The 139,541-nt window shown below is 39.0% G+C and overlaps 1 non-coding gene and 3 pseudogenes across 1 annotated transcript; 2 read left to right on the forward strand and 2 right to left on the reverse strand.

Annotated features, from left to right (window-relative positions):
- Window positions 1–16,805: 16,805 nt before the first annotated feature.
- On the reverse strand, window positions 16,806–99,008 carry LOC120858002 (annotated as a pseudogene).
- On the forward strand, window positions 82,177–82,249 carry TRNAL-CAG. The gene has a single exon. It is a non-coding gene; the product is annotated as a tRNA-Leu (tRNA).
- Window positions 99,009–105,609: 6,601 nt separating the features above from the next.
- On the forward strand, window positions 105,610–106,428 carry LOC120858521 (annotated as a pseudogene).
- Window positions 106,429–115,748: 9,320 nt separating this feature from the next.
- Window positions 115,749–117,269, reverse strand: LOC120858003 (annotated as a pseudogene).
- Between the last annotated feature and the right edge of the window lie 22,272 nt (window positions 117,270–139,541).

The raw sequence follows: 139,541 nt of genomic DNA on the forward strand, positions 1-139,541 counted from the left end.
TTCTCATCCTGACTTCAATTTTTCTTGGCATCAGGGTCTTTTCCAGTGAGTCAGTTCTTCATATCAGGTGGCCAAAGTACTGGGGCTTCAGCTTCAGCATCAGTCCTTCCAATGACTATTTAGGACTGAATTCCATTAAGATTGACTGGTTGGATCTCTTTGCAGTCCAAGGGACTCTCAAGAGTCTTCTCCAACACCACAGTTCAAAAACATCAATTCTTCAGTGCTCAGCTTTCTTTATAGTCAAACTCTCACATCCATATATGACTACTGGAAAAACCAAAGCTTTGACTAGGAGGACTTTTGTTGGCAAAGTAATGTCTCTGCTTTTTAATATGCTGTTTAGGTTGTCATAGCTTTTCTTCTGAGGAGGAAGTGTCTTTTAATTTCATGGCTGAAGTCACTGTCTGCAGTGATTTTGGAGTTCCCCAAAATAAAGTCTGTCACTGTTTCCATTGTTTCCCCATCCTGCCATGGGACAGGATGTCATGATCTTAGTTTTCTGAATGTTGAGTTTTAAGCCAGCTTTTTGACTCTCCTCTTTCATTTTCATCAAGAGGCTCTTTAGTTCTTCTTCGCTTTCTGCCATAGGGTGGTGTCATCTGCGTATCTGTGGTTATTGATATTTCTCCCAGAAAAAGCAGTTTTCTGGGTAGTATTCAGTTACTTCTGACTTTGTTCAAAAATATTCTGACTTCAAAGTATTAGAGTATTATGGGATGACATATTCTTATCTTCTCATCTACTTTTATTTATGTGTATCGGAAAAAGAAAATGGAAAATATATTTTGAGACATCTGAATGAAATGAAAGGCCTCAGGGCCCATGGCCAAATTGCATCTAAGAACCAAGTACTTCCTTTCTTGAGCAGAGATTGCCTATGTGATCATTTTGTTGCAGATACCATGTCAAAACAACAATAGTTATAATACATGGTGATTACTGTATCATACTTTCCTTCTCTGCACTCTGCCCTTTTCCTGCTCCTCCCCTTCTCTCCTCTCACTACCTTTTCCAATTTTCCCTTCCTTTCTTAAGATTCCATTTTGTGCCAGGAACCCGACAAACACCAGGAGGTAGAGATTAAAGACATCTGCACTGTTCAGAAACATATCATGATTTTCAAAAATTGTTTCAACTTAATGCACATACAAAAGTTAAAATGTTCACTGATCTTGTTTTCTAACTGTTATTTTTCAGTTAAAAAGAAAAAAGAAAAGGAAATGATAACAGAATTAGAGGAAATAGTATAATTAAATTTTTGCTCATTTTGCTTGATGATTAAGAAATCAAATCCTGATCCCAACTGCCTGAGCTTGAATTCTAACTCTGGGTTATGAGTTATTTCACCTCCTGAAGTTTATTCACCTGCAAAATGGTAATGTAATAATACCAACATCATTCAGCTGCTGGGAAAACTGCAGTTTATAGAAAAATATCTGGTGTTCAGTAGACATCGCATCATGTCAGCTATTTTTGTGGTCACTATTATTATGAATAACAGTCTAAGTCACTTCAGTGCATTGGGAGGAATTCACTATTCTGGTAAGATGAAGTCCATATTTGAGAATCATGTATTAATTTTTTTAAAATTTATTTATTTTTTATTTTACTTTACAATTCTGTATTGGTTTTGCCATACATTGACAAGAATCATGTATTAATTTTTAAAAATTAGTGTTAGAGATACTATACTAGAAGCATGTTCAGGGCAAGAATCAATGGGTGCACAATGAAAAAAAATAAAGAACTAGCTTTATATATGTATTAGTTGTTCTAATGAACTACTTTGACAACAAAGGTCCGTCTAGTCAAGGCTGTGGTTTTTCCAGTGGTCATGTATGGATGTGAGAGTTGGACTGTGAAGAAAGCTGAGCGCAGAAGAATTGATGCTTTTGAACTGTGGTGTTGGAGAAGACTCTTGAGAGTCCCTTGGACTGCAAGGAGATCCAACCAGTCCACTCTAAAGGAGATCAGCCCTGGGTGTTCTTTGGAAGGAATGATGCTAAAGCTGAAACTCCAGTACTTTGGCCACCTCATGGGAAGAGTTGACTCATTGGAAAAGACTCTGATGCTGGGAGGGATTGGGGGCAGGAGGAGAAGGGGACGACAGAGGATAAGATGGCTGGATGGAATCACTGACTCAATGGACGTGAGTTTGAGTGAACTGCAGGAGATGGTGATGGACAGGAAGGCCTGGCGTGCTGCGATTCATGGGGTCGCAAAGAGCTGGACACGACAAGTGACTGAATTGAACTGAACTGAACTGAACTGAATGAACAACTGGAACTGCTCTAAGAAAACACAGAAAGTGTTCACTAGCAGAAATCCAGCTGAGGTTTCCATATCAGAGGACCCTTAAATTCAGGGAATGGGCAGAGACTAGGGACAGGTTGTATGGTCTGAGTTCAGCCTAAGTCTTCTCACTCTCCCTATGCTCTTCCCTTGGTTCTAAATACCTGAAATGACATCTCTACCAGAGATACTATTGGAGATGCTCTAGAGACTTGAAGTATGGTTGAACTGTCATCATAATGTGTAAACAAAACCTCTGGTATTCTTTGGTGGTAAGTTTTTCCCACCCTCTCCTTCCTCCCTCCTTCCCCCTTCCTTTCTTTTAAATACCCATCTTCTTATAATATTGAGTTACAAGTAGAGCATTGCTGGTTGTCCTTTCATTTCCTTACCTGCTCTCCAACTAGAAAGTATTGGGAGAGGCAATCTCACATCAGCCCTGACTTCACTAAACATTCTCACCAGTTATGCCAAGAATACAAAGATTTGGCCATTCTTTCCTGGGGCCACTTTTCAAATTTCTCATAGTCTAGTGTTGTAGATGTGTTTGCATTGAGAACAGTCTCAAGATTGTGTTTGCAGTGGTAACCTTGAAGGAGGAGATAACACCTCCCTTCAGGCAAAGAGTAGGCTTACTTACCTACAAAAGCAATAAATAGCCCATGCTCATTTTTTCCTCTCCTAAAGCTCAACAATCACCTCTCCCATAATTTCATGACAAATAGAAGGAAAAAAAGTGGAAGCAGTAACAGATTTATTTTCTTGGGCTCCAAAATCACTGCACACGGTAACAGAAGCCATGAAATTAAAAGACACTTGTTCCTTGGAAGGAAAGCTATTACAAACCTAGACAGCATATTAAAAAGCAAAGACATCACTTTGCCGACAAAGGTCTGTATAGTCAAAGCTGTGGTTTTTCCAGTAGTCATGTATGGATGTGAGAGTTGGACCATAGAGAAGACTGAGTGCCAAAGAGTTAATGCTTTTGAATTGTGGTGCTGAAGACTCTTGAGGGTCCCTTGGATGTCAAGGAGATCAAACTAGTCAATTCTAAAGGAAATCAACCCTAAATATTCATTGGAAGAACTGAGGTTGAAGCTGAAGCTCCAGTACTTCAGTTGCCCGATGTGAACAGCTGACTCATTGGAAAAGACCCTGATGCTGGGAAAGACTGAAGGAAAAGGGAGAAGGAGGTAGGCAGAGGATGAGATGGTTAGATAGCATTACCGTCCTAATGGACATGAATCTGAGCAAGCTCCAGAAGATAGTGGAGGACAGGGAAGCCTGGTGTGCTGTAGTCCACGGGGTAGCAAATAGTTGGACATGACTTAGCAACTGAACAACAAAACTCAACAAAAAGCATTTATAGAAATCCATCTAATCCCACTTGTACCACACATCAGGGAATCAATGTAAACCAATATAAAGCTTAAGATTCTTGCTGGGCAATAAGTAATAAAGTCCTTTATCTGTGATCTCTGAATTTCATGTCTTATGCCAGCATCTGTAAAACAGTAATAAGCTAACTCAGCTTGCCAATAGAACACAATGTCAGACCCTTCAAAGACCATAACAGAAAGTATCTGGAGCTTTACAGTTGAGACATTTTCAGTGTAAGGATTAAGGAGAAATTGTGTAAACTACCAGCAGGCATATGACCTCTTTCTTCTTTTAAGAAATATGCATTGTGGCTTGAGAGATACAACTAAGGTTAATTTAAAACAAGAGGGAATATGACAGCTCAAACAGCTATCATTTTGGATGCTTCATCTCTCAATTCTGCACTCATCCCTTTCCAAGGTGAATATACATACTTTGCTTCTTAATACTTTTACTCTCTTTTCTTGGTTACAGTATCTCCGTAAACATTGTGTTATCAGACGAAAGTAGTCTAATACAATTAGGTCTTGTTAATGGACCCAAGTGGCGCTAGTGGTAAAGGCCCGCCTGCCAATGCAGGAGATGTAAAAGAGAAGTGAGAAGGCGATGGCACCCCACTCCACTACTCTTGCCTGGAAAATCCCATGGACAGAGGAGCCTGGTAGGCTGTGGTCCATGGGATCGCAGAGTCAGACACGACTGAGTGACTTCCCTTTCACTTTTCACTTTCATGCATTGGAGAAGGAAATGGCAACCCACTCCAGCGGAGAATCCCAGGGATGGGGGAGCCTGGTGGGCTGCCGTCTGTGGGGTTGCAGAGTCGGACGCAACTGAAGTGACTTAGCAGCAGCAGCAGCAGCAGCAGCAGCAACAGCAGAGAAGTGAGCTCGATTCCTAGGTCTGGAAGATCCCCTGGGGGAGGGCATGGCAGTATTCATGCCTGGAAAATCCCATGGCTAAAAGAGCATGGTGGGCTACAATCCATAGAGTAGCAAAGAACTGGACATGGTTGAAGCGACTTAGTACCCACACGATGGACCCAACTACTTGAAATCTATGAGCCATGGCACCAACTACATCGCTTGTACGCAGATGACTTTGCCAGTGGGGTGGGGATATTTGAAATCCACTGGTGAAGCTTCCTTTCCTTTCGATTATTTTTGGATCTTTATTGTAATTGTTTGTCTCCTTGATACTTTTGTGAACTTCTTTGGCTGACTCTTCTCCTTCCTTTCCTGAGTGACAGATAGTCCTTTAGAAATGTTAACCCACTTAATCAGAGGAATACACTAGGAGGAATATGCACTGTTTTGCTTACATCTCTTAAGTGTTGATTTTTATACTTTAATATTAGGGAATAATGTTTTAGTTACATAAATTTAAACTATAAAAGTAATATGTGTTCATGGCAAAAGATTATTTAAACACTATATTATTAAATGAAAAAGAAAAGTTCATCTCTTCCCCACTTTTGCCATACCTCATTCTGTCTTCCCAAATATAACAACTGTTAACTGTTTTTGTGTAGACTTCTAGACATTTTCTAAGCAAATGCAAGTAAATATATTTCTGCATAACTTCAAATCTTAACAGAAACAGGAGTAGTCTAAAAATGCAAATTTCTTCATTCCCTTAATACATTGGCTATTATACCAAATAAGCTCAATCATATCAACATTATTTTATCAGATATGTTTTACTCTAACATTTGAATATACACTGAAATCTGTACTTAAACAAACATGCACACCTATTTTGTAAGTAGATAAGAGTATGGAGTCCCCAGAGAAAGAGAACTAGACATGGCTTTCTTGACATAAGAAAAACCATTTTTGGGCTAAGCCATTTTGTGATCTAAGCCTGACCACAGTGCTTGCTCTTGAACAGTTCTCAGTAACCAATGATCTTAAGGGAGCAAAAGAATACAGAGATAAATGACTGCCGTCAGGCAGAAGAAGCAATAGCAAAGATTCTGTGTCAAAGGTGAAGATTAGCCTGACACACTTAACTGCCAGTTCAACTGGAACCAAAGGGATGATGATATTGACCTTTTCTGACCCTCTTGACTTCAATCAACTAAATCTTGGTTTCTGTGGACTGCTCAAACCCCTTCATAAATATGCTACCCGTAACTTAAAACTTCCCCAGTTTGTTTGTTTGTTTGTTTGGGGAGACCCTGCTTTGGGAAACAGCCCCAGTGTTCTCCTTACTTACTGCAAATAATAAATCCTTCCTTCTCCCAATCTTTGGCTTGCAATCATTTTTTGGTTCTACATCCACCAAAAAGTGAATCTAGTTTTTCAGTAATAGTGTGTACCTATGTGTATGAATTATGTGTATTTTTAGTGTACCTATGTGAATATAACTGCTAAGTCAAAGGATTTATGCATTTTAGATTTTGATTAATACTGTCTGATTGTGTTAAAGATTAATTTTATTTCTCCCTTTTCTGGGTTCAGGGAGGGATAGACATTTCACAACAACCCTTAAGAAATCACGATGCAAGGCAAAGGTGAACATAGACAATTGGAATTTGAATACGGTCAGAGAAAACCCCTAGCATGGTAGAGATTTTCATAACAGAAATCTTATAAGATTAGGGAGGAAATGAGAGTTTAGCTTAAGGACCAGAAGGGTTGGAGAGAGAGAGAGAGGGCAGAGAAGGGGGAGAGAAACAGCGGTATAGCTTTTAGAAAATTGCCACATACAAAGGAAGTGGACTCTGGGGATAAAAAGCATGTGGGGAAAAGAACCTCAATTGTAATGGTTTAAGTTTTTAAGAAAGGGAATGTGTTTGCATGTTACTTTTGCAGAAAATAAAATCAGTAAGAAGAAAATGAATCTGACTTTTCTACATAGAGAATGAGAGGATGGTTGTGCAAAAGGCAGATTCCACCTCAGTTGGAGGAAGGACTTTTTTTTAATAAGGACGACTGTCCACACTGGGAATGGGTTGCTTTGAGCCTATTGGGTGGTCTGACAGAGGCTGGGTGCCCAACCCTCAGCCAAAGCCCTTCCTGCAGTGGGCAGGAGGACAAGGCTCTGTGAAATGACCTCTAAGACTCTATTATACTACCCTTCCTTGAACTAACATTGATTGTTTACTTTGTTCCAGGTGTTCCACTGAAGCGATAAATGTGGGTTATCTCACTGAACCTCACTGAGAGTCTGTGAGGGAAAATGCTTATGTATAGTATTTTCATTTAACAGACAATAAAATCACAGTTGCGAGTCTTTTGTTTTGGTTGAGTTTTTTGTTTTAATCTGAACTTCCCCTTACCTCTGTGGCTTCTAGTCCAAGTTTTGGTTTGAATATGGTGACTCATAGACACCAGGAAGTCACAACATTCTTAAACTGGGAAGATATAATATAATACACTGAGAAAATTGGCCTCATGATGTTGTTTGTATGAATGTTCCGAGGGGAAGAGGGAGAGAGTCTTCATTTGAAACATAATAATTGGTACCTTCTGTTGCTAGATACTGGGCAGGGTACTAGGGATACCAAGGTGACCTGGACTCAGCACTTGTCTTTAAGGAGGTGTCAGGTTAGTGGGAGATGCAGGCAAGTGAACAGAAATACAAAGCAGTAAGTGCTTGACTTGAAGTTAAAACAGATCCTCCCTCTGAGTTCTGGGAGGTCGAGGAGGACATTTTAGAATGAAAGGGCTGTACAGCTGGAATTCGGGCTTCCAAAGAAGAGTAAGGATTACTTAGAGTGGGAGGGAGGCAGTGTGGGTCTTGAGATGAATGTTAGAGGGAAAAGGAAGGGCTGAAGCCACACTTAACTGTGAGTGGTCAGCGTGGCAGAAGAGCAGAGTAGGGGGGCGGGGAGAGAAGCCAGGTCTGAGCTGGAAAGACAGGCGAGGGCTTTCCATGGCTGAGTCTGGAGCTCTTCCTGAGGGCAAACCTTATGTATAGAATAGTTTTGTTGTATATTTACAAAATCAGATTGTAGTGATAATCCTCTATTTCCAACATTAACCCTCTCATACCTGAGGTGACTTTAGCAGGGCTTCCTTTTTTTCCAGAGGTTAAGAATCCAGCCATTTCCACACGTAGAATTAGGTGTGGTGAGACACTGGAGTTCATGGTGGCATTGATGTGTAATTTCCTCAGACTCAACCCAACACTCTTGAACAATCAAACTGTAAGCACTGTCCCCACCGACCTTCCTGGATGAAGTGGGAGTTCAACAGAAAGGATCTCTCAGGAAGGAATGTTTTCACATGTGAGCTGTGGAATTAAGCACTTGGACGGCTCCTTGGGGTCTTGTCATCAGAAGGCTTAGGGAAGCTGAGAAGTTGGGGAAGGTGAGAGACAGAGCAGAGAAGCACAGTCATTTGGAGGCAGGGCCTCAGAGGACCCTTTGGCCAGCTTCACTTTTATTTTGGAAGCCTAGGGCAAGAGGTATACACAGTTTGTCTCCTTCATGCTACCTTGTTAGTTACATCCTAAACTCCATGCCTGGGAGCCCACTCATGGGTCAGTTGCTCTACTTGATAAAATAATACAATTCTTACTGGATTATGTAAGTTCTGGAAATCCATTTCAGGATGGTTGTTTCTCTTTGATGATTTTCCTGCTTTCTAGAGTCTATGAAATAATGAAAACCAACAGATTGGTAGTCTGAGTTCTTAGAGATAGAAAGCACTTTTGTAAAACAACATCTAAATAACTCTAAAATGCTCACACTGTCTCCCCTTCTGTGAAAGGTTCCACTGACAAGAAAGCCTATTGCTTATCTGTGAAGGGATTTTAGTGAAGGACATTAGATGATGCAAGTATTTTTCCCTTTTGCCAATCTTCCTATTTACAATTTTCAGTTTTGCATGGAAAATATATAGCATCTGGTGAAATTATCTCACCCTATCTGAATTTAATTCCTCCCATCAGGAGATCCATGTAGATTTCCACTGACTTCACTAAAAATGCCACATATGTGTCTTAGATCAAACGGTACCCCATGGGGTTATATAGATCATAAAATAATGTTTCCACAAAGAAGCCTGCACATGAAATATTTATATGTTCCAGTTGTGAAGATCCTCTTCAATCCTATGTGTGCTGGAGGGAATAACTGTATGCTCTTTCACCCAACTCAAATCTCATGCATGTTGAATAAAGCAGGGGATTTGGAGGTATCAATTTTATGGTGATCCAGGAATGGTGCACTTTTTGAACATAGGGCTGTAAGGTCAGTTAAAAGACTCCAAGAAGGAACATGGGATGTTGGGCTGAGTTTAAACAAGTTAAAAATTACATATTTGCAAATACATACTTGGGCTTCCCAGGTGGTGCCAGTGGTAGAGAACCTGCCTGCTAGTGCAGAAGATGTAAGGGATGCGGATTTGATCCCTGGGTTGGGAAGATCCCCTGGAAGAGGGCATGGCAATGCACTCCAGTATTCTTGCCTGGAGAATTCCATGGACAGAGGAGCCTGGAAGGCTCTGGTCCATGGGGATGCAAAGACTCGGACATGACTAGAGTGACTGAGCATGTACTTGGGAAAGAGAGATTGTAACAACAAGGCAAATAGCAGACAGTTAGAAGGCTAGCAGTATGGAGGATGACAGTGAGCATGGGTGGATGCAGCAAAGATGAGTTTTCCAGGAAGTGATCCAAGGTGTGAGATCTGACCAATGGGTTTCTGTCCATGATGTGGTACCTAAGGAAAGAGATTTCACAGGGCTCAGAATCTAGGTGACCTAGTGGGTGGGTCACACAGGTAGGGACTAGATGGTTCAGACTGGAGTTGAAGATGCAACTTCAAGCAAATAAAGAGGACTAGGTTCTTTCTAGGAGGAAACCATTGGCTTGGGAGATAAACCTTAAAAGGTAATATTGAATATCAAGTTACATTTATGACTAACCGAGAAATTGTAGCTCATCTATCGGTTAATATTTTTTAATCCCTAAACAATATCTTTATCCTTAGCCTGCAGGATCAAGCCAGTCAATCCTAAAGGAAATCAACCCTGAATATTTATTGGAAGGATTGATGCTGAAGCTGAAACTTCAATACTTTGGCTACCTGATACAAAGAGCTGACTCACTGAAAAATACCCTGATGCTGGGGAAGATTGAAGGCAAAAGCAGGAGACAGCAGAGGATGAGATGGTTAGATAGCATCCTGGATTCAATAGACATGAATTTGAGCAAACTCCAGGAAATAATGAAGGACAGGAAAGCCTGGCGTGCTGCAGTCCATGGGGTCGCAGAGAGTCAGATGTAACTTAGCAACTGAACAAATACCAGCACCCAACTGCAGTAAAGTACAACACATATCCAAAATGTCTGGTTCTAGAGTACACTGATATGCATCTGTGAAGAGAAAGCATGCGGAGGAAATAGGAAGAACTGAACTTGGGCTCAAAATCTGCACACTAGAGGAAAGATCAAAATTGACACTCTTCAACAGGGTATAGTTGTTGCTTAATGTGCTATAATGTGCTAAAATAACCTCAGATATGCAGATGACACCACCCTTATGGCAGAAAGTGAAGAGGAACTAAAGAGCCTCTTGATGAAAGTGAAAGAGGAGAGTGAAAAAGTTGGCTTAAAGCTCAACATTCAGAAAACGAAGATCATGGCATCTGGTCCCATCACTTCATGGGAAATAGATGGGGAAACAGTGGAAACAGTGTCAGACTTTATTTTTGGGGCTCCAAAATCACTGCAGATGGTGACTGCAGCCATGAAATTAAAAGACGCTTACTCCTTGGAAGAAAAGTTATGACCAACCTAGATAGCATATTGAAAAGCAGAGACATTACTTTGCTGACTAAGGTCCATCTAGTCAAGACTATGGTTTTTCCAGTGGTTACGTATGGATGTGAGAGTTGGACTGTGAAGAAGGCTGAGCGCCGAAGAATTGATGCTTTTGAACTGTGGTTTTGGAGAAGACTCTTGAGAGTCCCTTGGACTGCAAGGAGATCCAACCAGTCCATTCTAAAGGAGATCAGCCCTCGGTGTTCTTTGGAAGGAATGATGCTAAAGCTGAAACTCCATTACTTTGGCCACCTCATGCGAAGAGTTGACTCATTGGGAAAGACTCTGATGCTGGGAGGGATTGGGGGCAGGAGGAGAAGGGGACGACAGAGGGTGAGATGGCTGGATGGCATCACGGACTCAATGGATGCGAGACTGAGTGAACTCCGGGAATTGGTGATGGACAGGGAGGCCTGGTGTACTGCGATTCTTGGGGTCGCAAAGAGTCGGACACGACTGAGCGACTGAACTGAAGTGAACTGAATGTGCTATAATAAAGTACCACACTCTGGTAGCTTAAAGCAATAGGAATGTATTCTTTCACATTTCTGGGCACTAGAAGTTTAAAATCAAGATGTTGACAGTGTTTTTTGCTTTTGAGGACACTGAAGGAGACTATTCCATTCTTTCCTCTTAGTTTCTGATGACAGCTGACAAACCTTGGCATACCTTGACTTGTAGAAGCGTCATTCCAGTTTCTGTCTCCATCTTCACAGGGCATCTTCATATAGAGGTCTTCTTATAAGGATATCAGTCACACAGGATTAGGTCCACTCAACTCTAATATGACCTCATCTTAACTAGTTACATCTGTAATTACCCTATTTCCAGATAATGTCACATTTTGAGGTATGTGACTTCATACTTCAACATGTCTTTTGGGGGGGATTCAATTCAACTCATGAAAAAAGGTCAGTGGTAAATACAGAAACCTCTGAGAACTTGTGTCATAGCCAACAGTTAAGAAAACTCATATTTCTATCCATGCAACCATAATTTAAATCTGAAGCTGTTCTAGTCTCCAATGAGCTGAATCAATATACTGAATCAATATGTCTCCTACTATTTATACTTGAAAAATGAAGAAATGAGAAGAAACAAACAAAATAGAGAGAAAAGGAAAAAATGGATGGAAAGTAAAGAAAGATGAAAACCTCTAAAACACTTTCTTGCTATAGCTATTGTATCAAGTCAATCAAATCTTAATATTCTACTTGGATTTACAGAGCTCCAATAATACAGAAACAAATACACATTTGAAACAAAGAAGAGGGAAAAGTCCTCAATAAAAATCATTGTAACCATTTCAAAAGTCCACTGTGCTATAATAGAAAATACAAAGCATGTTTTAGAGTTTTCACTTTCTCTGAAAGCCCAACAGTATGACAACGATGAATGGGAATTTGTTTCAGTCATGGCTGTTTCACCATTACTAGTTTACCTGTTGGATCTTAACAAATCATGTAAGAAACGAATCACCAGTCTAGGTTCGATACAGGATACAGGATGCTTGGGGCTGGTGCACGGGGATGATCCAGAGAGATGATATGGAGTGGGAGGTGGGAGGGGGGTTCAGGATTAGGAACTCATGTACACCCGTGGTGGATTCATGTCAATGTATGGCAAAACCAATACAGTATTGTAAAGCAAAAAAAAGTAAAAATAAAAATTAAAACAAACAAACAAATTATGCTGATGCCTCTTCTAAAATAAGTCTAGCTGTCCACTTCCTATACATGTATGTGAGTGTTTAGTTGCTCAGTCTTGTTCAATTATTTGCCACCCGTTGGACTGGAGCCTGCCAAGCTCCTCTGTCCATGAGATTTTTCAGGCAAGAATATTGCAGTGGGCTGCCATTTTCTCCTCCAGGAAGTCTTCCCAGCCAAAGGACAGAACCCATGTTTCCTCTGTCTCCTGCATTGCAGGTGGATTCTTACCTGCTGAGCCATTGAGGAAATCACTCCTACACATGATTAGGCCCTAAATTTTGCCTGAAGGTCCATATGTGCAATGTGTTCTATATTGCTGCTCCCAGAGGTTTAATATAAATGTAACATTGTGTTGTGCAAAAAGAATTTCACTGTGATTTAATAACATGCTCAGAGGGAATCATTATTTAAAACAGCATAAGAAGGCAAAAACCATTTGGATAAGAAGAGTGGAGCCAATTGGGATCAACTATCCTGTCATCATTTGTGCAGCAGAACATAAATCTGGATCAGATGAAAGGAAATGTGCAGGTCAAATGCTATGGGTTGTTCCAAACTGTCACAACAGAAAGATAATGCTTTGCTTGAGTAGAGAGGAAGAAATAAGTAGACATTTCTCCAAATGTTAAATGCCAGAATAAAATCAAAGTTTTTTAACTGAAGCAATTGCTTCAGTCTAATGACTTCATTTTGTCTTGTAACCTAGGGAAATAAGATGTCAAAAATAATCCATTAAAAAAGCCAGTCAAAATGTGCAAGACCTATATGAAGGGAACCAAGGAGACTTGAGTTAGTGGAGGGACACGTTGTGTTCTTAGATGCAAATACTGTAAAGATGTTAAATGACCCCAAAGTCATCTGTAAATTGTACACAGTCTCAAAATTCTAACAGATAGTTTATGGAGCTTTTTTCAGATTTATCTGAAAGAGAATATGTGCAAGAATAATTAACAGAAAAAACTTAAAAATAGAACAGTTATGGAGGTCTTCCTTAATTAAAATAGGGAGTACTGGGATAGCAATAGGAAAATTGATCATTGAAACAAAACAGTGTTCATAATCAATATTTTTATACATACTAATTTTGATTATGACAAAGGTAGTATTTTGGATCTGTAGGATTAATAATTCTATGGGAAAAACTGACAGGCTATTTGAAAAGCACTACATTAAGATGTCTTATCTAGCTCCCATCATTCATTAAAAAACCCAAATGAATTATAAATGTGTACTGTGAAAAATGAAATTATAGAAGAATTAAAAGTAGATGGAAAAAAATCTTAAATCATGGTGGGGGGAAAGGCATTCTTACCACACACAGAACTAAGAAGTTGTAAAATAAAACAACAGATTTAATTACAAAATATTTTAAGAGCACTGTACTTATACTTAAAATACCAGATTAAGTTGAAAAAAAACTGCATCACATAATATAAAGATTAATATTCATACCACAGTAAAAGCTCCTTAAAATCAGGAAGAAAAAGATAAATAATCTAAGAGGTGAAACATAAGGTCAAAGTAAGCACTTCCCAGTAAAACAAGTAATTCACAAAGAAGACATTCAATTGCCCAGCATATGAATATGCCCTATTTCATTATCAACCAGAGAAGCTTATTAAGCACAATAAAATATTTAATCTATCAGATTAGCAAAAGTAAAGATAATAATCGTATCTATTATTGCTTTTATGGCTGGAATACAGGCACTCTTTTCTTGTCGGAGAGAATATTCACAACCTTTCCTTGGAAGTAAGTTGTTGTTGTTCAGTTGCTGTGTCTGACTATTTGTGACCCCATGAACTACAGCACGTCAGGCTTCCTTGTCCTTCACTATCTCCCAAAGTTTGCTCAAACTCATGTCCTTTGAGTCAGTGATGCCATCCAACCATTTCATCCTCTGTCAACCCATTCTCTTGCCCACAATTTTTCCCAGCATCAGAGTCTTTTCCAGTGAGTCAGCTCTTTACATCAAATGGCCAAATATTAGAGCTTCAGCTTCAGCACCAGTCCTTCCAATGAATATTCAGGGTTGATTTCCTTTAGGATTGACAAGTTCGATCTTGACATCCAAGGGACTCTCAAGAGTCTTCTCCAGCACTACAGTTCGAAAGCATGAATTCTTCAGCAGTTGGCCTTCTTTATAGTCCAAATCTCACATCCATACATGACTACTGGAGAAACCTTTGACTTTATGGACCTTTGTCAGCAAAATGATGTCTCTGCTTTTTAATACACTGTCTAGATTTGTCATAACTTTCTTCTGAGGAACAAGTGTCTTCTTTTTCCCCAAGAAGCAAGTAGATGATATCTATTAGAATATAAGATGATATCTATTAGAATATAAAATTAATTTCAAAATTCTATCTCTAAGACTATTCTAAAAAATATTGAAATATGCATAAAGATAAATATATAAGAATATTCATTTTAGTATCATTTATCCATTTTAAAGGAGATCAGTTCTGGGTGTTCTTTCAAAGGAATGATGCTAAAGCTGAAACTCCAGTACTTTGGCCACCTCATGTGAAGAACTGACTCATTGGAAAAGACTCTGATGCTGGGAGGGATTGGGGGCAGGAGGAGAAGGGGACGATAGAGGATGAGATGGCTGAATGGCATCACTGACTCGATGGACGTGAGTTTGAGTGAACTCCAGGAGTTGGTGATGGACAGGGAGGCCTGGCGTGCTGCAATTCATGGGGTCACAAAGAGTCGGACACCACTGAGTGACTGAACTGAACTGAACTGATGATATCAAAAACTAAAGCTAGACAAAATGATAATCAATATGAATTTGATTGAATAAATGAAGATATAGCTGTAGTTTGTAATATCATTTCAGGCAGGATGGGCTAGGTTATGTTGCTGTGAGAAAACAATCTTAAATTCTCAGTAAGCAAAAAATAAGCAAAGATTTATTTTTTACTCATGGTACATACTCATCTTAGATCAGCTAGAATCTGTGCTCTGTCATCAGCCTGTGTCTCTGGGACCCAGACTGATTTATCTACCACAGCTCTAGTCACCACAACAGAAGATAGAAAGTGCTAAACTACAGACATTGACTCTTTAAAGCATCATATGTGAAACAGATCGCCAGTCCAGGTTTGATGCATGAGACAGCGTGCTCAGAGCTGGTGCACTGGGAAGACTCAGAGGGATGGGATGGGGAAGGAGGTGGGAAGGGGGTTCAGGATGGGGAACACATGTACACCCAGGGCTGATTCATGTCAATGTATGGCAGAATGACTGCAATATTGTAAAGTTATATTAAAAAATTTGATAAAAATATAAAGTATCACTTTATAACTTATAATGACATTTTATTTCATTAGGTGGTTACACCTAACTTCGTGGGGCAGAGGAATTGTGTCCTGATGTTAAATTGAAATAATCAATAGATAACACTGACTATCACACTGTGCACTTATTTAACAAGAACATGTCAGATCCATATGTACTATTTAAAAAAGGAAATGCAAGCTAAGTAAGAATCAAAAAAAAAAAAAAAACAAGTAACAAAATCTGCAAATTTTATGACATGCAAATCATCCTGATAAAGTTTGTTTGTTTTTTTAAGTTGCAGAACATGCGGGTATTACTGCATTTGGCTTATGTGACAGAAACCCAACCATAATGGCTTAACCAAAAATGCTTTTGCTTTTCATATACACAAAAGAAGGTTGGATATAGGCAGCCGAGGGCTGGTCTAGCTGCCCGAGGCAGTGATCTAGGCTCATTCCAGCTTCCCAGTCAACCACCCATGCGCTGTGTGCTTAGTCACCCAGTCACGTCTGATTCTCTGATTCTTTGCGATCCCATGGATGGTAGCCTGCCAGGCTCCTCTGTCCATGGAATTTTCCAGGCAGGAATACTGGAATAGGTTAACATTTCCTACTCCAGAGTATCATCCTAACCCAGGGATTGAACCTGTGTCTCCTGTATTGACAGGCAAATTATTTACCACTGCGCCACCCATAACATGTGGCTTTAATTCTCACTGTTTGAAGATGCAGAGTTTATCTCCAGACATTGAATCATCATCCCTACACGCAGATTCAAGGGATAACAGCAAAGGTTATCTTTTATTTGGGCAAACTGCCTTTCCCCTGATAAAGTCAAGGCTTTTTTAATATGAAAGAAGGGGGAATGAGAAGATAGATATTGGGTGGTTAGCTCTTTTATATCACACTCTTTTCATTGATAATGTAACATGAACATTGTCCCATATCATTATTCATTCCTTGCAAATATGCACCGTGATTTATCATACTATTCCCCAGTTGTTAGACAATTAGATTATCCCTTGTTTTCAGCATTTTACACAATGTTGCAATTAACATTCTTTTATAAAATTTTGTCTAAACCTCTGTTTCCGTACTATCTTATGGTGCTGATGATATGAAATGTACAGTCTAGTTTTAAGGTTTCTTTTTTTTTTTTTCTTCAGTTTCAAGTTATTAGGTAGCAGAGCATAAAAACCTTTTAGATACTTTCCAGTTACTTAGGATATGAACAAGTCTTCCCTAATTTAAGTTACCATAAGAACTTTTAGTCCAGGACTAAAGACTCTGTTTATTAAAGTACAAACACGGAGAGGCAACATTAAGAAAATAGAGTTTTGGGACACTATCAATGTCTGTGTGGCTACATACGGTGGTGGGGGATGAAGATGAGAGCGTAGTCCAGCAGTAGTGGTGGTAGCGCTGCTGGTGGAGGCAAAGGCGCTGACTGTGGTACTCGCTGGGGGTGTGGAGGTGGTGCTGGAAGGTGGTGGTAGCGGTGGAGGTGGTGGTAGTGGTAAGGGAGATGATGGAGGTGGTTGTGAGAAAGATAGATGGTGGTGAAGGCCTGGTAGGGCTGGCTGGTAGTGGTGGAGGTGGTGGCTAGAGATGATGAAGAAATTTTCGTTATAGGCTATTTCATATGCTCCTTTTCAAATCCTCTCTCAGAGTTAACTTCTTTACTGCAACCAGCCACTGTTGTAGCAATAAGTTCCATGGAGGCTTTAACATCCTACAAGTATAACTTGATGTAATTCAAGAGTACTTTGCATAGGATCTTCCTGCCTACTTTGACTTCCCGTCCTGGGGCTTCTCTGATGCCGCATGGGATGCTTATTGATCCAGGCTTGGTACTTCTGTGTGTAGACTTCAGAAATGCAAGGAAGTTAACATCTGTGGAGTGATCCTTAATCAAAATGGGGTATAAACTGACGGGATAAATGCTTTCTAACTTTGCTTCTTGGGCAAGCCACCCAGGTATGTATTTCATGAAACTCCTTCAGAGAATTCCACAGAATCAAGTTCCATTTTCCCACACTGGAGGCCAACTCAATAATACATCCTCCAGTTGATTTTTTTTCTCCTTCCTTGCTCTCCTTTATTTCTGCTTTTTATTGCTACAGCCTGGGATCACATCCCATAATTTAATACCTGATCATAAGCCTTTGCTTTAGGTTCAGTTTTTAAGGGAACGTGGTTAAGGCCAGGAAAGCTGTTTAAAGAAGGGCTTTAAGGACACTACCTAGGTTGATCATCCATGGTTCAGAAATGTATTTTTATTTATTTAAGTATTGCAAATTTGATCCATGGGAATTTATTGCACTCGAGATAGTATATTTCCAGGACCTAACATATTATTTAATACAAAGCAGATGCTCAGTATAGCACCAGGAATGAATAAAAGGGTGAATTAAAAGCAGCCAGTTTTAAAGCCCAAGGGCCAAGCTCACACCAATACATATATCTCAGTCAGAATTGGTATCTACTAGCAATGGCACCCCACTCCAGTACTCTTGCCTGGAAAATCCCATGGACGGAGGAGCCTGGTAGGCTGCAGTCCATGGGGTCACTAGGAGTCAGACATGACTGAGCGACTAAGCACAGCACATTGCATCATAAGGTGACTTCAAGCCACAGTACGAGATGGCCTGTCTGTAGTCCATTCCTGCAGAAAGTTCATCCTATAGACCCTACTTGGGCTTTTGTATCTTGCCCCAGATTTTGACATAAAGCTCACTGTTGAGTTCTCTGTAACTGATAGTTTTAGTCTTATAGCCCTGGATCACCCTAAGCTGAAGAGGATAAACTCTGTGCTTTTGATTTTTTCCAAGCATAGAGCATGAAGATTGGGCAAAGGCCCATTGGACCACCTACTCTACCACCACACACACACACAAATCTTAAGAAATCTTTTCTCAAATTAATAATCATTGCTGAGGTTACAATTTAAAAATATTGATTCTTACATTTTGATTTAAAAGCAACAAGTAAACTAAAATAAATTTGAAACACAATTTAGGCTGATTTTTAGAATGTATTTGTAACTGGCCACAGGACCACCTAGGACATAGAGGACCACCAGTGGCCCTGAGATCACAATTTGAGAACCATTTATGTATACCACAGCAAATGTACATCCTGGCAGAAACTGAAATGAAATAAACATGTTTAATTTTTTCTAATTTCACTTTCATCTTTAGAAAAACAAACTCTTTTTTATCCTTCTTGATTGGGTTGCAAGGAGTCAGACTTAACATTGTCTGTCACCTCTTTCAGTTCTGGGAAAAGAATCTAGAAAACAAGAAAAAGGTTAACAGCAGGCCTAAAGATCCAGTTTATAGCTGACTGGTGAATCTGAGAGCAGTGACTAAGCCATCTCAGGGAGCTGGCTGAGGCAATTTGCTGTATATGTTTCTGAAGGTGATCAAGATTTTTTCTAGTAGGTGTGTTACTACACTTCATGTATGTTTGCTCATTAAAATACTCTGAAAAGTGTTAAATGAGCTGTGGCCAGGAGTGGTATGTGTTAGTCTTTCATTTTCCCATTCCTTTTGATATTTTGCCCAGTTGAATGCCTAGATTTCCCAGCATCGCTCTCCCCATTTGTGGACCCAATAAGAAATACCAGGTCATGTTGTGTGGGGCTTCCAGGAAGTCTTCTTGAAAGGAAAAGAGAGCATGAGAACTCCTTGATCACCTCCTTTCTCCTCCCTGAAATATGAATATAAAAATTAGAAGATGAGGATCACAAGGATACACTCCTGCACCTTAAAAGCATGTTGAAGGATGCTAAGAATGATGGAGAAGCAAGTAAAAAGGAACAGGGATCTGGTTTCCCTATTTCGGTTTTGTTGACCTATGCAGTCAAACATAATCCTACAAAAGACAGTGAGTTTAAAAGCATACGACAGCATAGCTACTGCTCCATCCTGGTTTCCTGACTATATCATCACCAAGTATCTAGGAGGGAGGGGTATCTTCTCAGATCGTGGTTTGGGCAATAAAATGCAATCTCTTCCTTCCTTTAGCTCATGTGTCACCTTTTATAGGAGCTATTTAAAAAATAACACATCCAGACTTTTCTTCTTCTTTCCTTCCTTTCCTTCCTCCTTCTCTATCTCCCTCCCCAAGACATTTTATGAACTTACTTACCATATTTTGGAAATTTCTTCCCTATGAAATTTGGTGGGGTGCAAAGAAATCCCCAAACTTCAGTTTCTCATTTCCCCCTCGCTTATAAGCATCAGCTAATTAGATGTGTCCACCTAGGGTTTTGAACCTGGAACTAATGACACAGAGAAGTAGGGATGGGAGATTCTCTATGGAGACAGTCGGGATGGTAACATCCATCGAGGGTGGTAAGCGGCACGGAGCTAGCTATGACAACTGTCAATGCCCTTTAGCCACCAACATCAAGTGTTTGTCACTCAGGTGTGTCTGACACTTTGCAACCCCGTGAACTGTAGCCTTCCAGGCTCCTCTATCCATGGAATTCTCCAGACAAGAATACTGGAGTGGGTTGACATTCCCTTCTCCAGGGGATCTTCCTGACCCAAGGATCGAACCCAAACCTCCTGCACTGCAGGCAGATTCTTTATCATCTGAGCCACCAAGGAAGTTCAACACCAAGGGCCACATCTATAGTTGAACAGGTTGAGTTCATCACTCATTGCAGTGAGGGAGTGTGTAAATCACAGAGAACCACAGGGTGTCTCAGTAAGAGGATTTTAGAAAAAAAAAAAACAAAAACCCTGTTGTAGGATTTGGGCTTTGGTTGGTAATTTCAACCAAATTTGATTGGTAAGATAGAAGGGAGGGCTCACTCTAGATAGGATACTGTCAGAACCAGGGGGCAGTTCTCTGATTGTCTCAGTAAATCTTACTCACAGAGAGGGCAGACCAGAGCAAGGATAAAGCTGTAAACAGTAACAAAATAGTAGGTACTCATTCAGCCAAAGGGGAAATATTGAGTATTTTGTGCTGCACAGGGACCTTGTCTGAGAAGGCTTTACTGTGAGCAAACAATATGGTTTAACTGTGCACATCAGAGCAGATCAGTTCTCAGACATCAGGGACAGCTTTGTTTCTTGTGAGTAGTATCAGTTGTCAGCAGTAGCAGTGGTAGAAACTGTAGCATCTGGTGTTTGGTGCAATGTACTAAAGAGATAGATTCTATTTTCACCACGGTTTCTTCTTCCTGCCCATTTCATGAGGCCAGTATCCTAATCTTGTGCATAATTATGTGAACTACCCAATACCCTATCAATAACTTTTTTTTCCTACTTAGATCAACCAGAGCCACCTATGACCCTTATCTTTTGCAAAACTCTTTCCTTGTGTGTAGTAACAGTTATTTTTGCAACAGAAAATGAAAGTAACATAGCTATAAATTGCTTTATAGCTATTCCCTAGTTAGGAATATATCTACATATTATTTTTATGCTAAAAGTATTTTGCCATTTTAAAACTACAGTTATATGATTCTGGAAAATGTCTATCTTTATATGAATGATGAGTCTTTCAAGACAATCTGGGAGTATATTTGGGACTATTAAAACTGAACTGATCCATCTGAGTTTCAAGGAATGTCCCACTAACCCCTGCATTAAGCAGACACTATGCCTTAACAGGAAATACCAGTGTAGAGTATCACCCTTAAAAGGGTGCAAGGACTTGAGTAAGAAAGATTTCAGATTTTATTCCAGCTTTCCAAAGCAAGTTCAATGTTATAAAACTTATATTTCCCTGTGTTGTACTGTGGGCTTCCCTAGTGGCTCAGAAAAAGCGTCTGTCTGCAATGCAGGAGACCCGGGTTTGATCCCTGGGTTGGGAAGATCCCCTGGAGAAGGAAATGGCAGCCCACTCCAGTATTCTTGCCTGGAGAATCCCATGGACTGCAGAGTCTGGTAGGCTACCGTCCATGGGGTTGCAATGCGGTCATGTTACTCCCAGGTAAAGTGTGTTAGTTGCTCAGTAGTGTCTGACTCTGTGATCCTAGTGACTGTACCCCAGCCCAGGCTCCTTTGTCCATGGGCTTCTTCAGGCAAGAATATTGGAGTGGGTAGCCATTTCTTTCTCCAGGGGATCTTCCCCACCCAGGGACTGAACCTGGGTCTCCTGCATTGCAGGCAGATTCTTTATCATCTGAGCCACCAGGGAGGCCCACTCCCATATAACCTTGGCCACTAGTCATGACTACTGGTACCAGGATTCAGCAATGGTAGTGGTCTCAGTCAGTCCACAGACTGGATGGAAATAACCAGAGATATATAGCAGTCCTGTTCTTGGAATCTCATGGGATTTCTTTTTCTTGTGTCGCCTCATCTGAAGCTGTATAATTTCCCATGCTTTATTTGATTTAGCTTAAGTGATTTATTCAGCCAAAGCAAAACGGTTAACTAGAACCCCCTACTATTGGCCAGGAAGTGTTCTAGGAGTGAGGGGAGGGGAGGGAAATCTCCTCGCTTACCCCTCCCCTCACGCCCACCCCCACCTGCTCACAGGCCAGTGACTGAGGAGGCAGAGGACAGGTGGCAAAGCCATAAACAGAATGAAGTGACAGAAGTGTCAGGAGCTGTCATCAGTGCCCCCACCTTCCTAAGTGGGAAGCTTCCCTGCCATGGGGGGTTGCCCTCCCCTTAGGCGCATGGCTCTGAGACTGAGGTGAGAGGGGGAAGGCCGATAAACCATACATCATCCGATGAGTTCTGTGTGGATTTTGGAGGTCCTTGCGGCAGTTGTGGCCACCAACCTGGCAAGAAAAGGGGATGTGGAGCCAGGCCCTCCTCTCTGCTGCTGGGGCAGGCTTACCTGGAGCAGAGCCAGAGCTCAGGATGGATTCTATCTCCCGCCAGTCCTTGCTGGGTGATATGGGGCACTGTAGCCTCCTGGGTCCTCCAAGGATGCCGACCACTTCCCTTCTTCTGGGCACAGCTCTCTTCCTTCTTGGGCAACCTCCTGGGCCCTGCTGGTATTCTCTGTCATCTCCTCAATTCTTTTCCTTTTCTCTGATACTAGGGAAGAAAATTCCCCCAACCTGCCCTGCTTCCTCCTTAGAAACCTTCCTTTATTTTCTGGATCTTTCACAAAAGATTTGAAGCCTGCCCCAACCCTGAACCCCATTGGGGACCAATGGAAACCTGCTTCCCTTTACTCTAGGGCAAGGAGGGCTGATTTTTGAAGTTTTCTCAGGAGGTCAGAAAATAGTAGAAAAGAAATTCAAGAAAAGCAAAAGAGCTTCATATATATATACATGAATTGGAACATATAAATGGTAATGACAGGAACTACCATAATGGTAACTGCACTAAGAGGACCTAAAGCGAGGACACCAGGCGAACTGACCCGTATAGAAAGTGATGACTGAATGGAAGAATGGCTAGGTGTTTACAGACAGAAAAACAATCTAAGAAATTTCATTACAAGAAGAGAAAAGAGGAAACTGCATGTTTTTAAGCAGAGGCTTAATGGAATGGACATTATCTCATGAGAGCACAGTATAACTACTTTGGTTGAGAACAGAGAAGTTAGAAAATATGAGTTCTGTTGTTACCAACTGTGTAATCTGATTTGAGAATGCACAAGCACACAGACATAACAGCTAACATTTGTTAGGCATTTACTATTTAAAAATATTGTCCTTTCTCTTTTGCACAGTTGAATATGTGTAGTTGTGTTTTATGTCAGGCACTCTTTTGCAAAATAGTAAAATCAGGACACAGACAAAAATATATATAGTCTTAAGTATAAAAGATGTTCTATCTTCCTTAATCCCCACAGCTACTGAGATGGATGCTGTTTATTTATTATAGCTATTTTACAAATGAGAGAACTGAGGGTGGAGACAGTGGGTCCTCGCCCATTCTTATAAGGATGGCAAATGTAGAAATTACCTCTAAGTGATCCACATGTGGACAGGTGAATCAGGGCACGTTTGAAGAACATTCGGCTTTACTGAACTTTCAGATCACATTTCAAAGGATGCAGGCAGATGGAGAACTTTGGGGGTCCCTGAGGAGCTGGCTGGACACATCAGGGTAACTTGGCTGAGAAAATGTGTCCACATGGTATTTGCTAGTTCATTACACCCTCGCTGGCAAGGTTATGAGGAGATGTCACTGAGTGTGAAGGACACAGAACCTGGCACGGGAGCAAAGTTCCAACCATTAAAAACAGAAATGTGGTTCAGCCTTCTGGCTCAGTTCACAAGCTGTTTCTGTTTTTCAGTCACTAAGTTGTGTCCAACTCTTTGCGACCCCATGGACTGCAGCATGCCAGGCTTCCCTGTCCTTCACTGTCTCCTGGAATTTACTCAGATTCATGCTCATTGAGTTGGTGACGCCATCCAGCAAAGTCATCCTCTGTTGCCCCTTCTCCTCCTCCCCTCAGTCTTTTCGAGCAGTAGAGTCTTTTCTATTGGGTTGGCTCTTCACATCATGTGGCCTAAGTATTAGAGCTTCAGGTTTAGCATCAGTCCTTCCAATGAATATTCAGGGTTGATCTCCTTTTGGATTGACTGGTTTGATCTCTTTGCAGTCCACAAGACTCTCAAGAGTCTTCTCCAACACCACAATTTGAAGGCATCAATTCTTCGGTTCTCAGCCTTCTTTATGGTACAACTCTCCCATCCATACATGACTACTGGAAAAACCATAGCTTTGACTAGATGGACCTTTGTTGGCAAAGTAATGTCTTTGCTTTTTAAGATGCTGTCTAGGTTTGTCATAGCTTTTCTTCCAAGGAGCAAACGTCTTTTAATATCATGGCTGCAGTCACCATCCAGAGTGATTTTGGAGCTCAAGAAAATAAAATCTATTACGAGGCAATCAACCAATTGCAACATTAGGTTTTTCTCCTCAGTCCTGACCAAGGAGGAGACAGTTGTGGCCAAGAGTCATGGAAATTCCACCTCTTTAGACTGCCCTTGTAGAAGGACAGCTAGACTCGCTCTTTTTTATAAAAATATAAATTTATTTAATTGGAAGCTAATTACTTTACAATATTGTATTGGTTTTGCCGTACATCAACGTGAAGCAGAGAGTGGTTGATACCAAAACTTTCCTTGAGCACACCTGAAAAGGGATACCCAGGAGCTGAGGATCTCGGGATAAAATTGAAGATGAATTCCACCTGAAGCACTCTCTGGCCTTTGAAGACCAGTCAGATACAGACAAGCAGCGGAGCTGAGTAGACTAAGTATCTGCCTCATGGGAACTTTCTCTGTTCAACATTGTTTTTTCCATTTAGTGTTTATACATTATAATGTTAGTATGATAATAATAACAAATAAGGACAACAGCTGCTACTATACTACATGTACTGCATAAGGAAGGTGGTGTTCTAAGCAGTTTTCACAACTTTTCACATTCTTCAAAATGAATTCTCGACATTATCATTATAATCCCCATTTTGCAAATGAGAACACTGAAGCATAAAGCAGTTAAATACTCTCTTGTGTTCACTCATCTAATGTGAAGGCAGAATCTAACCCAGGCATCCAGGTTCCAAAGCTGTCGACATTGCCTCTTCTTAAATACTTTTTAAGATTTACTTAAGTATACTTAAAATACTTAAATACTTTTAAAGAATTACTCCTGGGACTCCAGGAGTAAACACATAATGAAGACAGTTTCCTTTCTTATAATTCAGGTTTGACTCAGTTTCCCCTTCCTAAAATGGGTATATATTATATATAATATAATCACCATCATAGGTGATTATATTATATATAATATATAATCTTACATATAATCCATCATGGGAGTTTTGGAAACGTATTTAATGTTGGTATAGTACTTGGAGGCCCATTAAATGTGCTATAAAGTGTAGACAAAGAAACATTTTCAAATTGCTTATTGATGATGGCAGTGGAAGTTGAAGTTTCCTTTAAAGTTTCTTACTTTAAAGGTTCTGCAGTGGTTCCTTCTTTGTGGTATTTCCTATGGCCCCTTTTTCTAGCTCTCCCATGGAGAAGAAAATAGAATGGCAGAGGGGAACTGCCCACCCACATCAAGTCAGCCACTCATAATTAGCTTCCTTAATCAAAGGTAACCCTTCTTTTTTGATTAATCATCATTTTACTGTACAATTAAGAGGAAAAAGAACCAAATGAAAATATTAAGTTGGAGGCAATGAAAACTCATTTGATAATATTGCCATTACACTGAGCAAAGAAATACACAGAGCTCCCCTGGAAATATTTTCCCTGTCAAAATTTATGTCTTTTCTAAAGGGTGTGTGCAAGGGGGTGTTTTTCTTCACTCACTCTATGTGGATGTAATGAGTAAATGTTAGCTTTGTGTCTTAGTTTGGCCCATTAAGAGTTATGCACCATGGCAATTTACAAACAAGAGGGTGACCAGGTAAGCAGAGCCAACAGAAGTTTGATGAATCAGGAGAAAATGACAAATTATTGACAAAACATAATCTGGGAGCTGAGATTGTCATATTGCACTTTAGGGAAAGGCAATCAACCCCTAAGTAGCCACCACTTCGATCAAGTTAGGTTGGCTCTTATCTTTAATGACTGGGGGACATGGATTCACCCACCATTTGCAACAAAGCACTCCAATATTTTTCAGGAGCAAAAGCACTTTTCACTGGATGTTCCAGAGTAGCTCATTGAAGTAAGAGCCAGGCGTGTAAACGACCTCCTGAAAGAACTGGCAGGCTAGGAGAACACTGAGCCCCAAAGCAAGAGTTGTTTGTGAGGCGCTTCTCCAGCTTTAACTGGGGAGGGGAGGCCAGCAAGCAGGGAGGCAGGCAGAGGTGGGCGGCTGTCTGAGGGCGGAGGGGAAATGTTTATACAGAGCAAGTTAAAAGGTGGAGAGCAGACAAATCGCTGTGTGGGGCTGCTGGAAGGGTGAATTAGGGAGATACCTACTGGGCTCCCAGGAGAAAAGGAGAGATGCTAATGCTAGAGATGGGTTTGCAACCTAAACCCATCTTTCCCATCTGGGGTTAAAATCTTTGCTTCTTCGCAAAGAAGGCACAGGCTCTCCTGCCCCCAATCCCCCTGGGCACAGGGAGCGCAGAAAGTTTTCCTTGGTAGGTAAGTTGTTTTTATGTGAAACCATTTTGGCCAAGATGGGGATTTTTCACTTGGGTGTCAGTGGTGCCCTTCTGATGTTTATAAAATGTAACAAATGTACAGTTTGAACAGTTATTTTAGGTAAAAACGTCAATTTCTTCATAGAGTCAGGCACTCTAAGTTCTGTGTTTGAGACAAATTCTTAGATTTTCCAGTGTTGAGAAAACTTTCACCTTGCTTCACACGGTTCTCAAGTTGAGTTATGACCCCGACAGCCCTCAGCTCTCAAAAGTGCGCTGATGGGGGTCAATTAAAAACAGCCGAAAAGAAGAAAGTGTAATTTTCTGTCTCATGAAGGAGGGGGAATGATACAGACCCGTGCAGGGTGGAATTTCTGCTGTCAACTGACCTTAGCATTCATCTCTCTTTGAGACTTGGTTCCCTTGCTAGGAGCATTGGCAGGGGTGGGGTGAGATGGTGGTCACTGCCTCAATGCTGTGTCTTAAACCTAATTTTCAAATCTCTCTCCACCTCAACTTCTACCTACTGAAATGCATTTATGGTCACTAAAATGTCCAGATAAATTTGATATAAGGGGATATTTGTCTGAATCATGACCATTATCCCCCTGGGTTTGTGGTTTGTGACCTCTTTCCTTCCACTTTGAAAGCCTTCCTTGGTCTCCTGATTCTGACTTCCTTTCCTTTCTCTTCTCACTTCCTCCCATAGCTGTTCAAAATCACCCTAATTCAACGGCATGATTATCTTGGGACTTGAGGTGTTTCAGCATAGAACTCTGCAAACCCCATGCCAAGACTAGAGATGTCAATCTATTCAGTATTTCAAAAGTTCCTGAGGGAATGATTGCAAGGCATCACTCATTCATATGACTGAGAACTTCTCATATTCAGAAACTCAGGCATTCTTCCTAAGCATAAATCTTTTTTCATAAGGATTCATGGAATGGTTTTTCATTCCTTTTCCATTTATAAATTTTGAGAATGATTAGAGTTCTTAATTAGCCTTTTTCACATAGGATAATCCATATTCTTTTTTCTTTTTGCCACATAATTTATTTCCTGCTTCAAACTGTATAGTGTATTTCTAGAGAATCTAGAGAGGTGTTGAATAAAGGGTTGTATCTCACTTGATCTTTTAAGTGTAATTTTTATTTTATATTACAGCATAGTTGATTTCCAGTGTTGTGTTGGTTTCAGGTGTACAGCAAAGTGATTCAGTTATCTGACACATATATCCACTCTTTCAGGTTCTTTTCCCATATAGGTTATTACAGAATATAAGGTACAGTACCCTGTACTTACACAGTAGATCCTTGTTGATTATTTTGTATAAAGCAGTGTATATCTGCTAATCCCAAAGTCCTAATTTATCCCTCCCCCTACTTTTTCCCCTTTGTAACCATAAATTTGTTTTTGAAGTCTGTTCTGTTTTGTAAATAAATTCATTTTTATCTTTTTTAAAAAAGATTCAACATATAAGTGATATCATATTTGTCTTTATTGGTCTGACTTACTTCCCTTAGTATGATAATCTCTAGGCCATCCATGCTGCTGTAAATGGCATTATTTCATTCTTTTTTATGGCTAATATTCCATTGTGTAGAAGATATATATCTATCTTTATCTTTATCCATTCCTTTCTCAGTGGACACTTATGTTGCTTCCATGTCTTGGCTATTGTAAATAGTGCTGTCCTGGGGTGCATGAATGTTTTCAAATTGTGTTTTTTTTTCTGTATATATGCCCACTTGATTTTTTAAATCTTCCTCCTTCTTTCTCAAAGAGGTTCTCTATAGGAACTGTTGCCATTTACTAATTATCTTCTCTGTTTTTATATTTAAGGGCTTTTTGGGTAGCTCAAATGGTAAAGAATCTGCCTACAATATGGGACCCCTGGATTCGATCTCTGGGTCAGGAAGATTCCCTGGAGAAGTGCATGGCAACCCACTCCAGTATTCTTGCCTGGAGAAGTCCATGGACAGAGGAGCCTGGGGCTTGAGTTCATGGGATTGCAAGGAGTTGGACACGACTGAGTGAGTAACACGCACACCATTTAGTGACGATCTTCTCTGTGTTTTATATTTACCACCATATTTGCTCCTCACAATGTTCCTCAAGATATATGTTAAATCTAGCTATTCTGTAGGAGTAGAAATGTGTTCAGAACGCTCACAATACTTACCAAGATTCCTGGCTAGAATGCAGTGCAGTAGGGGTCACAGCCAGACCTGCCCTCTCCATCTCTGCTTCTGTGCACTTGTAATGGATAAGACTCATGTGCGACCAGAAATGTTTATAAGCAAGAACTCTTCCCCTGAAGTTCAGTGGTGACACTTGAGTGAATCCAGCTGTCTTGTCTCTCCTATTGTGTAGGTTTTTACTTGGCTGCATTCTTCTCTTCTCTTTCTTTGGTCCCTAATTGTTCACTTTACCAATCAGTCCAATTTGATGTCTCATCTTATTCTCAGAAGTGAGGAGAAAAATCAAATACAGGGAGAAAAATCTACTTTGTAGCCTTTTAAAGTTTTTTTAAATTAAAATTCCAAAGTAGTACATGAGTACATGCCCTTTGCAAAAATTTCAAATAACCTTGAGGCAAAAGGAAGGAAAACATGAAGTCCTTCTTTACCAACTTGGGTACCCATGTAGTTTCATAGGGATCATTTTTCTATGCCCTCAAATTATTTGTGGAAATGAGTAGGGAATAAACAAACAGCAAATACTCCATTTGAACTTTCCAATCAAAACTAACCACAAGAGATTTGAGGGGCCTCCAGAGCTGTTTTATTCACCTATTAAATGAGAAACCAGTAATGTCATCTTTGACCACTTGCTGAGCTTCTTTACTTTTGGTTTTAAAAAAGTCTGCTTTTGCTGCTCCTTCTGGAAATTCTAGGACACACTTTTTCCAGACTCATCCTTGGTTATCTCTCTGATCCTGTCCTACTACAACTGATAACCAATGTCTGTGGGTTGGATACTACAGTGGGAGACCTATGCCTTCCAGAAAATGGTGGGCATGCTTCTGAAGGGATGTTCTTCAGTTTTCAAATTGAATGAATAGTCTCTGTATTAGAAATCATGATCAGCCTTCATCGCCACCTTCGCTGCTGTACTTTCTTGTTTATTCTTTTCTTTACTCTGAGCCCCTCTCTGTTGATGTCCCCAGTCATGTACACCCTCGCTTGAATTGTATTTGGACTCATGTCTTGTTAGAGCTTCCCTGCTGGCTCATATGGTAAAGAATCTGCCTACTTTAAATGTGGGGCAGTCCCTGGGTGGGGAAGATCCCTGGGAAAAGGAAATGGCTACCCACTCTGATATTCATGTCTTGTACTTTGTGACCTTTCCTGTGCCTTTCTTTACAATCGCAGAGTCTAAGTCTTAATATGAGGCCAATAAACATTGCCGTCTACACAGTGGTAATTCCCCCCATTGCTTTGTCTCTTCAAAACCGTACAATCTCCGAGAAAATGAAACCAATTGTTCACTTTGTAGTGTAAATAGCCTTCGGTAGTTGTGGCCATATATTTTCTTTTCGCTATATAGTTACTTCCTATGAGAACACTTCATAGGAAAGAGATTTATTCTTCACCCTTGTTGTATCAGTGAGGATAGGCCCAGTTTTGCTGCAGTGATGTGCAACCCCTGTGTCTCAGGGGCTCAGAGAAACAAAGGTTTCTCTCTTGCTCGTGCTGCATGTCTTTGTGGGACCATCTAGGAGCTCTGCTCAACATTATCTGGGGAAATCTTCCTATTACCCACTAGCTCTCCGAACACCTGCTTTGGTTGTGATAATTTTATCTAAAAGGAGTAGAGTGTGCACTACTGTGGTGATTCTTGTTGGAGATCTTGCTTTTAAATTAGCAAATGGCTTATATAATCTTACCTTTGCAAAAGTTGATTCCTACACCCTATCCCTTAGAATTCCCTCATTCAGCAGTCATTTTATCAACCTTTTCTCATAACGTAAACACAGCTATAAAAGAAAACAAAAATTCCAGTCTTGCTTTGTTAGAATTAAATGTTTCGTGTCTCTTTTTTAAGGCCTTTCCATATTCTTCTCTATCTGGTTTATTAAAGTCATGAAATATTTTGACATTATCACAGTTTTTACTTTTCAATCTTTTTATGCATAAATACCTTCTCATTATTTATACCCTTATGAGGATACATGCTTTGTTTTATTTTTCCACATTCTTGTTCTAATTGGAACAAGTTTTTCTTATGTCCTGAATATTGTGCCATTGAAGAATATTCAGCTGGTCTAAAATCTTTTTTGAAACTTAGACTTTTTCCTCATGAAATGGCTTCTATTTCTTGGTATTATTGTTTGTTCCTAGTTCTTTCTTTATGATCATTAATTTTTCTTGTTTTAGAAATGATTCTTTCTTTGTAGCCAATGTTGTTTCTTTCCAACTATAGACTGTCATAGTGTCATAAACAGAATGATGTATAATAAGTGCTATGTGTGCATAAATATGGGCTCCCCTGGTGGCTCATAGGGTAAGAAATCACCTGCAATGTGAGAGACCTGGGTTTGATCCCTGCTTTGGGAAAATCTCCTGGAAGAGGTCATGGCAACCCACTCCAGTAGTCTTGCCTGGAGAATCCCATGGACAGAGAAGCCTGGTGGGCTACAGTCCATGGGGTTGCAAAGAGTTGGACATGATTGAACAACTAAGCACAGCAGTGTGGATAAATGCATAAATACTTATCTTGATATTCTCAAAGATATGCACAGGTATCTGGCATGTTCTGAGAATGGTTCACTCAGATAAATATTTGGGGTGATATTTAAAATGTTTATAAATATTCCTTCTCCTGGTCATTGTCTCTGCTTACACTTCCAGTTCTCAATGAAGTAGAACTTACACTTTGATTACATGCATTTTTTTAAAAAAATGGCATCAATGTATTAATTATATAGTCGTGAACCAAAGACAGAACATCCCTGCCTTCAAACTGAAAATTAGGCCAATGACAGGAAGATATGTTGCTGCTATAATTTGCTGATTAAAAAGTTATATTAGAATAATATAGATCACTTGGCTATTTTCAGATATATATATAGCTAATATTTATTTTTCATTTAATACAGGCTTTATAATATGAATAAGATATTAAGACTGAACAACTGAAAGGTGTTTTGAATTAATTTCAAGTCCACTAGAAGGAGTTTAGGCCTTCTGCTGAAGAACATGTGGGGTAATTTAATCAAACACAATTTATGCCCTTTATGTGCTTTATTGTATAATTCTATACATGTATAATATGGACTTCCCTGTGGCTCAGGTAAAGGGTCTGTCTACAATGCGGGAGACCTGGGTTCAGTCCCTGGGTTGGGAAGATCCCTTGGAGAAGGAAATGGCAATCCACTCCAGTACTCTTGCCTGGAAAATCCCACAGACAGAGGAGCCTGGTAGGCTACAGTCCTTGGGGTCGCAAAGAGTCGGACATGACTGAGCGACTTCACTTCACTTCATAGATGTATAATATATACCAAGGCAGAGAGATAAGTAGGTGTGATTGCAAGAATGTTGAGCATGGGTTAATAGCTACATCATAGCATAATGTCCTCCTGCATAACAATATACATAGTATGCTTTGTGTGTGTGTGTGAATTTGGAAATGCCTTAGGATGACAGATGGAGACCAGCTACAGAGCAGTAGTTATTGCCCTCATGGCCAGAATGATTACTGAAGATGGTGCCTAGTGGGAAGTTGGTGGTCAGAGGTCATAAGAGGTAGGATCTTCAACATGCATCTCATCTTTTATCATCATCATCCATCAAGACCACTGTGTCACATATGACATTTTCCATTCTTTTTGCCTCTGTGTTCTGGTTCTGCTCAACAGCAGCAACCTGTTGATTCTGGACTGCTAAGTACTCCTGGCTGGCATAAGAGGCTGCAGGGTGACTTAACTGTGGGAGACAGACAGAATTGTTTCCAATGTACACCTAAGGAGGCCCTCAGCAAAGCAAACATTGATTTTGGAGGAGCAGATTTTTTTTCTGTATTTGCTTGCTGCCAGGAGCCTCTAAATAGGATCCCTATTTTTTTTCCTGTTAATATTAACCCATTTAAAGGCTGGACGATAAAGTTCAAGCCAATAAGTCTCACAGGATGTTGTAAGACACCATCAGCTCCCTAGACAGAGCACCTCCTGGTGAGGATTCAGTAGGTGATTGAACGTGAATTAAAACCTTGGAGGCCGCCCCGAGTGCCTGGGTGGCCTCTGGTTTACTGCTGGTTCACTGGGTTCCTTCTGCCTCAGTGGGCCAACTCCCAGTATTATAAATCATATAGATGTGAACTTCTTCCTGAAGTAACTTGTTTGCTTTATTTATTTGGAAAATTTCGGTAACTGCTCTCTGAACGGCCAGGCTGTTGAACTTGCCATAACTGAGGCTTACTCAAGAATGTTTAGTCTTAACACTGTGTGGTTTCCTTTAGTGACTCCCGGGCCACATTTTGAAGAGAGACGTGCTGGTACTAAAGTATGGTGAATTCACTTCCAGGTAACCCAGGGGTACCTCAAAATACCTTGGGTTTTGAGACAGAGTGGGTGGCAATGGTGAAGTGGAACCTCTCCCTAAACAAACCAGGCCCACGCAACCACAAACACACCCACACCCACATACACCTTGATGTTCGAGGGGTTGAAAATGCAACAAATGAATGCAGTTCTCAATGGGAGTTTTCGACAGAGTAATTTTTAATATTTTTCATGTCAAAGTCGTCATGTAAGTCTGCCTCCTGAAATTAAACCTCTTCCACTTCCTCTTGGGGCACTGCATGTCTTAAAAAGTGTATTTGAATAAAAAAAAAAGAAAAGAAGTACCTAAAAATGAATAAAATCATTCATTGGTAGCAGTGATGTGAGTTTACATTTGGGGCTCCCAAGCCAAACTGTCAGAAAAGACCACATTATTCTTTGTAATTTGCCAAACAACTTTCTGGTGGAGAGCAGAGTAAGATGCAGGGATGGAGGTCAGGGGAGTGAGGGCTTTACTTGAGGATGTGTCTGAAATGCAGTAGCTACTTACATGGCTTCTCAGCCTGGGGTTAGGAGATAAATGTGGACACCTTGGAAAACACTTTGAGTCTATGAAAAATGAGGTAGTTTTTAACTTCATGTGGAAGCATAGTGACATTTTGTTGGTGCCTGGATTTGGGACTTTTTCATGGATTCAGTTGCATTAGGAAAGCAAAATGAGTGTGGAGAAGGGAGGGATTTGGTGCTTCCCAGAGAAGGAGATCTATTCCAAAGGATGTCACAAGGACATGCCTTTTGTTAGCTTTTATGGTTAAGGATAGGGAGTGCTTCTGCCCCTCTCTTCACACCCCCCAGTACCCCCAGCAGCCTGCAGTTTTTTAGATGATCTGTTTGTATTGTATGCTCAAAAGACTGAGCATCTTTATAACTGCTTAAATCCCTTCCCTAAATCTTTTAAAATGCATATTACTGTCCAAAACACTATGTTCTAATAGCCAAGAGCACAATATGGAGAGAGTTAGAAATGCCAAATTTATGGTTTATCAAGCTCTGTTGGGCTTCTGGGGGGGTATATTGTATTACCCAAAATATTCTTTGTTTTAAATATATATAGGATGAAAATAAGAAGGCAGGGCATACATGGCAGAAGAAATGAGGATTTTTTAAAAAATGACTTGGGAGGATTCCAGCAAAGAGTGGAAGGTGGCAGTCCAATCAAGAGTAATGGCTTCCATTACTTATGCTGAAATGATACAATAAAGTGAAAGTCAAAGTCACTCAGTCGTGTCCGACTCTTTGCAACTCCATGGACTACACAGTCCATGGAATTCTCCAGGCCAGAATACCGGAGTGGGTAGCCTTTCCCTTCTCCAGGAAATGATGCAATGAAAACTGATAAATTACTCAAGGGAAAACTGAATTTTCTCTTGTGTGGTCTCTTGGATTTTCACGTGTATACATGTTTGTCCAAGGGTGAAATTTTCTTTCAGAAAATGGCTACACTTTTCAAATCTTCCTACTACTAAGAGCATAATTAAGGAATTACAGAGTACAAATGGGCTCTTAAAGAAATAGAATAGCTCCTTGGTCAAGTTGAACTGTAACCTGTTTGAAAATACTAACTTCTGTTCTTGTTATAGGCAAAGATATTAAAACAACTTAAAACAGCAAGTCTAAATTTACTGTGCCTAAGAATCATCTGGAAAGCATGTTCAACACAGATTCTTAGTTCTATTCTTGAGCTTTTCAGTTGGAAGGTTAGCAGTTGCAAAGGTTAGCAGCACTTCCTTGTGGTCTGATAGCTGAGATTCAGAACTCATAATGCAAGGGGCCTGAGTTCAATCCCTGGTTGGGGAGTAGATCCCATATGCTGCAACTAAGATCCAGTGCAGCCAAATAAATAAATAAAAATAAATATTTATTTTTTTAAAATGGCTACCAGTTAAGCAAAAGAATTTTCTACAGGCTCCTAGGTAAAACTAACGTGCTGTGGGTACTTGGACAACACTTTTAATAGTCTGTCTTTAGAATGTTTTTGTTCAAGAAAAGGAAAGGAGGAGGTGAAGTGGAGTGGTGATGGATCAATAGTTGGGATTAAGTAGTATTTGTTTTGGGCTTCCCTAGTGGCTCAGATGATAAAGAATCTGTATGCAATGCAGCAGACCTGGGTTCCATCCCTGGGTTGGAAAGATCCCCTGGAGAAGGGAATATCTACCCAATCCAGTATTCTTGCCTGGATAATCCCATGGACAGAGGAGTCTGGTGGACTACAGTATTTGTTTAGGTGTGTAACTCAAGGTCACACCATGATACAAAGATTTAACAGAGGGGCCCAATTTTAGCACAGTGTGTGTCTGAGGCTGGAATACTCTACAAATTGTCCTCCACAATGACTGTGCTTGGGGAATACTTCATTGAGCTCTGAATGGTGAATTTAAATAGCGTTCACCCTTCATGGGTTCTTATGCAGCCTGGGTGTGAACCTTCCCTTGAGTATGCAGCAATAATGGGCATATTGACTGCAGGACCACTTTTGGACTAGGGCATCTCAAGGCAGCCAGAAACAGCAGCAGTGATGACCTCTAGTTCTTTTGATGGCTTGCATTGTTTTCGGAAGCAAATTAGTTGCATGGAGTGAGCCCCAAATGGAGAGGGAAATGGCAACCCACTCCAGTGTTCTTGCCTGGAGAATCCCAGGGATGGGGGAGCCTGGTGGGCTGTGGTCTCTGGGGTCGCACAGAGTCAGACACGACTGAAGCGACTTAGCAGCAGGAAGAAGAAAAGTCTTGGAAGAATGACTTCCTGCTAATAATATTGGGGTCGGGGGCAATAAGTTGGATTATTAGTTGGAATTCAATGTGGCTTTGTTTGCACCCTGAGTTTGCAGAGCATAGCATTCAAATTTGGAAGGGATCAACATGTCAGTCAGATGGGAGATTAGCTGCCATGCAAGAAAAGAAAAGAATAGAGAAGCAAACATGAGCATAGCATCTTCAGTGGTATCTGTAGAAGAAAGCGTGATCTGCAAGTAACAGATCCCTTCTGGAAATGCTTTCCCAATGTAAAATAAAGTCATCAGGTAATTTCAGATTAATAATACCTGCCATTTTGATAACCCAGTTCTACCCTCTGACTCAGACTGCAGACTCATCAGCAGTTTTGCCAGTCTCCTCAAAGAGCTTGCTGAGATTTTTTTTTAAATTGGAATTACATTAAACCTATATATCAGTTTGGGCTTCTCAGGTGCCTCAGTGGATAAAGAATTTGCCTTTAATGTATTAGATGCAGGAGGCATAGGTTCGATCCCTGGGTTAGGAAGATCCCCTAGAGAAGGGCATGGCAACCCCTCCAGTTTTCTTGCCTGGAGAATCCCATGGACAGAGGAGCCTGAGAGGCTACAGTCCAGAGGGTTGCAAAGAGTCAGACACCAATGAAGAGCCTGAGCACTCATGAACACATAGAGCAATTTGATGATAATCTATGTCTTTTTTTCTTTCTTATTGAAGTATAGTTGAGGTACAGTTCAGTTCAGTTCAGTCACTCAGTCGTGTTCAACTCTTTGTGACCCCATGAATCGCAGCACGCCAGGCCTCCCTGTCCATCACCATCTCCCAGAGTTCACCCAGACTCGCGTCCATAGAGTCAGTGATGCCATCCAGCCATCTCATCCTCTGTTGTCCCCTTCTTCTCTTGCCCTAATCCCTCCCAGCATCAGAGTCTTTTCCAATGAGTCAACTCTTCACATGAGGTGGCCAAAGTACTGGAGTTTCAGCTTTAGCATCATTCCTTCCAAAGAAATCTCAGGGCTGATCTCCTTCCGAATGGACTGGTTGGATCTCCTTGGAGTCCAAGGGACTCTCAAGAGTCTTCTCCAACACCATAGTTCAAAAGCATCAATTCTTCGGCGCTCAGCCTTCTTCACAGTCCAACTCTCACATCCATACACGACTACTGAAAACTACAAGTGTACAACAGAGCAATTCACAATCTCCAAATTTATACTCCATGTAACTATATTTTGTGGTAACTATAAATTTTAAACTATAAAAAATATACCTTGTGTTGTACAATATATCCTTGTAGCTTATTTTGTAAGCTACATAATGGTTTGTACCTTTTCTTAATTCCCTGTCCCTATATTGCCCTTCTCTTCTTCTCTTTCCCCAGTGGTAACCACTAGTTTGTTTTCTACATTTGAAATGTTTCTGTTTTGTTTTATTCACAAGTTAATTATATTTTTTAGAGTGTACATATCAGAGATATCACACAGTATTTGCCTTTCTCTGTCTAACTTATTTCATTTAAAGAAATACCCTCTAAGTCCATCGATTTTTATCACTGAGTAGAATTCCATTGTGTGTGTGTGTGTGTGTATCACATTTTCTTTATTCATCTGTTGTTGGACAGCTAGTTTGATTCTATATCTTGTCAATTGTAAATAATGCTACTATGAATATTGGAGTGTATTATCTTTTTGAATTAGTGTTTTTACTTTTTTTAAATATACACCCAGGAGTGGAATTTCTGGGTTAAAGGGTAGTTTTATTTTTAGCTTTTTGAGAAATCTGAATACTGTTTTCCACAGTGGTTGCACCAATTTACATTTCCACTAAGCGTGTATGAGGGTTCCCTTTTCTCCACATCCTTGCCAACATTTGTTATTTCTGTTCTCTTCAATGATAGTCACTCTGACAGGCATGAGGTGATATCTCATTGTGGTTTTGATCTGTGTTGCCCTGATGATTACAAATGTTGACCATTTTTTCATGTGCCTGTTGGCCATCTGCAGTCCTCTCTGGGAAAATGTCTATTCAGGTCTTATGCTCCCTTTTCAACTGGGTTGTTTGTTTTTTTTGATGTTGAGTTGTATCCTGATGTTAGCCCCCTATCTGTCATATCATTTGCAAATATTTTCTCCCATTAAGTAAATTGTCTTTTTGCATTCTTGATGGTTTCCTTTGTTATACAAAAGCTTTTAGGTTTAATTAGAGTAAAAGTTGATTTAAAACTCAACATTCAGAAAACTAAGATCATAGCATCTGGTCCCATCACTTCATGGGAAATAGATGGGGAAACAGTGGAAACAGTGACAGACTTTATTTTTCTGGGCTCCAAAGTTACTGCAAATGGTGACTGCAGCCATGAAATTAAAAGACGTTTGCTCCTTGGAAGAAAAGTTATGACCAACTTAGACAGCATATTAAAGAGCAGAGACGTTACTTTTGGTCTGTCTAGTCAAAGCTATGGTTTTTTTCAGTAGTCATGTATGAATGTGAGAGTTGGACTATAAAGAAAGCTGAGTGTCAAAGAATTGATGCTTTTGAACTGTGGTGCTGGAGAAGACTCGAGAGTCTTGTGGACTGCAAGGAGATCCAAATAGTCATTCCTAAAGGAAATCAGTTCTGAATATTCATTGGAAGGACTGATGCTGAAGCTGAAACTCCAATACTCTGGCCACCTGATGTGAAGAACTTACTCATTGGAAAAGACCCTGATGCTGGGAAAGATTGAAGGTAGGAGAAGGGGACAATAGAGGATGAAATAGTCAGATGGCATCACTGACATGAGTTTGGGTAAACTTCGGGAGCTGGTGAAGGGGAGACCTGGCGTGCTGCAGTCCATGGGGCTGCAAAGAGTCAGACACAACTGAGCGAATGAACTGAACTGAACTGAATTGAACTATATAGTTTTGCTGTTATTTCCTTTGCTTTAGGAGAAAGATTAAAAAAAATATTGCTATGATTTATATCAAAGTGTGTTTGCCTATCTTTTTCTCTAGGAATGTTATGGGTTCTGGTCTTACATTTAGGTCTTTTGTATTTTGAGTTTGTTTTGTATATAGTGTTAGAGAATGTTCTAATTACATTCTTTTTATATGGAGCTTTCCAGTTTTCCCCACACCACTTACTGGAGACAGTCTTTTCTCCCCTGTTGTATATACTTGCTTCTTTTGTTGTGGATTAATTAAACATTAGTACATCTTAACAACGTTGAATAACCATTAACATGTAGCATAGCAGTTTCGTTCATTTTCCCCAGTAATGTTTAGCAGCTTACACAGTGGTGCTAGTGGTAAAGAACCTGCCTGCTAATGCAGGAGACGTGGGTTCAGTCCCAGAGTGCCAGGCATGAGATGATAGATATTTCACTGTGGTTTTGATTTGCATTTCCCTCATGATTAGAAATGTTGAGCATTTCTAATTTCCAAGGAAGATGCCTTGGACGAGGGCATGGCAACCCACTCCAGTATTCTTGCCTGGAGAATCCCATGGACAGAGGAGTCTGGCAGACTATAGTCCTTGGGGTAACAGAGTCAGACATGACTGAAGCAATCTAGCATACACAACACGTACACACACACACACACACAACTTGTGCAATATAAAGATCTTTCCATTTTCTTCATTGGATTTATTCTATGTTTTGATGCATTTTGATTCTCTTATTATTAGCAGTCCTTTTACATTTCATTTGTATGTTTTTTGTTTGTTTGTTTGTTTTACTGGTGTACAGAAATATGGGGCTTTCCAGGGGGCTCAGTGGTAAAGAATTAGCCTGCCAATGCAGGAGACTCAGGAGATGCGGATTCAATCCCTGAGTCAGAAAGATGCCCTGGAGGAGGAAATGTCAACCCACTCCAGTAATCAATCTTGCTTGGAAAATCCCAAGGACAGAGAAGACTGGTGGTCTGCAGTCCATGACATCGCAAAGAGTCAGACACGATTGAGCACAACACAGCAGCAGTATACAGAAATATGATTGATTTGGGTTACTTAACAGAGCCTGACTCCATGTTTTGATGTTTGCCTCCTGACTTCTTATAAGCCCCAATTCCTTCTTCCCCTTGTTCTACATCAGCACAGAACTGATAGAAAGCCCAGGTAAGCACCTTCTTTTGGCACATGTGGCCAATCCCCAGGCCTTTCCTTTGTTCCCTTGCCCCTAGAAAGGCCCACCCACTCTCTCTGCTACGCTCAAGCATGCTTCGACCCATTTGTGTCCTACCTGCTCTTCACTGCAGTTGCTTGTGGGAGTAATGCACTCTCAAATTCCCTTGGAATGTCATCTCCCTCAACATCCTATCTGTTCATTGGGAAGTGTTACATCCTGCCTCTCTGGGGTAAACACAAAGCAGGATATAGTCACCTTGTATCCAGCATTCTTCCTAAATATTCATTATTTCTAATTGCTTGTACATTATTTTGAACTTTTCATACACACAGTTATATCATCTGTGAATAAGAGTTTTACTAATTATTTTCCAACCTGTTGTTCTTAAAAGCATCTTCTTATATTGCTTCTTTGAACTAGTTAAGACCTCTAATTTTTAATGAAATTGGTGGTTGTGGATTTCTGGTCTTGCCATTCTCAGTGTGTGGGGAAATGGTCAATATTTTACCATGTTATATTAATATTTCATTTTGTAGATACCTTTTACTAGATTAAGAAAATTCCTGGCTATTTCAGTTATGTTAAGAATTTTTCTTTTTAATAAATATGTATGTTTACATATTTTTACACATATTTTCTATATTTTTTGAAATAATCAGATTGTTTATCTCCCTTGTTCACCTTCTAGGTTTATTGTATTGATTGATTTTCAAATTGTTGAAAACAGTTTCACCTAGTTTTGATGTACTCTGCTTTTACATAAAACTAGTTTCTGTTAGCTAAGGTTTTAATATATTCATATTTATATTAATAAGAAATATTGACTCATATTTACTTTTTGTATAAGTCCTTTTCAGGTTTTGGTGTAGGGTTTTGCTGGCTCATAAATTGAGTTGATTGTTGGTAAGTTGCCTATTTTTCTATTCTTTGGAAGAATTTATGTATGGTTTATTTGTTTATTTTACTAACAGGAATAATTCACCAGTGAAATAAATGATCAACATCTGGAATTTTTAAGAGAAAAAATTTTTATAATGGGTTTGATTGATTTAATATAGGACTATAAAGATGCCTCATTTCTTCTGGGTCATATTTCTGGTAGATTATATTTTTCAAGAACTTGCACATGGTATTGTCATTTGTTGACATGAAGTCATTATAATATCCTCTTATTATTCTTTTGATGTATATGGAATCTGTAGGAATGCCCTTTTTTTATTCCTTTATTAATTATTTGTATTCTCTTTCTCTTGCTAAGTGTTAATCAGTATTACTAATGTGCTCAAAGAACCAAAACCAAAGCTCTGTTGATTTTTCTATTTTATTGATTTCACCACTTATTTTCATTACTTTTGTCCTTATTTCTTTGAGTTTAATTTGAGTTAGAAGTATAGACCATTGGCTTTGAAATCTTCCTTCTTTTCTAATATTTACACTTAGAGCAATAATGTATGTTTATCCATTGAAGCATTTTTTGTATCCCACAAATCTTGATATGTTGTGTTTTTATTATCACTTAGTTCTTTACATTTTCTAAATTTTTGATTTCTTTTAAACCTGTGGGTTTTTAAAAGCATGTTGCCTAATTTCCAAACATTTGGAACTTTTTTTAGTTATCATTATTTCCACTTCATTAATTAATCCCATGTCATTCAGCGGACATACATTTTATAATTTGAATCCTTTGGTATTTGTTGAAACTTACTTTATGGACCAAAATAAATCTAAAATAATTTATTTTTTGTATTTATTTCTTCAAGTGGAATGTCATCATCTCTGTTTTAAGTTAAGTTGGTCGTTTCTTCAAATCTCTTATAGACTTACTGATTTGTGTGTGTGGGTGTGTGGTTGTTTCACTAGTTATTGAGATGGTCAGAGTCTGAGAATTTATTCTGTTTGCAAACAAGGTAGCTTCCCACAGTTTCATGCATAGGATTATTGGCTATTTGCATTTCCTCTTCCATAAACTGCCTGTGCATATTCTTTTCACATTCTTTTTTAGGTAGTCTGTTTTTTTAAAAAATGAGTTTATAAGGTATTGTTTTGTTTTATATTGAATATTGTTCTTTAACACATATATGTACTATAAATTAGCTTTTTTCCAAACTATGATTCATTTTAACTTTTCTTAAGGTGTCTTTTATTTTTTTTAATTATATTTCAATCTATTTAACTTATTTAAATTTTCCTTCATGGTTTGTGTTTTCTGTATCTTATTTAGGACCTTTTTCCTTTATTGTCATATAGGTATGGCTATTTGTTCTTTTAACATTTTAAAGTTTGCTTTTAATTCTGTCTAAAATCTGCCTAGAATTTATTTTTGCATATTGTGTGATTTAAGATGTTTTTGAACATAATTAACCACTTTTAATAACTTTAAATAGTCTATCTTTTTCCATTTATAATGGTTTTAGCTCTGTAAAAATTAATTTATGCATAAATCTGGAACTCCATATTCTGTTGCCTTGACCTTTATGTCTATCCTTCTGCCCTTTATATACTGTCTTAACTATTAAGCATCTATAATAGTTTTTCATATCTTCAAAGTCTTTTCATCTTTGTTCTTAAAAATCTGCTTTTAGGTATTCTAGTCTAGGTCTTTCCACATGAATTTTTGGATCATCTTGTCAGATTTTACACAAAACAATGATAGTTTACTGGAGCTACATTGGTTTTATAGACTAGTTTGGGAGAACATTTTACATCCTTAAATTATCAAGTAGGACCATAGCTTAGATCTCCATTTATTTGGTCTAATATTTGTCCCAAATATACGTCACCCAGTGCAACTACCCATTTTCCTCATTATTTTGCAATCCAGGTCAAAATTTTTATTCAATCATTTTGTCTTCTGATTGACGTGTCTACAAGAAAGACTGAACTTGGATGATTTACGTTAACTGAGGTTTTATGGTAATCATACTTTTACATATAAAACAGAATTTCTTCAACTGAGTAATATATTCTTGTCAAATTTAAACAGTATTGCTATCATACTATATAATATTTTCATAAAACATTTTGCAGCCAATCAGTTAGTTATAGTTAATTGGACTGTAAACATGGAAATGAGACAAGATCTGGAAAATGAAAGATGAAGTGGTAAGGCAAAGCTAAGTGCCAGCTGGGTATGTAAACAAAATGAACAATCTTAAGAAAAAATGACATCTTCTTGATTAATATTCCATTAGCAGAAATAAACATGTAAAAATTAACCCTGGAATCTGTTTTGATGAAAAACCACTATAAACCAATATGACTAAGTTAGCAGACATTTAAACAATTTGCTCCTTGGCCAAAAGGGATGCTGTTTCCTTTCTTTGATCCCCAAATATTTATGATTCAAATGTTCTCATAACAATGATATGTTTATTTTTTCTTAGACATTTTATACCATTCTCCACATTGTCTAAGAAGATAATTTCTAAGCTACTATTTTCTTCCAACATTGAGATAGGGCAATCTCTTCCTCTTAATCAAGATTCTTAATCATAAAATAATTTCAATTATTTCACCCCTTTGGGAGTACATGGTACCAACTTTCCTAATAGTCTACAAGAATTCCCTGAACCACCCTGAAAGCAGATTATTAAAAATGAGTTAGAAAGCTGGTTATTTAACACTTTTATACATAAACCATCAAAGGGTTAGATGAAGTCCTTTCCTAGTCATAGATTTTAGAGTTCTAACAGGTAGTAACACCAAATTATTCTCAAAGGGAAATGTTGGAGGTCATCATAGTATCATTTATCTGCTGGGTGACTGAGCTTTTAATTTATACAGTCACATTACTATTTTAAAAGAAAGTATTTGGTTAACCAAAAAGTTCATTTGGGTTTTTCTGTAAGATTACGGAAAAAGTCAAGCAAAATTTTTGGCCAAAAACCCAATACATTGAATACTCTTTTCTATTCATCTGTTTTATATTTATTATCTTCTTATACTTTTCTATTCTTTTGGCTTCTCTTTTTCATATCTGTTCCTCTTTTTATTACTTTTTGCCCCCATTTTAGTGCTTTCTTATTATTGTTCTCCTTATATTGTCTATTTGGATGAATTTTCCTTTGGGAAAAAAAGGTGAAAAGCATTCTTTGATTTTCATTAATGTTTGCAATATGTGTCTTCCTAGGCAGTTTCTATAGAATGGTATTCTGTGGATAACGTGGGAAAACAACCCTGGGTAGAATTGGTGTGCTCTTTCTAGGTAATGGTTAAGTCCTATCTCTGCTGGTTGCTGGCTGTATTGTTACAGCTTAGATTAATTAACCTCTTTATTCTGCAGATGATGTTAGTGATTATCATTTGGATCATTGAGAAGGATAAATAAGTAAACATATGTAAAGCGTATTTTCGCTATGCAGCCAGGTTTTGATTAATTGTATGTACAGAGATATTCCTAGTTTCTTAAGTTAGCTGATAGAATTGAAAATCTTTCACCCTCATAATGTTGATACCTTCAGCTTTAAGCAAAAATTCCATCTCTGTTCTAAAAATCTTTGGAATTCATTTCTGTACACATTCTCCAGTTTCTCTTCTGATATGACTGAGTAAATCCTTAAAATTCCTTTTGAGTCTGAACCTTTCCTCCCAAGTCTGACTTCTAGATTGATCCCCTGAGGAATGCTGAGGTCTGAATCTCAGCCTAGATGTGGAGGTGACAGGTGGAAGGATGAGGTACTGGAGAAGTGGCATTTCTTTGAAAGTAATAATCTCCAGTGAGATTGGTCTATGTCTTCTAGCTGGGAAGGACTTGTTTCGATAGACAGTACCAGGGAGACTCAGTGGATTTAGGAATTGAAGATACTCTGTCTTCCATATCTGGCAATATTTGTAATTCTATTTCTTGGCATTTCATTTTTTCCCCAGTGTCATAATTTTCACAATTTTCAGCTGATTAAATCTTCACTGTAAGTTAGGTATTTGAAAATTTGTTTCTGACTGATTTTTTTAAAACTTTTTATTTTGTACTGGGGTATAGCCAATTAACAATGTTGTGATAGTTTCCAGCCAACAGTGATTGGGCTTTAATCATACATATGTGTGTGCTCAGTCACTCAGTGTCTGACTCGTTGTGACCACATGGGCTGTAGCCTTCAAAGTTCCTCTGTCTATGGAATTTTCTAGGTAAGAATATTGGAGTGGTTGCCATTTCCTACTCGCGGGGATCTTCCTAACCTAGGGATTGAATTCGCATCTCTTAGGTCTCCTGCATTGGCAGGCAGATTCTTTATCACCAGGAAACCCCAACCATACATATACATATATCCATTCTCCCTCAAACACCCCTCCAATCAAGGCTGCCACAAAACATTGGAAAGAGTTCCGTGTGCTACACAGTAGGTCCTTGTTGTTTATCCATTTTAAATATAGCAGTGTGTACATGTCCATTCCAAACTCCCAAGTATCCCTTCCCCACTTTCTTCCACTTGGAAGCCATAAGTTCCTTGTCTTGATTCTGTTTCTGTTTTGCAAGTTAGTTCATTTGTATCATTTCTTTATAGATTCCACTCATAAGGGATATCAAATGATATTTCTCCATCTCTGTCTGACTTACCTCACTCAGCATGACAATCTCTAGGGCCATTTTTGTTGCTGCGAATATTATACCTCTGATTCTTTATTACTCCAACACTGAGCCATTAGAGATAGATTTTTCTGGACAGTCATAAAAGCTTCCTCATTTTCTGATCATTCTTGTTACTAGGAATTTAAAACCCCAATTCTGCAATTTAAAAAGTTTCACTGGCAGTTTTGGAAGTGACCACTCCATCTCACAGTCTTTATACTCCACATGCCATATGTATTATGTAAAGGCCATCACCACTTGACCTGCCAACAATACCACACTTTTAATTAGCATTTTATTCCAAGTGAACACAGGTAATACTTTAAATTTCCTTAGATTATCTGTATCTTATCCTTTAATGCTACCCAGATTGTTACTGCTCAAAATCAAAAGGTGAGATATAAATAATCTAAACAGATTCTCAACCTTAAAAATCTGTTTCTTACAGCCATTTCTTAGTATCAAATACTGTATGTGTTAAGGTCAGCTGTAGATAACAGATGTCTCTACCTAGTTTAAGGGAAAAAAGATATAGAATATTAAATGCTTTCAAAATAATTGAATAATCTAGAAAAAGCCAATTGTCTGGGCTTCTATGAAAGATTCCCATTAGAATATTACCCTATTGGCCTGCCAAGGAGGCTATTGCTTCCATTGTGGTTAGTTAGTTGGGAAATCAGAAATCTGCTGCTACAAGTGTTGCTCCAGGATTTCAACGCTGCAACTATGGCCCATGCAAGAAAATCAGATACCCTGATTCACCTCTTAATAGGCATAAAGCCCTGTGACCAGACACTGGGCAGAAAATGGAAATATCATTGTGCTTGCAGGCAGGAGGTGGCAGAAGTGGGATCTCAATTCCACCTTCTACCTTTCAATAAGGTACTTTAGCCCTTTTTCCATGTAATATATTTAGGCCAATGGCATTTTTTACAACCAATGTGGAACAATAGACCAGAGAGTTTATTTAACTACTCCCATTGGATAGACAAAGGTCTCCTAGGATAGACAAAGGTCCCAAAGGATAGACAAAGGTCCCAAAGGGTAGACAAAGGCCAACAAAGGTCCCTCTAGTCAAAGCTATGGTTTTTCCAGTAGTCATGTATGGATATGAGAGTTGGACTATAAAGAAAGCTGAGCACCAAAGAACTGATGCTTTTGAAGTGTGGTGTTGAAGAAGACTCTTGAGAGTCCCTTGGACTGCAAGGAGATCCAACCAGTCCATCCTAAAGGAGATCAGTCCTGAATATTCATTGGAAGGACTGATGCTGAAGCTGAAACTCCAATACTTTGGCCACTTGATGTGAAGAACTGACTCATTTGAAAAGACCCTGATGTTGGGAAAGATTGAAGGTGGGAAGAGAAGGGGACAACAGAGGATGAGATGGGAGGATGGCATCACTGACTTGATGAACATGAGTTTGAGCAAGCTCTGGGGGTTGGTAACGGACAGAGAAGCCTGATGTGCTGCAGTCTATGGGGTCACAAAGAAGTGGACACGAGTCAGCATCTGAACTGAACTGAATGGATAGACATTTTGATTGTTTTGTTTCTAACTAATATAAAAAATATTGAAATGAACATCTTTGTACAGACCCCCTCAATCACATATTGAAAGCTTTTATCCAACATAAAAACAACCAAGTGCAATCATAGAGAGTGCCCATCTTTAGTTTTAATAGATACTACTTGATTATTAAAAGTCTTTCTTAAGTTGCCATATCAACTTACTCTCTCATCCTTAATATCTAGCAAGCCTAGACAAATTTTGTAATTCCGTTTCTTGGGATTTTATTTTCTTACCAACATTTTATGCTTTCTTGCCAACACTTGATATATTAATTTGTTAAAACTTGTTAGTTTCAGGAGTAAAAAGTTCCACCTTATAGATTGAATTTGTCTGAAGCTGTGTCCACCTTTTTGTGACCCCTTAGACTGTAGCCCACCAGGTTCCTCCTCTGTCTGTGAAATTCTCCAGGCAAGAATACTGGAGTGAGTAACCATTCCCTTCATTAGGGGATCTTCCCAACCCAAGGACTGAACCCACGTTTCCTGCATTGCAGGCAGATTATGTACCATATGAGTCACCAAGGAAGCCCCTGAATTTGTATATTACTGATCATATGTGAGATTGAGCATCTTTTTGCTTATTTAATATTTTACTTTTACTATGACTTTCCCAATTTACATCTGTTGCTTCTTATTTTTTGTTGAAATATTTTGTTTTTTTTTTCCCCTTGATTTAATTTGCCTTTAATCTGGACACTAGTTATTTATACTTTTTAAGTTTTATAACTTATTCAAGCAGGCCTTATCCACCCTGAAGTCATAAACATTGTCTGTATTTTCTTATTTTATTTTTGTAGCTTTTGATTTTTCATTTTGACTTTTAATTCAAATAAATTTTTAATGTTGTGAGGTGACCTAACCTTATTTATTTATTAAAAGAATTAGCCTTTTGCCCCAATAGCTTTTGGTCCATGCTGACTTAAATGCTACATTATCATACATTAAACTTTTACATACACAGCCATATTTTCTTTGGTTTATATTTTATTTCACTGAATAATCCTACAAAATCATAGCCCTGTATTAATTCGTATAGCTTTAAAGTATGGTTTTATATCTGGAGGGCAAATGTTTCCCCTTCTCAGTCTTTTCATAATTATCTATTTAATTCTTGTATATGAATTTCTTATTTAACATTAAAACTTTCATAATATATTACTTTGAGATTTTGATTGGGATTGTATGGGTTTATATATTAATCTTTTATTAATTTTATACTTTTTAAAATATAGAATCATTATATCTCTAATAGGGTATAGCTTTTTGAGTAATTTTCAAAAATTTTATCTCTATAAATATCTTCTATGTGTCAAGTTAGTTTATGTGTTGGTGAAGGTCAGTTACTTTAACTGCTGCAACAAACAACCCCTTGATCTTACATATGTCATAGTACAACACAGGCCAAGTAAGGTAGTGTTTTTCATTCAGTCATTTTGGAACCTAGACTGACATAAGTGCTGTGTCAGCAATGAGAGACTCCAAGGTTGCTCTGAGTCTTATCATCCAGTAGCCAAATAGAGAAGAAAGAATGTGAGAGATAATTTAAGAGATTTATGACCAAACTTGGAAGTGGTGTGCATCCATTCAAAACCTGGTCAATTGCCCCACATTGCTGGAAGTGAGGCAGGGAAAGTATTCTCCATGTGAGCCCAGGGGGTAAACAAGATGATTTTGGCAATATCATAAAATTGCCTCCCCCCTTGCTTGAAAGTACAAGAGAATCAACTGAAAATCTATTCAAATTCATAAGAGATCAGAAGAGATCAAGATGGCAGGTTAGAAGGACACAGAACTTACCAGCTTACATGAACACTCAAGAAAATATCTACACGTGAAATAATTCTTGCTGAAAACCAACCGGAAACTGGCAGACAGACTCCCATACTACAAGGGCGTAATAAAGATTCACACAGAATCAAGTAGGAAGGGAAGAGAAGCAATCAGGTCAGGACCAGGGCCTCTGGGAGGGGACTCAGAGGATGAGGGAGATTACATAGAGATACTCCATGGGTAGTGAATTTTTAGAGCCATATATCGGCTGTCCCAGGTCTGGGGTCTGACCCAAGGAAGATGAGCTCCCTTGGCTGGTTGCAGGACAGGAGAGATTAACAGGAGGGCTATGGGAAGCCTAGACTCTGCTTATAAAGAGCACATCACTTGCTTTCTTGTTCCCAAAGCAGGACAGAGAAGGTGGGTTGAAAATTGTATGGGTAGCTGGATGGTTTCTCATGACTACACTGCCATACACTCCACTCCAAGCCATGCAAATTATTCAGCCCTGCTTGGGAGCTCAGCTATGAGACATGGAGATGGCTCAGACCTGAACTGGCATCTGAGCAGGATGGGGCAGCCATTACTGGTGCTTTAGGGACAGCACAGGAGAAGCAGCCCAGATCTCTGTGGCCAGAACAGCACAACCTGTGCCCCACATAGGCCCCACCTGCCCTGCAGGGCAGTTCCATACCAGGGTAAGGACAGCAGGGGTTTAGGGGAGAGGTATGCTATAAGGTACAAAGTAGAATCTGAGCAGGTGGAGGCAGCCATTTCTGGCACTTACCCAGGTAGTGCATCAGGGACAGTCCAGATCTCTGGCCTTATCTGAACAGCCATAGGCTATACCTGGGCCTGTGCTGGGTACCCCTTGCCAGATCCTGTTGCTATAACACTTCTCCTCCCTGGGACGAAAGTGTCAGTGCTGGGAGCCGGGGATAGGAGGGAATCACACACTTAATGGAAACTGAGCCAGCTCAGATCCAACCTTCAAGGTTTTTGCTTTACTAACTGACCCTGCCACCAATAGGACCATAACGGCCACTGAGCAGAGAGGAAGCCACAGCTCATACCTGGGTTTGGCCATAGCCCCTCCATCTCCAGCCCATCTACTACTCAGAGGATAGCTGCCAGTAAACCCTGAGGAAAGACATGACCTATTTTCATGTCAGATCCATACCTCCCACCAAAGCCAATGGGCAGATGGAGACTGTATAGGAATGCTCCCACATAAAGATACCCTTTCAAGACAGTAAAAGGTAATGGTTTCACTTAATCTCATAGAGAGAAAGAGAAAGTTAATCAAAATGAGAAGATCTGAATTTGTGTCAATTCAAAGAACAAGAGAAAATTCCTGAAAAATACTAAGAAAACATAAATAATTTACAATATAAAAATTAAAAACTTTAGTAATAAGCATGCTAACTGAATGAGAGAAAAGAATAGATGAAAACATTGAGAATTTTTAACTAATAGATATAAAAAAGAACCAGTCGAGACTGAAGAATACAGTATCTGAGAGAAAAGACACACTGGAGGCATTATTAACCGACTATGTGACACAAAAGAAGGCACACAAGATCAAGAAGATAGAATAACGGAAATCACCCAATCAGAACAGAAAAAAATAGTAAGAAACAAGAAAAGAGAGTAACTTAAAGAAACTCTGGGACAGGGTTGAGCTTACCAATTTTTAAATTATAGAAGTCCCAGAAAGAGAAAAGAGGGAGAGGTAAGCATTTGTTGACATTTTGTCTGAAAAAAGTTTCAAATCTGTATAAGTAAACAGATATTCAAGCACAGAAAGAACAGTTTCAAACAAGATGAACCCAAACAGACCCAAACCAAGACATGATCATAACTTAAATGGCAAAAGTTAAAGAGAGAATTCTAAAGGCAGCAAGAAGAAAAAGTCATGCAAAGGAACACCCATGAGGCTATCAGCTAATTTTTCTGCAGAAATCTTGCAGACCAGATGCAAGTGGCATGATATATTCAAACTGCTGAAAGGAAAGAGCCTCCAATCTAAGACACTCCATCCAGCAAAATTATTATTTAAAATTTAAGATAAAGAACTTTTCAGACAAGCAAAAACAGAGTTTATCAATACAATAAAACTAAGAGTCTATCATAAAACTAAAAGAGAAGAAATAAATAAAGAACAGAGAAGAAATACAAAAACAAGTGGTAAACCAGCAATCAAATGACAATAAGTACATAATTATCAATAATTATAATACTTTAAATGTCAGTCAACTAAATGCTCCAATCAAAGTCAGAAGATGGCTGATTTGAATTAAAAAATAAGACATTTCAATATGCTGCTTACAAGAGACTCAGTTCAGAGCTAAAGAGACACTCAGACTGAAAGTGAGGGTATTGAGAAAGATATTTCATACAAAGAAAAATGACAAAAAAGTGGGGTAGCCATGCAAATATAAGACAAAATAGAATTTAAAACAAAGTTCATAACAAAAGACAAAGAAAGGTATTATATAATATAAAGGAATCAGTGTAAGAAGAAGATGTTACACTTGTTAACACATATATGCAACCAATGAAGGAGCACCAAAATATATACAGCAAATACAGACATAAAAGGAGAAATTGACAATAGCATAATAAAAGTAGGGAACTTTAACACTCCACTTATACCAATGGAGAGATCATCCATACAGAATATCAATAAGAAAACAGTAGTTTTAAATGATACAATAGATGAGTTGGACTAATTAGATATCTACAGAACATTCCATCCTAAAACAAGTTCACGTGGAACATTCTTCAGGATATATAACATGCAATGTGACAAAACATGTCTTAACAAATTTAAGAGGATAGAAATGATATCTAGCATTTTTTCCCAACAACAACAGTATGAAACTGGAAATCAATTACAGGAAGAAAAATGGGGAAAAAATCCCAAATACCTGTGAACTAAACAACATGCTATGAAAAAATCAATGGGTCAATGAAGAAACTGAAGAGGAAATCAGAAAATACCAAAATGGATGAAAATAGAAAAATGACTTCCCAAAATTTATCAAGTGCAGTCCTAAGAGGGTTTATAGTAACATAGGCCTACCTCAAGAGACAAGAAAAATTCCAACAAACAACCTAACTTATCATCTAAAGGAGTTATAAAAAGAAGGACAAACAAATCCTTAAGAGAAAGAAGGAAGTAATATAGATCAAAGAAGAAATAAATAGAATAGAGACTCTTCCAAATTGAAAAGATTAATGAAATCAAGAGCTGGTTTCATGAAAAGATAAATAAAACTGATAAGCCTTTAGCCAGAATCACTGATAAGAAGAGTGAGGACACTTATAAAATAAGAAATGAAAGAAGAGAAATAACAACTGATACCACAGAGATACAAAAGTTATAAGATAATACTATGAATATTTACCCACCAAGAAATTAAACAAACTGAAAGACATGGACAAATTTCAAGAAAAATACAACCTTCTAAGACTCAATCAGGAAGAAATAGACAATCTAAACAGACTGATCACTAGTAATGAAATTGAATTTATAATAAAATATAAAAACTCCCAGCAAAATAATTCATAATAAAAAATGAAATTCCCAGAAAACAGAGACCAACATTATCCTGATAGCAAAACCAGACAAAGAAACTACAAATTAATAAAATTACAGGCCAATAACGGTGATGAATACTTACACAAAAATCCTCAACAAAGCATTAGCAAACTGAATCCAACAATATATCACAAGACTCATACAAGGTGATCAACTGGGATTTATTCCAGGGATGCAAGGATTGTTTAGTAATTGCAAATCAATCAATGTCATATACTACATTAATAAAAAGAAGGATAAAAATCAATGATCATCTCAATAGACTCAGAAAAAGCATTTGAAGATTCAGCATCATTCATGAAGAAAGCTATCATCAAAGTGGATATAGAGGGAACATATCTCAACATAATTAAGAGAAATTTATGATAAATGCATAGCTAACATCATATACAATGGTGAAAAACTGAAAACCTTTCCTCTAAAATCAGGACCAAGACAAAGATGCCCACTTTTGCCACTTCCATTTAATACAGTATAATGTTGGAAGTCTTAGCCACAACAATTAGATAAGATAAAGAAATAGTCATCCACAATGGAAAGGAAGAAGTAAAACTGTCACTATTTACAGATGACATGATATCATATATAAACCCTAGAGTTTCCACCAAAATACTATTAGAACTAGTAAATGAATTCAGTAAAGCTGCAGAATACATGATTAATACACAGAAATCTATTGCATTTCTATACACTAATAATGGATTATCAAGAAAAAAGGCAAGAAAATGTTCTCATTTAAAATCACATAAAAAAATACCTAGGTATAAACTTAGTCAAAGAAGTCAAATACCTATACCCTGAAAACTGCAAAACATTGGTGAAGGAATTTGAGAATTCTACAAAGTCATGTAAAGATATTCCATATTCTTACATTGGAATATTTTAAACTGGTAAAATATTTATTTATACTATCCTCAGCAGTCTACAGATTTTAAGCAATCTCTGTCAAAATACCCATGGCATTTTTCACCGAACTAGAGCAACTAATCCTATTGTGGCATATTGCAAACTACAAAATAACCTGAAGAGCAAAAGTGATCTTGCAAAAAAGAACAAAGCAAGAGGTTTTGTGCTCCTTGACTTCAGACTAAAACACAAAGCTACAGTAATCAAAACAGCATGGTACTGGCACAGAAACAGATATACAGATCAATGGAACAGAATAGAGAGCCCAGAAGTAAACACATGCACTTATGGTCAATTAATTTATGCCAAAGGTAGCAAGAATGGTGGAGAAAAGACAATCTCTTCACAAAGTAGTGCTGGGAAAACCTGACTGCTTCATGTAAAGAGATGAAATTGGAACATTTCCTCACACTATATATAAAAATAAACTCAGAATGAATTAAGACCTAAATATAAGACCTGAAAACATAAAATTCCTAACAGAGAACATAGGCAAAACAGTCTGACATAAATCAGCAATTTTTTTTTTATAGATTTGTCTTCTAAGGCAAAAGAAATAAAAACAAAAACAAACAAATGGAAACTTCTCTGGCAGTCCAGTGTTTAAGACTTCATGCTTCAAATTCAAGGGGCATGGGTTTGATTTCTGGTCAGAGACTAAGATCCCACATGCTTCACAGTGTAGCCAAAAACAGTATAAAAAATTAGACCTAATTAAAAGCTTTTCCATAGCAAAGAAAACCATTGACAAAATGAAAAGACAATCTGCTGAATGGGAGAAAATACTTACAAATGATATGACCAATAAAAGGCTAATATTCAAAGTATAAAAGTAGTTCATACAACTGAATAGAGACAACAACAAGAAAAAATAACAGCCCAATGAAAACCTGTATAGACATTTTCCCAAAGAAGACATGCAGATGGCCAACAAGCACATGAAAAGTGCTCAACATTGCTAATTATCAGAGAAATGCAAATCAAAACCACAATGAGATATCACCTCATACCTGTCAGAATGGCTGTCTTCAAAAAGACCACAAATAACACATATTGGTAAAGATGAGGAAAAAAGGGAACCTTTGTACACTGATAGTGGGAATGTAAATTGACATAGCCACTGTGGAAAAATATTATTCAGGTTTCTCAAAAATCTAAAAATAGAATTACCATATGGCCCAGCAATTTTGCTTCTGGGTATATATTTGAAGACAAAAACACTATTTCAAAAAGATACATGCACCGAATGTTCATTACAGCACTATTCACAATAGCCAATATATAGAAGCAATCTGTGTCTATTGACAGATGAATGGATAAAGATGTAATATATACACACAATGGAATACTGCTCAGCCATAAAAAGAATGAAATTCTGCCATTTGCAATAGCGTAAGTGGACCTAGACAGTATTATGCATTGTGAAATATGTCAGACAGAGAAAGACAAATAGTCTGTATTATCACTTGTGTGCACGTATGCAGACCCGATGCAGTCCACCAGGCTCCTCTGTCCATGGGGATTTTCCAGGCAAGGATACTGGAGTGAGTTGCCATGCCCTCCTCCAGGGGATCTGCCCAAACCAGGGACTGAACCCAGGTCTCCCATATGGCAGGCATATTCTTTACCGTCTGAGCCACTAGGGAAGCCCATATGATTATCACTTACATGTGCAATTTAAAAAATAAAATAGATGCATATTACAGAATAGAAACAGATTTGCAGATAGAAAACAAACTAGTGGTTACGAGTGGGGAAAGAGAAGGAGAGGGGCAAGACATAGTTCTATGTATAAAATAAAGAGGCAACAAGGATGTAATGTATAGCACTGGAAAACATAGCCTTATTTTTTTAATAACTTTAAATAGAATATAACCTATAAAAATAGTTGGATCTCTAGTTTGTACACCTGGAACTAATATAATATTGCAAATTAGCTATACTTTGATAGAAAGCAAAACAAAAAACTGGTAACAGATTTTTAGCAATGTAATTGGAACAAAGATTAACTTATAAAAATAAACTTGCTAAGCAATAGCCGGTAAGAGTTATAATAGTTAATATGACAGAATTTTCTTAGTTTTTAAACATTGTCTCCAAATAGTGAATATTTTGGTTCTTTCTTCCTGGTATTTTAAATCTCTGAGTTTTGTTTTAAATTTCAAGGCTGGAACATTTCATGATATTGAATTAAATGGGACTAACTCTTGTTTGTTGTAATAAAATTTAAATTGTTAAAGAAAAAAAATCCTGGAATGCTGCTGGCTGGATTTCTGAAGTGTCTGTCTTGTTGGAATTTTCTCTCTTCATAACAAGTCATGATTTTTAGATCATTCACTTGATAATGAACCCCTACTTGTGTGGTTCTGAGCTTTTTCTCTCCAAAAAGACAATATTCTTATTGTTGAAGTAAATTTAATGGTGCTTTTGCCTAAAGGTTTCTGGAAATCATTTTTCTTTTTTTGGGTGGTGGGGGGAGTATGGTTTTAGAAACTAACATTTGAACAAAAATAACAGTTGAGTGATAGTTTAAATATTGACTATCTATCAGAGTTGCTTCTGCATTTTAGTTGCCCACATAACCTATAGTTTACTCAACTATATTGTTATTTATTATTTGAGCAAACTCCAGGAGATGGTGAAAGATGGGGAAGACTGGCCTGCAACAGTTCATGGGGTCACAAAGAGTCAGACACTACTTAGCAACTGAACAACAAATTCATGGTGGAAATAGCAAAATTTATAGGATTCAAGCTCTTCTTTAATAATTTATTGTTTTTGGGGGGCCAGCTACATTTTTTGCCTTGACTCCATTTTTAAAAGGTACTGAAAATATATTTCCTTCTGAAAAATGTGAACTGGACAATGTCGTTCTTGTTTTCTATTATTATTTCATCTTTTTCAAGCTTTTTTCCTGTCCCTTTTTAGTATTGATGACTTCTCAAATTATGTCTTCAGCATTGATCTCCCTGCAGAGATCCAACTCAGATTTAAAAATCCCTATTGGCATCTACATTTGAATGAAGGACTAACACCTTAAATATACTTTCTCCAACATACAACACATTATCTTATCCCTCAAACTTGATCTTTTCACTGTATTCTCAAACTTTATATATAATATTACTGTTCAAGTGGAAATATTGTATATAAATATTTTCTTAAATAATCCTATACATATGAAATACTTTCTTTATCTTTCAATTAAGTAATGTTTACCCCATGCTTATGGCAAAGCTATTTTTAAACTTTCTCATACACATTATGAGGGGTTTTTTTTTTCCCTCAATAAGGCTGGAGAATACTCTCAATATTGATGATGTACAGTTATGAAAATCAACCCTTTCTGTAATTAAATTCATGAGCCAGAAATGAAGGATATATTCATTGTTAGCTGAATAGTTAGTTAGGTTAATCATCCTAGGTCAAGCTTTCTCTCTAAGCATATTCTCTCCTGTGAAATGACTTTTATCACAGATATGACAACAATCTACTTTATGAAATTATTCTTTTCTTTTCTCACTCCATTTATTCCCCATGCATGATACTATCCTCTCCTAAATCTTTAATTACTGTGTGCTTACCAAAACATCCCAAATTATTCCTCCAGCACAGGTCACTCTGACCGCTAGATCAGCATGACCACATGCTGACTGGACACTTAGATGTCCCATAGTTATTCAAGTTATTCATTGATTCTTCTACTCCATTTACTAGATGCTAAAACCAGAAGCTTTCTTCTCAGTCTTGACTCTTTAAACAATCCACTCCCTACATCGAATCAATCACCAAATTCCAGTCATCTTTTTCTCACCAGCTTGGAATCAGGCTACTTCTCTCCATCTCACTGGTATTAAATTAATGTTATCATCTTGTCTCATTCAGACTTTTGTAGTAGCCATCTAACTGCTTACCTTGACTCTGATTTGATTCACCTTCAATCCTGTCTCCAGAGTTCTCTTCAAGCAAAACGATCTTTTGAAAACTAAAATCTGGTAAAGTTGTTTCCCTGCTCAAAGTCCCCAATCCTTCACATAGCTTATAAGAAGTTTGATATTTTGTCTTCAGATTTTCTTCAAAGCCACATCTTTCACTGGCCACTTAATGCATTTTACTAGGTCTCCAAATGTTTTGTGGTCCCTGTCACCATGGGGGCTTTGCTCCCTGAGCATGGCCTTTCTAATCCCCTTCCTCTCATCCTTTATATTTTCTCACTTTATTTCAATTCAGTTTCCCTGAGCAGTCTTTTTGACCCCCTATAAAAGACTCAATATTTTCTCACTATGTCATCTGAGTATCCTTGACTCAGTCTCTATCGTAGTATGTATCACACTGGTAGTATACAACAAATTCTGATAACTGTAAACTTGAGTTTCTCTTTTATCAAATTGTGGGAGCCTTGAGGAGAGGAGAGGATTATATTTTGTTCATTTTATAGACTTAATGCTGAGGACTTCGCCTGGCACATAGTATTCATTAATTATTTACTAAATAAAAAATTAATAAGGACTACCTAAAATATTTGCAAACTATTCTATGTAAATATTTCAAGTAGTGGTAATAAGGAGTACTTTTTAAAAGAAATGAAATTATTAATTTTTAGTTATTGTTACCCTTGCCTAATTTTAAATGAAGCCTATGAAAGGACATATTCTTTTGGGGTTTTCTCCACTGAAGTTCATGAACTTTTTCTCTTAAAGAAGATTTGTAGACTTGAATTCCAACCAAAAATGAAGCATTAGCTCTTTCATGTTTAAAATAACAATTAAATTTGCAAAGAAGTTCTCTCATAACTCTTAGGCCAAAACACACAGATTCTGCTTATAAAATTATATTTTTGTAATATAATTATTAAATGAGAGGAGAGATATCATTTTCTCTTTAAAAACACTGTTTTTATTATGTTTATTTATTATTTATGTTCTCGGTTAAGGTTCAGAATTTTCATTGGCAATTTTTTCTTTACATATACTTTTATTTTCTATGCTGCTTACATTTCATTTAATTTCTCATCAACAACATGTTGAATTATCTATTTTATCTTGAGTAGAACACACAAATAAAATAAGGCCTTTTTATTGCCATAAAGACATCTAGAGGCTGTATAAAAGGATATATTCCAAATAACCACCTAAGACAATTTTTTTCTAATTTGTCATCAATAAAGAAATGAATGAATATTCCCTTAAATAAGTGAAGTCATTGCTTTTGAATATAAAGCAAAGCGAAAGAAAACAAATCAAGCAAAAGCAAAATCACAAAATGCTCTCCCTGTCCAATCACCACACTGGGAACCCTATTTGTAGACATGCTCTGTCCCAGAGAGTGCCCACTCAACCTCTTCTGCCTTACTTTAACATAATAGAAGCAAAACGAAGCTTGCAGAAGAAAGGACAAAGTTCATGAAGCAGAATATTTTTGTTTTAAATTACTTTCAGCATGGAGGGAACAGTAGTTATTACATCCAAAACATAGGAGCAGAACACCATGCAAGAGGAATATATGGGGAAAAAGAACTCTCGGAAATTGAAAGTGTAAAAGCAGAAAACTTTTTAGAGGAGTTTGCAAGATAATTTGAAGAGATTTCATAGAAAATAGAAGGAAGAGACAAAGATATGAAAAATGTGAAGTCTGATTTTTAAAATGGAGAATTAGAGAGGTGTGGACCAGATGGCAAAAGAAAACTGGAGCTCACCGCCTCCTACAAGCACACCAGAATTACAACTATTTACAAAGTAACTATATATATGCAAATGAGCTGAAGACTAGCAGAGAATATTTTCTACCACTAAAGATATAGAGAAAGAATCATAGCAAGACAAATAGTTGGGACAGAGGTTCAGTATAGTCAATCTAACTAGTATAGTCACCTAACTAGTCACCTCTAGTTAGGTGACCCACATATGGGAGGATAATCACAATAGCAGAGGTTCACGGGAATGAGAGTTTCAAGCTCTATACTGGGCTCCCCGGCTCAGGAGAACTGCACCAAGATGAGCCCCCTGAAAACCTGGCTTTTTAGGCCAGCTGGGCTTGCATATGGGAGAGCCAGAAATCTACAGGAAAAATGACTTCAGCCTTAAATGGCACACACAAAATCTCCAAGTCCCAGAGCACAGAGAGTAATTTGAAAGGAGGTTGGGTCAGGCACATTTGGTGATTTTTGGAGAGTCTCTGGGAGAGGCAGAAGGTAACTGGAACTCTCCCTGGGGACGTAGACATGAGCAGAAGCCATTTGGGGGTGCTCATTTTACCACAAGGTAAAATGGCAGGAGCCGTTTTGGAATCTTCCCTCTAGTCTGTTAGCACTGGAAGCCTTCCAACCCATCAGGTGGCCAGTATCAACTCTGGATACCCCCTTGGCCATGCAGTCAACTGCCCTGGCACCAGGTTCTACCCAGCAGTAGACAAGGATAAGCCTCAGACCCTGTAACCAGCTGCCTTGGGACACAACATCACCCAGAGGTGGACAGACACAAGACCTGGGACTGCTGAGCCACACAGCTAACCACTCTAGGACAGGGTCCTACTCACCAGCTGGCCAGCAGCTACTACTTAAGGCACAGCCTGGCAGCCAGCAAGGCCAGGGGCCAGCCTCACTTACCAGGACATTGGCAGTTGTCTACCCTACCATAATAGGAAGGCCCATGAAGCTAACATAGGGAGCAGCCCTAGAGCACAGGGCTCTGGTGACCAGAGGGGAGTGTACTATTGAGCCTCATGAGACATCTCCTACATAAGGCTTCTTCTCTGAGGCTGGAAAATGTAACTGACCTACCTAACACTTAGAAGTAAACACAGAATATTAGGCAAAATGAGGAGACAAGAATACATTCCAAATGAAAGAATAAGACAAGACCTTGGAAAAAGAACTAAAGGAAGTGGAGATAAGCAATCTATTTGATCAAGAGTTTAAGGTAACGATCATAAAACTGCTCAATAAACTAGGGAGATAAACGGATAAACAACAATGAGAATTTTCACAGAGTTGGAAGATATAAATAAGAATGAAACAGAGCTGAAGAATACAAAAACTGCAATTAAAAAATACACTGGAGAGAGTCAATAGCAGACTAGATGATGCAGAGGAACAGATTAGTGAACCGGAAGACAGAACAGCGAAAATCATCCAATCTGAACAGAAAAAATATTTTAAAAAAATGAAGATTGTGTTTAAGAGACCTCAGGAACAGCACCAAGCATATTAACATTTGTGTTATAGAGGGGCCCAGAAGAAGAAAGAGATAAAAGGGCAGAAAACTTATTTGAAGAAATAATAGCTGTAAACTTCCCTAACATAGAAAGAAAACAGACATGTAGGGAATTCCGAGCATAAAGGTGAAGAGTGATCCTAGATAACACAAATGGGTCAGACTTTCATAGCAGCCAATCCACATAGAGTCAGGAAAAGGGACTCTTGTAGGGAAGAGAAAAGAACCTAAAATAATACATTTTCTAATGTGTAGAGATAAATTAGAAATCTATAATATTTTCAAGAGTTTGGGGTAATAATTGTGATAGAACTTCAGTTAAGGTTTCAGTCCAGTTCAGTCACTCAGTCGTGTCCAAGTCTTTGCGACCCCATGGACTGCAGCATACCAGGCTTCCCTGTCCAACAGCAACTCCTGGAGCTTGCTCAAACTCATGTCCATTGAATCAGTGATGCCATCCAACCATCTCATCCTCTGTTGTCCCCTTCTCCTCTGCCTTCAATCCTTCCCAGCATCAGGATCTTTTCCAATGAGTCAGTTTTTTGCATCAGGTGGCTAAACTATTAAGAGTTTCAGCTTCAGCATCAGTCCTTCCAATGAATATTCAGGACTGGTGTCCTTTTGGATAGACTGGCTTGATCTCCTTGCACTCCAAGGGACTCTCAAGAGTCTTCCAAAACCACAGTTCAAAAGTATCAATTCTTTGGGGCTCAGCTTTCTTTATAGTCCAACCCTCAAATACATACATGACCACTGGAAAAACCATAGCTCTGACTAGAGAGATGTTTGTTGGCAAGTTAAGATTTAGAGAGAGAAGAACACCACTATGATATATATTCAGGGATAATTACTGGAATTAAGCCACACATATTGTGAGACAAGCTGGAAATGTAAAATCTGGAAAGGGCATTAAAGACTTAGAGAGAGGATCTTCTCAACCCAGGAATCAAACCCAGTTCTCTTGCATTGCAGGCTGATTTTTTACCATCTGAGCCACCAGAGAGGCCCAAAGAACTAAATAATTAAGCTACTAACCAGCTCTCCTAAAACCCTGGTACATGTGAACAAGTTGGAGCTTGTAGGAAAATCTAACTGGCCAAGTATGTCTAGCCACTGAAGTGGGTCCCTGAGAGGGGAGCTCATGGAGAGATCTGTAGGTAATTCTGTGTAGACACTGTATCTGGTGGTGGACGTGCAGACAGTAAAGTCTAGAAGGAGAACTGGATAGGGGGCAGAGGAAAGTAAGCCCAACCTGTAGCTGCTTGGTGCCTCTGTGTGTATCTGTCATTGTTCTATCCATGAAAAGACCTTTGAAAACCAGTGCTCAGAGCTGCATCTGCACCTTCAAGATCTTGCACAAAGTGTTATTTTGGAAGATGTTAATCTGGAACCATGCAGAAAAATGAATTCCAGAAAACAATTTTCAGACACATCAGGTTAACAGAGGAATCCAACATAGGTAGGAAAGAGAGGTTTAAAAAGCAATTAAGGAAAAACTATCTTAGGCAATTATTAACTCCAGAGGAAGAAACGTTAATACAGGAAACAAATTAGAGCATTTCGTTTGGCTCATCTGTGAATAATAATTACATAATCATCATGAAATTATCTGACATATTAATTTAACCAAAATTCATAGCTATATTGAATGCATGGGAGGGAGGAGAATATTTGCGTAGAGAATGAGGTAGAAAATAAGATTGAAGGCTGTTAAATTCTTATATTCCAGAATAGGAATTCCAAGCATAATGAGTAAAGTTTTTAAAATCAAGATATAGTGGTATTATCATTTATATAGGCTTAAGCATATAAATGTAAGGACCCAACTGAAAATGTTGAAGTTGTTTTGGGGGAGGTGATGAGGGGTGGGAGACGAGACTACTTGTTTGTTTTCATAAGGCTTAGAGAACCAATTTACATCTTAAACTTGTACAGATAATACTGTAACAAAATGAAACATTTAACAGAAATAATTGGGGAGCTAATGCTATAATAATCTATATATGCAAACAGGGTTAAAATTATAATGAGATATTTCTAGGAATATTTTAAGATATAATCAGTGGAGAAGGGATCTCTTTTCAAATCTGTGAAGAGGATATCACAAAAAAAGTAGGGATTAATAAAGGTGTCACAGCTAAAGAAATATTTCAGATTCTTTAGGAAAAAATTGCCATGTTCAGGTGCCATTAAATTTTAAGGAGAAACAACAATTTCATCCAACCAATGAGTAAAATCTATTTAGAACTCAATGGTCAGAACCTAACTTACTCTGTAAAACAATAGCAGGTACCATCATAATTTAATTTAAAAAGTATTTTTATGATTTTGCTACAGCTCATTATTGATAATTAAACTTGAATTACTTAATTGCCTTAGAACAGCAGCTAGCATGTAAATAAGTAATACATTTTTTTTCTGTCTGCAGTTTTGAGGGTGACCTTTAACTAACACTGAATACATTATGTTTTAATTAAACTCAACTAACCACTTGAAGAATTCTTCTCACAGTGAGAATTTCAGATATGCAAACAAATTCTTGGAACATCTGCCATTGAAATAACCACAATTTTAGTCCAAATGTTAAGACATTTGAAGCTAATGTTTTTGAAAAAAATTCTTTACCTCATCAAATGATTGTTCTAGGTTGAGTAGTGTTTAATGTTTAAAGTAGTCAAGATAGCTTAATAAAGAATTAGAACATGTCTGAGAAGTATTTCCATTTAAGGGCACTTAAAAATTCACTGAGCAGGAAATTATTAGCACAGTATTCAGTAGCCTTTCCTCAAACCATCTGATCAATAAACACAATAATTGAAGAACAGTTTCATATTGTGACCTATGAATTTTGAGACAGTATGAGCATTTTTAGGATTCTAGTGATTGGGTTAAGCAACATTCCTAGAAAGACATTAGAACATTTTTTTTTCTTGAGATTCTTGAAGATTATATGTTATAAGGTTATGCACCTTTAAATTCCTTTAAGCTACATCCTTGTACCTTTTTACTAAGGATGAAAGAATAAGCTACTCTGTAGACAGAGTGAGGGAGAGATGGAAAAGTAGAGGAAGAAGGGTAATGGAACACAGAGTTGTCCTTCAGTGTCCCTCAGTGGGGGATTGGTTCTAAAATATACCCCACCATGGATACCAAAATCCCTAGGTGCTCAAGTCCCTGTTATAAAATGGTGTGGTATTTGCATCTAGGTTACTTCCATGTCCTGGCTACTGTAAGTAGTGCTGCAATAAACATTGGGATACATATGTTTTTTTGAACTATGGTTTTCTCAGCCTCCCATATGAAAATGAAGTGAAATGAAATGAAAGTTGCTCAGTTGTGTCCGACTCTTTGAGACCCCATGGACTGTAGCCAGCCAGGATCCTCTGTCCATGGAATTCTCCAGGCAAGAATACTGGAGTGGAATGTCATTCCCTCCTCCAAGGCATCTTCCTGACCCTGTAATCCAAACCATGTCTCTTATGTCTCCTGTGTTGGCAGACCAGTTCTTTAACACTGGCACCATAAACAGAGATAGGTTAATTATAAGTAAATAAAGTAATTCAGATCCATGTCAAAAGGAATTTTCCTCGATGGGCTAATCATTAGAGTATATTGCAATTTTCAACTTCTTCTAAATTATAATATTAGGTCACAGAGTGGTTTTAGAATACAAATGTTATCAAGCAATGAACTGTACTGAAATAATGCTCTTTTTCCTTTCACACACTGATAATAAAGTCAGTCTTTGGCTCTTAACCTGTATATATGCTTCATCAGGGAAGTTGTGCTTTCTAAATTGGTTTTCTGCCCTCAAAATCATTTGACTATCAATATTTGCAGCCACTACACAGTTTAATAACTGCAGTATGATCTGCAGGAGAGGCCATTCAATGCGAGAGGTCAAGGTCATAAAGAAGCTGATGAGATGATTCCTTAAGAAATGATGGCAGCATCAGACTAAGCAGTAACAGAAAGACCACCCAGAGAGGCTGCCTTTCAGCCAAGGCTCCCCCAGCCACACCCACGTGAGAAAGAAATGCTGACAGCCTAGTTAAGAGGCACAGCCCTAACAAATAAAAAGACTGTCATCAGCTTTGCAGATGGGCTCAGAAAAACGTCTTAGCTTATAAAACGTTGATCTTTCCTCAGATAGCCCTAGCTTTCTACACCTTTATTATGAATCATAAATAAATGAAGAGCAGTGGAGCCTGAAAAACTATTTTCTAATGTGAATATCTTGTGTCCAGACAGTTCTTTCACAAACATTTTATTTGACCCTCTTAACAAACTATGAGAGAGGCAATGGAGTTACAATTATTACGTTTTGTTGACTAGCAATCTAGAGACCTCTGTTGTCTTGCTCACCTGATTAATGCCACTGTGTTACTACTTAATAGAACATTTTTACAGCAATTATGCTAGGCATTGTGGGTTAAGCACTTTAAATGAATTGCCTCATTCACCTTCACAGAACCACTTTAGAGTGGATAATGTTTCAACATTCAGAAAACAAAGATCATGGCATCCAGTCCCATCACTTTATGGCAAATAGATGGGGAAACAATGGAAAAAGTGATAGACTATTTTTTTGGGCTCCAAAATCACTGCAGATGGTGACTTCAGTCATGATTTTATTTTATTTTTTAATTAAAATTTTTTTTTTTTTTTACTTTACAATATTGTATTGGTTCTGCCACACATCAACATGAATCCGCCATGGGTGTATGCGTGTTCCCCACCCTGAACCCCCCTCCCACCTCCCTCCCCGTATCATCCCTCTGAGTCATCCCAGTGCACCAGCCCCAAGCATCCTGTATTGAACTTGGACTGGCGATTTGTTTCTTATATGATACTATACATGTTTCAGTGCCATTCCCCCAAATTGTCCCACCCTCTCCCTCTCCCATAGAGTTCAAAAGACTGTTCTATATATCTGTGTCTCTTTTGCTCTCTCGCATACAGTGTTATCATTACCATCTTTCCAAATTCCATATATATGCATTAGTATACTGTATTGATGTTTTTCTTTCTGGCTTACTTCACTCTGTATAATAGGCTCTGGTTTCATCCACCTCATTAGAACTGATTCAAATGTATTCTTTTTAATGGCTGAGTAATATTCCATTGTGTATATGTACCACAGCTTTCTTATCCACTCATCTGCTGATGGACATCTAGGTTGCTTCCATGTCCTGGCTATTATAAACAGTGCTGCTAAACAGACATTTCTCCAAAGAAGACATACAGATGGCTAACAACCACATGAAAAGATGCTGAACATCACTCGCTATCAGAGAAATGCAAATCAAAACCACAATGAGGTACCATTTCACACCAGTCAGAATGGCTGCTTTCCAAAAGTCTACAAGCCATAAATGCTGGAGAGGGTGTGGAGAAAAGGGAACCCTCTTACACTGTTGGTGGGAATGCAAACTAGTACAGCCACTATGGAGAACAGTGTGGAGATTCCTTAAAAAACTGGAAATAGAACTGCCTTATGACCCAGCAATCCCACTGCTGGGCATACACACTGAGGAAACCAGAATTGAAAGAGACACGTGTACCCCAATGTTCATTGCAGCCATGATTTTAAAAGATGCTTGCTCTTTGGAAGAAAAGCTATGACCAACCTAGATAGCATCTTAAAAAGCAGAGACATTAATTTACCAACAAAGTCCATCTAGACAAAGCTATGGTTTTTCCAGTAGTCATGAATGGATGTGAGAGTTGGACTATAAAGAAAGCTGAGAACTGAAGAATTGATACTTTTGAACTGTGGTGTTGGAGAAGACTCTTGAGAGTCCCTTGGACTGCAAGGAGATCCAACCAGACCATCCTGAAGGAAATCAGTCCTGAATATTCATTGGAAGGACTGATGCTGAAGCCGAAACTCCAACACTTTGACCACCTGATATGAAGAACTGACTCACTGGAAAAGACCCTGATGCTGGGAAAGATTGAAGGCAGGAGAAGAAGGGGACAACAGAGAAAGAGATGGTTGGATGGCATCATCGAATTGATGGACATGAGTTTGAGCATGCTCTGGTTGTTGGTGATGGACAGGGAAGCCTGGTGTGCTGCAGTCCATGGGGTCACAAAGAGTCAGACACTACTGAGTGACTGAACTGAACTGAACTGAACTGAATGTTTCTTACTTTAGATGTGAGAGAACCTGGGTCCAGGGGCGTTACTTGTGCAAAAAATTCAGAAACTAAACCTGGAGTCTAAAATACATGCTCTTCATGTAGTCCTGACTTGAATGTCCATTGCTTGAATTATTTTACTTAAAAAAATCGGGGGGGGGGGGTACTGCCAATCTAACTAGTTTTTTACTGTTGTCCTATGAGTTTAATTATTTCAACACTTATTTTATGGGTATATGCTAGGCACTATTATAAGTTTTGAGAAAATATTAGCTTAAAAATGTCATGTTTTTTCTATTAACACGGTTATACTTGCTTTTTTTCAATTTTTTTGTGATTAATTATGCAAGAATGATGTCTTCATTTTCACATGTGGTGTCCCATATGGAACAGTAGAACAGTAGGAATCTTGGAACTTAAACAACACTGAAAGGATATTTGCAGTTAAGAGACCTTCATTAAATATGCAAAAGGTAACAGGAGAAGGGACTTGTCTGTTAGTAAAATGATTGCTATTTGGGAGAGCACTTGTCTCCTGTTCATCACAGTTCACTGTAGAAGAAACCTCTGCTGGAGTAACTCTTGACCTCTCTCTGCCTCTTCACTTACCTTTTTCTGAGTTTAGTAGGAGGAACTGAAATGCCTGGCTCATTATCTTCTGTGTTTGGTTTGGGGTCAGGTGAAGATGATGGTAAAAAAACCCCGCCTTCCAATGCAGGAGACATAAGAGATGTGGGTTTGATCTGTGGATCAGGAAGGTCCCCTGGAGGAGGGCATGGCAACCCACTCCTGTATTCTACCTGGAGAATCACCTGGACAGAGGAGCCTGGCAGGCTATAGTCCATGGGGTCGTAGGAGTCAGATATAACTGAAACGACTTAGAACGCACACATGCAAATAAAGAAACACATACAACTCTGTGTATGTAAAACTAGTAAAATTTGAATAAGCTCAGTGGATTGCTTTGATGTCAGTTTCCTAGTTGTGATAATGTTCTATAGTTATACAAAATGTTACCACTGGAGAGACTAGCTGAAGGGTACATAAGATCTCTTTCAATTGTTTCTTACAACAGTAAGTGAATCTACAAATACTTCAAGAAGGAGTTTAATTAAAATAAAAAGACCCAAATGCAACTTTCAACAAATAAGTATTGAGAGACTGCACTGCTAAAGAATGTTAAAGAACATTCTTCTGGAAATAAAATGATACTATGTAGACACTTGGACCTAAGCATGAGAATTAATTGTGACAGAAATTATAAATTTATGGGTAAATATAACATTTTTCTCATCTTTAATTTTTTATTTATTAAAATGATATTGGAATGTTTAAAGCAAAATGGATAATAATATATTGTGGAATTAAGAGTATATGCAGGAGTAAAAGGTATGCCAACAATAGGATAAAGACCAGGAGAAGGAATTGAAAGTACAGTATTGGGAGATTTTTCTCTGCATGAAGTTAAAATTAGACTCTGATAAATTAAGTATATATATTTTCAATTTGCAACCACAAAAGCAACCAAATAAATAAAAAGATAAGGCTAAGAAACCAATGGGGCTTCCTTGGGTGACTGAACAACAACAATCTTTACTTTGAGTGTTTAAAAAATTTATATTTTATTTATTATTGATAATGTTAAGTTTAAATCTTCAGTCTAGTTTGTTTTCTCTTTGCCTCATCTACTCTTTGCTTACCTCCTTTTACCTAATTCCATGCTTTCTTCTGGATTATCCAGAAAACAAAGAGAAAACAGACTAGACTGCAGATGTAAACTCAACATTATTAATAATAAATAAGATATAAATTATTTAAGCACTCCACTTAAAAGTAAAGATTGTTGTTCTTGCTGTTGTTCAGTCATCCAGTCATATCTGACAATTTGTGACCCCATGGCCTGCAGCACACCAGGCTTCCCTGTCCCTCACCATCTCCTGAAGTTTGCCCAAGGTCATGGGACCCACAGAGAGAGACCAGAGGTGCACCCAGAAGGAAGACCATGTAAGGACACAGAGAAAAGGTAGCCATTGGCAAACCAAGGATCTGTGCTCAGTCATATCTGACTCTTTGCAACCCCAAGGACTATAGCCCACCAGGCTCCTCTGTCCATGGGATTTTCCAGGCAAGACTACTGGAATGGATTGCCATTTCCTTCTCCAGGGGATCTTCCTGACCCAGGCATTGAACCCAAGTCTTCTGCATTCCAGTCAGATTCTTAACTGCTTGGGAAAGGGGAAAGCAAGGAGCAATGGGCAAACAAGAAGAAGAAGTCAAACATTCTGACAACTTGAGCTTGGAGTTTCAGCCTCCAAAACTGTGATAGCATAAATTTCTGTTTTTTATACCACCCAGTGTGTGAGATTTTGCTACAGCAACCCAAGCTGACTAACAAAGCTTGGCCAATGGTTTCTCAACAGGAGAATAGTACCTCTAGGAAAGCATTTGAATATGTTTCACATTTTTTTAAATTGGGGCTTCCCTGGTGGCTCAGATGGTAAAGAATCTATCTGCAATACAGGAGACCTGGGTTCAATCCCTGGGTCAGGAAGATCCCTGGAGAAGGAAATGGCTACCACTCCAGTGTTCTTGCCTGGAGAATTCCATGGACAGAGGAGCCTGGCGGGCTACAGTCCATGGAGTCAAAAAGAGTCAGACACAACTGAGTGACTAATGTTTTCACTTTCACATTTTTTTTATTATTCCAATGACCAGGGAGCACTATTGGCATTTGGTCTGAATTAAAAGGGGAGGCAAAATTATTAACCATTGGCAGTATAATCCTGTACAACCATTTAATAATAAGCTCTCATCTTTCTACTGACAAAAGCTTTCTTTCTGAGAATTGATGCTTACAACAATCATGATCAACTGACTAAGACTGCACATTTCTGTCCTGAAACAAAATTAGTAGTTCCATTAGTAAGCAAGAAAAAGATGGTCTTGGTTGGAAATCAACAATGTTGCCGTACATGCCTTGATGCTGTGTGGTCATTCCTGATACTAAAGAAGAAGGGGTAATTAAAGATTTCAAAGAAATGGAGATAAATTATTAATGTTTCTCTCACTCAAGAGATAGTGGATTATATACCATTTAAAACATTATTTTAAAAGGCAATTCATTTTCTGAAGATCAATTTCTTTATGAAATGAGTGATACACAACATTTGACTTTCTTTTTAATCACAGAATTTGCCAAGGTCAAATTAATGATATAGTTTTCAAGCTCACAATTTTCTAACAAATATAGTGTGAAAAAGAACATAGCAAAAGACATAATTTAGTATTGTTTAGTCTCTAAGTTATGATCAGCTCTTTTGGGGCACCATGGACTGTAGTCCACCAGGCTCCTCTTCCATGGGGCTTTCCAGGCAAGAAAATTTGAGTGGAGGGCCATTTCTTACTCCAGGGGAACTTCCCAACCCAGGGATAGAATCTGCTTCTCTTGTGTCTCCTGCATAGCAGGCAGATTCTATCAGTTCAGTTCAGTTGTTCAGTAGTGTCCGACTCTTTGCGACCCCATGAATCACAGCACGCCAGGCCTCCCTGTCCATCACCAACTCCCAGAGTTCACTCAGATTCACGTCCATCGAGTCAGTGATGCCATCCAGCCATCTCATCCTCTGTCGTCCTCTTCTCCTCCTGCCCCCAATCCCTCCCAGCATCAGAGTCTTTTCCAATGAGTCAACTCTTCGCATGAGGTGGCCAAAGTACTGGAGCTTCAGCTTTAGCATCATTCCTTCCAAAGTAATCCCAGGACTGATCTCCTTCAGAATGGACTGGTTGGATCTCCTTGCAGTCCAAGGGACTCTCAAGAGTCTTCTCCAACACCACAGTTTAAAAGCATCAATTCTTTGGTGCTCAGCCTTCTTCACAGTCCAAATCTCACATCCATACATGACTACTGGAAAAACCATAGCTTGACTAGACGGACCTTAGTCAGCAAAATAATGTCTCTGCTTTTGAATATGCTATCTAGGTTGGTCATAGCTTTCCTTCCAAGAAGTATGCATCGTTTAATTTCATGGCTGCAGTCACCATCTGCAGTGATCTTGGAGCCCCCCAAAACAAGATCTGACACTGTTTCCCCTGTTTCCCCATCTATTTCCCATGAAGTGATGGGAATGGATGCCACGGTCTTCGTTTTCTGAATGTTGAGCCTTAAGCCAACTTTTTCACTCTCCTCTTTCACTTTCATCAACAGGCTTTTTAGTTCCTCTTCACTTTCTGCCATAAGGGTGGTGTCATCTGCATATCTGAGGTGATTGATATTTCTCCCAGCAATCTTAATTCCAGCTTGTGTTTCTTCCAGTCCAGAGTTTCTCATGAAGTACTCTGCATATAAGTTCAATAAGCAGGGTGACGATATACAGCCTTGACGTACTCTTTTTCCTATTTGGAACCAGTCTGTTGTTCCACGTTCAGTTCTAACTGTTGCTTCCTGACCTGCATACAGATTTCTCAAGAGGCAGGTCAGGTGGTCTGGTATTCCCATCTCTCTCAGAATTTTCCACAGTTTATTGTGACCCACACAGTGAAAGGCTTTGGCATAGTCAATAAAGCAGAAATAGATGTTTTTCTGGAACTCTCTTGCTTTTTCCATGATGCAGGGGATATTGGCAATTTGATCTGGTTCCTCTGCCTTTTCTAAAACCAGCTTGAACATCAGGAAGTTCACAGTTCACGTATTGCTGAAGCCTGGCTTGGAGAATTTTGAGCATTACTTTACTAGCATGTGAGATGAGTGCAATTGTCTGGGAGTTTGAGCATTCTTTGGCATTGCCGTTCTTTGGGATTGGAATGAAAAGTGATTTGAAATAGCTCAACTGGACTGCCATCACCTCCACTAGCTTTGTTCGTAGTGATGCTTTCTAAGGCCCACTTGACTTCACATTCCAGGATGTCTGGCTCTAGATGAGTGATCACACCAACGTGATTATCCGGGTCATGAGGATCTTTTTTGTACAGTTCTTCTGTGTATTCTTGCCACCTCTTCTTAATATCTTCTGCTTCTGTTAGGTCCATACCATTTCTGTCCTTTATTGAGCCCATCTTTGCATGAAATGTTCCCTTGGTATCTCTAATTTTCTTGTAGGGATCTCTAGTCTTTCCCATTCTGTTGTTTTCCTCTATTTCTTTGTATTGATCGCTGAAGAAGGCTTTCTTATCTCTTCTTGCTATTCTTTGGAATTCTTCATTCAGATGCTTATATCTTTCCTTTTCTCCTTTGCTTTTCGCTTCTCTTCTTTTCACAGCTATTTGTAAGGCCTCCCCAGAAAGCCATTTTGCTTTTTTGCATTTCTTTTCCATGGGGATGTTCTTGATCTCTGTCTTCTGTACAATGTCATGAACCTCATTCCATAGTTCATCAGGCACTCTATCTATCAGATTGGATTTAAATCCACCATCTTGCTTACTGTTTTTTGTTTCATCAGTTCCTTGCTTGAATTTACTTCCTTCTCTTGAATTAGTTGATTATTTTATATTATGTTATTTATTTTCATAGTGGACTGTGAATATGTGTATATATATGTACATATATGGTCTTCCGAGGTGGCTCAGCAGAAAAGAATCTGCCTGGAATGAAGGAGATGTGGGTTTGATCTCTGGGTCAGAAAGATCCCCTGGAGGAGGGCATGGCAACCCCCTCCAGTACTCTTGCCTGGAGAATCCCATGGAGAGAAACTTGGTGGGCTGAAGTCCCATAGGGCTGCAGAGAGTTGAACTTGACTGAAGTGACAGAGCATGCACAGACACACACACACATGTTCTTATATATATTCTTTTTCAGATTCTCTTCCCTTATCAGTTCATTTCAGTTCATTTCAGTGACTCAGTCATGTCCAACTCTTTGAGACCCCATGAACCGCAGTACGACAGGCCTCCCTGTCCATCACCAACTCCAAGAGTTCACCCAAACCCATGTCTACTGAGTCAGTGATGCCATCCAATGATCTTGTTCTCTGTCATCCCCTTCTCCTCCTACCCTCAATCTTTCCCAGCATCAGGGTCTTTTCAACTGAGTCCACTCTGTGCATCAGGTGGCCAAAGTATTGGAGTTTCAGCTTCAACATCAGTCCTTCCAAAGAACACTCGGGACTTATCTCCTTTAGGATGGATTGTTTGGATCTCCTTGAAGTCCAAGGGACTCTCAAGAATCTTCTTTAACACCACAGTTCAAAAGCATCAATTCTTCAGTGCTCAGCTTTCTTCACAGTCCAACTTTCACATCCATACATGACCACTGGAAAAACCATAGCCTTGACTAGATGGACCTTTGTTGGCAAAGTAATGTCTCTGCTTTTGAATATGCTGTCTAGATTGGTCATAACTTTTCTTCCAAGGAGTAAGCGACTTTAAATTTTATGGCTACAATCACCATCTGCAGTGATTTTGAAGCCCAGAAAAATAAAGTCAGCCACTGTTTCCACTGTTACTCCATCTATTTGCCATGAAGTGTTGGGACCTGATGCCATGATATTAGTTTTCTGAATGTTGAACTTAAAGTCAACTTTTTCCACTCTTTTCTTTCACCTTCATCAAGAGGCTTTTTAGTTCTTCTTAACTTTATGCCATGAGGGTGGTGTCATCTGCATATCTGAGGTTATTGATATTTCTCCCAGCAATCTTGATACCAGCCTGTGCTTCCTCCACCCCCACGTTTCTCATAATGTACTCTTCATATAAGTTAAATAAGCAGGGTGACAATATACAGACTTGACATACTCCTTTTCCTATTTGGAACCAGTCTGTTGTTCCATGTCCAGTTCTAACTGTTGCTTCCTGACCTGCATACAGGTTTCTCAAGAGGCAGGTCAGGTGGTCTGGTATTGCCATCTCTTTTAGAATTTTCCACAGTTTATTGTGATTCACACAGTCAAAGGCTTTTAGAAAAATATGTTTTATTAAAAAAATATTGAGTATAGCTGTCTGTCATTATTGGTTCTATTTTATATATAGGAATGTGCATTAATCCCAAACTCTTAATTTATCCTTCCCCTCATTTCCCCTTAAAAGGCAGAGGAACCAGAGATCAAATTGTCAACATCCGCTGGATCATGGAAAAAGCAAGAGTGTTCCAGAAAAACATCTATTTCTGCTTTATTGACTATGCCAAAGCCTTTGACTGTGGATCACAATAAAGTGTGGAAAATTCTGAAAGAGATGGGAATACCAGATGCTCCAGTACTTTGGCCACCTCGTGCGAAGAGTTGACTCATTGGAAAAGACTCTGATGCTGGGAGGGATTGGGGGCAGGAGGAGAAGGGGACGACAGAGGATGAGATGGCTGGATGGCATCACGGACTCGATGGACGTGAGTCTGAGTGAGCTCTGGGAGATGGTGATGGACAGGGAGGCCTGGCGTGCTGCGATTCATGGGGTCGCAAAGAGTCAGACACGTCTGAGCGACTGAACTGAACTGAACTGAATCATAAGCTTGTTTTCTGAGTCTGTGCATCTATTTCTGTTTTATAAGTAAGTTTATTTGTATCTTTTCTTTGGCTCCACATTTCAGTGATATCATTTGACATATGTTTATATCTGTCGGACTTCACTTAGTCTGATAATCTGTAGGTCCATCTATGCTGTGGCAAATGGTATTATTTCATTATTTTTATGACTGATTAGCATTCTATTATATATATGTATCACATCTTCTTTATCCATTCATCTGTTGATGGATGTTTAGGTTGCTTCCATGTTTTAGCTGTTGTAAATTGTGGTATAATGAACATTTTTGAGCATGTATCCTTTGGATAAAATTCTCTCTGGATATATCCCCAGGAGTGGAATTGTGGAATTATATGGTAACTCTATTTTTAGTTTTTTAAGGAAGGAATCTTTCTTCTGTTCTCCATAGTGGCTGTACCAATTTACATTCCCATCAACAATGTAGGAGGGTTCCTTTTTCTCCATATCCTCTCCAGCATTCATTATTTGTAGATCTTTTGTTAATGGCCATTTTGACATGAGTCTGGTGATACCTCATTGTAGTTTCATCTGTATTTCTCTAATAATTACGGATGCATTTTCTTAGTGACTATTTATATTGGATATCTTCTCGTGTGCTTTTGACCATGTTGTATTTTCTTTGTTAAAGTTAAAATTTTTTGCCCATTTTCTTATTGAATTTCTCACTTTCTTATAGTTAATTTTGAAAGTTTTTAAAAAGCATATTCTTAATACAAACCCTTGATCAGATATGTATATTGCACACATATTCTTCTGGTTTGTGGCTATATTTGCAGTCTTTTCATTGTCTTTCAAAGAGCAGTATTTCTTAATGTTGATGAAGTCCAATTTATTATTTATTTCCTTTAAGAATTATGCTTTTGGTGTTGCATCTAAGAACTTTTCTCCTAACCAAAATATACCAATTCATTTTCCTATGTTTTCTTCTCCAAATTCTAGTTTTATAGTTAGGTTTATAATTCTGCCCACGCTAATTTTTCTGTAAGATATGTGCTTTAGATTGAAATGGATTGTCTTGCTATGGACATTTAGCTGTTCAGTACTATTTGTTGAAAAAATTGTGATAGCTAACTTTGTATATCAATTTGACCAGGCCAAGGGATGTCCACACATCTAATTAAAGATTTTTTTTCTGGGTGTGTCTGTGAAGATGTTTCTGTAAAAGATTAGTATTTGAATTGGTGGACACAGTAAAGCAGATGGCCCTCCTTAAGGTAAGAGGGCATCATTCAATTCTATGAGGGCCTGGGAGAGGAAAGTTGAATTTTTCTTCCTGCCTAACTGGTTGTTCTGGCATACCAATCTTCTGCCCTCTTTTGGGACTATGCACCCTTTGATTCTCAGGCCTTCAGACTCATACTGAACCATACTACCAGCTTTCTGGATCTCCAGTTTTCAGCTGACATATCTGAGCTCTCTTCTGTTTCATTAGCTTAAAGGTTTACCCTTTCTCCAATATGACTCCTAGTTAATTACCATTACAATGACAAAAATAAGAAAAATATAAATATTTAAAATACATTCATCTTAAATATATTTGTGAATCCTCATGTCTGTGAGCAGCATCCAAGTCTAGTATCATATCCCTTTTGGCTGAAGAATTACCTTTAATATCTCTTGTAGCACTGGTTTCCTTGTAATGAATTTAGTTTTTGTTGTCTAAAAAAGTATTGTGTCTTTCTTTCTGAAAGATATTCACTGAGTATAGAATTCTCCACTGATAAGTATTTGTTTTCATTTGTTCCTATCAGTATTTTAAAGATATTTCTCACTGTCTTCTTGGGTACTTTGTTTCTAATGAGCAATTTTCTATAATCTTAATTTTTTTATGTTTATTTTTTCTTTCAGTACTGAATGTATCTTTCCCCTCTATCTATTGTTCAGATATTTTAAAATCATTGGTTTTCAGCATTTGATTAAAATATGCCTTGGTATATTTTTTTATGTTTTATTTTCTTTGTGCTTGATATTTGTTGAGTTTCCTGGATCTCTTGGATTATATTTTCCATCATATTTAGAAAAGTTTCAGCCATTATTTCTTCAAATATTTTTTCTATCTGCCTCCTTCCATAGGGACTCCAATGACATGTATATTGGGTTAGTTGAAGTTATCACACAGCTCACTGATACTTTGTTTTTTAAATTCTATTTTCTGTATATGTTTCTTTTAGTGTAGTTTCTAAAGCTATGTCTTCAAGTTAAGTAACCTTTTCCTTCACAGTGTTTAATTTGCCATTAATCCTGTCTGGTGTATTTTTCACCTCAGACATTGTAGTTGTGGAGGTTTGCGGCCTTGTCAGTACTCTGTCCTGCCAACTCTAGCTCTCTTGGTTTCCTCAGACTCTCAGCTCTGCATCCTCAACTCAGGGGTGGCCTGGACTCTGCTTCTGTTTTCTTTCCTTACTCTGAAGCATGTAAACTCATTCAAGGTACTGTGTTAGCCACTCAGTCAGTCATGTCTGTCTCTTTGTGACCCCATGGACTGTAGCCTGCCAGACTCCTCTGTCCATGGAATTCTCCAGGCAAGAATACTGGAGTGGGTAGCCATTCTCTCCTCTAGGAGATCTTCCCAACTCAAGGATTGAAACTGGGTCTCCTGAATTGCAGGCGGATTCTTTACCATCTGAGCCACCAGAGAACTAAGCCCAGGCAAAAATAGTATCTATCTCATTTGTTTCCCATTTTTCGTGGGTCATTGTCCTCATTAACCCCAATCTTCAGACAATGTTTTGAAAATGTTATTTCATAAATTTAGCTCAGTCTGTGGGGTTACTTTCTGTGGAAGGATGATAAATCTAATTTCTTTCAGTTCATATGCATTAGAAGTGGAAGTCCCCTCTGTTACTTTGATAACTTCAAGTTATATTGCTGTTTCCATTGTACATCATGTTCTCACCAGCCTCTGGCCTCTGTAGATTTTGGCTATTCTATGTCTTTCAAACTCTTCCTTCTTTTCTCATCTGACACATTCCTTATCATCTGTCACATCCTATTCCTGAAATCTCTTCATTTACTTATTCAGTTGATTGCTTTTGAGAGTTTACTAGATGTTGTCATTTTATCTGATCCTCACAGCATTCACAATTTGACTTTCTAAAATTTATCCAGCCAACAAGTGATGAAAGAAGGGTTTGAATTCTGATCACTCTGCCCATATTCTTTTCATTATGCAATATTTTTCTTCATAATTTTTGATCTTTTGTAACTTTTCAAGCCTTGAATTTTAGAAGTTGTTCTAGTTCCAGAAAACATGGCACCTTTATCCTCAAGTATCTTAAAATATGTTTGGCATTAACACACTCAAAACAAAAAGATAATCATGTTAGATTTAGGATGAACAGTTAAAATGAGTGGCACAGAGGATCCTTGAAGTGCTTCTTAAGAGATCATAATAGGCTACAATAGTTGATAAGTGCTTCATGGATGACTTGGAAGAGGAATAAGATTTTGATGGTTAATGGAGATTTGACCAGATCAAATATTCCTAATTGATTTGCTGAGGTTCAGTAGTATTCCACGAAAAGGTTAGAGATATGTCTAAGATACTGGATCACTCAAGCTCAGGGTGCCTGACCATGACCAGAAATCATTCGTTTATCCCTTCAGTTCAGTTCAGTTCCGTTGCTCAGTCATGTCTACCTCTTTAAGGCCCCATGGACTGCAGTATGCCAGGCTTTCCTGTCCATCACCAGCTGCCAGACTCAAACTCATGTCCATTGAGTCGGTGATGCCATCCTTAGTGTCTAATAAATATTATGATCTTTATAAAGGGAAAATGAAATACCAGAAGAGCAAATGAGAACAATACTCAGAATAGAGGGGACAGAGGGACAGTTTGTGATGAGCAATCATGAAAAAACTCAGATAAGTCAAGAGTTGTGAGATGATGGAAAGGCAATCAGGCCAGTCACTGTACAAATACAGTGCCTATTTGTAATACCATTTGCTCAAAAAGAAAAGAAGGAATGGAGAATAGAGGAGAAAAAAAGAGAAAAACTGGGACAGTATAGAGGAGGTTTTTCAAATAAAAATAATAGTCAATGAATTCTTAAATTCATCATTTCCAGTCGGTGTCCTTATCTTGTCTCCTTACTTTTCCGTAGTGTTTTATGACATTAGTTCTTTGAGGAAAGGGAGCATAGTAAAGTATTTGATTTTTATTAATGACTTTACACCTATGGTATGGCAGTGATATGAAGTATTAATTAAAATATCTAAGAATATGTGTTTGACAAGAACAAACTAGTTATCATCCCTTTTCCCAACTCCTCAATGAGATTCTTCAGCTTTATTAAGGGGAAGAAGAACTGGATAGGAATAAAGATAATAAACTTCTTAAGCAGCTCTCAGCCAGAACTTCACCCTGTTATATCCTACCCTGTTTCCAATGTCATCTCTGGGAGTGGAGAGTGGGCAAGCTCCCAAGTTCTCTGCTCTATTGTGGTATGGGAGGGACAGGAATGTGTCTAAGAAAGATACACATTAGGCATTCTCTGAGTCCCTGAGATGCCTCATTTACCATGGTAATAGCCAAATATTTTACTATGGTAAATGGTCAAATGTGGTACTGAAAATGGAAAGACCTAGAGGGTCTCATGGTGAGGATAAGGGAATATCTCAGCAGCTGGGAATTCAGACATCTCAATGGATGCAAAAATGGAGGAAGAACAGTAGGGATGTACTAGAATCAATAATGTGCATCTCAGCAGATGACACAACTCTGCTGTCCCACCCACATTCTTTTGACACAACCTGGAGTACACCATGGAACTCAGGTGCCATCATCTGAGTGATGAAATGAGTTGGGAGATGAAATCATAAGGGTAATTCTGAATTTACAGCAATAAAGCTTATATTACTCTACTTGCCTGCAATTGATCAAGACTGTATTTCCTAACACCAGGTACAATGGGGATTCAAAGTAGATATTGTACTGATTTGTTAAAAAAATAAAGTTTTGCACCCCTAAATTTAGTTCAGTTCAGTTCAGTCACTCAGTCATATCCGACTCTTTGTGATCCCATGGACTGCAGTATGCCAGGCCTCCCTGTCCATAACCAACTCCCAGAGCCTACTTAAACTCATGTCCATTGAATCAGCGATGCCATCCAACCATTTTATCCTCTGTCATCCCCTTCTCCTCCTGTCTTCAGTCTTTCTCAGCATGGTCTTTTCAAATGAGTCAGTTCTTTGCATCAGGTGGCCAAACAGTATTGGAGTTTCAGATTCAACATCAGTCATTTCAATGTATATTCAGGACTGATCTCCTTTAGGATGGACTGGTTGGATCTCCTTGCAGTCCAAGGGACTCTCAAGAGTCTTCTCCAACACCACATTCAAAAGCATCAATTCTTCAGTGCTCAGCTTTCTTTATAGTCCAACTCTCACATCCATACATGACTACTGGAAAAGCCATAGCTTTGACTAGATGGACCTTTGTTGGCAAAGTAATGTCTCTGCTTTTTTAATATGCTGTCTAGGTCAGTCATAACTTTCCTTCCAAGCAGTAAGCGTATTTTAGTTTTATGGCTGCAATCACTATCTGCAGTGATTTTAGAGCCAAAAATATAAAAAATAAAGTCTGTCACTGTTTCCCCATCTATTTGTCATCAAGTGATGGGACTGGATACCATGATCTTAGTTTTCTGAATGCTGATTTTTAAGCCAACTTTTTCACTGTCCTCTTTCACTTTCATCAAGAGGCTCTTTAGTCCTTTGCTTTCTGGCACAAGGGTGGTGTTATCTGTATATCTGAGGTTACTGATATTTCTTCTGGCAATCTTGATTCCAGCTGTGCTTCATTGAGACCAACGTTTCTCATGATGTACTCTGCATATAAGTTAAATAAGCATGGTGACAATATTCAGCTTTGACATGCTTCTTTCCCTATTCAGAACCAGTCTGTTGTTCCATGTCCAGTTCTAACTATTGCTTCCTGACCTGCATATAGTTTTAAAATTTCGTGTCCTCTATTTGAACTGTGGTGTTGGAGAAGACTCTTGAGAGTCCCTTGGACTGCAAGGAGATCCAACCAGTCCATTCTGAAGGAGATCAGCCCTGGGATTTCTTTGGAGGGAATGATGCTGAAGCTGAAACTCCAGTACTTTGGCCACCTCATGCGGAGAGTTGACTCATTGGAAAAGACTCTGATGCTGGGAGGGATTGGGGGCAGGAGGAGAAGGGGACGACAGAGGATGAGATGGCTGGATGGCATCACTGACTCGATGGACGTGAGTCTGAGTGAACTCCGGGAGTTGGTGATGGACAGGGAGGCCTGGTGTGCTGTGATTCATGGGGTCGCAAAGAGTCGGACACGACTGAGTGACTGAACTGAACTGAACTGATAACTCTATTCTGACTAGGTGATTAAGCTACCAATGTAAGGAGATGAAGAACAGAGAACCCTACATTGTTATTCCAATTTTTTTTATCAGCTCTTTATGATATTTTGCCTCAACCTCTCTACTTAAAAAAGCAAATTTGGCATGTTTCCTTCTCATAACTAATGGTACCTGGGTTAAGGATACCATGTGGTTTCAATTTTTCAGAGTGTGAATTCAGCTATATAAGTTTCACTGTCAGCTTTAAAGATAGGAGGGAATTTTAAGTATGACTTTTCCTGAACTTGGCATTCATTTTCCTAATTTTTGCTTACTTGGTCCCTTATAATATGGTAATGTATTCCTATGACCTTGCGAGAGATGTATATTCAAGGTAGAGGCTTGTGTGGAAAAGATCTTTGATTTTATTTTTTAGAAACTGCATAGTGCACTGATTCACTTTTATAATATGAATACTCTCAATGTGCTGAGTCCTCAGGGCTGAAAGACACTAAACTGGTCCACTAGGGCACCTGCAACTAAAAGCTATTAATGTCTAACATATATCAGATGCGTCAATTGACTTGGTTAGGATTGGCCCCTAGTTTAAAGAGAAAAGATTTCCTTGTACAGAACCTTCCCTGCCTCCACTCAAGTGGGGAGGCCAGCCAGGAGAACGGGCTGTTTATTTTTGAGCCCATGTAAAAGGAGCTCATGAGTAGACATCTCCTGCTGTACACCTCTTAGACCTCTGTCTAAGAGGTCATCTTTGTTGCAAGTGTCGGAGGAATTGCCTCCCCTGCTGATGATTGGAGATATTTTTAGCTACAAGCTGAAACTTTTCATTCTTGAAATTGTTTTCATTTCTACCCAAAGAGGCAAACTTCATGAGTCCAGGGGGGGAAAAAAAAACAAAAACAAAATAGGAGGCTTAAGCACTAAGAGGAGCCCTGTGTCTATGTAAAAAGAAACCTGATGAAATTGCTTCCCCTGGTGCTGACAATTTGGTCCTGGCACCAGGGTGGTTCTAATAGCTGTAGGCTAAAAGAATCATTTCCATAGCACAGCTCATAAGGATAATGTAAATTTCACTTAAGTATATATGATTACAGAAAATTGCACAGAATTGCAACAGACTTTGTGCTGTACTGTTTATGGAGCAATATAGATTTACCATTTTTTTTCTAAATTCAATGTGAGACAAACTATTTTGATTTCAGGAGAGGATAAAGGTCTACATCACTACATTGATGTGTATTAACACTCTAAATCAGGCTTGCCACACATTCTACCAATGAGTTGGGAAGTGGTAGGACTCTACTACATTACCAGCTCTGAAGTGTTTCATGAAATCACCAAATGTCCTCTCTCTCTGTGGTTTCATGGCATATGGAAATTCTCCTAAGGGGCTCACCATTCAAGAGTTGTGTGAAGATACACACCTAAGACATCTGCTAGGCCATGCGCACATATCTAGAAGCACTTCCTTATCCCATCACATATCACCGTGGTTGACATACATGCTGGGCATCTCTATACTCTCTTGTCTGTTTCTAAAGAACAAGCACTGTGTTTTTCTCATTGAGCTCAAGTTCTGTACCTTATCCCTGGTATATCTTCAATCACTATTCATCAAATTAAATTGAACTGAATGAGATGATTCCTTCTATTAAAAACACAGGCACACTTGTGGGGTGAATTATTTAAATCATTATTAATCTTATTTGACTTCCCTGGTGGTCCAGTGGCTAAGACTCCTTGCTTCAGAAGCAGGGGGCCCAGGTTCAATCCCTGGTCAGGGAACTAGATCCCACATGCCACAACTAAAGATCCCACACACTGCAACAAAGATCAAAGATACTGCTTGCTGCAACTAAGACCTGGCAGAGGCAAATAAAAAAATAAACATTTAACAAATATCATTGTATTCTTACAACAGCAGGGCTGTCTGTCAGATATGACAGAAAGATGTGCTTATGGAGTGTTATAGCAGGGAACTAAAACCCAAAAAGAAAGGAAAAGGAACTAACCTTATCAAGAGGGATTAATGCTCATTTACTCATTCAATCCTCACAGCAATTCTGAAGGAGATATCTTAATTCTCATATTATAGATGAGGACATTGAAATTCAGAGAGGTTAAATATATTTCCCAAGCTCATGTAGCTGAGATTTGATTTCATCTCAGAATAAATAACCATTCTAAGAATCTACCATCTTACCCTACTTTCACTGAAAAAGAGGAATAACTTACCTGTGACCAATGACAGAACCAAGCTTCCATTTCCATTCCAAGTTACTTTCCCTAAAAGGCTATTAATCAAGTAAGTTATCTTCAGAGAGAGGATTACCAGATACTGAATCATATTTCAGTCAAGAATCCAAGATGAATCCCACCAACTTCTCTCCCTTTATTGATGATTGATTCATACTATTGGTGATTCCTGGGAGTCACAATGGCCTCTTGCTCATAGATGACTGACTCTTCCTCTTCCCGTGTGTTTGCTTTGGGGATTCAACTGCTGTTCCTGGATTATGGTGAATAACAACATTCCTTGGTGGTAATAGCAGCAGCCAGGGATTCTGAAGCTAGGCAGAAAGCTTCCCTGTGGGTTTGGTGGGATTGAAAATCTCAGGGAGAAGTAGATGAGAAGGGAGCATCATGCAGATTAGGTAGAGGAGCCTGCTATAACAGAGAAAGATGACTCCTCGGCCATGAGTAATCTTTTGGAAAAAATGAAAGGAGAAATGCCAAAGGAGCACTTTCTCCATTCCAACACACATCCCATTGCTCACCTGTATACAGTAGTTAGTGTGTTAATTTTCCAGGTACAGAAACAAAGGCCCTGTTTAATTATTCCATAATTAGCTGGAAATTATGTCTTAAGTGAATTTCTATAAATATTTCTAGGATGTTCAACTTGCTTGTAATTAGACTTGGAGTCCTTAAAAGAATCTGGGGTCTTTGAAAATGCTTTCCACTACTGTTTGTTACTGGTGCCATGTGAAACACAGTACAGCTGAGATGCACTATGACTTTTTGGTTTTTAGATACATGTATGTATGGGTGTTTGACAACAACTTAGCTTGTCCCTTGTTTTAATTAAAATCAATAATAATACATATTGATTTAAAATAGTACAAATTTGAGGTATGGAAATGGGACACATATATTTTCCTCTTCACGATCATAGTAGACACTTTACTTCCTTCTGCATGTTACTCATGCAGAAACCAGTAGAGGTGACCAAGTGCCAAGTGAAGTACAGAGAAGGGGTTTGTGCCAGCCTGTTAGTGATTTTGAAAAGCTTGAACACAGTGGTAAAATGAATTTATATTCATTTTTGCCCTGAAAAGTTTCAAACTTAAAGACCATCTCTTACTCGTCTTCATATGTATTCTTTGCTAACCATTATATAGTTCTTGCAATCCTGTGGTTTCTGACTTTACTAATTTTTACATTTCTCTATTGAGGCTAGTTGCTCAATAAATAGTTTTGGAATGAAGAAAGGAAGGGAAGAAATGAGATGATCGAAAGTAATCCCATTATTTATAATAGGGAGATTGGTATTCTGAAAGTCAATAACTTAAGCCTTTCTAATTTTCAAATGAGGGTTGACAGTTAAAAACTTTGCAAAATGTATGAAATGACAAAAAGCAGAGAAGTATCTCTAATCCCATTTTTCTGAGAGTGAAGAATTAAGGAGGGATTCTTTTCTAGAATACCTCATTACTTTTATTTGAAGATAGTTTCTTGTATCATGTGATTAGATGATTCAAAACATTTACTATAAGATCTTAAGTTGACAATTATGTGCTAATCAGAATCTGACAGGTAATTACATTTGATTATTATATTACTACCAATGAATTTTAGACAATGATTCTCAATTTGCTGGTTTGTTTGGTTGAATTACATTGAGTTGGGAAAGTTGGAGTCTTTTACAAATGTCTCAAATATATATGGACATTCTTTGATACTATACCAAGATTTGACAAGGAATAGTTTCTTAAAGGTTAACACAATGTGAAATCTGAAATCATATCAATGAAATCCTCCTTCACTATCATATTAAAATCAATTGCTCAATCTTGTGCTTTTTAAAAAATTCATGATTTTTGTTTATCATTTGTAGTCATTTGCGTAAGATTGGTTTATTGAGTTAAACAGATTTTCCAGACGTGACAGATTTTATTAGATAATGTAAAAAAACCACACTGGTTAATAATTTCACCAATTTCATCAGAAAAGTCAAGTAGAAGAATGCTGTTCAATTACCAGTGGTGAAGAAACCTTTGCTGGCAACTAAACTATCTATTGTTTTCCTTGTTGTGATAGGCTCACTTGTTTTTCATTTTTGAGAGATTGTCAACCAAATGCCCAAATGTGAATAACAAACTCACAGTTTGGCTGTAAGCTGGTCTTTCGGGAAAAAATGGTGTTCTATGAAAAAGAGCTACCTATTCAGTTCATCATATATTTCACAGAAAAGCTTTTCTTTTAAGTAACTTTCTTATTTCTATATATCTATATATCTATATGTCAATCCTAAAGGAAATTAAACCTGAATATTCGTTGGAAGGACTCATGCTGAAACTCTAATACTTTGGCCACCTGATGCGAAGAGCCAGCTCATTGGAAAAGACACTAATGCTGGGAAAGATTGAGGGTAGGAGAAGAAGGGGGCAAAAAGTATGAGATAGTTGGATAACACTACTGACTCAATGGACATGAGTTTGAGCAAACTGCAAGAGTTGGACCATAAAGCTGAGCGCGGAAGAATTGATGCTTTTGAACTGTTGTGTTGGAGAAGACTCTTGAGAGTCCCTTGGACTGCAAGGAAATCCAACCAGTCAATCCTAAAGGAAATCAGTCCTGAATATTTATTGGAAGGACAGACACTGAGGCCGAAGTTCCAATTCCTTGGCCATCTGTTGTGAATAAATGAATCATTGGAAAAGACCCTGATGCTGGGAAAGATCCAGGTGGGAGGGAAAGGGGATGACAGAAGATGAAATGGTTGGATGGCATCACTGACTTGATGGACATGAGTTTGAGCAAGCTCTGGGAATTGGTGATGCACAGGAAGCCTGGCATGCTGCAATCCATGGGGTCACAAAGAGTTGGACATGACTGAGTGACTGAACTGAACTGAACTTGCAACATGGCATTTTTTTGCAAATGTCAATCTGATGAAAAGGCAAATCATGTCTTAACATCATCATGAAAATAGTTTTTAACCTTGTAGACCTTCAGAAGACCCAAATCTACTTTGAGAACAGCTTTTCTGTAACAAATAAATTTGAATTCACCAAATATGTTTTTGGTTTGTGTTCCATAGAACACACTGGTTTATCAAAGTGGAAATATGATGCAGTCTTAGCACTTGAGAAGGGGTTCTACTGAGCTACACTTTTATTGAAAGTCACATCAGCTTTATTATTTTTCTTTTCATGATACAGAGAGCTCAAACTTGGTACACTGTGACAACCTAGAGTGGTGGGATGGAGTGAGAGGAAGTCTCAAGAGGGAGGGGAAATATGTATGCTTATGGTTGATTCATACTGATGTATGGCAGAAACCAACACAATATTATAAAGCAATTAAAAAATAATAAAAAGAATAAAATTACATTACCTTTAAATCATAACTTTCTTTAAAAATGTTTCTTGGTTTATTGGACTTATGCACAGTGAAGGACAGTGAGGTGAACACAAATATTTAATTGATGTAGTTTTTGAGATGCTCATGGTTATGATAAGCCAGACAGCCCCTATGGAGGTAACATGGTATATGATACATTTTGAAAGAGAGACCCATACAAGGCACATAGGTCATCAGGGAAAAAGTCATCAATGAGAGATGGATTGAATGAATTCTTTGGAAATGATTCTGTTCATAGGACATAAGGGTTGCCTCTGCAAATCAACCATTTGTTCTATCCTTATCCCAGGTTGTCTTAGTTATCTCTCCTGACTCCACCAACTCTGCTCATTCCTTCCCTCTATCCTCACCTCCTCTTTTAGCTGTATTTCACTCTTTGTCTAAACAATGAAAAGTTAACCTGATCTTATGCACATATACACACCAGACAAAGTAAGTGGAATTGAGCTTCCAAAACTATATTAAACTCCATTACATCCTTTCAACACAGACTCTTAGAAAATATTTCCTTCTCTGTATTCTTCTAAATACCATGAAATAGCTGTGAGGCAGTAGGACACAGTTATTAACATCAATAACAAAATAAAGGTCATCATTTGTTTCTTTTCACTCCAATATTTCCAAATGAAGATATGTTGATTTCACATAAAGGGGGATAAACTAAATATTAGAATATTCTTTATTTTAAATTGTGATGATTTATTTGGTTTTATATAATTATTATATTTATGTCTTTATTAACTTCTTAAACTTTGCTATCTTCCTGGTAAAGGCAGGCAATTATTTAGAGACTGCCACACATTCTAAAGGAGATCAGTCCTGGGTGTTCTTTGGAAGGGATGATGCTAAAGCTGAAACTCCAGTACTTTGGCCACCTCATGCAAAGAGCTGACTCATTGGAAAAGACTCTGATGCTGGGAGGGATTGGGAGCAGGAGAAGAAGGGGATGACAGAGGATGAGATGGCTGGATGGCATCACCGACTCGATGGAGGTGAGTTTGAGTGAACTCCGGGAGTTGGTGATGGGCAGGGAGGCCTGTTGTGCTGCAATTCATGGGGTCGCAAAGAGTCGGACATGACTGAGCGACTGAACTGAACTGAACTGAACTGATGGATCTATTATGACAACAAATACATATACAAAAAACATACTTATGTGTATTTATACATATGTATATAAATAGGGCTTCTCTGGTGGCTCAGATGGTAAAAAATCTGCCTGCAATGTAGGAGACCTGGATTCAATCCCTGGGTTAGGAAGATCCCCTGGAGAAAGGAATGATTACCCAATACAGTATTCTTGCCTGGAGAATTCCGTTAACAGAGGAGCCTGGTAGGCTACAGTCCATGGGGTCTAAAAAGTCAGACATTAAGCAACTAACACTTTCACTTTTCATGTATACAAATGGATGGCAAGATGATTTATAGCAGTTACAATGTAAAGCACAAGAAGTAGGTACTCTGTTGAAGATTTTTGAGGACTGAAACTTTAGATTTACTTTTTTCTAAGTAGGAAAATATCAGTATCATAAAGTCATCAATGTAATTTGGTGATGTTGTTTCTGGGTCCCCTGTGAAGTTTATTATTTAAGAGACTCAAATGGTCTTTACCTCTAAGGGGCTATCTCTGGTTGTTTTGAGATAGACATGGATAGGAAAATTTCTCTGGTTGCTTCTTATCTATTTTCCATTCTGAATAAGGAGACATCTAAGATTCTGTTACTCCAGCCAGTGCTTTGTATTTTGAATAATTTTTTTTTAATAATAGAGGCAGATCATGGACAGATGAAATGCTCACTGTAATAATAAGAGCCAATATTTTTACTCCTTCATTATACATTTATATTCCCCACCCAACTCACTTTCTCAAGGGACTGGTCAAGGTCATTCACAGAAAAACAAAACTTTGATTGTTGAGTTTGGCTTATTTGACTGTTTAGAAGGTGCGACAGTTTTATTCCTCAAATGAAAGAGACAGACTTTGTAAGCCAGAACACACAAGGGAAATCCACTTTCCTTGAAAAGTCTGGCTTCTTTTTAACCTGGCACTTAAGTCAGTTCTACAAAAGGTCTACTTTCAATTTCTACACAGTTTCAACGAAGTTTAAAGTTGGTTCAAAGGCGTAACTGTATAGAATGGACTAGACTCATCAAGAAATGAAGAGTATTTGCTCACTACTTAGATGTCCTTAGGAACTTTCTGTGTTTATCTGGCACTCCCTTTGCATTAGGTCTGGAATAGAGATACCATATGTTTCAACCTTAGAACAGAACACAGGCCTTTATCTTTTTGTGATATTTCAAGACAACTGGATGAGCCTTATTGTCTACCAGTGCCAACATTTTCCCTCAGAAAATTATGCTACTTCTTGTTTTTAAATCTGGTACTGCTGTGGGGTTTTCTCAAACTTTATTTAGTAAATTATTATAATATATTCAAATAGGAGAAGATAGATGCCAAAAATCTACCTTATATTTTTATAGCACTTCAAAGATTGTTGAAATATTCTCAACATTAAACCATACAATAACTCTCAAAGCATCACTAAAACTTTTATCTGCAAATCCCTGAAAATGGTGATTTTTAATAAAGCAACTTCTGTTATCTATCCAAATAGCTCTGAATCTTGCCCTGAAAAACAGTATTTCAAATAAATTTTTAGTCTATTATACAAAATAACGTATCAATGATCTCTTATTCAAAGATATAAAAAAATATTCATACCCAAACATACTTTAGGCACCTGCCACTTACATATTTGAGGTCAAGCTATCAGAAATGTAAAAACTAACTAAGCTCTGTAGGCATTTGTACTGACAGGCTCTGAATGTTTGTTGGATACCAACCAATGAGGCAAACCATTCTTACTAGCATCCTTTTGCAAGGGTATGGAAATTCAATTAAGATTAAAATGTCAAATGTTTGCTTCCTATTCAAATTTCATTCTTTGTAGACGTTTGATTGTGCTAGTATCTACGTGACATGATTGCAACTAGTTGAAAAATGAGCTAGTTGCCTATTTCAGGGCTAGGCAACTGGTTTGATGGACACTCTTCAAGTGAATTGACTAACTTGGCTTGTTATTTGGCCAACTTTTTTTTCATGTAGACACAGGCTAAGAGAAAAAATAGCCCCACTTATTTCCTTTGGCATTTATCAGGCAAATAGGTTCCTGTAGTCAAGTTGTTCTCAAGTAATAGAACAGCTAATAAATCTGACCTGAAGATTCTTCTTGGGATACCAATTATCCCTGAGTATTTGAATCCTGTTTTTACCCACTCACAGTTTATAGCAAACTTGGTTTTTCTACCATTCGTAAATCCCTACTGTTCTTGGCTGTACAGGGATAAATTTGGTTCTCTCTGAAACTTTAGAGTCTTAAAGAAGAAAATACAATTTCAAGGAATTGAACATTCACTATCTTAATGGTTTAATTGTTTTTTTTTTTTTCTATCTCTCATGCACTCTCCTTTAACTATCTATGCAAAAATTTTCAGTGGCACTTGTTGACTCACTAACCAATCAGAACAATGCAGAAGCCAACTTTTGGTTCTAAATGGAAGTTTTAAGAGAGTAACTTTTCTTTCATCTTAATGTTCCCAAAAGAAAGAAGTAAAAACTCAGCCCAGACAAAGCTTATCTTTCAGGAGTTGTATTCTATAAAATATTATATTAAGAAAAGATGAGTTCTGAGAAGCAAAAGTTGCACTTTTAAGGCATTCTACTTTCCTATAGTCACTGTCCTGGGGAAATCTAGCATCACAATGACAATATCAGAGAGCATTCTATTGACATAGTGATTCTACATACCAACAATTGCCTCTGTTCTTACATTAGAAAAGAATTCCATATGTGAGTCTACCAGTTATTTCAATGGAAAGACCAAGTGGTTTGGATAAAACAAGATCTTAGTTGAACCTTTGCCTTAAACTGAAATTGAACCTGAATCTTGTTTGAGGTTCAAGAAGTTGAGTTAACTTTTTCCCCTTTATTTTAATTTTTTGTGCATCTCTGCACTTCCTGATTTTGGTTGGGAGTAGAAACCAAAATACCACAAGAAAAGCTATTCTTGTTGCATTTCCAGCCTTTCAAAGCCAAAAAGCACTAGAAATCTCATGAAGAAAACAGTTCCCACCTAATTTCTAGCCCCAAAAGGTTCAGATAAGTTTGAATATACTTTGGATAATGTTGTATCTATTACTTTGAGAATATCTAATATAAGCAGTGATAAAAAGCTTTAAGATATAGAAAGAAGGAAGGAAACCAGATGACAACAAATTGGACATTTATTCAAATGAGGACATTATCATAGTCAAACCAGACTCTTTTTTGCTTCATGGCACAAAAGTCAGAAAGTTATAAATTTCGGATGAAAAATTTGAACTCAGCTTTCTAACTTCTTGATTGTTGACATTCACAAAATACTCTTCCCATTGAGATTATTACCTTTCAACCATTTAAAACATAATCACCAAAAGCCATTTTAAAATAATTTCATTTGTCAGCACATCAAGGATCTGTGGGAATAAGGCATAATGTATAATTACAGTGTTTTTTGAGCTTAATTGTCCGACTGTCCACTGACTCATTCAAGTCTACTCAACAAGTATTGATTGAGGACTCACTATGTGTGAAGTGCCTTAGGAAGTGCTAGAGAAATGATGATGAGTAAGGTACATACTATCCCCCAAGAGCTCACACTCTGGTGGGGTTTACAGGCACTTTAACTAGCTGGATCTAACAGAGCTTGCTTACTGCTGTGACAGGAATAAGCAGAGAGGATTTGGGGAATTGAATGGAGGCCCCTAATCTGGTTTGAGTGCTCATGCAAGGTTGCCTGAAGGAACTGGTTTTAAGGAGAATGTGGTGAATGGAATAAAGAACTGTTGCTCTGTTCAAAGTCTTTTTTTTCACTTTTTTTTTTTTTTTTCCTAGAGATAACTTCTCAGAATCAGGACTTGGTTGGCAGCCAAACAGAAATGATAGAACTGCGAAGGCAAAATTGAAACTCTGGGAAGAAGTGTGAGGAGGCCAAAGGTCAAGCTGGGGAGAGGAAGAGACATAGTGTTAGGAACATCTGGCAGTAAGCAGCAACAACAGACAGCAGGGTGGACACCGGGGAGAGGGCAGGGCCGGTGCTCAGAAGGCTGACCCAGGGACAGAGGTCCAACTTCCTTTTGGACTCTGCAGGGACAAGATTGTTATTATGATTATTGATATTCTTATTTAATACAGTTTGGTGTTATGGAAAATAATGGGTTTTGGAATCAGACAGACAATTTTAATTCCTGGCTCCACATCTTATAAGTGCTGTGGCTTTGGGTAATTTACTTAACTTCACTTAGCCTCTGTGTGATGGAGATGATGATATCCTGTCCTAAGGTTAATGTAAGAATCAAGTGGGAGCTGTTACAGGAGTGGGTCTGTCATGATCTCTAGGAGACAGCGGTGCCAGTAAATGAGAGTTTCCTTCCTTCTTGCTCCAAGGCCCACCCATTTGGCCTCTGCACAAAATTCCCCTTTGAGCTGCAGAGTTCCCAGTTTACCTACCTCTAGCTATCTTTCCTTAGGGGTAGCATTTTCTCTTCTTTTCAGTACAGCGTTGGTTCTTGAGGATTCATAGTCATTTCTATCCCTCCAAACACCATTTTAGAATGAGGAAACAGGTTTAGACAGGTTAAGCAAGTTGACCCAGGGTACAACTGATAAATTATGGTGTTATTTTCAGACCTGAGCCTCTGTGAATCCTGTCTGTATTCTTTCCAGAAAATTTCTCCTTGTATCTATATAATAGGTAAGAGGTACATTTTACGGGGAAATCGCTTTTGTAGTTCAGTGTCTGTGCAGTAAGCTAGATTGCAAGGGCATTCATACTGAGAGGTCCCATTTAGGGAGAAGTCTCCATACATTTCCTTATTTTACCAACCAAGTGAAAACAGGATAAAGAAAATTTTCATAATCTTTACTAACAACCGGTAGGGATTGAGAATTAAGTGATCCACTACCGTTTTATCCGGCCAAGTGAATGCTTTAGTCTTTGAAGATAAATACATATCTGTTTAAAAACATTCTGTATAAGTTGGTTCAGATATTAAAAATATGCAAGGCAAATAATCCTACAGTCAGTATTCTTGCCAAAAAAAAGAAGGAAAAAAAATGACTTTACCCTAAATACAGACAGCTCATATGTTGGCCACCAGGGCAGATCTGAAATTTAAGTCTGTCTGAATTCATTGCATGAATGTGAAATTTTTGCCCTGGATTTCTCAGCTCCTTTTTAGAGAAGGAGAGAGTTTATCATCCATAGCATGAGGGCTTGCCGTTGTTTTTCTCACAGAGGATGCATACTTTGTGCAAGGAACAACATTTTAATTATCTGTGATTTTGTGGCTGAGAGGTTGCCCCAATGGAAAGACATATTCCTAAACAAATGGTTTGATATATATCTTTAGTCTTCTTCATATATTAATATAGCCCATATTTTTTAATTGACTTTCTCCTATGAGAGAACTCATTCACTCTTGCTAAGGAAAACTTTGTAAGTCAAGAAACATTCATAGTTGTCTATTTGCCAGAAACTGCCGTTTCAGGTTTCTCCTGGGGAGGATGACCACAAATGCCACTTAGCAACCTAAATTAAAGTACTCATCTATAGCTGGTGTTTGAGGTTGAGCCATATACAAATAGAATTAAGGCCAGCCTTTACCAAGATGACTCAAGAGAAATGGCCTGTTTCTGTACTAGGCAGGGACTCTCATCTACAGTGGCCTTCCTCGGTTTTGTGGTATCCCAAGCAGAGTGTTTTGTGGACAGAAGGGGAGATGGTGAACAAGTTAGGGGAGGAAATTGCTCTGCATATGCAGAAGTCTCACATCTCCAACATTTTTTTCTGGAAACAATTATAATTTAATCAGAACAGGTTATAGACTACTCAGTAGCGTGAAATCATTAATAAAGGAAGATCAGATCCCCTATTCTTTTCTCATACCATGGCCTCTTTTGACTTAAAACAATAATTTCCTCCATTTCTTGGGAACATTTGGAGAAAATAATAATAGAAGGTACTTGTTATGAGTTGAATTATGTCTCTTCAAAATTCATATTGAAGTGTTAAGCCTCAGTACCTCAGAATGTGACCTTATTTTAAGAAAGGGACTTTATGGAGATAATTAGGGTAAAACAATGCCATCATTTGGAGAAGGCAATGGCACCCCACTCCAGTAATTTTGCCTAGAAAATCCCATGGGTGGAAGAGCCTGAAAGGCTGCAGTCCATGGGGTCGCTGAGGGTAGGACACAACTGAGCTATTTCACTTTCATGCATCGGAGAAGGAAATGGCAACCCACTCCAATGTTCTTGCCTGGAGAATCCCAGGGATGGGGAAGCCTGGTGGGCTGCCGTCTATGGGGTCGCACAGAGTCAGACACGACTGAAGTGACTTAGCAGCAGCAGCAGCAATGCCATCATCCAATATGACTGATATCTTTATAAAAAGGAGAAATTTGCAAGCAGAAATATGCACAGAGGGAAGATACAAAGAAAATAGCAAGCCAAGAATAAAGGTTTGGAGCATTCTTCCTCATAGCCCTCAGAGGGAACCAATTCTGCTGACACCTTAAACTTAGATGCCTAGCTTCCAGAACTATTGTTCTTCAGTTGCTGAGTTCTGTCTGATTCTTTGTCACCCCATGGATTGCAAAACACCAGGCTTCCCTGTCCTTCACTGTCTCCCAGAGTCTGCTCAAATTCATATCCATTGAGTCAGTGATGCTATCCAACCATCTCACCCTCTGCCCCTAGCCTCCTCCTTTTGCCTTCAATCTTTCCCACCACCAGGATCTTTTCCAATGAGTCAGCTCTTCGCATCAGGTGGCCAAAGTATTCTGAGCTTCAGCTTCAGAATCAGTCCTTCCAGTGAATGGATATTCCAATGAATATGCAGAGTTGATTTACTTTAGGATTGACTGGTTTGATCTCCAACTGTTAGACAATAAATGTCTCTTACTTAAGTCCCCCATTTTGTGGCACTTTGTTAACGCTAACAAATGAGTGCAGTACACTCATGAGTATACTGCATTCAGTATTGTCTGTATTGTCTTACCTGATTCATACACATTGCATGCGTGTGCTAAGTCGCTTCAGTTGTGTCTGACTCAGTGCGACCCTGTGAACTGTAGCCTGCCAGGCTCTTCTGTCAATGGGACTCTCCAGGGAAGAATACTAGAGTAGGTTGCCATGCCTTCCTCCAGGGGATCTTCCCGACTCAAGAATTAAACCCATCTCTCTTACCTCTCCTGCACTGGCAGGTGGGTTCTTTACCATTAGTGCCACCTGGGAAGCCCTCACATTTAATTTCCATGAAACCTTTTAGGAAAAACTGTTCCTGCTTAAGGAAAGTTGTTATTAAACCCACTTAGAAGTGTAGAAACTGAGGCTCAGGAAACTAAATAATTTACCCAAGGTCACATATTGGAATTGTATGATAGAACCAGGATGTTTCTGAAATCCCTTGACTTCCACTATGCCATGCACTTCATATGGCAAACGACTGATATTAGATTAGGGAGTGGCAGAGGATGAGATGGTTACATAGCAACATCAACTCAGTGGACATGAATTTGAGCAAACTCTGTGGGATATTGGAGGACAGAGGAGCCTAGCATGCTGTAACCCATGGGGTAGCAAAGAATCAGACACAACTTAGTGACTAAAAAACAACAAAGGTTACACATATCAAAATAGCTTTATATAGCATGTTAGGGAAATTGGTGTTAAGTTCTGAGGACCTGGTAACCACAATTTCTTTGAACTGAAAGCCTGTGATGGTTCTCCAGATTTATTCCCTGATTGATATTTACCAGCACAGGTTGGTTGATATTAGGGAAGTTATAGTAAAATAAGTCTCTAGTTTTAAGTTTTTCTTCTCTTTGCCAGACCTTTTTAGATGCAATTGCTACCTTCCTAAAGGAAAAAAAATTAGTATATAATACCTTTTTCCCATAAATTTTCATTGCAGTTACTTGTTGATTGAACCTTTTGAATTCCTGGTTTGCAATTGTATTGAAGATAATGATTAATAGCTGGTTTGGATTTGTCTGCTTACTTTCATGTGATTTCAAGTACAAATTTTCTCTCACTACAATACAGTTAAACTTCTTATTGCAGATCTAATAAACTATACACATGTGGGCATATATACAAATATATTTGAACTCAATTGCACTTATTGTAATTAATGATCTGTTTGGCTTTATTCCTGACATTTTGTTTTGTGTCTCCTGTTTCTATGATTTCTTATTGTGTATTTTTCCATCTTTTGTTGGAATACTTGACTTTCCTTTGTTCCATATTATTTTTCTTCTAGTGGCTTGGCAGTTGATATATCACATCCCAGCTATTTTATAGATATATTCAGCATTTAATGAAATATTTATTGAGGCTACCAAGGGAGCCTAAATATTCATCCCTTTTCCTCTTTGGAATTTAGACTCACTGAGAAATAGATAGAGAAGCATGTTAGAAATTGAAACATAGATTTTACCTCAGTGCTAGTAAAACTGGGTTAGAGAAGGAGTGAGTCTGAGTTTGAAACAAAGCTTCCTACTCCTTTCCACACAAATGGAACATAGCCTTCTGCAGGAAGGAGAACAAGGAGCAAGTGACTTGGCCCTACATGCTAGCCCCATGCCAGTGGGAAGAAAAGTCATGGGGAACTTTCCCCAGGCCAAAATGAAGGGGGCAAGAGAACAAGAGAGCAGAGGCAGAGCAAGAGTCCCAAAAGGCTCATTCATGAAGAAACAGAATTGTTGGTGACCTCCACCCAGACTCATGAATCAAACAAATGACTTCTGGGACTGTCCCAAGACCTGTGCAGGTCCTGGCAACTTTTATTCTAAAAGGTCCCTATGTCAAATCAAGTGTATTTATACACATTCACACTAATATATATATATATTATATTATATATAATATATTATAACATATTAATTATATTAAATATATTGATTATATTTAATATAAAATTAATATATTAATTATATTTAACATATTAAATATATTATATAATATATATTATACTTTTGGAAAGGTTTTTGTGATTTTTGATTGTGAAAGTATTTTGCTCTGAATAAATCTTAATTTATGCTCAAGTATGATGTCTTCACCAGAGAAGGCAATGGCACCCCACTCCAGTATTCTTGCCTGGAAAATCCCATGGATAGAGGAGCCTGGTAGGCTGCAGTCCATGGGGTCGCAAAGAGTCGGACACGACTGAGCAACTTCATTTTAACTTTTCACTTTCATGCATTGGGGGAGGAAATGGCAGCCCACTCCAGTGTTCTTACCTGGAGAATCCCAGGGACTGGGGAGCCTGGTTGGCTGCCATCTATGGGGTCACACAGAGTCGGACACAACTGAAGTGACTTAGCTTAGCAGCATGATGTCTTCACAATTATCATGAAGGCTCAGTATTCTGATTAAGTAAAAAAAATTAATCTATAAATTGTTTCCCAAAGTGACTAATTTCAAATACCATATTTAGCAGTTAAAAAGGTTAATATATGGCATGTTAGGAAAATGATTCCACATCTTTTTAAATACTAAAATCTCAACTTTTCAGTGTTCGTTTTGGAGAAAATAGTTTTTTTAAAAATCAGTTTCAACATATCCATGAGTTCTAGACACTGGGTCTATAGTTTCTTATGGGTTACAGTGTGATACACAGTTCTGTGGGGAGGAGCAGTCCACGAGGGGAGTGGTTTGCATGATGAACATTTTCTATAACTTCCTAGAACATTTCTAGAACAATTTTCTAGAACTTCTCTGAGGAGATTAAAAAATTTAGTTTTAGGGACTGAGGATAGGACACTTCAAGAGTTAGAAAACTTCCAGAGACATCCTTATATTTCTCTCTTATCCGTTGATTTAATCAGTATCTACTTGTTATTGTTGTTCAGATGCTCAGTCATGTCCAGCTCTTTGCAGGAGTCCTGCATGGACTGCAGAAGGCCAGGCTTCCTTTTCCTTTACCATCTCCTTGAGCTTGCTCAAACTCATGTCCACTGAGTTGGTGATACCATCCAACCATGTCATCCTCTGTCATCCCCTTCTCCTCCTGCCCTCAATCTTTCCCAGCATCAGGGTCTTTTTCAATGAGTCAGCTCTTTGTATCAGATAGCCAAAGTATTGGAGCTTCAGCTTCAGTATCGGTCTTTCCAATGAATATTCAGATTGATTTCCTTTAGGATTGACTGGTTTGATCTCCCTGCAGTCCAATATATATATTCTTCCATATATACATCAAAAAATATTATGTACTTTACTTTTACTCCATCCAAGAACACTAATTTTGAAATTACTTATGATTTTCAAGTCAAACGCTGTATTTTATTTTTATGTCATGCATCGCCAATTATTTAGACAATGGGAAGATTTACTGAAGGACAAATGGATGAATAGCATGTTAGACATATATGTGTATATATATATTATATAGATAGATAAATTTGAGCTTCCCAGGTGACTCAGAAGGTAAAGAATCCACCTGAATGCAGGAGACCTGGGTTCAATTCCTGGGTTGGGAAGATCCCCTAGAGGGGGGCATGGCAACCCACTCTAGTATTCTTACCTGGAGAATCCCCAGGGACAGAGGAGCCTGGTGGGCTACAGTCCATGTGGTCGCAAAGACTCAGACATGACTGAGTGACTAAGCATATATATATATATACACACACACATATATAATATATATATCTACGGGCTTCTCTCTGGAGAAGGAAATGGAAACCCACTCTTGCCTGGAAAATCCCATGAATGGAGAAGCCTTGTAGGCTACAGTCCATGGGGTTGCAAAGAGCCAGACACAACTGAGCAACTTCATTTTCACTTTATGGGCTTCTCCAATGCAGGAGATGTAAAAGACCCCGATTCCATCCCTGGGTCAGCAAGATCCCCTGGAGGAGGGCATGGCAACCCACTCCAGTATTCTTGCCTGGAGAATTCCAAGAATAGCCTGGCAGGCTATTCTCTTTGTGACTAGTGTCACCTGAGAAGCCCATATGTTTGTGTGTAGACATACACAGATACCCACATACCTGAATGTTCTAGTGGTTTTCCCTACTTTCTTCAATTTAAGTCTGAGTTTGGCAAGAAGGAGTTCATGATCTGAACCACAGTTAGCTCCTTGTCTTGTTTTTGCTGATTGTATAGAGTCTCTCCATCTTTGGCTCCAAAGAATATAATCAATCTGATTTTGATGTTGACAATCTGATGTCCTTGTGTTGAGTCATTTCTTGTGTTGTTGGAAGAGGGTATTTGCTATGACCAGTGAATTCTCTTGGCAAAACTCTGTTAGCCTTTGCCTGGCTTCATTTTGTACTCCAAGGTCAAACTTGCCTGTTACTCCAGTGTCTATTGACCTCCTACTTTTGCATTCCAGTCCCCTATGATGAAAAAGATATCTTTTTTGGGTGCTAGTTTTAGAAGGTCTTGTAGATCTTCAAAGAACCATTCAACTTCAGCTTCTTCAGCATTATTGGTTGGGGCATAGACTTGGATTATTGTGATATTGAATGGCTTGCCTTGGAAATGAACAGAGATCATTCTGTCATTTTTGAGACTGCACCCAAGTACTGCATTTCAGACTCTTTTGTTGACTATGAAGGCTACTCCAGTTCTTCTAAGGGATTCTTGCTCACAGCAGTAGATATAAAGGTCATCTGAATTAAATTTGCCCATTTCAGTCCATTTTAGTTCACTGATTCCTCAAATGTTGATGTTCACTCTTGCCATCTCTTGTTTGACCACTTCTAATTTACCTTGATTCATACACCTAACATTCTAGGTTCCTGGGCAATATTGTTCTTTACAGCATCAGACTTTACTTCCATCACCAGTCACATCCACAACTGGGTGTTGTTTTCACTTTGGGTTCATCTTTTCATTCTGAAATTATTTCTCCACTCTTCTCCAGTAGTATATTAGGCACCTACTGAACTGGGGGTTCTTGGGGTTCTCAAGGTGAGAATACTGAAGTGGTTTGCCATTCCCTTCTCCAGTGGACCACGTTTTGTCAGAACTCTTCACTATGACCCATCTGTCTTGGGTTGCCCTATATGGCATGGCTCATACTTTCATTGAATTAGACAAGGCTGTGGTCCATGTGATCAGTTTGATTAGTTTTCTGTGATCGTGATTTTTATTCTGTCTGCCCTGTGATGCATAAGAATATGAGGCTTATGGAAGCTTCCTGATGGGAGAGATTGACTGTGGGGGGAATTGGGTCTTGTTCTGATGGGTGGTGCCATGCTCAGTAAATCTTTAATCCAATTCTGTTGATACATGTGGCTGTGTTCCCTTTCTGTGGTTTGACCTGAGACCAAACTGTGGTAGAGGTAATGAAAATAATGGCAACCTCCTTCAAAAGGACTTGTGCACCCACTGTTTTATTCAGTTCACTTTGACCCTTCAACAGGCCACTCTCAACCCACACTTCTGCCAGAGACTCCTGGACACTCACAGGCAAGTCTGAGTCAGTCCCTTGTGGGATCACTGTTCCTTTCTCCTGGGTCCTGTTGTGCACAATGTTTTGTTTGTGTTCTCCAACAGTCTGTTTCCCCAGTCCTGTGTAAATTCTATAATCAAATCCCACTGGCCTTCAAGGTCAAATTCCCTGGGAATTCTCAGTCCCTTGCCAGATCCCCAGGTTGGGAAATCTGTTGTAGGTCTTAGAACTTTCTTAACAACATGATAATTTCTTTGGTATAATTGTTCTGCAGTTTGTGGGTCATCTGCTCAGTGGCTCTATGGTGGGGTTAATGGCAACCTCTATCAAGAGGGCTTATGCCACATGCAGTGTGACCCGGGTCTGCTGCATCCAGATCCTCTGCCCATGTGGCAGGCTACTGCTGACCTATGCCTCCACATGAGACACTTAAACACTCAAAGGCAGGTATGGCTCAGTCTCTGTGGGGTCTCTGGGTCATGCTGAGCACAACGTTTTGCCTGAGCCTTCTGAGCGTCTTTGACAGGTATGGGGTTTGATTCTAAACACGATTTTGCCCCTCCTACCATCTTGCTGGAGTTTCTCCTTCACCTTGGATATGGGATATCTATTTTGGTAAGATCCAACATTCTCCTGTCGATGGACAGTGAGCTACAATTTTGGAGTTCTCACAGGAAAAGAGTGCATATCCTCTACTCCTCCATTTTGCTCCATATATACCACTAGACCATTCAGGTATGACCTAATCAAATCCCTTATGATTATACAGTGGAAGTGACAAATAGATTTATGGGATTAGATCTTATGGAGAGAATGCTTGAAGAACAATGGACAGAGGTTCATGACATTGTACAGGAGGCAGTGGTCAAGAACATCCCCAAGAAAAAGAAATACAAAAAGGCAAGATGGTTGTCTGAGGAGGCCTTACAAATAGCTGAGAAAAGAAGAGAAGCTAAAAGAAAAAGAGAAAAGGAAAGATATACCCATCTGAATGCAGAGTTTCCAAGAATAGCACAGAAATATAAGAAAGGCTTCCTCAGTGATCAATGCAAAGAAACACAGAAAACAATAGAAAGGGAAAAACTAGAGATCTCTTCAAGAAAATTAGAGATACAAAGGGAACATTTCATGTAAAGAAGGACAAAATAAGGACAGAAATGGTATGGACCTAACAGAAGCAGAAGATATTAAGAAGAGGTAGTGAGAATATACAGAACTATACAAAAATATCTTAATGACCCAGAAAACCATGATGGTGTGATCACTAATCTAGAGCCAGACATCTTGGAGTGAAGTCAAGTGGGCCTTAGGAAGCATCACTGTGAACAAAGCTAGTGGAGGTGATGGAATTCCAGTTGAGCTATTTCAAATCCTAAAAGATGATGCTGTGAAAGTGCTGCACTCAATATGCCAGCAAACTTGGAAAATTCAGGCATGGCCACAGGACTGGAAAAGGTCAGTTTTCATTCCAATCCCAAAGAAAGGCAATGACAAAGAATGCTCAAACTACTGCACAATTGCACTCATCTCACACACTAGCAAAGCAATGCTCAAAATTCTCCAAGTGAGTCTTCAACAGTACATGAACTTTGAACTTCCAGATGTTCAAGCTGGATTTAGAAAAAAGCAAAGGAACCAGAAATCAAATTGCCAACATCCAATGGATCATAGAAAAAGCAAGAGAGTTCCACAAAAACATCTACTTCTGCTTTATTGACTATGCCAAAGTCTTTGACTCTGTGGATCACAACAAACTGTAGAAAATTCTTAAACAGATGGGAATACCAGACCACCCAACCTGCCTACTGAGAAATCTGTATGCAGGTCAAGAAGCAACAGCTAGAATTGGACATGGAACAATGGGCTGGTTCCAAATCGGGAAAGGAGTATGTCTGGCTGTATATTGTCACCCTGCTTATTTAACTTACATGCAGATTACATCATGCAAAATGCTGGGCTGGATGAAGCACAAGCTGGAATTAAGATTGCCAGGAGAAATATCAATAACCTCAGATTGCAGGTGACACCACCCTCATGGCAGAAAGCAAAGAAGAACTAAAGAGCCTCTTGATGGAAGTGAAAGAGGACAGTGAAAAAGCTGCCTTAAAACTCAACATTCAAAAAATGAAGATCATGGCTTCCAGTCCCATCACTTCATGGCAAATAGACACGGAAACAATGGAAACAGTGAGACTTTATTTGGGGGGGCTCCAAAATCACTGCAGATGGTGACTGCAGCCATGAAATTAAAAGACACTTGATCCTTGGAAGAAAAGTTACAACCAATCTAGACATCATATTAAAAAGCAGAGACATTACTTTGCCAACATAGGTCTGTCTAGTCAAAGCTATGGTTTTTCCAGTAGTCATGTATGGATGTGAGAGTTGGACTATAAAGAAAGTTGAGCACCAAAGAATCGATGCTTTTGAACTGTGGTGTTGGAGAAGGCTTAAGAGTCTTGTGGACTGCAAGGAGATCCAATCAGTCCAACCTAAAGGAAATCAGTCCTGAATATTCATTGGAAAGACTGATGCTGAAGCTGAAACTACAATACTTTGGCCACCTGATGTGAAGAACTGACTCATTGGAAAAGGCCCTGATGCTGGGAAAATTGAAGGCAGGAGGGAAAGGGGATGACAGAGGATGAGATGGTTGGATGGGATCACCGACTTAATGGACATCAATTTGAGTGACCTCAGTGAGGTGGTTTCAGACAAGGAAGCCTGGTGGCTGTAGTTCATGGGGTCATAAAGAGTTGGACACGACTGAGCAACTGAACTGAAGTGAACTGAACCGAAGATAGTGAAGTTCAGGTTCTATATTTTACCACAATAAAAAAAGAAAAAGTGTTTTATTTGTAAGTTAATGGATTTGGTTTACTAACATTTTGATCAGAACTTTTGCATATATGTTATAAATGAAATTGGTCAGTAGTTTGTCCTTTCTTACAATCCCCTTGTCAACTTTTTGTATAAAGAATTGCCTCAATAAAGAATTGATAATATAGCAATGTTCCTACATATAACAATAATAATGCTTCTACATATGATAATATATAATAATACTCCTACATATAATAATATAAGTTCAATAAGCAGGGTGACAATATACAGCCTTGACGTACTCCTTTTCCTATTTGGAACCAGTCTGTTGTTCCATGTCCAGTTCTAACTGTTGCTTCCTGACCAGCATACAGGTTTCTCAAGAGGCAGATCAGGTGGTCTGGTATTCCCATCTCTTGAAAAATTTCCCACAGTTTATTGTGATCCACACAGTCAAAGGCTTTGGCATAGTCAATAAAGCAGAAATAGACATTTTTCTGGAACTCTCTTGCTTTTTCAATGATCCAGTCGATGTTGGCAATTTGATCTCTGGTTCCTCTGCCTTTCCTAAAACCAGCTCGAACATCTGGAAGTTCACAGTTCACATACTGCTGAAGCCTGGCTTGGAGAATATTGAGCATTACTTTACTAGCATGTGAGAAGAGTGCAATTGTGCAGAAGTTTGAACATTCTTTGGCATTGCCTTTCTTTGGGATTGTAATGAAAACTGACCTTTTCCAGTCCTGTGGCCACTGCTGAGATTTCCAAATTTGCTGACATGTTGATTGCTATGCAGAGTACATCATCAGAAATGCTGGCCTGGAAGAAGCACAAGCTGGAATTAAGATTGCTGGGAGAAATACCAATAACCTCAGATATGCAGATGACAACACCCTTATGGCAGAAAGTGAAGAGGAACTAAAAAGCCTCTTGATGAAAGTGAAAGAGGAGAGTGAAAAAGTTGGCTTCAAGCTCAACATTCAGAAAATGAAGATCATGGCATCTGGTCCCATCACTTCATGGGAAAAAGATGGGGAAACATTGGAAACAGTGTCAGACTTTATTTTGGGGGGCTCCAAAATCACTGCAGATGGTGACTGCAGCCATGAAATTAAAAGACACTTACTCCTTGGAAGAAAAATTATGACCAACCTAGATAGCATATTAAAAAGCAGAGACATTACTTTGCCAACAAAGGCCCGTCTAGTCAAGGCTATTTTCTTTCCAGTGGTCATGTATGGATGTGAGAGTCGGACTGTGAAGAAAGCTGAGTGCTGAAGAATTGATGCTTTTGAACTGTGGTGTTGGAGAAGCCTCTTGAGAGTCTTTTGAAGTGCAAGGAGATCCAACCAGTCCATCCTAAAGGAGACAAGTACTGGGTTTTCATGGAAGGACTGATGCTGATGCTGAAACTCCAATACTTTGGCCACCTCATGCAAAGAGTTGGCTCATTGGAAAAGACTCTGATGCTGGGAGGGGTTGGGGGCAGGAGGAGAAGCGGATGATGGAAGATGAGATGGCTGGATGGTATCACCAACTTGACGCACATGAGTTTGGGTAAACTCTAGGAGTTGGTGAAGGACAGGGAGGTCTGGCGTGCTGCAATTCATGAGGTTGCAAAGAGTCAGACATGCCTAAGGGACTGAACTGACATATAATAATAATAATAATACCTATGTACCTTCAAGTTAGGAACTTCCAAAGATGCGAACATGCACCTGGTTCCAGCAAGAAACCCAATACCTGTGCAATGAATATCAGGCATAAGTGAAATTGCAGCTGGTCATCCATCTCATATTACTGATGGTCCTTCAGCTCTAGCATCTCCCACCACCTCTCCTTCCTCCAGGAAGTAGCTCTTCTTGCTTATTCACTCAATGCTAGTCTCTGTAAGCCAGCTGTTAGACTGCACTGCTGTACTTTTCAAGGTACTGTCAATAAGATTAAAAATGCTTTATTTCTTGTGTTTATTTTATATATTATTTGTGTGAAATATAGTATAAACATATTACAGTACAGTGGAAACAGTGTCAGACTTTATTTTGGGGGGCTCAAAAATCACTGCAGATGGTGACTGCAGCCATGAAATTAAAAGATGCTTACTCCTTGGAAGAAAAGTTATGACCAACCTAGATAGCATATTGAAAAGCAGAGACATTACTTTGCCAACAAAGGTCCGTCTAGTCAGGCTATGGTTTGGTTTTTCCAGTGGTCATGTATGGATGTGAGAGTTGGACTGTGAAGAAAGCTGAGTGCCAAAGAATTGATGCTTTTGAACTGTGGTGTTGGAGAAGACTCTTGAGAGTCCCTTGGACTGCAAGGACATCCAACCAGTCCATTTCGAAGGAGATCAGCCTTGGGTGTTCTTTGGAAGGACTAATGCTGAAGCTGAAACTCCACTACTTTGGCCACCTCATGGGAAGAGTTGACTCATTGGAAAAGACTCTGATGCTAGGAGGGATTGGGGGCAGGAGGAGAAGGGGACGACAGAGGATGAGATGGCTGGATGTCATCCCTGACTCAATGGACGTGAGTCTGAGTGAATTCCAGGAGTTGATGATGGACAGGGAGGCCTGGCGTGCTGCGATTCATGGGGTTGCAAAGAGTTGGACATGACTGAGCCACTGAACTGAACTGAACTGAACTGAACTATATAGTTGATTGTATTAGTTGGGTACCTATGCTAACTTCTCTTCACAGCTGCTTCAACAAAGCATAGTCACTGCTCCTTACCTTGGACATGGGGTAGCTCCCCTAGGGTGTGCTTCTGCGCTGCTGTTGTAGCCGCCAGGCTACAAGGTAAGAGAAACCCAACTAAGATGTTAGGCACTGAGATAGGACATCAGAAGACAGACAAACTGAAACCACAATCACAGACAACTAGCCAATCTGATCACATGGACCACAGCCTTGTCTAACTCAATGAAACTAAGCCATGCTCTGTGGGGCCACCCAAGACGGGAGGTTCATGATGGAGAGGTCTGACAGAACGTGGTCCACATGAGAAGGGAATGGAAAACCACTTCAGTAGTCTTGCCTTGAGAACCCTATGAACAGTATGAAAAGGCAAAATGATAGGATACTGAAAGATGAACTTCCCAAGTCAGTAGGTGCTCAATATGCTACTGGAGATCAGTGGAGAAATAACTTCAGAAAGAATGAAGGGATGGAGCGAAAGCAAAACAACACCCAGTTGTGGATGTGACTGGTGATAGAAGCAAGGTTCGATGCTGTAAAGAGCAATATTGCATAGGAACATGGAATGTTAGGTCCATGAATCAAGGCAAATTGGAAGTGGTCAAACAAGATGGCAAGAGTGAACATTGACATTCTACCAATCGGTGAACTAAGATGGACTGGAATGGGTGAATTTAACTCAAATGACCATTATATCTACTACTGTGGGCAAGAATCCCTTCTGGAGTAGTCATCATAGTCAACAAAAGAGTCAGAAATACAGTACTTGGAGGCAATCTCAAAAACGACAGAAGAATCTCTGTTCATTTCCAAGGCAAACCATTCAATATCATGGTAATCCAAATCTATGGCCCAACTAGTAATGCTGAAGAAGCTGACATTGAACAGTTCTATGAACACCTACAAGACCTTCTAGAACTATCACCCTCAAAAGATGTCCTTTTCATTATAGGGGACTGGAATGCAAAAGTAGGAAGACAAGAAACACCGGGAGTAACAGGCAAATTTGGCCTTGGAGTATGGAATAAAGCAGGGCAAAGGCTAATGGAGTTTGGCCAAGAGAACGCACTGGTCATAGCAAACACCCTCTTCCAACAACACAAGAGAAGACTGTATATATGGACATCACCAGATGGCCAACACAGAAATCAGATTGATTATATTCTTTGAAGCCAAAGATGGAGAAGCTCTATACAGTCAACAAAAACAAGACCAGGAGATGACTGTGGCTCAGATCATGAACTCCTTATTACAAAAATCAGACTGAAATTGAAGAAAGTGGAGAAAACCACTAGAATGTTCAGGTATGACCTAAACCAAATCCCTTATGGCTATACAGTGGAAGTGAGAAATAAATTTAAGGGACTAGATATGATAGAGAGAGTGCCTGATGAACTATGGATGGAGGTTCGTGCATTGTACAGGAGACAGGAATCAAGACCATCCCCAAGAAAAAGAAATACAAAAAAGCAAAATGGCTGTCTGAGGACCCCTTAAAAATATCTGTGAAAAGAAGGAAAGCTAAAAGCAAAGGAGGAAAGGAAAGATATACCCATTTGAATGCAGAGTTCCAAAGAATACAAGGAGAGATAAGAAAACTTTCATCAGTGATCAATGAAAAGAAATAGGGGAAAACAATAGATTGGGAAAGGCTAGATATCTCTTCAAGAAAATTAGAGATACCAAGGGAACACTTCATGCAAAGATGGGCTCAATAAAGGACATAAATGGGATGGACTTAACAGAAGCAGAAGATATTAAGAGGTGGCAAGAATAAACAGAATAACTGTACAGAAAAGATCTTCATGACGAAGATAATCATGGTGGTGTGATCACTCACCCAGAGCCAGACATCCTGGAATGTGAAGCCAAGTGGGCCTTAGGAAGCATCACTATGAACAAAGCTAGTGGAGGTGATGGTATTCCAGTTGAGCTCTGTCAAATCCTGAAAGATGATGCTGTGAAAGTGCTGCACTGAATACGCCTGCAAACTTGGAAAACTCAGCAGTGGCCAAAGGATTGGAAAAGGTCGGTTTTCATTCCAATCCCAAAGAAAGGCAATGCCAAAGAATGCTCAAACTACTGCACAATTGCTCTCGTTTCACACACTAGTCAAGTAACGCTTCAAGTTCTCCAAGCCAGGCTTCAGCAATACAGGAACCGTGAACTTTCAGACGTTCAAGCTGGTTTTAGAGGAGGCAGAGGAACCAGAGATCAAATTGCCAACATCTGCTGGATCACCGAAAAAGCAAGAGAGTTCAAGAAAAACATCTATTTCTGCTTTATTGACTATGCCAAAGCTTTTGACTGTTGGATCACAATAAACTGTGGAAAATTCTGAAAGAGATGGGAATACCAGACCACCTGATCTGCCTCTTGAGAAACCTGTATGCAGGTCAGAAAGCAACAGTTAGAACAGGATAGGGAACAACAGTCTGGTTCCAAATAGGAAAAGGAGTACGTCAAGGCTGTATATTGTCACCCTGCTTATTGAACTTATATGCAGAGTACATCATGAGAAATGCTGGGCTGGAAGAACAAGCTGGAATCAAGATTGCCAGGAGAAATATAAATAACCTCAGGTATGCAGATGACACCACCCTTATAGCAGAAAGTGAAGAGGAACTAAAAAGCCTCTTGATGAACGTGAAAGAGGAGAGTGAAAAAGTTGTCTTAAAGCTCAACATTCAGAAAACGAAGATATGGCATCTGGTTCCATCACTTCATGGCAACTAGATGTGGAAACAGTGGCTGACTTTATTTTTCTGGGCTCAAGTTGGCTTAAAGCTCAACATTCAGAAAACAAAGATCATGGCATCCAGTCCCATCACTTCATGGGAAATAGATGGGGAAACAGTGGAAACAGTGTCAGACTTTATTTTTTGTGGCTCCAAAATCACTGCAGATGGTGACTGCAGCCATGAAATTAAAAGACGTTTACTCCTTGGAAGAAAAGTTATGACCAACCTAGATAGCATATTCAAAAGCAGAGACATTACTTTGCCGACTAAGGTCTATCTAGTCAAGGCTATAATTTTTCCAGTAGTTATGTATGGATGTGAGAGTTGGACTGTGAAGAAGGCTGAGCGCTGAAGAATTGATGCTTTTGAACTGTGGTGTTGGAGAAGACTCTTGAGAGTCCCTTGGACTGCAAGGACAACCAACCAGTCCATTTGGAAGGAGATCAACCCTGGGATTTCTTTGGAAGGAATGATGCTGAGACTGAAACTCCAGTACTTTGGCCACCTCATGTGACGAGTTGACTCATTGGAAAAGACTCTGATGCTGGGAGAGATTGAGGGCAGGAGGAGAAGGGGATGACCGAGGATGAGATGGCTGGATGGCATCAATGACTCGATGGACGTGAGTCTGAGTGAACTCCGGGGGTTGGTGATGGACAGGGAGGCCTGGCGTGCTGCCATTCAAGGGGTTGCAAAGAGTCGGACACAACTGAGTGACTGAACTGAACTGAACTGAACTGAAAGTCACTGCAGATGGTGACTGCAGCCATGAAATTAAAAGACACTTACTCCTTGGAAGGAAAGTTATGACCAACTTAGATAGCATATTAAAAAGCAGAGACATTACTTTGCCAACAAAGGTCTGTCTAATCAAGGCTATGGTTTTTCCAGTGGTCATGTATGGATGTGAGAGAGAGTTGGACTATAAAGAAAGCTGATCACCAAAGAATTGATGCTTTTGAACTGTGGTGTTGGAGAATACTCTTGAGAGTCCCTTGGACTACAAGGAGATCCAACAAGTCCATCCTAAAGGAGATCAGTCCTGAGTGTTCATTTAAAGGACTGATGTTGAGGCTGAAACTACAATACTTTGTCCAGATGATGCGAAGAGCTGATTCATTTGAAAAGACCCTGATTCTGGGAACAATTGAGGGCAAGAGGATAAGGGGACGACAGAAGATAGATGGTTGGATGGCATCACTGACTCAATGGACATGGCTTTGGGTGATTCCTGGGAGTTGGTGATGGACAGGGAGGCCTGGTATGCTGCGGTTCTTGGGGTTGCAAAGAGTTGGGCACGACTGAGAGACAGAACTGAACTGAACTATGCTAACTTGGTTAGAATTGTAAACAAATTGGACTTAGGAATGTGGTCTCAGGGGACTTAAATGTTTCATATTGGGAAAGAAAAGATTTACTGAACTTCTTGCTTTTTAAACTAGATTTATTTTTGAATTTACCATTTGTTCTGTAATTCTTTTATAGAAGGTAGATAAAATTCAGAGCGCACACACTGGGTTTAAAGCTATAGATTCAAAATTACATTTCTTTATGGAGAACAAACAAATGAACCTATTGTTCTGGGATCTTTTGTCTTCAGAGTTGCTGGTTAAAAGACTGGTTGTCCATCTGGTTTCTCAGTCTTTGGTATATAACATATATTTTGTTTTTCAAGACTTTTAGGATTTACTTTATATCAGTATCTGAAGATATAAATATTGGTAAATTCCTTTTGCTCAATACTTGGTGCAATTTGAATATGAAGTTCTGGGTTTTCTTTTCATTCTGGTGGATTTTTCTATTGTTTCTTCATCTTCAAGTCTTTCTGTGCTCTTCTTTCAGAACTACTATGAGATGTGTATGGATCATCCTCTGTGTCTTCTAACTCCTCTTCCACATATTCTTTGATGTCTTTATGCATCAGTTAATTATTGGGCTGAATCATTCAGTTTTATGTTTTCTCTTTAATTATATCCATTCCATATAGTTAGGCCACCTTTGGAAAAATTTTTAATGTTAATAAAAACTTTTTATTTCTGAGATCTCATTAGTCCTTTTTATAACTTTTAATTGTTGTGTTAGAAATGTGAGATCTCTTATCCTCCTAAAGATGTCATTCTTTAAAAAAATTTAAATGGCTTTATTGGCATAGAATTTAAATGCCATAGAATTAATCTGTGTGAAGTATGCAGTTCAGTGGTTTTTGGTATATTCAAACATAATTCATCTGTCACCTCAGTTGTTCTTTGGTTATTGTGCAGCATGGTCTATAGTTGTCTGTTAGCCCTAGTTGGTTTATAGAGTTGCTGGTCTTCTGCCTAGTTGTTCCATCCATTATGAAAGTTGCATTGAAATCTCGGGTTATAATTGTTGAAGTGTCTACCTCTCTCTTCAGTTCTGTCAGCTTTTGCTTCATATAGTTTGGGGCTCTTTGTTTTTCTTTGTGCATATTTACAGTTATTACATCTTCCCAATGGATTGACAATTTTATTTTATAAAGTGTCCTTTATATGTGGTATGACTACTACAGTCCTATTGTAGCTTTCTCTATTTTAGATCTCTTTTTCTTGTTTGTATGGAAAGAGATATTCCATATTATATATAGAAAATATATATTATATCATCTATATGTTATCTCATATTCCATATTAGATATTAATATTAGATTTCCTGTTAGATGGAATATCGCTTTCCATCCTTTAGTTTTCAACCATTTTCATCTTTGAATCTGAATTATTCTCATTTAGACTGTGTAAAATTGGATCTTTTTTTTTAATCCAACCTGACAAAGCCTACCTTTTATTAGATTGCTTAATTCATCTACATTTAATGTTGATATTGACATGGTTGCTTTACCTGTATTATTAATACTGTTTTGCAACTTATTTTCTATATGTCTCATGTATTTTTTGTTCCTCTATCAGTCTTACTGCTTTCTTTTGTATTAAGTGAAAATTTCTAGTGTAATATTTTAATTCTTTTATAGATTTTTTTTCACTATACTCAGTTCAGTTCAGTTGCTCAGTCATGACTGACTCATTGTGATCCCATGGACTACAGCACGCCAGGCTTCCCTGTCTATCACCAACACCTGGAGCTTTCTCAAACTCATGTCCATTGAGTTGGCGATGCAATCCAACCATCTCATCCTCAGTCATCTCCTTCTCCTCCTGCCTTCAATCTTTCCCAGCATCAAGGTCTTTTCCAATGAGTCAGTTCTTCACTTCAGGTGGCCAAAGTATTGGAGTTTCAGCTTCAGCATCAGTCCTTCCAGTGAATATTCAGGACTGATCTCCTTTAGGATGGACTGGTTGGATCTTCTTGCAGTGCAAGGGCTCTCAAGAGTCTTTTCCAACACTGCAGTTAAAAAGCATCAATTCTTCAGTGCTCAGCTTTCTTCATAGTCCAACTCTCACATTCATACATGACTACTGGAAAAACCATAGCCTTGACTAGATGGACATTTTTAAGCAAAGTAATGTTATACAATTATATTTATATATACTCTCCTCCAACACCAATTATTTAAATTGTCACTTTAATATTTTTAAAATTTATTTATTTTAATTTGAGACTAATTACTTTACAATATTGTAGTGTTTTTTTTTTTTTTTGCCATACATTGAGAAGAATCAGCCATGGGTGTACATGTGTCCCCCATCCCAACCCCCCTTCCCACCTCCCTCCCCATCCCATCCCTCTGGGTTGTCCCAGTGTAAAGGCTTTGAGTTCCCTGTTTCATGCATCAAATTTGGACTGGTCATCTATTTCACATATGGTAGTATACACATTTCAATCTGTTCTCTCAAATCATCCCCCACAACCTTTGCCTTCTCCCACAGAGTCCAAAAGTCTGTTCTGTATATCTGTTTCTCTTATTGTCTTGCATATAGGGTCATCATTACCATCTTTCTAAATTCCATATATATGCCTTAATATACTATATTGGTGTTTTTCTTTCTGGCTTACTTCACTCTGTATAATAAGTTCCAGTTTCATCCACCTCATTAGAACTGATTCAGATGCATTCTTTTAATTGCTGATATTCCATTGTGTATATGTACCACAACTCCTTATCCATTCATCTGTTGATGGACATCTAGGTTGCTTCTATGTCCTAGCTATTGTAAACAGTGCTGCGATGAACATTGAGGTACACATGTCTCTTTCAGTTCTGCTTTCCTCAGTGTTTATGCCCAGCAGTGGGGTTGCTGGGTCGTATGGCATTTCTATTTCCAGTTTCTTAAGAAATCTCCACACTATTCTCCATAGTGGCTGCACTAGTTTGCATTCCCACCAATAGTGAAAGAGTTCCCTTTTCTCCATACCCTCTCTAGCATTTAATGTTTATAGACTTTTTCATAGCAGCCATTCTGACTGGTGTGTGATGGATACCTCATGGTGGTTTTGATTTGCATTTCTCTGATAATCAGTGATGTTGAGCATCTTTTCATGCATTTGTTAGTCATCTGTATGTCTTCTTCAGAGAAATGTTTGTTTAGTTCTTTGGCCCATTTTTTTATTGGGTCATTTAATTTTCTGGTGTTGAGCTGCCTGAGATGCTTGTATATTTTTGAGATTAGTTCTTGGTCAGTTGCTTCATTTGCTATTATTTTCTCCCATTCTGAATGCTGTCCTTCACACTCCTTATAGTTTCCTTCGTTGTGAAAAAGCTTTAAGTTTAATTAGGTCCCATTTGTTTATTTTTGCTTTTATTTCCTTACTATGGGAGGTGAATCATACAGGATCTTGCTGTGATTTATGTCAGAGAGTGTTTTGTATACGTTTTCCTCTAGAAGTTTTATAGTTTCTGGTATTACATTCAGATCTTTAATCCATTTTGAGTTTATTATTGTGAATGGTGTTAGAAAGTGTTCTAGTATCATTCTTTTACAGGTGGTTGACCAGTTTTCACAGCACCACTTGTTAAAGAGATTGTCTTTTCTCCATTGTATATATTTGCCTCCCTTGTCAAAGATAAGTTGTCCATTGGTGTGTGGATTTATCTCTGGGCTTTCTATTTTGTTCCGTTGATCTATATTTCTGTCTTTGTGCCAGTACCATACTCTCTTAATGACTGTAGCTTTGTAGTATAGTCTGAAGTCAGGCATGCTGATTCCTCCAGTTTTATTCTTCTTTCTCATGATTGCTTTGACTATTTGAGGTTTTTTATATTTCCAATACAAATTGTGAAAATAATTGTTCTAGTTCTCTGAAAAATACCATTGGTAGCTTGATAGGAATTGCATTGAATTTATAGATTACTTTGTGTAGTATACTCATTTTCACTATATTGATTCTTCCGATTGATGAACATGGTATATTTCTCCATCTATTTGTGTCATCTTTGATTTCTTTCATCAGTGTTTTATAGTTTTCTATATATAGGTCTTTTGCTTATTCCTAAGTATTTTATTCTTTTCATTGCAATGATGAATGGGGTTGTTTCCTTGATTTCTCTTTGGTTTTCTCATTGTTGGTGTATGGGATTGCAATGGATTTCTGTGTACTAATTTTCTATCATGCAACTTCACTATATTCATTGATTAGCTATACTAATTTTCTGGTGGTGTCTTTAGGGTTTTCGATGTACAGGATCATGCCATCTGCAGAGAGTGAGAGTTTTACTTCTTCTTTTCTAATCTGGATTCCTCTCATTTCTTTTTCTTCTCTGATTGCTGTGGCTAAAACTTCCAAAACAATGTGGAATAGTTGTGGTGAGAGTGGGCATCCTTGTCTTATTCCTGATTTCAGGGGAAATGCAATCAATTTTTCACCATTGGGGATAATGTTTGCTGTGGGTTTATCATCAGTTCAGTTCAGTCACTCAGTTGTATCCAACACTTTGTGATCCCATGAGTTGCAGCACGCCAGGCCTCCCTGTCCATCACCATCTCCCAGAGTTCACTCGAACTCATGTCCATCGAGTCGGTGAGGCCATCCAGCCATCTTATTCTCTGTTGTCCCCTTCTCTTCCTGCCCCCAATCCCTCCCAGCATCAAGGTCTTTTCCAATGAGTCAACTCTTCCACGAGGTGGCCAAAGTACTGGAGTTTCAGCTTTAGCATCAATCCTTACAGTGAACACCAAGGACTGATCTCGTTTAGGATGGACTGGTTGGATCTCCTTGCACGCCAAGGGACTTTCAAGAGTCTTCTCCAACACCACTGTTCAAAAGCATTAATTCTTTGGCACTCAGCTTTCTTCACAGTCCAACTCTCACATCCATACCTGACCACTGGAAAAACCATAGCCTTGACTAGATGGACCTTTGTTGGCAAAGTAATATCTCTGATTTTCAACATACTATCTAAGTTGGTCCTAACTTTCCTTCCAAGGAGTAAGCATCTTTTAATTTCATGGCAACAATCACCATCTGCAGTTATTTTGGATCCCCCCATATAAACTCTGACACAGTTTCCACTGTCTCTCCATATATTTCCCATGAAGTGATGGGACCAGATGCCATGATCTTAGTTTTCTGAATGTTGAGCTTTAAGCCAACTATTTCGCCCTCCTATTTCACTTTCCTCAAGAGGCTTTTTAGTTCTTCTTCACTCTCTACCATAAGGGTGGTGTCATCTGCATATCTGAGGTTATTTATATTTCTCCTGGCAATCTTGATTCCAGTTTGTGCTTCTTCCAGTCCAGCATTTCTCATGATGTACTCTGCATAGAGTTAAATAAGCAGGGTGACAATATATAGTCTTGACATATTCCTTTTCCTATTTGGAACCAATCTGTTGTTCCATGTCCAGTTCTAACTGTTGCTTCCTGACCTGCAACAGTTTCTCAAGAGGCAGGTCAGGTGGTCTGGTATTCCCATCTGTTTCAGAATTTTTCACAGTTTATTGTGATCCACACAGTCAAAGGCTTTGGCATAGTCAATAAAGCAGAAATAGATGTTTTTCTGGAACTCTCTTGCTTTTTCCATGATCCAGTGGATGTTGGCAATTTGATCTCTGGTTTCTCTGCCTTTCCTAAAACCAGCTTGAACATCAGGAAGTTCACGGTTCATGTACTGCTGAAGCCTGGCTTGGAGAATTTTGAGCATTACTTTACCAGTGTAAGATGAGTGCAATTGTGTGGTAGTTTGAGCATTCTCTGGCATTACCTTTCTTTGGGATTGGAATGAAAACTGACCTTTTCCAGTCCTGTGGCCACTGCTGAGTTTTCCAAATTTGCTGGCATATTGAACACAGCACTTTCACAGCAACATCTTTCAGGATTTGACATAGCTCAACTGGAATTCCATCACCTCCACTAGCTTTGTTCATAGTGGTGCTTCCTAAGGCCCACTTGACTTCACATTCCAGCATGTCTGGCTCTAGGTGAGTGATCAAACCATCGTGATTATCTTGGTCATGAAGATCTTTTCTGTACAGTTCTTCTGTATATTCTTGCCGCGTCTTCTTAATATCTTCTGCTTCTGTTAGGTCCATACCATTTCTGTCCTTTATTGAGCCCATCTTTGCATGAAATATTGCCTTGGTATCTCTAATTTTCTTGGAGAGATCTCTAGTCATTCCCATTCTGTTGTTTTCCTCTTTTTCTTTGCATTGATCACTGAGGCTTTCTTATCTCTCCTTGCTATTCTTTGGAACTCTGCATTCAGACGCTTATATCTTCTCTTTTCTCCTTTGCTTTTCTCTTCTCCTCCTTTCACAGCTATTTGTAAGGCCTCCTCAGACAGCCATTTTGCTTTTTTGCATTTCTTTTCCATGGGGATGGTCTTGATCCCTGTCTCCTGTATAATGTCACAAACCTCCATCCGTAGTTCATCAGGCACTCTGTCTATCAGATCTTATCCCTTAAATTTATTTCTCACTTCCACTGTATAATCATAAGGGATTTGATTTAGGTCATACCTGAATGGTCTAGTCGTTTTCCCTACTTTCTTCAATTTAAGTCTGAATTTGGCAAGAAGGATTTTATGATCTGAGCCACAGTCATCTCCCAGTCTTGTTTTTGCTGACTGTATAGAGCTTCTCCATCTTTGGCTGCAAAGAATATAATCAATCTGATTTCTGTGTTGACCATCTGGTGATGTCCATATATAGAGTCTTCTCTTGTGTTGTTGGAAGAGGGTGTTTGCTATGACCAGTACATTCTCTTGGCAAAACTCTATTAGCCTTTGCCCTGCTTTATTCTGTATTCCAAGGCCAAGGAATTTGCCTGTTACTCCAGGTGTTTCTTGACTTCTTACTTCGGCATTCCAGTCCCCTATAATGAAAAGGACATCTTTTTTGGGTGTTAGTTCTAAAAGGTTTTGTAGGTCTTCATAGAACCATTCACCTTCAGCTTCTTCAGCATTATTGATTGGGGCATAGACTTGGATTACAGTGATATTGAATGGTTTGCCTTGGAAATGAACAGAGATCATTCTGTCGTTTTTGAGATTGCATCCAAGTACTGCATTTTGGGCTCTTTTGTTGACCATGATGGCTACTCCATTTCTTCTAAGGAATTCCTGCCCACAGTAGTAGACATAATGGTCATCTGAGTTAAATTCACCATTCCAGTCCACTTTAGTTCGCTGATACCTAGAATGTCAACGTTCACTCTTGCCATCTCCTGTTTGACCACTTCCAATTTGCCTTGATTCATGGACCTGACATTCTAGGTTCCCATGCAATATTGCTCTTTACAGCATCGGACCTTGCTTCTAACACCGGTCACATCCACAACTGGGTATTGTTTTTGCTTTGGCTCCATCCCTTCATTCTTTTTGGAGTTATTTCTCCACTGATCTCCAGTAGCATATTGGGCACCTACCATTCTGGGGAGTTCTCCTTTCAGTATCCTCTCATTTTGCCTTTTCATACTGTTCATGGGGTTCTCAAGGCAAGGATACTGAAGTGTTTGCCATTCCCTTCTCCAGTGGACCAAATTCTGTCAGACCTCTCCACCATGACCCTCCCATCTTCGGTGACCCCACAGAGCATGACTTAGTTTCATTGAGTTAGACAAGGCTGTGGTCCATGTGATTAGATTGGCTAGTTTTCTGTGATTATGGTTTCAGTGTGTCTGCCCTCTGATGCCCTCTCTCAACACCTACCATCTTACTTGGGTTTCTCTTACCTTGGACGTGGGGTATCTCTTCATAGCTGCTCCAGCAAAGCACAGCCGCTGCTCCTTACCTTGTATGAGGGGTATCTCCTCACGGCCACCCCTCCTGACCTTGGACATGGAGTAGCTCCTCTCAGCCCTCCTGTGCCCATGTATCCTTGGCTAAATCTTGCCTGCACACCACCAGCCGCAAGGTCTTGTAGGATCCTTTCACCAAGGAAACGGCCTCCCATCGGAAGCTGCTCAGTGCCATCTCATTGATGTTCACCACCTCGTCCCCAGCCCGCAGTCTGGAGCTCACCAGGTCTGCTTTTTGGGGGTTTATCATAGATGACTCTTATTATGTTGAGGTATGTTCCTTCTATGCCTGCTTTCTGGAGGGTTTTTATCATAGATGGATGTTGAATTTTCTCAAAGGCTTTCTCTGCATCTACTGAGATAATCGTATGTTTTTTATCTTTCAATTTGTTAATGTGGTGTATCACATTGATTGATTTGTGAATAATGAAGAATCCTTGCATCCCTGGGATAAAACCCACTTGGTCATCATGTATATGATATTTTAATATGTTGTTGGATTCTGTCTGCTAAAATTTTGTTGAGGATTTTTGCATCTGTGTTCATCAGTGATATTGGCCTGTAGTTTTCTTTTTTTGTGACATCTTTGTCTGGTTTTGGAATTAGGGTGATGTTGGCCTCATAGAATGAGTTTGGGAGTTTACTTTCCTCTGCAATTTTCTGGAAGAGTTTGAGTAGGGTAGGTGTTAGCTCTTCTCTAAATTTTTGGTTGAATTCACCTGTGAAGCCATCTGGTTCTGGGCTTTTGTTTGTTGGAAGACTTTTGATTACACTTTCTATTTCCGTACTTGTGAAGGGTCTGTTAAGATTTTCTGTTTCTTCCTTGTTCAGTTTTGGAAGGTTATACTTTTCTAAGAATTCATCAATTTTTCCAAATTTTCCGTTTTATTGTCATATAATTGCTGATAGTAGTCTTTTATATTTCTGTGTTCTCTGTTGTGATTTCTCCATTTTGATTTCTATTTTTGTTGATTTTATCCTTCTCCCTTTTTTCCTCAATGAGTCTGGCTAATGGCTTGTCTATTTTATTTATCTTCCCAAATACCAGCTTCTGGCTTGTTAATTTTTGCTATAGTCTCCTTTGTTTCTTTTTCATTTATTTCTGCTCTAATTTTTATTATTTCTTTCCTCATACCAACCCTCGGGTTCTTCATTTCTTCTTTTTCTAGTTGCTTTAGGTGTAAAGTTAGGTTGTTTATTTGATTTTTCTCTTGTTTCTTGTGGTAAGCTTGTATTGCTATGAAACTTACCCTTAGAACTGCTTTTACTGAATCCCATAGGTTTTGGGTTGTGGTGTTTTCATTTTCATTTATTTCTATGCATATTTTGATATCCTTTTTGATTTCTTCTGTGATTTGTTGGTTATTCAGAAGCATGTTGTTTAGCCTCCATATGTTTGTATTTTAATAGTTTTTTTTTTCCTGTAGTTGACATCTAATCTTAACATATTGTGATCAGAAAAGATGGTTGAAATTATTTCAATTTTTTTGAATTTACCAAGGCCAGACTTATGGCCCAGGATGTGATCTATCCTAGAGAACGTTCCATGTGCACTTGAGAAAAAGGTGAAATTCATTGTTTGGGGGTGAGATGTCCTATAGATATCAATTAGGTGTAACTGGTCCATTGTATCATTTAAAGTTTGTGTTTCCTTGCTAATTTTCTGTTTAGTTGATCTATCCATAGGTGTGAGTAGGGTATTAAAGTCTCCCACTATTATTGCATTACTGTTAATTTCCCCTTTCATATTTGTTAGTATTTGCCTTATGTATTGAGGTGCTCCTCTGTTGGGTGCATATATATTTATAATTGTTATATTTTCTTCTTGGATTGATCCTCTGATAATTATATAGTGTTCCTCTTTGTCTTTTTTCATGGCCTTTATTTCAAAGTCTATTTTGTCTGATATGAGTATTGCTACTCCTGCTTCTTTTGTTCTTCATTTTCATGAAAGAACTTTTTCCAGCCCTTCACTTTCAGTCTATATGTGTCCCTTGGTTTAAGGTGGGTTCCTTGTTGACAGCATATATAGGGATCTTGTTTTTGTATCCATTCAGCCAGTCTTTGTCTTTTGGTTGGGCATTCAACCCATTTACTTTTAAGGTAATTATTGGTAAGTATGATCCCATTGCCATTTACTTTGTTGTTTTGGGTTTGAGTTTATAAACCTATTCTGTGTTTCCTGTCTAGAGAAAATCCTTTAGCATTTGTTGAAGAGCTGTTTTGGTGGTGCTGAATTCTCTCAGCTTTTGCTTGTCTGTAAAGCTTTTGATTTCTCCTTCATATTTGAATGAGATCCTTGCTGAGTACAGTAATCTGAGTTGTAAGTTTTTCTGTTTCATCACTTTAAGTATGTCCTGCCATTCCCTTCTGGCCTGAAGAGTTTCTATTGAAAGATCAGCTGTTATCCTTATGGGGATCCCTTTGTGTGTTATTTGTTTCATTTCTCTTTCTGCTTTTAATATTTGCTCTTTGTGTTGGATCTTTGTTAGTTTGATTAATATGTGTCTTGGGGGTGTTTTGCCTTGCATTTATCCTGTTTGGGACTCTCTGGGTTTCTTGGACTTGGGTGGCTATTTCCTTCCCCGTTTTAGGGAAGTTTTCATCTATTATCTCCTCAAGTGTTTTCTCATGGTCTTTGTTTTTGTCTTCTTCTTCTGGGACTCCTATGATTTGAATGTTGGGGCGTTTAACACTGTCTCAAAGGTCTCTGAGGTTGTCCTCATTTCTCTTAATTCTTGTTTCTTTTTTCCTTTCTGCTTCATTTATTTCCACCGTTCTGTCTTCCATCTCACTTATCCTGTCTTCTGTCTGTTATTCTGCTGTTGGTTCCCTCCAGAGTGCTTTTGATTTCAGTTATTGCATTATTCATTATTGATTGGCTCTTCTTTATTTCTTCTAGGTCCTTGTTAAACATTTCTTGCATCTTCTCAATCCTTGTCTCTAGTCTATTTGTCTGTAACTTCATTTTCTTTTCAAGATTTTGGATCATCTTTACTATCATTATTCTGAATTATTTTTTCTGGTAGACTCCCTAACTCTCCTTTTGTTTGGTCTGGTGGGCATTTATCATGTTACTTTAGTTGCTGAATATTTCTCTGCCTTTTCATTTTGTTTAGATTGCTGTGTTTGGGGTGCCCTTTCTGTAGGTTGGGAGTTCATGGTTCCTCTTTATTGTGGAGCCTGCTCCCTGTGGGTGGGGTTGGGCTAGTGCCTTGTCAAGGTTTCCTGGTTAGGGGAGACTATGTCTGCATTCTGGTGGGTGGAGCTGGATCTCCTTTCTGAAGTGCAGTAAAGTGTCCAGTAGTGAGTTTTGGAGTGTCTATGGGTTTGTCAGGCTTTTGGAAGCCTGTCTTTTAACGCACAGGCTGTGTTCCTGCTTTGCTGGAGAATTAGCATGGTATGTGTTGCTCTGGAACTTGTTGGCTCTTGGGTGTAACTTGGTTTCAGTGTAGATATGGGGGATTTTGTGTGAGCTCTTGTCTATTCATGTTCCCTGGAATCAGGAGTTCACTGATGTTATCAAGTTTTGGAGTTAATCCTCCTGACTCTGGCTTTCATTCTTATTCTTACAGTAGCCTCAATACTTCTCCATCCATACAGCATGGATGATACAACATCTTGATTAATGGTGAAACAATTCTCCACAACGAGGGACACCCAGAGAATTTCACAGACTTACATGGAGAAGAGAAGAGGGAGGAGGGAGACAGAGGTAACCAGGAGGAGAAGTTCAGTTCAATTGCTCAGTTATATCAGACTCTTTGCGACCCCATGAACCACAGCATGCCAGGCCTCCCTGTCCATCACTAACTCCCGGTGTTTACCCAAATTCATGTCCATTGAGTCGGTGATGCCATCCAACCATCTCATTCTCTGTCATCCCCTTCTCCTCCTGCCCTCAGTCTTTCCCAGCATCAGGGTCTTTTCCAATAAGTCAGTTCTTCGCATCAGGTGGCCAAAGTATTGGAGTTTCAGCCTCAACATCAGTCCTTCCAATGAACACCAAGGATTGATCTCCTTTAGGATGGACTGGTTGGATCTCCTTCCAGTCCACGGGACTCTTAAGAGTCTTCTGCAACACCACAGTTCAAAAGCATCAATTCTTGGGTGCTCAGCTTTCTTTATAGTCCAACTCTCACATCCATACATGACTATTGGAAAAACCATAGCCTTCACTAGACGGACCTTTGTTGACAAAGTAACTTCTCTGCTTTTTAATATGCTGTCTAGGTTGGTCATAGCGTTCCTGCCAAGGAGTAAGCATCTTTTAATTTCACAGCTGCAATCATCATCTGCAGTGATTTTGAAGCCCCCAAAATAAAGTCAGCCACTGTTTCCACTGTTTCCTCATCTAGTTGCTGTGAAGTAATGTGACAAGATGCCACGATCTTTGTTTTCGGAATGTTGAGCTTTAAGCCAACGTTTTCACTCTCCTCTCTCATTTTCATCAAGAGGCTCTTTAGTTTTTCTTCACTTTCTGTCATAAGGGTGGTGTCATCTGAATATCTGAGGTTATTGATATTTCTCCCGACAATCTTGATTCCAGCTTGTTCTTCTTCTAGCCCAGCTTTTCTCATGATGTACTCTGCATATAAGTTCAATAAGGAGGGTGACAATATACAGCCTTGACATACTTCTTTTCCTATTTGGAACCAGTCTGTTGTTCCCTGTCCTGTTCTAACTGTTGCTTCCTGACCTGCATACAGGTTTCTCTAGAGGCAGGTCAGGTAGTCTGGTATTTCCATCTGTTTCAGAATTTTCCACATTTTATTGTGATCCACACAGTCAAAGGCTTTGGCATAGTCAATTAAGCAGAAATAGATGTTGTTCTGGAACTCTCTTGCTTCTCCAATGATCCAGTGAATGTTGGCAATTTGATTTCTGTTTCCTCTGCCTTTTCTAAAACCAGCTTGAACATCTGGAAGTTCACGGCTCAGGTATTGCTGAAGGCTGGCTTGGAAAATTTTGAGCTTTACTTTACTAACATATGAGATGAGTGCAATTGTGAGGTAGTTTGAGCATTCTTTGGCATTACCTTTCTTTGGGGTTGGAATGAAAACTGACCTTTTCCAGTCCTGTGGCCACTGCTGAGTTTTCCAAATTTGCTGGCATATTGAGTACAGTACTTTCACAGCATCATCTTTTAGGATTTGAAATAGGAGGAGAAGAGGGGGGCGTCAAAAGGGGAGAGGCCATTTTAGCCAATAATCAGTTCCCTAAGTGTTCTCCATAGTCTGGAACACCCAGAGGGATCACAGACTGAAGCAGAGAAGAGAAGGGCGGGGGGGAGGAGATGGAGGTGACCTAGGAGAGAAAAGGGAGAGTCAAACAGGGAGAGAGCAATCAAGCCAGTAATCACACCCCTAAGTGAAAATGGATACTGAAGATTAGATTCTTAAAGGTACAAAATTGATTAAAAAAAAAACAACAAAAAGTAAAGATTAAAAATCTAGAGTAGAGGTTAGACTCTGAAAAACACGATATTAAAAATACAAACCAAAATCAATCTCAAAAATTATAAAAAATATAGACATGAAATTTGCTTTAAAAATAGGGTCTTTTTTTGCAAGGTAATAGTAGGTTACAAAAATGAAATTTAAAGGAGTAATAAAGGACTTATTTTTTTTTTTTTAAAGTAAAAAGTGATAATAGTAAATATATATCTAGTAATTTCTCTGGAGCTGTTGTGGGCAGTGTGGGGTCAGTTCCTTTTCAGATAGTTCCTTGTTCCAGCTTGTACTTGTTCTCAAGGTCTATAGGCCCCCTCCGATGCTTAGTCAATGTTAACTACAGGGTTTTAATCTGTTGCACCTGTCACTTCCAGAGCAGTTCCCTCTTCTTTGTTTATTTTGGCTTCCTCTGTTTGCAAGTGTCTTCAGTGTCTAATTTCCACCCTCAAACAAGAGGGTGAAGATGGTCACTTATTTAGGCTCACTTGTTCAGTTGTGTTGTGGGGAGGGAGGGACACTGCAAACAAATATCACTGGCATGTATGGGGATTGCTCGTAGTGTATGGACCACATTGGGTTTTCCCCAGCTCTAGGAGGTGTGTGCTTCCCAAGTCTACACTGCTCAGGCTCCAGAGTGCTCTGCAGGGGTACTATCCAAAGCGGGGCCTGCACTTCATGCAATTCCAAGGGCTAAGCTGCTCAGGTTCCCCAGGACTCCGCAAAGGCACAGACTCGGTTAGGTGTGCCTTTTTTTGCCCTTCCCAGTCCAGAGCAGCTCAAGTGACCGGGTGCTTCATGAGAGCACTGTCCTAGGTGGGCTGTGCATCTTAATCACCTCCCCAGTTCCAGCCACTTGGTTTCCCAGTTGCACCACAAGAGCACTGTTTTAGGGGTGCTGTGTGTCTCCTCTGATATCTGGGAGCTGATATCTGGCTGTGATGTCAACTGTCCAGGATCCCAGGAAGACATGGTTAGCAACTGGGAGCCTGCTCACAGTTTGGTGGAGAATGCTGGTCTCTGGGGCCGAGACTGCAGCAGCCCCTTACCTTCTGGCTCCAGCTGTCACATGCCCGTCCCCCCCCCCCCGCCGGGCGCGGCGCGGGGGGGGGGGGTTGGGGCTTGTAGGCAGCCAGCTAGCTCTCTTTTGGTATTCTCTCAATCCTTTGTTCTATGAGCAGGCCAGGCTGTGCATTAGTGTTTCACAGGAAAGTTCTCTTTTTTCTCTCTCTCTATTGATCCCACAGTTTGGGTTGCTATATCTTGTTAGCTCCCTCAGATTGTCCTCAGGTCATTCAGGCCTGGTCCTTAACCTAAACATGCAGCTGGCGCCTCCTTGCCCAGCCCCCACTCTCTGATGGCGGAGGCAAGCCTCTGGGCTACTTCTCTGCTGGCAGTTGCAGTTAGGCGCATATTCTGTGGGGTTCCCCCACCCCCACCCCCATCCCTCGGTTATGTTGCCCTCTGAGATTCAAAAACTCCCCACAGACCCCCCTGTGAGAGAGTTTCCTGGTGTTTGGAAACTTCTGCTTCACGACTCCCTCTCCGGGACTGGTCTCAGTCCCTAACTCTTTTGCCTCTCTTTTTGTCTTTTATATTTTGTCCTACCTCCTTTCAAAGAGAATGGGCTGCCTTTCTGGGTGCCTCATGTCCTCTGCCAGTGTTCAGAAGTTGTTTTATGGAGCTCGCTCAGCATTCAAATGTACTTTTGATGAATTTGTGGGGGAGAAAGTGGTCTCCCCGTCCTATTCCTCCACCGTCTTGAGACCGCCACCCATCACTTTGTATTATTTTATCATTTAAAGAAACAGAGAGGGAAAAGGAGTATAAGGTGCATCCTTATGTGTGTGTGCACATGTGTGCTTAGTAAGTCACTTGTGTTTGACTCTGAGTGACCCAATCGATCAGAGCCCACCAAGTTCCTCTGGCCATGGGATTCTCCAGGAAAGAATACTGGAGTGGGTTGCCATTTCTTCCTCCAGGGATCTTCCCAACCCAAGGATGGAACCTGCATCTCTTATGTCTCCTGCATTGGACAGGTGGGTTCTTTACCACTAGTGCTACCTCGGAAGCTCGTGTGTGTGTATAGGCTTCCCCAACTCAACAAGCAATTCTTGGACAACAGCAGGGTGTCTGACTTTTCATACTGTTCATGGGGTTCTCAAGGCAAGAATACTGAAGTGGTTTGCCATTCCCTTCTCCAGTGGATACGTTTTGTCTGTGTTGAAGAATTCTTGCTTTCAAACTGCATTCCTGGAGAAGACTCTTGAGAGTCCCTTGGACAGCAAGGAGATCAAACTAGTCAATCCTAAAGGAAATCAACCCTGAATATTCTTTGGAAAGATTGATGCTGAAGCTGGAGCTCCAATACTTTAGCCACCTGACGAAAAGATCTGACTCACTGGAAAAGACCTGGATGCTGGGAAAGATTGGAGGCAGGAGGAGAAGGAGTGACAGAGGATGAGATGGTTGAATGACATCAGTGTCTAAATGGACATCAGTTGGAGCAAACTCCAGGAGATGGTGAAGGATAGGGAAGCCTGTCGTGCTTCAGTTCATGGTTTCACAAAGAGTTGGACATGGCTTAGTGACTGAACAACAACAAGCAGGGTGTCTGAGATTCAACTCAATTCTGAAACTATCTCTCTGGAGGTAGAATCAGATTCCACAGATAAAACGCTCAGTCCCACAAGAGTTGTCTCCATTTCAGACATTAGTTGCAAGCCTGGGTTGTTACCTGTGCTGCTGACTAATCAGCTACAAATTAGATTCCAACAATCCTTCCTTACTCAGGATGCCAACTGAAAGTCCAGATTATTACCTGTATTCCTGATTGACTGGATATAAATCAGAGGTCTCCACTACCCCTTCCTTGGGTTCTATTAACTTGCCAGGACAGCTCACAGAATTCAGGAAAACCTATTTACCCTCTAACTACCAGTTTATGACAAAGGATGTCAGAGGATATAAATCAACAACCAGAAGAAGAGAGACCTAGGGGAGGACCTGAACAAAAGAGTTTATGTCCTTATGGAGCCTGGCTCCAATGTGGAAGCTCTCCAAAAGGCCCAAACACTGTCCTTTTGGGTTTTTATGGCAGCTTCATTACATAGCCATCATCAACTCAGTCATGGATGAATGGCAATTGGTTCAATCTCAAACCCCTTTCCCCTTCCCAGAAATCAGGGGGTGGGAATGAAAATTCCAACACTTTAGTCACCTGGCTGATTCTCCTGGCAACCACCACCAGGGAGGGAATTAAAAAATCACCTTTATTAACATAAACTCAACTACATTGGAAAGAGCTTGTTATGAATAACAAGACATCCATTTACCTTTATGGCCCTGAAGAAACTGAGGATAAGAGAACAAATATTGTGATAAAGATGCTCCCATTGCTCTTATCGATCAGAAAACTCCAAGGATTTTGTGAGCTATAAGCCAGGAATTGTGGAAGAAGACCAAATTATCTGGAACTATATTTTAATAATCTGAATGACTACTTGTATTTCTTATAAAAAACAACATCACAAGTGTCCATTGCTTCTGAGATACATACTTAGATGCTCAGTCATGTATGACTCTTTGCAACCCTTTGGACTGTAGCCCACCAGGCTCCTGTGCCCATGGGATTTTTCAGGCAAGATTACTTGAGTGGGTTGCCATTTTCCTCCTCCAGGGGATCTTCCTGACCAGAGATTGAACCTGTATCACCTGTGTCTCCTGCATTTGAGGCAGAATCTTTACCTGCTGAGCCATTGGGAAAGCCCCACTTATCATAAGAAGTTAGTTATTAATGCTGCTGGGGTTCCTTTGTATGTGCTGAGTCATTTTTCTTTTCTGCTTTCAACATTTTTGTTTTTGTCTTTTAGCCTTTTGACAATGATGTATTTTTATGTGGTTCTCTTTGTATTGATCATACTTAGAGTTCATTGAGCATCTTGGGCATTTAGAGGAATGTTTTTTATTAAGTGTGGAAAGGTTTCAGGCATTATTGCTTTAAACATTTTACCATCTCTTTTCCTTTTAATCCTGAAAACTCAGCTTTTCTCTACATCAGTACCAAATTGAATCTTGAATCAGAGTTTTGGGTGAAGTAGGAAAAGATCACGTTATTACTTTGCCAGACAAAGGGGGCCACAGCAAGCTAATGTCCTCAAAACCGTGTGTCCCAATGTGGAGAAGATAATAGAGAAGTTTTATAGTACTTTTCAAAGAGGGTGCGATCAGTTCATTGACATTCTTCTGATGGGTTGGTGTTGAGGTAAGTAGAAGTCAATATCATCGGTCTTCGGGTCCAGCTCCTCTGGGGTCTCATGATTGTGAGCAGCATACCATCACCAATCTAACTTCTGCACCCAGAGGGGTTTTCAGTATCTGCAAAATAGTTCAAAGATATTGCATGTATCCATTAATGGGGAAACAGGACCTTGCCCCAACGCCACTCTTGACTGCTTGTTTCTTCTGATTTTTAATTCCTTCCCTTCCCTAATTAACAGTTCCTTAAATCTGCTCACTGAAACAAAGGGAAAGTCATGGAGACTGAATGAAGGCTGTTTCCTGTAATCAAAGAGATGGGGGTAACAGAAAGTCTTTGTGCCCAGGAGCTCCACAGGGCCTTGCTTGGTATTGCTTCTTCTTCTCTTGGTACTCCCATAACAAATATGTTGGTCCACTTAATATTGTTCCACATTTCTCTGAAATTCTTTCCATGTTTCTTAATTTTTAAATTTCTATTCTTGAAGAGTATATACTCTTGATCACTCCAATATCAATTCAGTAATCTTTCTTCTACTGGCTCAAATCAACTATTGAGCTCTTCCAGTGAATTTCTCATTTCAGTTATTATAGTTTCCTGCTATAAAACTTTCTTTTGTTTCCTTTTTATATAAAGTTTCTTTCTTTTTTAAAATTGTATTTATTTATTTTTGGCTGTGCTGGGTCTTTACTGACGCACACAGCTTTCTCTAGTTGCAGTGAGTGAGAACTACTCTTCATTGAGGTGCATGGGCTTACTGCAGTAGCGTCTCTTGTTGCAGAATATGGGTTCTAGGAGTGTGGGCTTCAGTAGTTGTGACCCACTGATTTAGCTGCTCTGTGACATGTGGAATCTTCTCATACCAGGGATTGAATCTGTGTTTCTTGCACTGGCAGGTGAATTCCCAACCACTGGACCACAAGGGAGCTCCCTTTTTGTTTCTTTTTAAAGTTTTTCTTTCTGTTTCTTTTATTTATTTATATTTTCTTGCTTGTTACTGCCCCAATCTTGGCTTTCTCTGTGATGCCCAATAAAAAATATAGAGATAGAGTTTGGAGGAAATAGAAAAGTTGGCTTTAATCCTCAGCCAGCTAAGGGGACAACACAGCAGGCCCAGTGCCTCAAGAACTATGAGTTAGGGGTGATAGGTGAAGGATGTAATTGCATCGTATCAGGGAGTGAGTGATTCTTTCAGCCCTGTTCATGTTCTTCTCTAGCCTGTTCACTGTTCTCTTTACTTTCTTGTTCTCAGAAGAGGAATAGCTTCATTTCTATTTTTGCTGCAACACTTTTATTGCTATTCTGTATCCATTGAGAAATTATCTTCATATCTTCTTCCATTTATTTTGGAATGTTGTTTTCCTTTTGTTCTTTGAACATACTGGAGTGGATTGCCATTTCCTTCCCCAGAGGATCTTCCCAACCCAAGAACTGAACCCATGTCTCCTGCATTGCAGGCAGATTCTTTACCGACTGAGCTATGAGGCAAGCCCAGACATATCTGCAGTAGCTAATTTTAAGTGTTTGTCTGCTAAGAGTGACATCTGGGCTCTCTCAAAAACAGTTTCTCTTTCTTTCTGTGTATGGATCACACTTCCCTGTTTTTGTATATATTCCTTCTTTCTCTCTCTCTTTTTTCTTTTTCTTTTCTTTTTTTTTGGTAAGAATTGGACACTTTAAGTAATAAATTAAACAACTCTAGATGCTGATTTCTGTAACCTCTACCCTTCCCTGGCTTTATTCTTATTGTTTTTTGGCTTGTTTATTTTTTAACAACTTGGCTGGACTGACTATTTCAGTAAATCTATTTCAACATCAGTGTTTAACTTCTTCTCTCTCTCCTCAGAGGGCCTAGCCCATGGCCTGTGCATATTCACCATGACCTTTTCCTCCAAGAGCTGACAGTTGTTTTCACTGGGCTGTCTTTTACTGTATCTTTTCTTGATCTTTCTATTAAGTTTCCAGATGTTCTGCCACTATTGGCATCATACCCAGCTGTCAGCCTCCACTAATTGCTAAGTGACAATGCTATTGTTTTTGACAACAGCCTGTGGCATAAATTGTTTCTCCATCTGATCCAATCAAATGTGGCCACTTTGCAGGAGTAGTCTTCGAGGGCAGTCTTTGAAGCATGGCCTGACCACAATAGGGCTCTTGTTAGCTGCATTTTCCCTGGTTTTCTTGATTAAACTCCTCACTTGTCTACTATTTTGCCTATGTCTAGCTGGCAACCCACTCCAGTATTCTTGCCTAGAGAATCCTGTGGACACAGGAGGCTGGTCCATGGGGTTGCACAGAGTCGTAGCACGCATGCATGCATCGGAGAAGGAAAGGGCAACCCACACCAGTATTCTTTTCTGGAGAATCCCAGGGACAGAGGAGCCTGGTGAGCTGCCATCTATGGAATCACACAGAGTTGGCACGACTGAAGCAATTTAGCAGCAGCAGCAGCATGGCGCTATAAATCTCTTCTTAATTGCTTGCCACCAAAATCTCCATTTCTTTTAACAGTGCCTGGAAGCTTGTGCTTCCCTATGCTTTCTTCCTGGTAACATTATAACTTTAAGGGGAGGTACAGAATTTTCTCTTTTTGTGAGTTGCCTTTCCACTTTAGAAAGAAACTTTGTGCCACTGGTGATGAGGACAATATTGACTTCATCTCTGCTCCATAAGCAGAAGGATGTGTAAGACCTTTGACTCTCGTGGCCCATCTCTCCCATTATGCAGCCTCTGCTCTGCAAGTGAACTGGGGCAAAGGTGATGAGGGCAAAGAGTGACTGCATCTTGGATAGAGCTTCTGTAAATATGGTCTGGGTGGAAGAAGGGAGTTCTAGCCCTCTCAGCCACAACTGCTTGATATAGAGTTTCTGCACACAGAGCTAGGAATGGTAAGAAATACTGACAATCTGTTTCCTATAAAAGAAGCTGTAGCTCTAGACTGGGAACTGTGGGGAGAGGGAGCCCCATGTTCTTGATTGTACCCTTCTGGGGTAGAGCTACTGTCACGTGGAACTGAGGGTGGGGGGGAGGGTAGGTTGTGGTTCAAACGCCACAGACTTTCCCTGTTCTTACTAAGAGTTAGTGGAATTTCTTGAATAAATATTTCTCCATTTTCTGTATACCCTTAGGACACGTTAAAAAGACTAAATCATTTTTTTTTATAATTTTCACCAGTTATTGTTGTTTTGCTGAGGAGAGGATCCATGAGTTCCTCATGCCTCATAACACCATTCTGGATTGTTATTCTCCTTTGGAATTTTCATATTGTTATTTGTGTTTCTCTGTTTTTAGAAGAAAGCATTCTTAAGAGTGTGATGATATACCCATGTGTTTGAATGTATAGAGACCACTGGCCTCATCTGTTTGGTTGGTTGTAAAATATACAGAAAATATAAAACAAGAAGGTAGATACAAATGTGAGAAAGTAGGTATTTATTAGACAATTACATCCTTTAGGTAACAAGAAATGGGGTTTACCTTATACAATTAAGAGATCAATTTTCTTCATTTTCCGAAAGGCTAGGGGAGAAATGAAAGGCTAGCCAAATTGGAAGAGGAGAACCAGAAGTCTTGCATACTACTGACCTAACAATTGTTACTTTTGAAATTCAAACTCTCCTTAGAGTTTAGAGCTTAAAGGGCAATTGGCTGAAACAAAAACAACTTTGGTTAAAAAACAAGTGGTGATTCAGTTTAAATGCTGAGCAAAATTTAACTTCAGGTCTTTTGAGACCAAGCTTAGGCATGTGGGACAATTTGGATATATTAGAAACCTGATCAAGGTCTCTGGTCTTAACCAAAGGAGATCAATCTAAAGAGTTTAACTCCCACCATCCCACTAATTCCCTGGACAAAATGCAGTGGAGAAATGGAGATTTAGCCAATTTTATGGCAAATAAAATGTTCAAATAGGTTTTGAAGCTATTTATAAAGGCTCAGATTGAGTTTTGTTTGTCAAGGTTGTGAAAAGCATTTGTCTTTTTATTAAAACCTCATGGAATTAAAATGAATAATGGTATTCAGAATCTGTCAGTGGAAAGTTGGGGTGGATAGAAGGTTCTTTTACTATCCCATATCACATAATTACAAGTTAACCACTTTGGCATTGTGTCTAAAAAGTAATGACCATTCAACACAAAAACCTTTCTTAATCTAAACACAGAAATAAATAAAATTAAGTCGTTGGAAAAATTATGAAATAAATGAGATGGTCTTTTGTATGTTCATCTAATTTGTCTGTATTCAATAATTCAGTGTGCTTCATATTCTCCATTTGCCCCATAGGATCCACACTCCACCCTGTTCCATTTTCCTCTGTGCCCAGGACATTGATTTGTCTGGAATTAATCAACTGGACTGCTTCCTTTTTCTTTGAGTTTGACTTGCATTTGGCCAATGAAAGTTACTGGCAAGAGGTCAGAGGGTAAGATGAGATTCTGGAGTATTTTCCATGCAACCATCTTTCTTCCTGGCCAGGGGCTGACAGGCATTCCTTTACTGAAGGCACTGTTCTATCAGCAGCTTCTTCTATAGCCTCAGCAATAGCCGTAGTTCTGTCTGGAATTCCCTTTCCCTTTCAGGTCTCCAAGCCTCTTGCCATGGGTAACCTCTTAGTGGTTCTCCTTCTCTTATTCTTTTCATTAGACCTGCCTTCACCCTTGTAGACAGTTTCTCCATTAAACTCTACCGAACAGCACTATGTGACTGTGTCATCTATTTCCTGTCATGCTTGGATGACATCCCGCTTAAATGGTACCTCCTATTGCATACTTAGTAAGTGATCCAGTACTGGTCAAACTGTCCTTGAAATCCGACTTTCACCATTCATCATCTATTTTGTAATTATTCAGGTTTAGTATACAAGTATAGTGGTTTCAGAGTAGTTAACTCAGCTCCCATGGTAACAACTCTACCAGCTAAAGTAGCGTGCTTAGATGTAGTTCCTTTTGTCTTTAGTCTTAATGGCTTCATTCATTCCTCAAATTATTTAGGTCCTGCTAATTTTAGTGTGTTAGTCATGGGCTTCCCCTGGTGGCTCAGATAGTAAAGAATCTGTCTCCAATGCAGGAGTCCTGGGTTCAATCCCTGGGTCGGGAAGATCCCCTGGAGATGGAAATGGCTACCCTCTCCAGTATTCTTGTCTGGAAAGTCCCATGGGCTGAGAAACCTGGGGAGCTACAGCCCATGGAGTTGCAAATAGTTAGACATGACTGAGTATATATGTGTAGTAGTTTTGCAACAGTTAACTCATGCTCTCAGGGGTGACTTTACCAATGGAAGTAGAGTGCTCAGGTATAGTTCCTTTTGCCTTTAGTCTTACTATCTTCATTCATTTCTCAAGTTAGTTAGGTCTTGCTAATTTTAACTAATCTTTAAAACTTTTATTTTATTCAAGAAATCTTATTGAACGCCAATTGTGAGTCAGACATGAAGTTTATAGTCTAGTGGGAGAAATAAAATAGTATACCTAACCCTTAACTTTGTGACTCATTCATTCCCCCAAGTTCTGCCATTAAGTCCAAAGCTGTTAAATAAAAAAGAAAATGTTTTCATCTATTTTAATGGAAAATTATTTGTTGCATCTTAACCACAAATGCATAAAAATTTTTCACGGCTGGAAACACTTACCATTTGGACAATTTAATCAAGTTATACATGTAAACATATAAAGTGAACAAGTGAAGCTTATTTATAAAGTATAAAGTTATCAAGATCTATTGTCCTTGCCAAAGTAGGAATACGAGACTTGATGGCATATGGACTTGTAGGGAAGAGAATAGGGAGTCAATCTTCTTCTAAGATGCACTACAGTCAGGTGGTACTCTATTGCACATGTACTTATTGAATACTTAGAACTTTTTAATCTTTCTGCATCATTTTTTTCACCAAATTCTTCAACTCTCAGATACTTACACACTTTTCTTGCTCTTAAATCACATAACTATAAGGTAAAGGCATAGAAAATCACCTTTAGGGAAAAATAAAGGCAAAACATGAAAAGATGTCAAAACACTGACAAAAACTCTTGCATACAACAGACTGAAGGGCCCTAGAGGATGCCACCTCTTCTTCTTTTTCAGAAATTGTAACACTTGTGTAATGTTTTCATCCACTCCTAGCTTCTTTTTTTCATCCTTCCTGCCCCCCACCCCATTTTTAACGGTGAAATTCACACCACATGAAATTAATCATTTTAAAGTGAACAATTCAGTAGTATTTTAGCACATTCATAAGGACTTCCCTGATGGCTGAGCGAGTAAAGAACCAACCTGCAATGCAAGAGACACAGGTGACATGGCTTCGATTCCTGAGTTGGAAAGATCACTTAGAAAAGGAAATGGAAACCCACTCTAGTATTCTTGCCTGGAAAATCCCATGGACAGAAAAGCCGGGCCGGTTACTGCCCAAAGGGTGGCAAAGAGTCATATATGTCTGAGGGCTAAGCACACATGAACACTCACAATGTTATACATCTGCTACAATTATCTAGTTCAAAAGCATTTTTATCAGCCCTAAAGGGAAACTTATACTCATTAAACAGTTCCTGCCTCTTCTCCTCCTCCTCAGACCCTAGAGCTTTCTATCATTGTGGATTTACCTATTCTGAATATTTCATAAAAATGGAACCATATAATGTATGATCTTATATGTTTGGCTTCTTTCACTTAGCATAACGTTTTTTGAGGTTCTTCCACATTGTGTTCTGTATCAGGTCTTTGTCTCCTTTTATGGCTGAATAATACCCCATTATATGTAACACCACAATTTGTTTATCCATTGATGTACCTTTGGGCTGTTTTCACCTCTTGGCTATTGTCACTAGTGATGCTATAACATGTATGTACATGTACTTGTTTGAATACATGTTTTCAATTATTTGGGGTATATCCCTAAGAGTAGAATTTCTATCAATAGATATGATATGAATATTTTGTTCAAGTTTTTGAGTAAGAATGAAACTGTTTTCCACAATGGCTGAACCATTTTACATTTCTGTCAGCAATGTACAAGCATTCCAATTTTTCTACAAGTTCACTAACACGTTATTTTTCATTATAGCCATCCTAATGGGTGTGAAGTGGTATCTCATTATGGTTTTGATTTGCATATCCCTAATTATTCATAATATTGAGCAACTTTTCATGTGACTGTTGACCATTAGTACATCTTCATTGGAAAAATGTCCATTTAAGTACTGTATTAGTTCATATGGGCTGATATAACAAAAACACCATAAACTTGGTGGCTTATAAGCAACAAATATTTATGTTTCATAGTTTTGAAGGTTGAGAAGTTCAAGATCATAGTGCTGGCAGATTCAGTATCTGGTGAGGATCCACTTCATAGACAGTCATCTTTTTGCTGTACTCTTACTTGATGGAAAAAGTCAGAGATTTCTCTGGGGTTTTTTATACAAATGCATGAATCTCATCTATGGAGGCAGAGCCCTCCCAAAAGTCCTATCTAATATGACCACTTGGTGAGTTATGAATTTTGAAGGGACACAAACATTTGAATCACAGAAACTTTGCCCACTTTTCAATTGGGTTGTTTGTTTTTTCTCATTAAGTTTTAAGGATCTTAACATAGTTTAGACCTTTATCAAATATAAAAAAATTCAAATTATTTTTCCAATTCTATAGGTTGTCTTTTCAATTTCTTGATTATGATCTTCAATATACTTATAGCCAGGTAAGTTTGCCTAGATAGACTCTCATCTTGGTGTGACCTAAAGCATAAGTAAGAGTTAGCAGGAAAATAAAGAGTTGATGATTTGGAGATTCCACTGAGCTTTGTTCTAAGCAGAAGAAACAGCATAATCAAAGGCATCAGAATCAAAGATCATGGGACAATAGAAGCAAGTGTGTTGATCTAGAGAGGATGAGAGTCAATGGACTTCAAGTCAGATTAAAAGGTTTGATCTTTATGCTGAGGACAGTGGGGATCCATCAAAATGTTTTGAACAAAGAATCAGCATAATCAGACAGTGGAGAGGACAATATATACAGTTGGGGGAGAGTAGGCAATTGGGAATTCAACATATCCTGTGGAGAGATGATGGAAACAGTAGTGAAGGAGAGATGTCAGTATATAAAGCATATTTAAGAGCTAGAACTGACTGGCCTAGTTGGCTGATTTGATCAGAAGTATAAGGAAGAAAACATTAGAAACCATTTGAAACATTTATAACCCAAGAGTATCATTGATGCTTGCAGCAAGGACAGAGTTGGGACTTGAATCTCAGCTATTCGTTTACCAAGTAGTTACTCAGGACTTAAAATGTCAGATACTGTTCTAGGAACTAGGGATTCATAGTTGGCAAAACAGACCAGATCCATGCCTTTATGGGTTTTTCAGTTTATCAGCATAATATAGTGGAAGCAATGGAAGAATATGACTAGAATGAAAAAAGCATGGAAGATGGTAGTACAAGAAGGATTAAAGAAAGAGGTAGGGATCAGACTGTGCAGTGAATTCTAGGCCATCAAGGATTTTGGACTTCCTCCTGGAAAAAGTAGAAGTCATGTGTGGCAGACACTGTTAGTCAACCACTAAAATCTTCTTACCTTCTTCCTTAAGATTACAGTTGCAGCTGGACTTGGAGCCATCTTGGAAATGGCTATATTTCCAGTGTCACTTGAACCTAGGTATTGCTAAGTTATTGCCAAGCCAATGCCAAGTGACATGTGCAATTTCCAGGTATAAGCATTAAAATGGGTGCAAATTCCTCCATGTTCTTTCCCTTCTCATGAATTGGAAAACAGAAGAGACCATGACCATAATTCTCGATAGTGTGCAGATAAGGAAAGAGCTCGAGAGTTGAGGTTAGCAAACTATCGCCCATGGTCCAAATTTGGCTGACCAGTTGTTTTTTTTAAATAAAGTTATATTGGAAAACAGCCACACCCACTCATTTACATATAATATATAGCTGATTTTTTTGTTATTGCTGCTATAATGGCAGTGTTGAATAGTTGCAACAGAGACCAAAGACAATAAGGCTGAAAATTTGTTGGACCTGCCCTAAAGGAAGGAAGTTTCTTAATTTTTTTTTAATAAAATAGAAGAAACGTCAGCTCTGAATGATTCTGTGAAACTAAATGGCCTGCCTGTCTAGGTTTCTCTCTTTGAAGCTGTTATATGAAAGAGAAGTATAGCTTTGATGTTCTTTAAGCCACTGTATTTTGAAAACTTTCATATAGAAGGTTAATCTTTAATAATTGCACTCTTGAACTAAGTGGGAAAATGATAAACTCTCCTGGTTTCTGTGTAAAAAGGCTTCAGGAGGGATAAGAACAGCTAGGAGTTTGTTGGAATCTTGCAGATGAAACATGAAGTCAGTCAGGTTAGGCTGATGATGGTAGAGATGGAGTGGATTTGTTGGACACAAATAAGTAATCAAATGTGGGTATACAGGTACTCAAATAACATTCATTGCTGAGAACAATGGGGATATCTCAAGAAACTATGTGCTCAGATCCTGATGGCTGATCCTGACAGCTTTTATTCTCTGAATCAGGCACTTATTGACTATGGGCTGCCCAAGGTGGGCAAGTACCTCCAGTTCTCTCTATGTGCAAAGCAAAGTGACTCCAGCAGCCCAGGGGCAGACCTCCAAAGACAGTTTCTGGTATAGGACAGGACTGTTAGAAGAAAACAGTACAGAAGCTTGGGGTGTGGTATGTAGAAAGGGAATAAAAGACCTTTCTACAAGGGAGATCTCAGCTGAGCAGTGGAGGTGTTAACTGTACTCTGACAGATAGGATTAAGAAAGGCTGCAGAGGAAGCATTATTTGAGGCAGATCTTCAAAGATAACTGGGGCTTTGTGAAGGGGATGAAGGGGGAATGTATAACACAAAATGTTGCAAATATGTGGATATGTACAGATGGATGCATGTGTGTTCAGTTGTGTCTGACTCTTTTCAACCACATGGACTGTAGCCCGCCAAGCTCCTCTGTCCATGGAATTTTCCAGGCAAGAATGCTGGAGTGGTTTGCCGTTTCTTCTCCAGGGGATCTTCCCAACCCAGGTATTGAACCCGTGTCTCTTTTGTCTCCTACTTTGGCAGGCAGATTCTTTATCACTGCACCACCTGGGCTTTGACCACTTGATGCAAAGAACTGACTCATTGGAAAAGACCCTGATTTTGGAAAAGATTGAAGGCAGGAGAAGAAGGGGACTACAGAGGATAAGATGGTTGGATGGCATCACTGACTCAATGGATATAAGTGTGAGTAGGCTCTAGGAGTTGTGATGGACAGGGAACCTGGTGGACTGCAGTCCACGGGGTCTCAAAGAGTTGGACATGACTGAGTGGCTGAACTGAACTGAACTGAACAGTTGGGCTTCCCAATATAAGTATAGTGAGGACTAACAAATGTTTATACCCGATAATTATACAGTAAGGTTGTTACTTACAACCCTGTAACTTTTGGGAGCTAGTCTCAGATATCACATAATCTCACCCATAAGTATTTCAGTGCTGTGCTGTGCTTAGTGCTCAGTTGTGTCAAAATCTTTGAGACTCCATGGGCTATAGCCCACCAGGCTCCTCTGACAATGGGGATTCTCCAGGCAAGAATACTAGAGTGGGCTGCCATGCTCTCCTCCAGGGGATCTTCTCAACCCAGCAATCGAACTCAGGTCTCCCACACTGCAGGTGGATTCTTTACTGTCTGAGCCACCAGGGAAGCCCAAGAATACTGGAGTGGGTAGCCTATCTCTTCTCCAGGGGATCTTCCTGATCTAGGAATCGAACCAGGGTCTCCTGCATTGCAGGCAGATTCTTTACCAGCTGAATTAACAATAAGACCTCTTTAAAAAATATAATTAACTGTATCACATTTGAAAAACTGAACAATAAATCCTTAATGCCACCAAATATCTAGTCAAAGTTTAGTCAGTTCAGTCGCTCAGTCATGTCTGAATCTTTGAGACCCCATGAATCGCAGCACGCCAGGCCTCCTTGTCCATCATCAACTCCAGGAGTTCTCCCAAACTCATGTCCATTGAGTTGGTAATGCCATCCAGCCATCTCATCCTCTGTCGTCCCCTTCTCCTCCTGCCCCCAATCCCTCCCAGCATCAGAGTCTTTTCCAATAAGTTAATGCTTCGCATGTGGTGGCCAAAGTACTGGACTTTCAGCTTTAGCATCATTCTATTCAAGGAACACCCAGGGCTGATCTCCTTCAGAATGGACTGGTTGGATCTTCTTACAATCCAAGGGACTCTCAAGAGTCTTCTCCAACACCACAGTTCAAAAGAATCAGTTCTTCGGTGCTCACCTTTCTTCACAGTCCAACTCTCACATCCATACATGACCACTGGAAAAACCATAGCCTTGACTAGACGGACCTTTGTTGGCAAAGTAATGTCTCTGCTTTTGAATATACTAACTAGGTTGGTCCTAACTATCCTTCCAAGGAGTAAGAGTCTTTTAATTTCATGGTGGCAGTCACCATCTGCAGTGATTTTGGAGCCCCCCAAAATAAAGTCTAACACTGTTTCCACTGTTTCCCCATCTATTTCCCATGAAGTGATGGAACCAGATGCCATGATTTTAGTTTTCTGAATGTTGAGCTTTAAGCCAAGTTTTTCACTCTCCTCTTTCACTTTCATCAAGAGAATTTTAGCTCCTCTTCACTTTCTGCCATAAGGGTGGTGTCATCTGCATATCTGAGGTTATTTGATATTTCTCCCAGCAATCTTAATTCCAGCTTGTGCCCTTCCAGCCCAGCGTTTCTCATGATGTACTCTGCATATAAGTTAAATAAGCAGGGTGACAATATACAGCCTTGACATACTCAGTTTCCTATTTGGAACCAGTCTGTTGTTCCATGTCCAGTTCGAACTGTTGCTTCCTGACTTGCATATAGGTTTCTCAAGAGGCAGGTCAGGTGGTCTGGTACTCCTATCTCCTTCAGAATTTTCCAGTTTATTGTTATCCACACAGTCAAAGGCTTTGGCATAGTCAATAAAGCAGAAGTAGATATTTTTTCTGGAACTCTCTTGCTGTTTCCATGATCCAGCGGATGTTGGCAATTTGATCTCTGGTTCCTATGTGTTTCCTAAAAACAGCTTGAACATCTGGGAGTTCACAGTTCACGTATTGCTGAAACCTAGCTTTGAGAATTTTGAGCATTACTTTACTAGTGTGTGAGATGAGTGCACTTGTGCAGTAGTTTGAACATTCTTTGGCATTGCCTTCCTTTGCGATTGGAATGAAAACTGACCTTTTCCAGTCCTGTGGCCATGCCTGAATTTTCCAAGTTTGCTGGCATATTGAGTGCAGCATTTTCACAGCATCATCTTTCAGGATTTGAAATACCTCTACTGGAATTCCATCACCTCCACTAGCTTTGTTCATAGTGATGCTTTCTAAGGCCCACTTGACTTCACATTCCAGGATGTTTGGCTCTAGGTGAGTGATCACACAATTGTGATTATCTGGGTGGTGAAGATCTTTTTTGTACAGTTCTTCTGTGTTTTCTTGCCACCTCTTCTTAATATCTTCTGCTTCTGTTAGGTCCATACCATTTCTGTCCTTTATTGAGCCCATCTTTGCATAAAATGTTCCCTTGGTATCTCTAATTTTCTTGGAGAGATCTCTAGTCATTCCCATTCTATTGTTTTCCTCTATTTCTTTGCATTGATCGCTGAGGAAGGCTTTCTTATCTCTTCTTGCTATTCTTTGGAACTGTGCATTCAGATGCTTATATCTTTCCTTTTCTCCTTTGCTTTTCGCTTCTCTTCTTTTCACAGCAATTTGTAAGGCCTCCCCAGACAGCCATTTTGCTTTCTTGCATTTCTTT

This window comes from Oryx dammah, unplaced genomic scaffold (genome assembly GCF_014754425.2).
Source record: "Oryx dammah isolate SB20612 unplaced genomic scaffold, SCBI_Odam_1.1 HiC_scaffold_29, whole genome shotgun sequence".
NCBI classification, from domain to species: Eukaryota; Metazoa; Chordata; class Mammalia; order Artiodactyla; family Bovidae; genus Oryx; species Oryx dammah.